This window comes from Schistocerca cancellata, chromosome 5, assembly GCF_023864275.1.
Source record: "Schistocerca cancellata isolate TAMUIC-IGC-003103 chromosome 5, iqSchCanc2.1, whole genome shotgun sequence".
Classification (NCBI taxonomy): Eukaryota; Metazoa; Arthropoda; class Insecta; order Orthoptera; family Acrididae; genus Schistocerca; species Schistocerca cancellata.
Window position 1 is genome coordinate 316,816,508 of NC_064630.1, and position 144,179 is coordinate 316,960,686.

Consider the following 144,179-nt stretch of genomic DNA (forward strand, 5'->3'; position numbering starts at 1 on the left):
AGCAGAAAGAGTGACAATGAGGAGGAACAGGAGGAGGAAACCGATATATGACAGTAAATAAGCGTAAGGTGCTGGCGATCTAGCCAAGAAATCACCAAATGCTGTACACAGATGGGCACCTTAAGTTAATACATAGGATTAGTAATAAGTTGGATAAGCAATACTATTTCTCTACTAATAACCATTTGTGTGTGTGTGTGTGTGTGTGTGTGTGTGTATGTATGTGTGTGCGCATGTGTTTCTGTGTGTGTGAGTGTGTTACTGGCAGTCAACGGCTCGAAGAAACCATACCGAAATATTCACTGTCAGTCACATTCGGTGAAAGATACTAACAAATTTCTCCTACATCCTATAGTCTTTATCTATTCTTCTTAAAAGACAAAAGAATTATTTATATTTCAACCTCAAATTTTTGTTATTTTCAAAAGTATCATTCTTTGTAAATGTTGTAGATAAAACAAAAGAAAAGAAAACTGTAAAAAGGTGAAAAACGAAAATTGTAAGATGTACGACCTGTTTTAAAACATCAGGTAACAGGTCTATAATTTGGCAATAAATAAATAAAAAAAGTAAAAATCAGTTTACTGTATTCCTCTGGCCACTTACTCTTCGGATGTAACCCCATTGAGGGTCTGTGGGACCACCTCGATTGGGCTGATCGCGTCATGGATATGTGTGTGTGTGTGTGTGTATGTGTGTGTGTGTGTGCGTGTGTGTGGTGTGACAAAAAAGTTAAGTACCCAGAATGGAAGGAGGAAGTGAAATGAATCTTCACAAGTCAAAAGGATATGTGATGTTATAGCAGTGATTAAAAATCAAGTCAAATTTACGAAGAACTTGGAAGTATGAGCCGACTTATCAGCATAACGTTACACTCCCCTTAGCCCAGTATAAATGCACTGATTCGGTTGGGAAGGGTGTCATAAAGCCGTTTTATCCTCTCCTGAGGGTAGCTGACCCACAACTATTGTAACTGGTCCTTGATATCCTGCATGCTGACATTGGTACTATGAAACAGATCTCTTCCTTTGCAAGTTCTTTGCTTTCCACATTTTGGGATGAGGTCGTATGGACCAAAACAAGACAAAAACGTCCACTAAGCAAAGGCTCTAAAGTGCATACTTAAAGAGCTATGAGCACTTGTTCATCTTCACCACTGTGAAACAAGTGTCTTCCACAAATCAAGTACTCACAAGTCTTTAGAGATGCATTTTAGAGTCCATGATTACTACACTTTTTTTGCTTAGAATGATTATTTCTGTCATTTCCCTGAATATTGACCTTTCCTCCTGGGACACCCTGCATATTAATAAGTTCATTAAAATGCACGAAGAACAGCCAGTACCCAAAGCATAGGAAAGGGATCATGTAAATATGGGAGGGCGCACGACATGTGTCACGAAGTCGTTCCAGAGACAGACAATTTTTGCCCCCCAGTAGTCCAGACCTCAATGCATGTGACTTCTTTCTTTGTGGGTATCTAGAGGAAACAATTTATTAGTCACACTACATAGGCTGTTGAGCATCTCAACAGCAGTAGCAGTAGACTAGTAGAGCATGGAGAAACAAATGAATTACGAAATGGCGCTTAATTCACGATACAGCCGCTAGGAGACTACTGTTTATAGTATGATCCACAGGGGATGACTAACAAGGCAGCAGCAGTCGGCAGTTGTGTTACGTTTTCAGGACACGAAAAGTACTGTTGTGACTCAGAGACGGTTTCTACAACCGGTTAACACACGGTGGACCTCTTTTAAGAGAACCATTCACATGCTTTTTTATCAAATGGTACGGGAAGGATCAATACTGGATGTGAAGCGACCTCGGCCATAGCCTGTTTGTTCGCCAGAGAATATTGAAGAGGTACGAGCTGCTCTACAGAGAAGTTCAGGCAGATCGTGCAGATAGGCAGCAAAGGCAGCAGTGCAACTGGACACATCCTTAAAAGTAACCTCCGAAAGTAGCTGTAGAAGATGACTTATACTGGGAAGCTCATTGCAGAACGCAAGCAGCAGAGAGTATTGTTTGCCAGGAGGGTGGAGGATAAGGAACAAACTTTATCATTTGGACGATGTGGTTAACAAACAAAATATACGCTTTTAGACTACTGAAAATCTGCAAATGCTTCATGAACGACAACATCATGCCCCAAGGATAACAGCGTGGGTCGTGATTTCCACTCACGGACTTAATGAGCCTTTTTTCTTTGAAGAAACTGTGAACAGTGAGCGTTATTTCAGCATGCTCCGCAATCACTCCATTCCACAACTCCTTCTTGCTACTGAATTGCCCTTCAACACGCAGTGGTTCATGTAAGATAGAGCATGGCCACATACTGCAAACACTGTGTTCTTACACGAGCGTTTCAACATGAGGGTCATTTCACTCAGATTTCCAGGTTGTTTCAGTGATGGAAAATTTTGTCTCCCCAGTAGTCCAGACCTCAACCCATGTGTCTTTTCTTTGTGGCTACCTAGGGGAAACAATTTTCCCGAAACGTGGACATGATTTTGTGGAGCTCAGAAGCCTTATTCTTGAAGCTTGCAGTGAAATCAAGAAAGAGACGCACCATAGAGTTATTCCTAACCTCAGTGCGCATGTAAAGGAATCTAGGAATCAAAACTGTGGAATAATCCTCCACAGTGTTTACCATTGTAGTATATGTACCCTTGAGTTTTTTCTTCACAGTAAAGTGTTTATTCAAGAACAAATTGATGACGCATTTCGTGCGCCATCTTAAACATGTAAGCTTCCCAGTTTCATCACCCTTACATCCCCCCCCCCCCCCTCCCCTTTACAAGTGCCGGCCGGGGTGGCCGAGCGGTTCTAGGCGCTACAGTCTGGAACCGCGCGACCGCTACGGTCGCAGGTTCGAATCCTGTCTGGGGCATGGATGTGTGTGATGTCCTTAGGTTAGTTAGGTTTAAGTAGTTCTAAGTTCTAGGGGACTGATGACCTTAGCAGTTAACTCCCATAGTGCTCAGAGCCATTTGAACTTTACAAGTATTCTTAGTTTATATCTTAGCATTTTTTAAAGTATAACACTTACAACGCTCCACGTGTAGACACATACTACTGGGCATTATTTTAAAAAATAGGGAAATCGCGAGTTATAAGGCAGGAATTGGCGAGTGTTTGCCTGTTTCACATTTCAGCCTGCTAGTTGTTTGCTCATATGCAAATGCAAACCATGGCCTGATTTCTCACATCTATAATGAAATAACTATCCATGGAGAGTAACAACACAGTTCTCACGAAACTCTGTTGGATAATTTTTACGGAATGCATGATAATTCTATACCAGTCGTCATATATCGCTTAGAGACTATAGGAATAAGGTAAGGGAGATACCTGAGTTGGAAAGTATATTTAATGATTTGGGGTCTGTGTCACATAACAATATTACAAGAAGTAAAGCAGTATATGAAACGATTTAGAGTATTGTTTATTTCCCAATCCTCATGATAGTCGAGAGCGGATGTAGGGCAGACTAGCGTATATTCTTCCAATCTGCTGCAGTACCCCCGAAATGATTTATAATTCTCCATAGCAATGGTCAAAGAAACCTTTAACTTTAATTATACTATGCTAAGTATGGTAGAGCATACCGCAAATCCCCACACAGAAACAGGGCGAATTCGTCCCCCTATGTGCTTTACATTTGTATGTTAGAAACTTAAATGACTTTCGAAATACAGGTAGAACAGATTTCTGAGGCTATCCCACTCTCTATATATGAGGAATCTTCAAGAAATAAAATTCGTGACACCAGCGTACAACCTTAAGGTATGTGTTGGACATGACATTATTACACATCCTGCTTGATTCGCGTGGAAGAAATAGATGTCCGTGAAGATCCGTAAGAGACATTGGTGCGAAGAAGTGATATATATCACCGCAACAGACTTTCCAAATTTTTTTCGTAACAGTAACACAACGCCTCTAATGCAGCGTTGCCACCTACTGGGCAGCTATTCTCAGGTATTGTTGCGGGTTATTGTCCATAGTGTAGAGGGCATTGCAACAAACAGGGTGGTCCATTGATAGTGACCGGGCCAAATATCTCACGAAATAAGCGTCAAACGAAAAAACTACAAAGAACGAAACTCGTCTAGCTTGACGGGGGAAACCAGATGGCGCTATGGTTGGCCCGCTAGAGGGCGCTGCCATAGGTCAAACGGATACAAACTGCGTTTTTTGAAATAGGAACCCCCATTTTTATTACATATTCGTATGGTACGTAAAGAAATATGAATGTCTTAGTTGGACCACTTTTTTCGCTTTGTCATGGACGGCGCTGTAATAGTCACAAGCGGATAAGTGCGTGGTATCACGTAACATTCCACCAGTGCGGACGGTATTTGCTTCGTGATACATTACCCGTGTTAAAAGGACCGTTTACCAATTGCGGAAAAGGTCGATATCGTGTTGATGTATGGCTATTGTGGTCAAAATGCCCAACGGGCGGATGCTATGTATACTGCTCGGTAACCTGGACGACATCATCCAAGTGTCCGAACCGCTCGCCGGATAGTTACGTTATTTAAGAAAACACAAAGTGTTCAGCCACATGTGAAACTTCAACCACGACCTCCAACAAATGATGATATCCAAGTAGGTGTTCTAGCTACTGTTGCGGCTAATCCGCACATCATTATCAGACAAACTGCGCGAGAATCGGGAATCTCAAAAACGTTGGTGTTGAGAATGCTACATCAACATCGATTGCACCCATACCATATTTCTATGCAGCAGGAATTGCATGGCGACAACTTTGAACGTTGTGTACAGTTCTGCCACTGGGCACAAGAGATATTTGGGAACGATGACTGATTTTTTGCACGCGTTCTATTTAGCAAGAAGCGTCATTCACCAACAGCGGTAACGCAGACCGGCATAATATGCACTATTGGGCAACGGAAAACCCACGATGGCTGCGACAAGTGGAACATCAGCGACCTTGGCGGGTTAATGTATGGTGTGGCATTATGGGAGGAAGGATAATTAGTCCCCATTTTATCGATGGCAATCTAAATGGTGCAATGTATGCTGATTTCCTACGTAATGTTCTACCGATGTTACTAGAAGATGTTTCACTGCATGACAGAATGGCGATGTACTTCCAACATGATGGATGTCCTGCACATAGCTCGCGTGCGGTTGAAGCTGTATTGAATAGCATATTTCATGACAGGTGGATTGGTCGTCGAAGCACCATACCATGGCCCTCATGTTCACCGGATCTGACGTCCCCGGATTTCTTTCTGTGTGGAAAGTTGAAGGATAGTTGCTATCGTGATCCACCGACAACGCCTGACAACCAGTGTCAGCGCATTGTCAATACATGTGCGAACATTATGGAAGGCGAACTACTCGCTGTTGAGAGGAATGTCGTTACACGTATGCCAAATGCATTGAGGTTGACGGACATCATTTTGAGCATTTATTGCATTCATGTGGTATTTACAGGTAAACAGGTAATCACGCTGTGACAGCATGCGTCTCAGAAATGATAAGTTCACATAGGTATATATGTATCACATTGGAACAACCGAAATAAAATGTTCAAACGTACCTACGTTCTGTATTTTAATTTAAAAAACCTACCTGTTACCAACTGTTCGTCTAAAATTGTGAGCCATATGTTTGTGACTATTACAGCGTCATCTATTACAAAGCGAAAAAAGTGGTACTACTAAAACATTCATATTTCTTTACGTACTACACGAATATGTAATAAAAAAGGGGGGTTCCTATTTTAAAAAACGCAGATGATATCCGTTTGGCCTATGGCAACGCCATGTAGTGGGCCAACCATAGCGCCATCTGGTTTCCGCCTTCAAGGTAGACGAGTTTCGTTCTTTGTAGTTTTTTCGTTTGACGCTTATTTCGTGAGATATTTGGCCCGGTCACTATCAATGGACCACCCTATGTACTATTACGTGCTTGTATAGTTACAGCAGTTAACACTCTGATATGTGGGCGAAAGCAGCATCTAAAACACATCACGAAGCAATCAACTAACGCGATTACATCTTTAGTGTCAGCTAGATGTGTTACTGGAAGGTAATGAGAGTAATACGAAACTGCTCTCGAACTCAAATGAGAATCTCTGGAGGGAAGATGACGTTCTTTTCGCAAAACACTAATGAGAAAATGAGAGAACCGCCAATTTGGGAGGAGAGTCTTAAATATAATTCACTGCCGGCAACATATATTTCACATAAGGATGGAAAGACAAAATGGCAATTATGGACAGTACAGAAGCATACGGACAGTCGTTTTTCCCGTCACTGACTGTGAGTGGAGCAGGAAAGAGAATGACTACTAGTAGTAAAAGGTACCCTCCACCATGCACCACACAACAGCTTGCGTATGTAGAAGTAGTTCTGTTCTAAAATTTAGAAGTCATGGCCGGGAGCATTGTCGAGAACATGTGACCAGCTTATAAGCATAAAGTGGCCTAGTGTTCGGACTGGTATCAGACATTAAATTCGCATATAAATTCATTAAGTGTATAAGTGTAATACAGGATATTACTTAGAATTCGAATAACACACTCTTTAGGTACTGAGGGCTTACCCGAAATGGATGTTCAGTAACCCTAATGAACGCGTCATGGGAAGGAGGCTGTGAACTAATTACGTCTAGAATGCTTTTGGAATGCTTTCGTTGGGTACACTTTGGCACAGGGAAGTTTGGAAAGGTTTGTTTTTAATCCTAACGCTATGATTTTCGAGTGTGCATAAAACAATGATATAGGCGTGACACACGTTATCCTTTTTCCTTGGGGAAACGAGTATGACTGTTCCAGAGTTTAAGTGTTGTTTCTCCCTTATTATCTCTGTGAAATCTTTGCTGACGTTGGCCATAAAGTTTTTGAAAAATTCACGGGGGATACCGTCTACTCAGGGACGCTATCGTTCGTGAGTTCTTTTATGACCTTGGATAATGGTTTTGCCAGTATCATATTCATACTCCTGTAAGGTGTTTGAAGGCTTCGTGTCTCATCTTGTAGGTGGCCGTAGTCCTTACAAGTGATAATTTTCTATTCTAACCCTCTTTAGCAGCCCGCTGTGACCGAGCGGTTCTAGGCTCTTCAGTCCGGAACCGCGCTGCTACTACGGTCGCAGGTTCGAATCCTGCCTCGGGCATGGATGTGTGTGATGTCCTTAGGTTAGTTAGGTTTAAGTAGTTCTAAGTCTAGGGGACTGATGACCTCAGATGTTAAGTCCCACAGTGCTAACAGCCATTTTTGAACCCGCTTTATCTTTCATTCGCTTGTCCAGTCAGCCTTGTTATACAGGGTGGTCCATTGATCGTGACTGTACCAAATGTCTCACGAAATAAGCGTCAAACGGAAAAACTACAAAGAACGAAACTTGTCCAGCTTGAAGGCGGAAACCAGATGGCGCTATGGTTCGCCCGCTACATGGCACTGCCATAGGTCAAACGAATATCAAATGCATTTTTTTAAATAGGAACCCCCTTTTTTACTACATATTCGTGTAGCACGTAAGGAAATATGAGTGTTTTAGTTGGACCACTTTTTTCGCTTTGTGATAGATGGCGCTGTAATAGTCGCAAACATATGGCTCACAATTTTAGACGAACAGTTGGTAACAGGTATGTTTTTTAAATTAAAATACAGAACGTAGGTACGTTTGAACATATAATTTCGGTTGTTCCAATGTAATACATGTACATATGTGAACTTATCATTTCTGAGAACGCATGCTGTCACAGAGTGATTAGCTGTAAATACCACATTAATGCAATAAATGCTCAAAATGATGTACGCCAACCTCAATGCATTTGGCAATACGTGTAACGACATTCCTCTCAACTGCGAGTAGTTCGCCTTCCGTAATGTTCGCACATGCATTGACAATGCGGTTACGCATGTTGTCAGGCGTTGTCGGTGGATCATGATAGCAAATATCCCTCAACTTTCCACACAGAAAAAAATCCGGTGACATCAGATCCGGTGAACGTGCGGGCCATGGTATGGTGCTTCGACGACCAATCCACCTGTCATGGAATATGCTATTCAATACAGCTTCAACCGCACGCGAGCTATGTGCAGGACATCCATCATGTTGTTTGCTCCATAACAAAGTGATATTGAGGCAGAAGAAAATGTTTCGTAGAAGTTATGAAGACGAACAAAGGTATGTACAGCAGCTTTTAGATGAAGTTATGGACACAAGTGATGAAAATTCTGTGTCTTTATTTGGTGATAGCTCAGACGAATTTTTACCAGAGGAGACTGGAAGCGAAACCGGAAGTTCTGATGATGGAATCACATCAGTGAAGGTAGGAAGAAGAGCTTTATGTCCACATTCAGTCAAAGAACCAGACTTCACAGCTGTAAAAACCAACCAACAAAGCACCTCTAACCGTGTTAGTGCCATAACTACTGCAGTTGATTCAGGTTCAATTTAAGTAAGTGTAATATCAGAAAGTTCTGAAGATAAAGATGACACACTTACAACAAATTATAATGAGATTGTCTGGAGGGGGGGCAGTTATGGGTAAAAATATGAAAAACTTTACATTTATTCATTCCAGTTCTGGTGTAAATGCTTCGGTTGCACTAACTCTCAAAGGCAAGACACTACATGATTTCTACAAATATTTTGTAACTGATGAAATTTTAGAATATGTGACTCAAAAAACTAATTTGTAGGCAAAACAAGCCTTAGAAAGTCATTCAGTTACTGTTAATTCACGACTGAAAAAGTGGACTGATGTCAGCAAAACTGAAATTGAACAATTTTTAGCATTTTTGTTATGGATGTCACTAAATGTAAAATCAAAGATTCCAAATTATTGGTCAAGAAATATGCTCTATCACAACAATGTAAAAAATATTATGTCCACAATCATTTTCAACTGCTTTTCCGTATGTGGCATTTTTCTGATAACAACCAGTGCCCACTGGGAAACCGCTTATTCAAAATTCAACCTCTTATTGATAAATTACTACAGAGATTTCAAAGAACAGTTGTGCCAGAGAAAGAAGTTAGCATTACAAGACACTTGTGCAATTTCGAGGAAGACTAAGTTTCATTAAATATATAAAGAACAGGCGCCATAAATTCGGAATTAAATTGTTCAAACTTTGTCTAAAGAGTGGTTACACTTGGAATATGAACGTTTACTGTGGGAAGAATCCGAATCCTGGCGTTTCTCTTGCCACTTCTGTTGTTATGAGCCTTATGAGTGGATTACTAAATGAAGGCAGAATCTTATATACAGACAATTTTTACACAAGTGTTCGTCTAGCACACCAGCTTCTTGAACAATCAACACATTTAGTTGGTACTCTAAGATCAAACAGAAAATTAAATCCTCAAGATGTGGTACAGGCAACACTGAAAAAGGGGGAACACAAAGCAATGGAAAGTACCACAGTTGTAGTAGTACTGAAATGGAAACATAAGAGGGATGTTCTGATGCTGAGTACTGTTCATGGAGAAGAAGAAGCAAAAGTTCAAACCAGGAAGTTCACAAAGAAAAAACCAGCAATGATAATTGACTATAATCAGTCAAAGTCTTTTATAGATCTTTCTGACCAAATGAAGTTGTACTCTCATTTTCTAAGGCAGGGTGTGAAATGGTACAGGAAGCTTGCAGTTGAATTGTTGACAGGGTCAGCACTGGTAAATGGTCATGTGATTTACCGATACATCAACAACAAGAAGATCTCAATCACAGAATTCAATGAGGAAGTGACTTTGTGAATACTCCATACAGAAAATGCCGATGATCCTGAGACATATCTCACCAAAGCCATCGCGTTACCTACAGATTGTGGCACTTATGAACATGGGAGCAGCCAGATGTAGGTGTACAGTGTGCTACGAAAATATGGAGAATGAATTTGGCCAAGAGCAAGCTGTCAAGAAATGCAAACAAACTGCAGGGAAATGTAAGAATTGTGACTCATATTTTTGCAGAGAGTGTTTTTTCATGAAGAACAGTGCATACAGAAACAAAGTGGAATGACCCAAATTTTTCAGTTTCATTGTTGTTACAATTGGAGTTGAAGAATGTATATAAAACTGTATGTGATTTGCAATCTACTGTGTAAGTAATATGTCAAACTAAATAATAAATAAATAATAAATAGAATAAAAGTCCAATACGACTGAGGCATGTGAGTTATATATAACTGACGAATTCAAATGTCAGTAACTACTCTTGAGTTCTTGAAAACCATAGGCCATGAACGTTATTTGTTACTAGGGCCATAACCTACTATAACACCGAGTCACAGCACGCTCGAGTGAGCTACAACTGCACCACAAAGCTTTAAATGGAAAAATGTCCTTGAGTTGTATTTACTTCATGTGGCCAGAAGAGAACACTTCCTGTGAGTTATATTTAACTCACGTAGCAGTCACAGTTTAAAAAAAAATAGATTTGAAGCGTTAACTAAATCTGAAAACAACGAATCAAAAGTCTCAAAAGACAACGGAAACAACTACAAAATAAACAAAAACAAAGAATCCAGTTCTTTGAAGTAGGAAAGTTGTGTGTCAAAGTCTGTAAGCAAACACAAAATAAGGATTATTTCAGACTGCCACAGTCTTGGTATGTTCATTATATTAAGTTCAGTGTTGAATAACTCAACCAAGTTTGAAGTGGAGGGGTTTATGAAACCTGGAGCGCTTCTGAGTAACGTTGTAGGTAAAACTGACTTCTCTGAATGGTCTACTAAAGACTTTGTTGTTGTAGTTGGAGGATCAAATGATATTGACAAAAATCAACCATCTGATGCTGATCTCACGTGAACATTAGATAGGCTCACACAGAGAAATAGCATAATAGTGAACATACCACATCGACAAGACTTCACTGAAGTTTCATGTGTAAACAAAGAAGTATCAAAAACTAATATTAGATACAACCAAAGCTGTGATCATTTTAATAATGCGACAGTAATAAATGTAAACACATTTAAAAGGGACTATTATACAAAATGTGGACAGCACTTTTATTATTCTAGTAAATTAGCTTTATGCTAGGCTATTGAAAAAGTTGAGTGGTAAGTTGAAATTGCAGAAAACAATCCATAGTCTTTAACATGAATGTCTCTAGCAGGGAAACTTGCAGTGATGACCAATACTTGTTGTTACAAATCTTGGTCTAAGCATATTAACCTTCAACCACCACCATTAACTACAACTTTAGATTATGGGAAACCTGTGCTACAATCAAAAGAAGACTGTGATCATCTGTTCTTCTTTCACATAAACATACAGTCAGTGTGAAATAAATTGTGTGAACTTTAACTAGTTTTAGAAGACTTGCATTGTGATATTCTGTACCTAAATGAGCACTGGCTTAAGGAACACGAATCCAAGATGTATACTCCTGTTGGTTTTAAATTTTTAACTGCCTATTTTAGATCAGTTATGCAAAATGGAGGAGTGTTAGTACTAATGAAAAGTGATCTCATACATACAATTAAGATTATAGGTCTCAAAGTTTTAGTGCAGGAGGGAGAAACTGAAAATGCTGCTGTTTACTTCCCTGAAAGCAAGATTGTTGCAGTATCTATGTACTGTGTCTCCAAAACTGGTGCCAAAGTTACTGACAAACAGGTAGATAATCTCTTAATGTACTTACATATAAGAACCATAAAATTTTAATAATGGTTGACATTAATATAGAGGTGATGGTGCAAAATTCTAAAAGTAGATCACTGTTAGATACCCTCAAGTCATACAGTTACAGCTGCCTTAGCTATAAGCCTACCAGGCAGAATGCCTATCTAGATAATGTTATATCAAACATTGGCAAAGATAATGTAGTCTTAAATGTTGTTGAACCAATGCTCTGTAAGCTGATAAAAGTTTCCTAAAATTAATGGGCTTAAAAATTATGCTCAAAGAATAGAATAGAGACAGATAAATCCTTCAAATGTAAAAAGTCTCACATAAAGACTTTTGACCATTGATTGATGTAATACTGTCATGGAGAATAAGTCTTTAAGTAATGCTTTTGATTATTTCTTAGATACCATTACCACTGTCTTTAATGAATATTGCCACCTCATCATTAAACACAGTGACTAAATGCAAGGAGAAAACAGAAAAGTAATGTAACTAGCCAGTATACACCTTACTTAAATAACTTAAGAAATCTCTTAAGAATTTACTATGACAAATCTTGCTCAAATAATTAGTATAGATATTCATATGCCAAATTAAAAATGCTGTACAGAAAATATATCATTTCTGCAAAGAAAAAAAGCAAATGACACTATGTTTCTCAGGCCAGCTACAAATGTAAAACAGCATGGAAAATAATTAAAGCAGAAACAGAGTTAATGGCAGAAAATTTACCTGTCCCACTAAGAGCAGAGGAACTAAATAATAGTTTCATAAATTCTGGGGAATTAGCTATATCAGATGAAAGAAATTTAGAGGACAATGAAGACAAACTTCCCAATTTGTGGGAAACAGAGTTGCCAGTAAGCTTGCCATCATTTGGATATACTGAATGTAGTATAATCATTTAGCAACTCCAGAACTGAGGACATCTATGACTTTTATAATTTTATCACATAAAGAAAATAATAGACACTATATTCAGTCCACTTTCTTACCTAATCAATAGGATGTTTACAGAAGGAACATTTCCAGACTGCCTTAAACAGACAATTGTCTTACCCATATTCAAAAAAGGAGACAGAAATTCACCCCAAAAATTACAGACCCGTTGCAATAGTATCTATAATATCCAGAATTATTGAAACACTAATGGAATGCCAATTAAATGATTTTTTTAGTCTTACAACCTCCTAAATAGAGCCCAATATGGATTCTGAAGCGGGCTAATCAACAATGAAGGCAGTTCAGGAAGTTGTATTATCAATGTTACATGGTTTTGAAAATAGGGAATACTACAATGCAACTTCAGTAGATTTATCCATGGCATTTGACACTGTCCCACATAGCATTTTAATTTAAAAAAAACTGAAAAATATGGAATAACTGATGCAGAACTATTATTGCTGAAAACGTATTTGACAAACAGAAACCAAATGGTAGTTTTAAATTCAAATAACAAATGTGGCATCCTCAAGGTGAAATATGGAGTTCCACAATGATCTGTACTGGGACCTTTCTTATTTATAGTGTGTGTGAATGACCTGCCCAACTTATTATCATGTAAATCTGTAATGAATGCCGACGACACAACTTTTATCACATCACATAGTGACGTGAATGTTATCAAACAAATGAACAACTCAACAATGGAAAAGGCAGCTCAGGTGTTCCATGAAAATAGACTGTCATTAAATAAACATTAAACTGAACACATCCTCTTTTCCCTTAGAGGTATTAATAATAGACAAAATGAATTCATTCAGGCATATATCTAGACACTAAATTATGCTGGCATACCCACACAGAAGAGCTGTGTAGTAAGTTGGCAAGAGCTTTATATCTCCTTAGGAAACTTAAGGATTGTGTCACTAAGGAGTGCCTTTTTCCATACATTTTTGCGTTATCAAATACTTCTTTGGAGAAACTCTGCTGGAGCAAATGATGTCTTCAGCTTGCAGGAAAAAGCCATTAGATGTGTTTTTGGTTTGTACAAATTAATTTATTGCAGACAGTACTTTGTTGAGCATAAAATGTTTACAGTCTTCAGTTTATACATACTAAAAGCACTTATGAGAGCCAAACAGAATGCCCACATGTATGAAAACAGGTCAGATGTACACTCATATGAAACAAAACACAGGAACTTATTAGACTTTCCTTGGATTCATTTGAGTAAAGTCGAAAACAATTTTGTACATGCTGCCAAAACATTTTTAACACTATATCACATGGCACAAGGGAATTGCATGAAAATAAATTTAAAACGGTGGTAGAGACATGGCTGAAAGAGAAAGCATCCTATGGTACAAGTGAATTCATACATAATGAAAAAATATGATGCTCTTCCATATAATGAAAAATATTATGCTCTTTTAAATAACGAAAAATGATGCAATTGTATTAGAAATATAATTGTGAAACAACAAAATTGTAACTTACGACATACAACAAAATTTGTCTGTGCAACCAGTGTAACAAAACTAATTATGAATGATACAAGATATGCAATATTTATGTAATAATATCTGTATATGTTAACCTTTTGTATAATCGTTTTATAACCGTCTGTGGAATTATGTATCTAACTTTTGTATAATTTGTTTAACAAACTGTATTATTATGTAACAAACGATGACACCTTATACAACACAACAGTTATCTACAGGCAAATAAATCTGACTCAATTCAATAAATCGTTTGCTCCAATTCATTCGGCACTTATTTTCATTCTTAGTGAGTTTGAGATATTTTGGAAGAATTTCTTTTCATTCTGGACAATTTTTATTTTTTCATTTTCGTTTTGGAGTATGGATTTATTTATGCCTATGAATACGGAAGAGTTGATACCACTAGTGTTACTACTATGTTTTTCAGTTGACCTATATAGGTCAAATGAAGAGCAGGATACTAGTGCTAGCAAAGACGAAAAAGGCGACATATATAACATTGGCGTCCTGTGCCTCAGTTGAACTATTAACTATGTTACTCAATTGACCTATATAGGTCATCTGAAGTATAGGAAACAAATCTTATCTATGTCGCTATTCTTCCCTTCACTAGCGCTAGTGTCGTATTCTCTTGAAGCTTTTCGCCATCATTAGTACTGCTTTGATAATTTTCAATCGATATTATTAGTATCGAAGGCGAATAAAAAATTTGTATCCTGTACTTCAGTTGAATTATGTATGTACACTTCAGTTGATCTATATAGGTCAAAACAAAAACAACAAGGATTTTTGGCATATGCAGTGTCACCAATGCATGAAATGAAAACGCACCGATCCCTTCTTTAAAAGCACCTATATAGGTCAACTGAAGTATGGGACATAAATTTTATGTATATGTATGTTGCTTTTTTAAGCCTTGCATAGTTCAAGTGACGTACAAGATGCCAATGCTACATACGTAGATTTTTTTGTCTTCACTAGCTTTAGTATCCTGTTCTTCAGTTGACCTGTATAGGTCAAATGACTTATACAAGGTTGTCCATTGATAGTGGCCTGGCCAAATATCTCACGAAATAAGCGTCAAACGAAAGAACTACAACGAACGAATCTCGTCTAGCTTGAAAGGGGATACCAGATGGCGCTATGGTTGGCCCACTAGAGGGCGCTGCCATAGGTCAAACGGATATCAACTGTTTTTTTAAAAAATAGGTACCCCCATTTTTTATTACATATTCGTGTAGTACGTAAAGAAATATGAATGTCTTAGTTGGACCACTTTTTTTGCTTTGTCATAGATGGCGCTGTAATAGTCACAAACGTGTAAGGACGTGGTATCACGTAACATTCCACCAGTACGGACGGTATTTGCTTCGTGATACATTACCTGTGTTAAAAGGACCCTTTACCAATTGCGGAAAAGGTCGATATCATGTTTATGTATGGCTATTGTGGTCAAAATGCCCAACGGGCGGGTGCTATATATGCTGCTCGGCATCCTGGACGACATCATCCAAGTGTCCGGACCGTTCGCCAGATAGTTACGTTATTTAAGGAAACATGAAGTGTTCAGCCACATGTGAAACGTCAACCACGACCTCCAACAAATGATGATGTCCAAGTGGGTGTTTAAGCTAGTAGCAATAGTACAGGAAAGCAATAATGGAACTGTACACAAATAATGCTGTGGAATGAAAAACTGACGGAAGTACAAACCTAAAATTATTAGCAACATAGCAAATGATACACCTGGTACCTTTATTCTGGGGCCATGTGAATCATATGTAACTCACAACAAATTTTAAAAAAAACGTACTAAAATGCCACATTTTCACTTTCTTTGCACTTAACAAGTTTACTTGGAGCAAACTAAAGCAGGATATTGAAAAAAAAGTAAATGGTCCCAACGGGTCGGTAACCCAACTATACCATGGCAGTCAATGTGTTAAATGTGGAAAGTTGCTTTCATTGTCTTTGGTCTTCTTTGTGAATGATCTTTTACTCGAAACATATTCCTAAGGCATAACATCGTTACATGTTTGAAAAGCTATCTGACTGTTAATAGCTCGTTTGTTATGCCTGATGTTTGAAAAGCTATCTGACTGTTAATAGCACGTTTGTTATGCCTCATATTACTATCTACATCATTAACCTGTTCCTTTAGTTTCGCGTTCTCTAACTGGAGAGCTTTAATAACCTCTTGTAATAATGAAATAACTTTCACAAGGTTCATTTCTTCCAGGGTATCTTGATGTGAAGCAAGTCTACAGGCATTTTCATCCACCATGTTTTCGGACATCATGCCTGTTTGCCATTTGTATCTGCACAACCATGACACTTCCACTCAGTATTTTCATCTGGAAGATTATTTTCCGACACTTCAGAGCAACAAAAATGACACCATTTGTCACAGAATTCCGTTACGAACTACCTTGTTACACTTAACAGGACTTAAATTGGAAGGGACACATAGAAAATGTTGTGGGTAAGGCTAACCAAAGACTGCGTTTTATTGGCAGGACACTTAGAAAATGTAACAGACCTACTAAGGAGACTGCCTACACTATGCTTGTCTGTCCTCTTTTAGAATACTGCTGCACTATGTGGGATCCTTACCAGACAGGACTGACGGAGTACATCGAAAAAGTTCAAAGAGAGGCAGCACGTTTTGTATTATTGCGAAATATGGGAGCTAGTGTCACACAAATGATACGGGATTTGGGATTGATATCATTAACAGAAAGGCTGTTTTCCTTGCGACGGAATCTTCTCACGAAATTTCAGTCACCAACTTTCTCCTCCGAATGCGAAAATATTTTGTTGACACTGACTTACATAGGGAGGAAAGATCACCAAGATAAAATAAGGGAAATCAGCTCATATGGAAAGATATAGGTGTTCACTCTTTCTGCGCACTATACGAGATTGGAATAATAGAGAATTGTGAAGGTGGTTTGATGAACGCTCTGCCAGTCACTTGAATGTGATATGCAGAGTATCCATGTAATTGTAGATGTAGATATCGAGTAAAACAAGACTTTTTCGTCGAACTGAGACAGATACTACCTCTCTACCCAGCGCCATCTTTAAATTAATACAAGTGACAAAAATCGTACACAATGTCTAACCCTGGCTTTTAAAAACACGATCATTTATTTCGGTTCCTACAACACTTTTGCGAGGCAACACTTGGGACATTCGATAGAACTGCAGTTTACCACATTGATATCAAAGGAATACAAACAGATAGATTCACACGTAAGAAGCACAAGACATATACCACTGGGTGCATAAGGGATCGACGCCTCATTTGTCTACTTTGTTTTAGTCATTGTCACCTGTTGCCACAAGTACGACCTTCGTCTTTATATTATTCTAAGTAGGACAAGCAACTGCCAGGTAGTGGGAGAAATATGCTGTGCATGTAAACCCGAAATCCTCAAAGCCAATAACAATGTCAGAAGGGCTGTCGTCTGTAAAATGTACCAGTAACGACTTTTTATAGTCTCTAATGTATCAGTATCAAAGAAATACTGTACCTTCTCCTTTAAAAAGTGGAATATGTTGTCACTTATCCCACATTTAATTTGTATGCCTTCCACATACCTCTGTAATGTACTCACTGATGGAAACATAAAACATTTTGACAAAACCTGTATGCCTGAGTACTGTAAAATGTAACAAATTAGGAGCTAATAGCTTATTTTCCTCTTTCCATCTTGTAGCACTTTTCTCCTTCAGTGGCATGCTAATCTGGCTTAACAATAAGTCAAGAGCATCAAAATTTGTTTATCGTTCTATACTCGATCCTTCTGACAAAGTTTCTTTCGCTGTCTGTACTTAAAATGATACGCACTTTCCTTGTCTCATAATAGTTTTGCACGAAGTCTAGCGATCTGTACATTCTTACACATCACACACTCTCGCAAGACACGAACAACTGCACCTAATCTAACCACTTCTTCATCATAGCAGGTCTCTGTTAACGATTCAAATAAATCTGGCACTGATATGTGGAGAGTTGAACTGGCTGCTTCTGTGCCACAGGAGTGTTTTACAGCTTCAGACGGATTGTCGAACGTTTGTGGCAGTTTGCTCTTCATCGTCAGTTGAGGTGGCTTATGAGAGATGTCAGACAGTGTGGGTACTGTATTCCACACGAGTTTATTACTGTCTGCTGTCATGAACTGATTTTGTTCGAAGTGTAGCGAACAAGATCTTTTTCCACAAGATCTTCTCGTCTGATGTTCACTAGCCATTTTCTGTTCCTGAAACGAAAAATAATCATTAATACACATGTAGTTTGCAAGCGAATCCTGACGATACACTATAGTAATGTGTCGTTATATACTTCTCACGGTCCTGAGGAAACCTAAAAAAAAGGCAGATGTGGTGTCTTCTTCTTGTTGTTGCTGCAATTTATTGCGCTACAGACGCTTCTATTTGTAAAAAACCATTGCACAAACCAAAATGAACAACTACTATTGGCTTTTACTTTCACGATCGTGCCGTATTCAATAGACTTACTTACTGGCCGCTTGGCGAGCTGCTGCCGTAGTAGGCAACAAAATGAGGCAAAGTGTCGCTACTGTCATGCTAGACTGTGGCCTCGTCACAGAAGATAACCGATTCATTATCCATCACTCGAAAATAAAGAAAGTAATATATATGAGAAAACTTTGACGTTACTGGTCAAAGCCGACAGGTTGTATCCCATTCTTCAGTTGGTCCCAAATACCTTGGCTTGTGAAATTTTTCTTAGCGTTTGTTTCAGTGCTTTTACTGCAAGGCTACTCTGGTTCTTGCACGCAACATTTCCTCCTCCGATTATGAAACAGTTCACACCATTATTTACTGTTGTTTCACAGTTCTCTTGAAGGAGCTCCAGGCTTCGAAATTTCAGTGACTTTACATTCTGACTGGATATCAGACATGATTGTAGCTAGTCTCCTACCATGACTCGTTGATAATATGTATATTTCTTCTTTTTCTTAGCAGTTTATCTTTTTTGGTTTGTGTTCCGTAATTTCACAAATTGCACTAACACAAGATTTTTATATTTAACGGTATATAGCACTAACGGGTTTTCCCTCTGGTACTTTTATGGCCAATAGCTGCTTCTGGGCAGTTTTCCGCAGCACTCGAATTTTATTTCCACGGTTTTAGACAGTCTTCATGTAGAACATAGTATTTAATCTTTAATGGAACACGAAAATTTGGAAATTTGTGGTACATTCCTATGAGACCAAACTGCTGAGGCCATCGGTTCCTAGGCTTACACACTACTTAATCTAACTTAAACTAATTTACACTAAGGACACACACACAAACACACACACACACAAACACACACACACAAACACACACACATGCCCGAGGGAGGACTCGAACCTATGATGGGGGAAGCCGCCCGAACCGTGACAGGGCGCCTGAGACCGCAAGGCTACCCCGCGCAGCAGGAACACGGAAAACGATCGTATTTAACACAGAGTAGGAGAATATCTGAGCCCTAATATATACGCACTCTCTTGTTCACAGCTTTACGTCTCTATGGGAATGCCGACATACTGAATCAAACTTTTCAGCATTTCGGCATATTGTCTAGGTTTGCTTAAGTCATTTTGCAGTCGTTCTCTCACAGTTATTTCGAGTCCAGCGTTACACATTTGCAGAGCAATTTCATAGCACTTGCATTCAGTTCTGCAATCACACGAATATTTACTGAGTTTTGCTTTCACAAAACAACATTAACGATATCATTTATGCATCACTAAACATGTTCTGACACCTTTCATCACTTTTTCCGAATAGGTGGTAATTTACTGAAGGTAATTTACCGATATTTACGGAGCGATTTACCAGTACACACGTATGCACCGCCATATTGACAAGCTACTCGGAGTAACATTTTGGTCCGCGGGAAATTAAAATGAGTTCGATCTTCGTTTCACTAATTTAAACGATTTATAGCCAAACAAGAAATTACCACATTCAATGCATACTAATCAGAACTTTACCGGTTAAAGGCAATAATGTGCCAAAATGGAACACGGACTGATCGAAGCCACCTGGCGATAACATGAAGTATCAGATTCAGATGACACGTTTTTATCCTAGCTGTGCTTTATCCATCTCCCGAAGTTTTGTAAAAACAGTTTGGATCATCTGAAAGCTTTAGTTCTTTGTTTTGAAATACAGTGAGTGGTCTGTAATGAAAATCTTTGAGTAGTGTATGTTTGATACACGGAAATGAGTAGTGTTGATCTGTGGTGTTGCTGTAAACCACGTAAGTAGCCAGTGAAAAGTTTTGTCACATAATTTTAGTGCATTTATTTCCGTGACAGTTTTGTTTGACGTGAGTACACTGGAAGTAGTATTCAGTGCTGTTAATGATTATATATGAATGTATTAGCTCGTGCTATTAAAAGATGCCCACTTTCTCATTTGACATATTTAAGTTATAAACTGGTTTGACATTCTTTTTCTCCTAATAATCAAGATCAGTTACTTCAACCAGCATATACGTACACCATTTTTTCGCTTTCAAATATGACGCCCCGCTATTAATTTTCCCCAAGTCATCCTAAATTTCAGAAGAGATGGATGATGCAATTCATGTTTGCTCCTGGCTATTGATGAATTTATTTAGATAACGAAAACAAAAATGCAACAAAACAAATACTACAGAAATGTAGTTTCGGAAACATTTATGTTGCGTAGATTCCATATATTTTAGACAGGCAGTTGGAAGAAACGGTAATTTAAAGATCTGGTTAGTTCATTACCCATATTTGCACCCCTCTTGATTGCTGTCTAGTTGCAGATGAGTAGCCGTTAATATATGAAACGTTAACCCTCAGTCATCCCTCGTGTGTGGAAGCAACATATGGTCCTTATGGGTCAACAGAAACATCCGATCTCACGCGTCGGCTTTGACCCGTGACGTAAGGGTGTTGGGAAATACAGAAGCGTCCGATTCCACACGTCTGCTTTGACCCATGAAGTCACAACTACGACTCCAATATGGCGCCTATGACATCATTACGTAAACATGACCACAAACACGAAAATACGTTGAGAAACCAAAACACACACACACACACACACACACACACACACACACACCACAAAAAAACCTAATGAAACTAACGACACAAGCGTGGGAAATTGGGGGTGTTTGGGTGGGGACAAAGTAAATATATACAAATTTAGACTCACACCACCATATCAAACCACACAAAACGACGAAAAAAACCGACAACACAAAACTCCCCAAATTATCCTCAGGAATCGGACACTTCCCGTGAGCTATATAGCTCAACATCAGCTCTCGATCCCACAAATAACACTTCCCTTGACCTATATAGCTTAACATCAACCCTCGATATCGGAACACATACAGCAACCACACATTGGAATAGAACACTTCCCTTGACCTATATAGGTCAACAGAAACTAACGATACCAAATCGTAAAACCCAAAACTACAACCACGTCCACATTCATAACTACCTCAAAAAACACAACAAACCAACAAAATTGTAATCAAACACTTCCCTTGACCTGTTATCCTTACGACATCTCCACATACAGCCGTCCCTGGTCCAAGACGCCGGAACTTTAGTAAGCCTCATTTCTGCACGATACACTGAACACTTCACGACTTCATCCAAAACTCTGAATAGTTGAAGAAATTTTAGTAGAGACAGTGCACTGTCCGCCATCATCGCCGACATCCGAAAACTGTTGACCTTGTCAGTCATATCCATTCCTACCAAAGACATAAAAAAAAGCTATTTACCAAAATTCACATACAGCGAACAGAAAAAAACTACAATAACATCGACATAACAAAACCAAAATTGTTAACTCACTGAAAAATATTCCGCTGAAAGCACAGTCACTACCGATACCACACTGTAACACGCTACCCATAAACACACTACCAGAGAGAACCACCGACCGCAACAATACACCACCTATAAACGTGCCACACACGCAAACTAAACCGAAAACAGCACCTAACACACAACACGTAAACACACCACCAGAGAGCACCACCAATCACATCAAAACGATACTTACAAAGACGCCACTCTCCCAAACTAAATTCCACTCTGTCGTGATGTCACACACCACAACAGCCTTATGTCATGGGTCAAAGCCGACGAGTGGGATCGGACACTTCGGTCGATCCTAATCTTCTTCTTGGAAGCTTTACATCAGGCTTTTCAACTAAATTATGTGCCAAACCCTATTGTAGACTTTGGAATAAATACAAATTGAACGTACTGGTTTGACGGATGTGGATTGTATTTGCAGAAATGATATTCTGAATAGCATTATGACAGGCTTAAATAATGTGATTTTTGACAAAAGGTCATTGCAAACCCACGAAGTGTGAACATGTGAAACTGGTGTTAAGAATTTTGTCCTGCCAGTCACCAAGAGAGAGAGAGAGAGAGAGAGAGAGAGAGAGAGAGAGAGCACTACATCCTGTATTGGTAGGTTTAGTAGAACCGAAAATCTGATAGTGTGTTTTAGAAGTAAACTTTCTATAGCTTTCATTTATTGTGCATAAATGTTGCTTGAAGAAACAGTATGTATATCCCAACAGTATCTGCTAATACGCCTCTGATGGACAATTCTCAGTCCTGTAATTAAAATACATTTAGATACACAACTGTGCGTTGGTTGTCCATGAGAGTTGTATTAGCTGATGCCTTGAGGATAGAGCTCAATAAATTCACTGTAATTTATATTAATGATAAACTTCATGTCACATAATAGCTGATGTTGTTGCTAGGTCTTCAGTTTAAATACTGATTTGACACAGTTCTCTGTACTCTTGTATCCTGTTGAAAGTCTCCTTTTCTGCATAGCTGCTGTAACATCATGTTTTAAAAGTTTCTCATCTCATCTTGTCTGTAGTGCTTATTGTACACTTTTCACTCCCATACAAGGTTACACTCCAGGCAATTATTTTTGGGAAAGATTTAACATTTTTTATTCAGTATAACAAATTGTTCCTTTTCATGAATGCCTTTCTTGTTATTGCCACTCTGCATTATATTTTCTGCTTTGGCCATATTGCTATTTTACTGTCCAAGTGGCAGAAATTCTCTATTACTTCTATACTTCTGTTGTTGTAAGATACCTGCAGAGAGCTATATTCCCTTGACCATTCAAAGATCACACTGTTGTTGCCTGAAATGTCAAATCTCCGTGTATGCCCAGGAGTACATGGTTGTCAAAATTTAGGTGCTGGGACTCCGTGCAATGGTTAGTTGGGCCAGTTAGCCCCTGCTGTGGTTATGTGGTGCTGTCTGTGGGGAGAGCACCCAGCTGGAATGGGTGGAACTAAGACATAAAATGTGTGAATGAAGCAGCACAGGCAGATGGTCAAGACTTCCTCAGCAGTCTTGCCAGATGGGTCAGATCAACACAGTGCAGAGATATAATCCCAAAATATTTCGTTCCTTAGCTACACTAGTGGAGGAAAACTGACTAAAAAACAGATAAACGTATGCCCCAGAGTAGGTGTAGCAGAACAGATGACTCATTGTTTCTGAATACAAAATCATAGTTCTTCACAGAACAGATCGAAAACAAGGACAGTAAATGAGAATCGGATCTGTATTAACAAAAAATTCATTTCCTGAACCCAAGCCTTGCTCTCATGTAGCAAAGACAGTGATCCTAGTCACAGTTACATCTTGTAAGAACCTCGACATACTGCAACACAGAACTTTTCACTGTCCTTTGACTAGTGTCATCATATCAGCCCATCCACAATCCATTGTCCACTCTAAAGTATATGTGACCTTCCTGAAATCTCTCACATGATCATGTGTACATCTTTTTCATGTATCTCTATCCTTCAGTCCAGCAGCCCAGACATGAAAGACCTATTCTATGATAACAGTTTAATTCAGTGGTGAACAAATTAGAGTTCAAAAATTATTCACAACCATGATTGTGCATTCATAGCCGAATGACCTACATCTTCACACATGTAGGTGGCAATGAACAGTACTCTTTACTACAGGAATGTTTAGTATGGCACTGCTAGCCATTATCTATTCATGGCTTAAGGAAGATCCTGTCCCAATGACTCCTGACTACATTGAATAGGGAATGCTATATCACAGATGCCAACAAGCTACATAGCATAAAAGATGGCTACATGCAGAATGTCCTGAGAACCTAAAATTCTTTGACTCTGCATTGACCCTACCACAGTGACCCATGCGTATATTCTTAAACATGTTATTGGAGTTGTGGTATCCCTTATCAGTGGCATACATCTTAACAGTGCCCCACTTTTACCACAAAAATCCAAACTCTAAAACTAGCAATTTAGTCATTACCCTCAATTTTAGCAGAAGACATTCTTGTAGCAAATCTAGTTTTACATTTTATCTTATAGTGTAGCTCGTGTAATTTTAACTGAAGGTCAGGCAATATGGTTTTGCTATCTGGCCTCTGGGTGGAGAGGATTGGCCTGACCCCTGACCAAACCTTTTAATTCATTTGTGCTTTTACATTCCTTATGGTTTTAATTAAAGTGTTTTATCTTGCTTCGTACCATTTTATTGACCTTGACTACTTACCAGTCTTTCATAGTGAATGGAATGCCTGCCACTCAGATGCATAAGTTGTGCTTCTTGTTACAAGAAAAGTCTCCAGTTAATTCAATTTAATGCCCTTCAGTTTGAGGTAGTTTACTCTTTTTTGTTTTATACATGGCTTTATCCTAGCCTTCTTGCTTTTTTTCCATACTGGATGAACATACTAAGGATCAGTTTGGTTGCCCATTTTATAAGAATTTTATTAATTTCATTCACCAAGGACAGAGAGAACATGACACGATAGTTTGGTTCCTTGAACCCATCCATCCAGTAGTGTTATCAGGCGAACAGATATTTCATACTGATAGTCTAAGCCACTTTCAGTATTTTCTCCCCTATAAATTTCTTTTTTTATTACATATGCACACAATGTGTCTGCCGAATAGCGTAATTATTGATATAAGTAGCCTGATGTATTAATCATGCTGTTATATTTGTTGCAGTAATGATGAAAGGTATCCTGGTACTCCTTTGTACCTTACTTGTTGTTCAAAATACTGTTGGACCACCTGTAACACAGAAGAAAAATGATGAAAAAACTGATGGAAACGAGATAAATGAAACTGATAATCTGGTAAGCTTGGTTAAAATTTCTGTTGCCCATATCAAGTTTTATTTCATGATTCAATCTGTAAAGAGCAGTTTATTTGTAACTTGTGATCTTGACAAATAAATTGTACCCTTTGCTCAGATCTGTTTTGAAGTTGGCTAATTTCCTTCATAACTCATGTAGATACAGTACTTGATGAGAGAAACTTGTGGCACGTAGTTTTTTTGTAGTGGATTCTACAAAGTAAGCTAAACAATTTTAAGTATGTCTCTATATGCCCCTATTTGTGGATGCTGGATGAGGTGTTTTATGTGACATACGTATTTCTCAAATGGTCTGGATTTTGTATTGCCATGAGGAAACCTGGGTCCAGTTCTTGATGCTGCCAGTAACTCTGTCCTTGAAGAAAGGTCTCAGATGGGAAAATTGCACAGCCTTGTGAAGTCCACTGAGGAGCTGTTTGAGAAAAGCCATGGCTCAGAGATCAGGAAAGATGACAGCTGCTGGGTCATCAGTTTGCTAACATTCCTCTCTATTTCACATCCAGTGACACCATCAGCCGAGGATAACATGGTAGTTATCCCCTGTGGTTCTCTAGGCCTGATCATGTTTATGTTGTTGTTGTTGGTGGTGGTGGTGATTTTCACCCCACTAAATGTAGGCAGCATGTTATTAACAGAAATAGACAGATTGTTCTCTTCTTCTTCTCTCGGCATTACAACCCTGTGTGGGTTTTAGCATAGTCAACAAGTTTCCTCCATTCTGCCCACTCCAGCACATTTGTCCGCCATCCTCAGACTCAGTGATTTTATATCTTCTTCCACAACATCTATCCACCGTTTTCGTGGCCTTCATCTCTGTCTTCCTCTGATTGGCCTCCATTCAAAAATCTTTTTAGTTGTTCTTTCAGTATCCATCCTGAAGACATGCCCAAGCCTGGCTGTTCTTCTACTTTTTATAATTCTTAAGATTTCAGCTCCTTGTGAGAGGCTGTCCAGCTCACCATTCATCCTAGATCTCCAGAAATCATTATTATTCTGAACTGCCCCATAGATCTTACACAGCACTCTACGTTCAAATTTCCTGAACTGTTGCTCATCAACACTCATTAGCATCCATGTTTCACATCTGTGGGTTGCTATTGGCCTGATCGTGACCTTATATAGTTGCAGCTTCATCTGCCTATTGTAGTGTGTGTGTCCTTGTGACCGACTCCTTTACTTATGCTAAACCAATTGCTCAGTTTTCCATCTACTCACACTGCAGCCTTGGAATCAGGCAATGTTGCTTGAATAAGTGAGACATACTTCGATGGTATACCAAGCAGTAGCAAATCATTTAGCATTTGAGCTCTATAGAGACTCAAAGGCCTGCTTGAAGTCTATATAGAGGTTATGCAGCTCAATGTTATACTCATAGGCCTTTTCATGTATTTGCCTCAACACAAATATCTGGTCTTTTGTTGATGTATTAGGCCAAAATCCGTACTGATATTCCCCTAGAATCTCTTCTGCATATGGTGCTAACCTCTTGTAGATAATACTAGAGAAGATCTTATAGGTTACATCTAGCAGGGTAATTCCTTGTTAATTTGAACAGGAGGTCTTTTCTCCTTCCTTATGTTTTGGTTGAATTACAACTAAGGTCCATTCTTCCGGGATTCTTTCATAGTTCCATATCAACTTAATAAGTTTGTGGATCCACTTATGAAGATAAGTTCCCCCATTTTTTAGCACTTATGCAGTTATTTCATCAGTTCCTGGTGTTACATAATTTTTAAACAATACACTACCTTCCATAGTTCCTCTTTCCTCTATTTCCAGATCTGCAGTATTATTGAGTAGCTGCTTGTTCCTGGTAGGATTGCCCTCCCTTGAAGTATCCTCTCCATACACCCAGAACATCTTGTTTATCTGTCAGCAAATATCCCCTCTGTGTCCTTCCAAGCTGTTATTCTAGATTTATATTCTTGAGTTCCTTCTTTAATTTTCTTGTAGAACTATCTTCTTTCATTCCTTTGGTAGTGCTCTTCCAGCTCCTCTATCTTTCTCTTCATGGCTTCCCTTTTTTCCTCCTTCATACCCTTTCTGCCTCTATTTTCTTTTCATTATACAGTGCCTGATTTGATCTAGTATTCTGCTGCAAGCATTTTAGTCTTGCTTCCTTTTTCTGTTCCACTGCCTGTCTACTTTCATCATCATACCAGTCTTCATTCCTAAGTCTCCTTGCTTGCCCCAGTATTTCAAGTGCTGTTGGCCTAATGGCATCATTAATAGAGTTCCATTTTTTCTATCATCTCCACCATCTTTCGTTTGTAACTCCTGTGTCAATCTGTTCTGGTACTTCTGAACAGTAGACCTATCTTTCAATTGTTCTATATTCCATATGTTTACTCTGGTACTACTTCCTATGGCAGCCATGGCAAGTTTCTCATTTTGGCTCTTACTAGGTAGTGGTCAGAATCACAATTTGCTCATTTTCCATATCGGATGCCCATCATTTTTATATCAATATATGGTCTATTTGGTATGATTCATTTGTTTGTCCCTTTGTAGATATTTTTCCAAACAGGTACTTACCGCTCTCAACTTGTTTGCAGAAGCAAACTGGGCAATCCTCATACCATTATCATCAGTTTCATCATACAGACAAGCGTGCTTTTTAATGCCTTTTCCTTTCCCAGTTTTGCATTATAGTCGCCAAGAGCTATTGTGGAATCATATCTGGGTATTCTGTCCCATACCTTCTGTAGTTGATCATAGATGATGTCCACAGTATTCTTATCTGATTGTTTTGTTGGTGCATATATATTCACAAAGGTCACATTGTGAAATTTGCCTTTCATATGAAGAGTACATATTCTTCCATTATATGGGGTGAAAGCAATAACAGATCTACGCATATCCTTGGAGACTATAAACCCAACTCCGTACTCCCCTTGTCTCTCTTGTTTTCCTATATAGATGGGGAGAATTTCTGCGTATAAATCTCCCCTCTTCCCGTCCACCTAATTCCCTGCAGTGCAACAATTCCCATTCCATACCTTAGCACCTCTTCTGCAACACTATTCATCACTCCTGTATGCAACAGCGTACACACATTCCATGTTCCAAATGTAAGCACCAGTAAATCCACGTTCCTCTTTCCTAACACAGTTTGTCTATGTAGGGGCAGTACAACATTCATTGTTGAATTATTCACAATAATAGATTTTTTACAAGGCAGGGGTATCAACACTGCATTTTACGAGGCTGGGGTATCAACACTGCACTAAACTCTTGGAGGACTGGGCTTTCATTTCGGGGTTAGCTCCCCTAGAGGGGTTGATGACGTAGCCTGTGGAGTCCCCCCTACCCTATGGTGTGGGACACACTTCATCTGGCTTCTCAGTCGAGATCACTTCGGCTTGGGTGACCCTGCCAGTAGCTACACTACTGCCAGTACAGCTCTCGACATCATCAAAGCACACAAACCCTCCCGCCCAGCACTGAAGGTGCTTACAATAAGGCGGTGTCCTCTGAGAGGGAGTGACAGTTTGTTAATTCTCAAAAAAATTGTTGATGTTGTCTTCTCTTTAGTTTTGAGGTGTCAAGTATGAATATCAGTTATGGTTACCAGTTCACATACCACAAAGAAGTATATTAACAGATCAGAATGTACCAGTAAATTTCATGTTGTAAATAACCATTTAATGATGTTTTTCTGCTGTTGCATCTGAGGCCTGGTGTGATTGTGGTATTGTAAATGATATGTCATTCATTATGACTGACATTTTGTTTATAGTCTGCAGACTGATAATATCATTTTGGAATCAGTGCGTAGAATGTAACTAAACAGATGAGGAATGGCCCAGATTTTCTGTATCACACACACGCTGATCTGCTTCAGCAGCATTATTCTGGAGAACAAGAGAATGGTCCATGTATTGACCCCGAATGTGTCCATGTGCCTGCCTTCTTTTACAGGCATGCTGCACACTTAATCTGTACGTTTTACGTGCAATACAAATCTATTTCCAGATTATATTGGGATCGTTTTGCCATTTGTACATGTTTGTCTCAGTTTCCATCTTGCCACAGGTATTGACGAAATGGATAGATCTGCAGCAAGGCATGATTTGTATACATTTCATTTATGTCACTGAATATGCTGTGCTTATTGTTCCTATAATTATTTTTTGAATACTTATAGAGTTTCATAATTTTTTTTTAGTCATGGAACTTCATAATCCAAAGAACACATTATGATGATCATTAGCATAATTTTATTTTTTAAATTGAGTTTTAAAACTACAATTTTAATACTATGTTCAGTGAGTTATTGTCTCTTGTGTGTGTATGTGCAGGAACCCCTTGGAATTGAGTACTCTCGTTACTTGAAAGAAGTTGTGACAGCACTAGAGAGTGATCCAGAGTTTAGACGTAAATTGGAAAAGGCTGAAGAAGCTGATATTCGTGTAAGTGGTATTCCATATCAGTGTTTAAAGTACCTTTTGCTGTAGTTTTTGGGATAGTTTCTTTCGATTCTGTTTAGTTCTAACAAGAGAATGTTTCGATCCGACATGTTGAAACCTACCCTGAAATTTTTCACATAGGAAGAATATACGATAAGAAATGCACTGTCAAAATTTTAGCTACTAAGTCACACTGCAAGTATTTATTTTTTTTTTATTTATTTATTTTTTTTTTGAAATGTTAAAGTTACTCATTTCTTTCACATGAAGAGCTACTTAAAACAGCTGTTAGTACAGCCCTTCCTGCCTAGCGCAGAATTGGTGAACAAAGAGAATGTAATGTCGCATAACATGAAGTGCACTCATGTGTAAATGTTAAGCACTTAAGTCATAGCAAAAAGACTCAAATCATTAATTTTTTAAAACTTGCAGTTAATATCAACAGCTAAACTGTTGCAGATGTAATTACTGCACAAGTGACTAGTAGAGGAAGCCAGGCGGGGTGGCTGAGTGGTTCTAGGCGCTACAGTCTGGAACTATGTAACCGCTACAGTTGCAGGTTCGAATCCTGCCTCGGGCATGGATGTGTGTGATGTCCTTAGGTTAGTTAGGTTTAAGTAGTTCTAAGTTCTAGGGGACTGATGACCTCAGAAGTTAAGTCCCTTAGTGCTCAGAGACATTTAAACAAGTAGAGGAAAGAAAATCAAGGCAGTGCATGATGTTACAATACAAACGACTTCGATCAATTTGGAATTTTAATTTGTTGACAAGATATTTTATAACAGTTCCTTTAGTACAGTTCATACGATAATTTTTTGAATGGTGTGCAATTTACTAACTTCTTTATTCCCTAGTCGTCACAATAATGGGAATTGTCTATTGGATAATGAAAACTAACATTGTCCTTACATCAGTCAAACCTGTTAAAAGAAAGCATGTCACAGTAATTACTAGTTATATTTAGACAGAATTGGGATGCATAAGAAATGGTCATGGGCATTGTTCTGCATGTGGTGCTGCATACTTGCATACTTGATCAAATTGGTAAAACATGGTGAAGCAAACTGACAATGCACAAATGACTAAAGTTTAGCAGTACTATTATGCTGATAAACCTGAAATCACAAGCAGCTATTGAAAATTATATTGTTCAACAGTTTTCTGAAAAAATCCTTTACACTGGTGAAGAGTTCTCGGGCTTCCAGCCGGGTGGCGGTGTCTTCAAACTGGGGACCGGCATCCACAAAGTCTCGGCACTTCGCCAGAAGATGATGAGTATGTCACTCGTCGAAACATTGCAGTTTGAAGACACCGCCACCCGGCTCGAAGCCCGAAGAACTCTTCGCCAGCTGTATACGCCGGGAAAGCATACGTTCACATCCTTTACACTGTTGAAAAATTTCTTTAGAAAGGTTGAATAATACTTGCAGTTCCAGATGGTATCTGAATTATGTTACCAGTCTTTACAACATTCTCTTGAGGGCAGAGGTGTTGTGGCGTCCAGACCACAAGTTCAACAAAAGCAGTGAATTATATTCTGCAACTGGTAAGAAGATGTTTCTGATGTAGTACTGAAGTTATTCTCTCACATTTTTCCTGATTTTGCTATGGCAATTACAGAATTTGTGCTTCGAAACAGTTCTTTTTTAAATTTTTGCTCCTATTTTGCCTTGAATGCATTTCTTGCTCGAAATCGGTCTGACTGGCTTTATACTCAGCGTTTTAGGGGAAAACAAGAAGCTTCATTTTCACGCCAGCTAAAAATTTCTCTGTAGCATTACCTGTTAATGACAGTTCCATATCTTCCAAATAGGTTTTTTCACACGTATGCCATTTCCATTTTGATGCATATTTCATACTTTTTATATCTTTTTCTATTGATATAGTTCACTTTCAGATTTAAAATGAAAACAGCTTTGCACACTGCTTAACTTTAAGTGTTGTCTCCTTCCTTAATTTAACCAAAAAATTTACAGCCTTTTGTCACTGACAGTTAATATTGTTCACGTTTTCATGAGCTGGCAAGATACTGTATTTTTGTTCTGGGTGGTAATTAGCACAACAATCATCATTCAAACCTCAATTCATGAAATCGTCTCTTATTTTCTCATGAAATCATCTTTTATTTTCTATTTATTTTAATTTTTTCCACACAATTTTTAGCTAATCTCAATTCATTCAAATGAACTTCAAAGAAATTAGCTAATAAATAACACATATGTAGATGTTCATAGGAAATAGGTGATTTCAGTTGCATACTACATTCTTCATATTTAATCTTTGTGAGGTTAAAAACATTAATTGGCTTCTACACTACTGTGAAACTGGAACCTACATAAAGACGGATGCTATTAACAACCAAGTATGAGATAAACAAACAGAAAATTAATAGAGTTTTTTTGCCATTGTTAACACTTTGTGTTACTGCAGAGGCAGCTGCAAGGTGTTATGGATATACATGAGTGTAGATTTGAGTGAATATCAACTGTGAACAATTTTGTCAGAGGAACTGTTAGCGGAAACTAAAATTTGCTTTACAATTACATTCGCATTGTGCCACGTTATCTGTTTACCAATTTGGCATCAGTCAAAGCTAGGTGCTTGCCGTGTTGCATGTGCACTGTCTGCTGTAGCTGCAATAGGGGTGTATATTCCTCCAGTCACCTGGTGAGCTACAAATTTGGCAATTTTAACAATTTTTTAAAAGTATTTGCGGTGTGTCTTAGCAGCTAAAATTTTGACATTGTGTTTCTTTTGATGTATTCTTCATATACAACAAATTTCAAGGCACGTTGTGACATGTGGAATTGGAGCATTCCCTTGTAAGCTTTCATTGGAGGTAATTATCAGTGTGTGAATAAAAAACAAAACAGATAAAAATTTGGTCGCATTCCTGAGTGTCATTGTACAATATTGTGTACAAATTTATGAAAAAGGGCATTTCCAAGCATCAATCTGTTCAATGGTGCAGTGCGTTTGGGCCAGGCCTCTGTAGATCACAGGGCAGGAAAGGCATCATGGTAACAGTAAGCGTTTCATACAATGATATGTATAGTGTATGGGGTAGAGGCAGCAGTGACAAAACAGGGCACTGGCTGACACCAAACAGGCAACCGTCCTAGTTCTGTTGTTTGCTCTAACTGCTATCAGAGAACAGTTATTCCACATTGTATTTATGAGAGTGACTTGCAAACTCTTATCACAAGTGTTTCTTCTGGTAACTGAGATGTTCTTTCCTGTGAAAGACTATTTGATTGAAGTTTCAGTGTTAGCCTGCATTTTTGAAGCTTTTATTCCTATATATAATTACATATATATTACAGTATTCTGCAGTCACACTTTTATTTTGTAGACAGGCAAAATAGCTCAAGAACTGGAATATGTGAATCATCAAGTGCGCACAAAACTAGATGAATTGAAGCGTCAAGAACTGGAACGGCTCAGACATTTGGCAATCAAAGAATATGAACTTCGTAATGGGATTGACACAGAACACCTCAAGATACCACCAGAACATCTTGATCATTCAAATCCTCATACTTTTGAGATTGAAGATCTGCGTAAATTAATTGCAAAGGTTAGTATGGATATTATGAAGATACCAGCATTCTATTGCTAAGAAATATAAATCATAGATCAAAATTTTCAGTAATGTTCCAGGATAAGTGGCAATGAATGAAACAAAACACAAGATTCATAGTTGGAGACCCAGACATCACTTAAATTAATAATTGACTTAGATGAAAGAGCTGAGAATAAGTTGAGGAAAAGTGACAAGAGGGATGGGTCAATCGATAGGGAGTATCAGTGTTAGAAATATTTTATATGTAACTCAACTCCACACAAAGGAGGCATTCATTCACAAACAGGCACAATGAAACAGACTACTAAAAGTTGTCCCAGTATAGAACACACACACACACACACACACACACACACACACACACACACACAAAGCACCACTTGCATACACGGGCCACTCTTTCTGGCCACTGGACCTGAGGGCCTACTGCTACTATCACCACCAAAACTCAAAACCACCATCACCACCACTACTACTACTCCACACCCTCTCCTCTCATGGCCATCAACACCACCAATTACATATTATACAGTAGAAATGAAATTGATATAAGTTATTATAGTCAGACTCATAACTGCTGGTAGTGAATCATGCTATTACAGACTGGTCTGGTGTTAGTCACATGCTATTGAGAGAAAGTAAATAATTCTGACACCTCTTTCCCGCAGACAACAGCTGATCTAGCTGAAGCTGATAAAAAGAGAAGGCAGGAGTTCAAAGAATATGAAATGCAGAAGGAATTTGAGAAACAAGAGAAATTAAAAAATTTAGATGAGGAACATAAGCAGCAGCTTCAAAAGGAAATAGAAGAGAAGGAAAAGAAACAGAAAGCTCATGAACCAGTAAGTGTAACTTGTTAGTAAAATTAGTAGTACTGAATTGTATCACTATATACTCAAGTTGTTTTTAAGTACTTTGCCATAAATTGTATTGAGATAACCCAAATAGAGGCAATAACCGTAGATTCCCCAGTCCATGTAAAGACCCAGAGGACTTTGATACTGTGGATCATAGGGCCCTTGAGACTGTTTTGGAGCCCATATAGTTGGTTTGGTGTGGAAGCCCTGCCAAGCGGCTCACAACTCTTTTCTTGAGTACACTATTGAAATATTTTTTCCTTTCCTGTGCAGCAATTTCACACTGTGATTTTATCTTTTGTCGGACTTATTCTCCATTACAGATTCCCTGCTGACAGCCTAGCTCACTCATGGGACATAGATTACGGCTTCTGCCATTTCACTCTGTTTTGCACAGTGTATTGTGATTATTGTATGTTGCTCCCAACAACTGGGTTTGATCTCCACCCTTGCCAGTTTTCCTCCAGGAATTTAGTAAGTAAGGAGAAGGGCACCTGATACCAAGCATGGTAGCCAGTCCATGTGGTGAGTCATCAGGTACCCCTACAGTGTTAGCTCCCTAACCACATAGGGATTGCACTTTCGTTGCCAGAGATGTCACCTCTCTGTGCATATCAAGGAGTAGGTGCTTGAGGAGGCAATACCTTGGCAGAATTCTGGAATCGTGAAAGGACTGAATTTATAGCAGTCTCTCTAAACAGACCACAGTTAAGTTCACTTCATTGCGACCCCAGGAATGCTCTCTTTGCCATGCACTGGGAGGAATGTAAAACCAAACAACTTGCAGACACTTATTCCCCTCAGTTCCTGATTCGCACCTAGATGGAGGGTCCTTTCTCTCTACTAAGTCAATATTCTTTGTGAAGAATATTAAAAACAAAATGTGCGAACTTTCTTCCCCTGTTGAATTATGAAGTGGCTCCACCTTAATTCAGATGGCAAATCCTACCCTGTTGTGGTCATTACTCCCTTGAAAACAATTTGGTGGTGCATCTGTTACCATAACACCTAATAAGAACTTAAACACGATGAAGGGTTTAATTTTTCACTTGGACGTGATACAGCAGATGGATAAAGAACTGTGTAAACACTCGGGGAATCAAGAGATCCACTTTGTACAACTTGTACGTCAAAGCCCACTAGACAGTAAGATCGACAGTGGATCATTCATTGTTTGCTTTTGAGGAGGATTCAACTGCAGAGAAGGTGAAATTTATAGTTCCCTGTTGCGCTGTGATGCCATATTCCTCGCCCCCCATGTGTTGCTTTAAATGTCAACATTTCAACATACAGGATGACAATTACTGAACTATATGAAAAAAAGTAAATTAGTTACAAACTGTGGCATGCACACGCTTTATTCAACATGTAAACATTGCTACAGATATTTGGATTTAGGTCATGACATGTTCAATATGCCTGCCATCATTCGCGATGATGGGGCACAGACAAATAGCGAAATTCTTTATGATCTGCTGAAGTGTTGGAGCAGTGGTGCTGTTGATGACCTCCTGAATGGCTGTTTTCGGCTTAGCAATGGTTTTGGGGTTACTGCTCTACACCCTGTCTTTAATATAGCCCCACAAAAAGGAATCACATGTATTCATGGTGGCCAGTGAAGGCCCATGCCAGTGGCCTCTGGGTACCCCAGAGCCAGAATGCGGTCCCCAAAGAGCTGTAACTGTGCCCTCAAGGAATATTGCATCAGTTATTTTGTGGCTGGACAATTGTGTACCACACCATCACCTGTTGAGGGTGAAGAGACTTCTCAATCGTGAAATGCGGATTCTCTGTCCCAGAAAACACCAGTTTTTATTGACAAACCTATCCAAATGAAAGAGGGCTTTGTCGCTAAACCAAACCATACAGTGATTACTAATTCCCATCATGCCCCGTGGCCAAAAGTGCAGTTTGAACGTTCTAATGCAAACCATTCATAAGTTATGACGATTTTAGTTCGTGTAGCTCAGTAATTGTCACCCTGTATGTCTTCCAGGTATACATATAACCCAATTTGTGTAGACTGTTGCTGGCCATTTTGTGAAAATTCACTGCATCTGTATCAGTTGTGGGAATGACCACCCTCCTGTATCCCTGAAGTGAGATACCCAAATTAAGGGACACAAACTACAGGAACTGAAGGCCTTCCATGGTTCCTGATGCACCATCTTTGGAAACTACTCCCCTTATCCTGCTAAAGTAGTAGCATTCTCGTCTGGTGTGTACTGTTAACAGGACTCCCTTCCCCCTACAGGTCCGGGTGTTAGAATAGGCCCAAAATATTCCTACCTGTCGTACGAGGTGACTAAATGGAGTTTCACATGTTTCGGTCTTTATGTGATGATCCCCTGTAGGGTTTGACCTCCATTCTTCAACATTTTCCTGAAGAGCGAGCCAATTGGGGAAGGGTGTCTTACAAGGTGTATCATGTCCATCGTGCATTGAGATCTTTAGCCCACTTTCTCGTCTTCGCATTGCATTCCTGCCCATTCTCCATCTCTTGGGCGAGGACACCTGCCTGGGTGCGTCTTCCACCATGCACTGTGCAGTGTCGACTTCTGCGATGACGATGACCATCGACTTCTTTGCACCTGATATCCAGCACTGTAGCCAGTATGTTGTGGTGGCGCCGTTATGTACCCTGTTGGTTGTAGCCCCCTGACCACACAGGGATCACTCTGCTGATGCCTGCGCCATAAACTCCCCATGTATGCCAAGGGGTAGATGTCCATCCCCCTGGGGCATCGGGACTCCCGGCAATGGCCATCCTGCCAGGTGGCTGTTGCTGCGGCTGGGTGGCGCCCGTGGGGAGGCCCCCTGGTTGGAGTGGGTGTTATCAGGGTGCATGACACACAATAAAGCGTAGTCCATCATCTCTTGCTGGTTGTGAAACACCAACAGTATCTAAGTGATCACAAGCTCAGTTCAGTGCGCAGAAGTACAACCCCAAATCGTTCCCCTCCTCGACCACACCATGGGAGGAGCATCAGGCTAAGGATGGCAGCGGATCTTACTGGTCTCGATACCTTGTATGTTCGAGAGCTGATGGGGAATCTTTCATGACGATGAAGCCGCAGTTTTTTGTTGAGCATTTAGAGGACAAGTTCGGGGAGGTGGAGGGCTTGTCCAAAATGACATCTGGGTCAGTCTTGATCAAAACAGCATCCTCTGCCCAGTCACGGGAGTTACTCGCTTGTGACAAGCTGGGGGATGTTTCTGTAACCATCATGCACCATAAGATCTTAAATATGGTCCAGGATATTATATTCCACATGGACCTTCTTTTGCAGTCTGACGACGAGCTGCACTCCAACTTAAGAGTGATTAGGCGTTCATTTTGTCTGGCGCATCCATCGGGGTCCAAGGGATAATCAGGTTGCCACTGGTGCTTCATCTTGGCATTTGAGGGTGACATTGCCTGAGAAGGTCAAGGTGATGGTCTACCGCTGTGATGTAAAGCCATGTATCCCTCCCCCCTATGCGGTGCTTTAAATGCTGGAAGTTCGGTCATATGACTTCCAGCATCACATGCTGAGATTGCGGACGCCCATCACCTCCCAATCTTCCATGTGCCCCGCCTCCCGTCTGTGTCAACTGCGGAGAGCACCATTCGCCTTGCTCGCCAGACTGCAGGATTCTCCAGAAAGAAAGAAAAATCATGGAGTACAAGACCCTGGACAGTCTGACTTACACTGAGGCTAAGAGAAAATTTGAAGGCCTGTATCCTGTGCGTATGACATTGTCTTACGCCGCTGCTACAACAGTTCTGGCACCATCAGCTCCGCCAACCCAGGTCACCTCTCAGAGCCAGAAGACTACACCTGCCCCCTTGATGGAGGGGGGCATTTCCCGCCCTGTTGCTCCTGCACCAGCTACTTCGGGAGCAACAACTCCCCCACCCGCCGCGCAACCATCGGGGACGTCCGTCCCCACTTCTAAGCTGGAGAAGCGTAAGTCTTCTTCGGCTTCTCTCGCTAGGAAGGGGTCTCTTGGGTCACTCCCTTCCCAGGTTTCTGCTAGTGGGAAAGATGATACCCGCCAGTGGTTGAAGAGCCCAAAAGCAGCTGGTTGTAGGACTTCATGCTCATCCTCAGTCCTGGAGACTGAGCCAGTGAAGTCCTCCCTGCCAGGGAGGAAACCAAAGGAGCAACGAGAGAAATCCAAAGAGAAAACCCCGAAGACCAAGAAAATTGCAGTGGCACCCACACCACCGCTACCTACAAGCTCTGCGGCTGAGGATGGGGTGGAGATTTCGGCGTCCACTGAGGACCTAGACCTCGCCAGACCCTCATTCACAATGGATATAGACTGCTCAGGCAATAAATCGGTGGCAGCAGTTGACTCTTGAGGCGTAAACTGCCTCATTGAATGTTCCATGCCTTCCCAGTCTCACAATGTCATCCTCCAGTGAAATTGCGGCAGTTTTTTCCACCGCCTGGCTGAGCTATGGCAACTGTTAAGCTTTTCACCTGCTATCTGCATTGCCGTCCAGGAAACCTGGTTCCCAGCAATGCAGACCCCTGCTCTCTGCAGCTATAAGGGATATTACAGGAACCATAGTGACTATAATTGAGTGTCAGGTGGAGTTTGCGTTTATGTCCTAAACTCGGGCTGTAGTGAACATGTGCCCCTTCAAACCCCTCTTGAAGCTGTGGCTGCCAGAATAAGGATGACGCAGGAAACAACTGTCTGCAATGTATATCTTCCTTCAGATGGTGTAGTACCCCTGAATGTATTAGCTGCACTGATTGATCAACTTCCTAAACCTTTCCTACTTCTGGGAGATTTTAATGCCCATAACCCCTTGTGGGGTGGTACCATGCTTACTGGCTGAGGCAGAGATATCGAAACTTTACTGTCACAATTCGACCTCTGCCTCTTAAATACTAGGGCCGCCACACATTTCAGTGTGGCACATGGTAGTTACTTGGCCATTGATTTATCAATTTGCAGCCCAGGACTTCTCCCATCTATCCACTGAAGAGCACATGACAATCTGTGTGCTAGTGACCACTTCCCCATCTTCCTGTCACTGCCCCAGCTTCAGGCACATGGACGCATGCCTAGATGGGCATTGAACAAGGCGGACTGGGGAACTTTCACCTCTGCTGTCACCGCGGAATCTCCCCCACATGGTAACATCAATGTGATGGTTGAGCAGGTGACTAGCACAATTGTTTCTTCTGCAGCAAATGTGATCCCCCTCTCTTTAGGGTGCTCAAGGCGTAAGGCAGTCCCTTGGTGGTCAGCGGAAGTCGCTGAAGCAATTAAGGAGCATAGGCGAGCTCTACAGCAGCATAAGTGGCACCCTTCCAGGGTGTATACTACCCGGGACAACCGGGAAAGCCGGGAAAAACCCGGGAATTTTTTCATCTGGGAGAAAACCAGGACAAACCTGGGATATTTTTAGAATTCCAGGAATTTTTCATTGTTTTAGTTTTCAGTTAAATTTTTGTAATTTTGACTGGTAAGAACCGATGCTCTAACAAAGGATATTACTGTATCCCGCTACTGCAGAATAATACTTCAACAATAAAACATAAACAAGAGAAAAAAACAAAAATAACTTAAATTGCAAAGGAAGTGCGCCATATACAACAACGATACACAGTGCTCCTGCAAGCGTCTGCCAACAGCAAAACGTGTCAAAGGGTTTTATATTAGATTCATTTTAGCAGTTACGAGTGGGCTCATGCGCGTTCGCAGTTGAGTCGCATTTGTGTAGTAGATTCTCCCGCTTCTGGCTACAGGAATGTGGCTGTTCGCTGTGCAAGCAGTCGCAGCAAGCAGTTAGATGCTATCGGGAAAAGGGGGCGCCAAATTCATATTCTTGAGGAAAAAAACTTGTTTCACAAAGCGCCTAGCATCCAGCGCAATTTTGTCTATCGATTATTCATATGATTTTGAAACGCTTCCCTGAGGTTTTTGAACACATTTTAAGTTGATTTCTGAATGAATCATAAGTTGACTTTTGAATGCATGCATAGTGTACGTGATGTTTCTGTCGGGAGAATCCTCATCGCATCTAGAAATAAACTTTCCGCAGACAGAAGGGGACGGGGCTATACGAGCTGAGGGAGTAAAGCCGAACGGATGAATGCCAATCATTGCCTGATTATGTGGTTGATTGGGTTTGCGAATGATAAGCATTCTTATAATTACTAGTGAAATCCATAGATTCAGACTACCAGAATGGAAATAAACGACTGACAGGAATAACAGGTGAGAAAGATTACGTATTATCTTCTCAGTGTATCCAAGAAAATTAAATTTTGACAGAAAGGTTTTGGCCAGATCGCTACACTTGTAAGGACCAGTAGTACAGTCCCTGGATAGCAGCTGCTGTTCTGGAAGTAATGTGGAAAATGTGTTGTTCAAACACGTAATAACACCTAACCGGAAAATAATCGCGGGATAACTAAACCTGTGATTCTGGCAGGGTTAGTGAAGTTAATTGGTGAACAAATTTTAACAATGGCAGCAATAGCTACAGAATTGGTGATGACAAGATTGTTTGTTAGAACGAGGAAGGAGAAGAAACGGGGACAACACAAATTATGGAAGAATAAGACAATTCCAAATTTATATAAAAATTTCGTAATATTACTTTTTGATCTTGTGCTTGAGAAGCTGGTGCGTATGAATGAAATGTGAAACTATTTCTGAACATAAAGCTTTTTGCTTGTTGTAGGCCTAATAGGCATTTGTTATTGGTAGTTCTTGGATTATATTCTGTCATGTTATAAAAATGGCCATTTGTGCCAAAACAGTCTTGTTTATTTGGTGTGTTACAAAATTGCTACCATATTAGAAAGGCCTATTTTGTTTTATGTAGTAGACAGTGACAAAATAGACGAAATCAGATCGAGAAACCACATCAGTCTTGGGTATTATTTGTATTAACAGCTTTTTCAGTATTGGATAACATTTCGATTTTTCATGTAGCAAAACATTTGACAAACTTTGATGAGGTAATATATTCGTTCGCAGAAAGGAAAGCACGCCATGTAAAGCTGTAGCAAGATTAGAGAGAAAAAAAATACTAGGTGCTAAGGTTTGAAGAAATGTGTAATTTCTTGCTTATCTCTTGTCAGTATTGATTTTATATATCCTGTATTTAATTTTATGCCACACAAAACAGCAAGTTATTAACTATTAGGCAATAAAAAGTTCAATTTTCTGAAGAATTCTTGTTCTCTCGATTACAAATAATCCCATCCGTTATTAACTGCGAGATTTTTTTAAAGAGGGGCAGGCTGTCAAACTGGCCGACTGGGAGAAGGAGAGGCACCACAGCACATTTCAATTTCCACTCTCCTGAATATAGTTTGGACGTGCAGTAGAAAAATGCTTTATAAAGAGGCATAGCACTGCACTTTGTCATACTTTTAAGACCAACTAATATGTCTTACATTTCCTCGAATACATATGTTTTATGTTTCGGACTTTTCAGAAAGATGGTGCGCTACAAGATGAACACATTTTGAAAATTCGATTTTTTTAGTATTGACCCGGTTCACAAATGTTGTAGATCCAGGGTTGATGCGCAGAGCAGTCTGAGTTATAGTGGGTAGTCTCCATATGACCCGTGTTTACATTTAGTGATTATGCTGTTTCCGCTTCGTTTAATCTCACGTCAAATGAAAACAAAACGGATATCTGTGGCCGGGAGCTATCAAGTGAATTAAAACACATTCACATAATTACGGAAGGCTAAAATATGTCATTAGTTTCAGATTTTATTTTATTTCCACCTTTCTGACAGTCAAGCATTAATCGCCTTGTGGAACAATGAAGTTATTTTTGTCTGTTTGCTAAAGAAATTTGAATTTTGTTAACCTTTTCCGCGGAGGCAGTCAATGTATTTGAAACGAAATGTTTAATTCCACAGTACTGGCTAGTTTCAACTGTTCGCTGCATTTCAAGTCCACGTTTTCATTTTCTAGCACGTATGACATTACGCCATAATAAAGAACCGAACTTGATATAATACAGTACTGGTACTCCAAGAAAATTTACATCCCCAAAACCACACTGAAAAGCTTAATCTCAGCTTGAGGTCTACTTCATTGAGAATCTGGACATACGAATGTGCACTTTAAGTATGCACTTTAAATGTGCACATTTTAACATGGTTCACGAAATTTCGATACTCTTGCAGTATCCTCTGATGTCTTGTTTCTTTTATGACATAATGTATGATCTTTCAATGTTTTATACGTACGTACATACGGGCTTTGTACTTCATGATAACTACCCAAGCACGGTGTCGCCTGTTATCTGCACTCTCTGGCAACTGCTGAGGCTAACCTATTTCTAACAGACCGCGGGAAAATGTCGCGAATAGTGGTTTGAAAAGTGTTACTTTCAAAGTAAATATCCTTTTACGTAAGTTGAACTAAGTGCAAGAATGTACCATGAATTTATTAAATCACAGAGCTTTTGACTCTCATTTAAAAATCAACTCTTTGATGACGAGCCATTTTGACGAATTTCGAACCCTAAAGATCAGACATTTATGTCATTATTAAAAATTTTACTGGCACATTTGTGTGATTTCTTAAAGTGCAACAGGCGCAAAAAAGATCAACAGTATATGCGAAAGCTTAGCTTCTCTTGCTGCTTGAGAACAATATTATATGTGAAAGCTTTGCTTTTCTTGTAGCAACGCTATGTATATTAATTTAAACTATTAACTTTCCCTGTTTGTGTGTTCATGCTAATTAACAGTGATGTTGCTGTTGGCTGGCTACATCATGTGTCCTATGCTCTGAATATCCACTGTTATCGGCTGGCGAGATCACGTGACATGAGCTACGAACGGCTAACAAAAGCGCATCGAAGTTTTGTTTTCTAAAGTGCCGGGATATTGTATACCTGTGTATAAAACCATAACCATTCAAAGGATTGATAAGGGAAAATATATTGTCACCCGGGAGAAAGTGTATTTTTAACCGGGAAATCCGGGAATTTTGTTTCCTTGTCCACGTATACACCCTGCCTTCCCTGGAGCATCTCATAGTCTTTAAACGGCTCCGTGCCCGTGTTCGCTACCTTATCAAACAATGGGAGAAGGAGTGTTGGGAGAGATACGTCTTTACCATTGGATGCCACACGGCACCTTCCCAAGTCTGGGCAAACGTCTTTCCAGGTACCAGGCCCCAACAGCTGTCCCCGGTGTTACCATAAATGGCGAGTTATGTACCGACACAAACGCATTTGCCGAGCACTTTGTTTGAGCCTCTGCGTCGGAGAACTACCCCCAGCCTTTCGCACACTCAAACGGCGGCTGGAAGGGAGCATCCTCTCATTCACTACACACTCCTCAGTGCCCTTCCACATTGTCCGACACAGTTCCTGGGCCTGATCGTATCCACAGCCAGATGATAAAACATCTCTCATCTGACTACAAGCGACATCTTCTCATCATCTTCAACCGGATCTGGTATGATGGCGTCTTTCCATCGCAGTGGCGGGAGAGCACCATCATTCCAGTGCTCAAACCCGGTAAAAACCCACTTGATGTGGATAGCTATCGGCCCATCAGCCTCACCAACGTTCTTTGTAAGCTGCTGGAACGTATGGTATGTCGGCGGTTGGGTCGGGTCCAGGAGTTACGTGCCTTGCTGGCTCAATGTCAGGGCGGCTTCTGCCAGGGTTGCTCTACCACTGATAATCTTGTGACCATTGCACCGAGTCTGCCATCCGAACAGCCTTTTCCAGACAGTAACATCTGATTGCCGTCTTTTTTAACTTATGTAAAGCATATGACACGGCTTGACGACATCATATCCTTGCCACATTGTATGAGTTGGGTCTCCGGAGACCACTCCCAATTTTTATCCAAAACTTCCTGTCGCTCCGTACTTTCCGTGTCCAAGTTAATGACTCCCATAGTTCCATCCATATGCAGGAGAATGGAGTCCCGCAGGGCTCTGTATTGAGTGTCTCTCTATTTTTAGTGGCCATTAATGGTCTAGCGGCAGCAGTCGGGCCCTCCATCTCACCTTCTCTGTATGCAGACGAGTTCTGCATTTCGTACTGCTGCTCCAGTACTGTTGTTGCTGAGTGGTGCCTCCTGGGAGCAATCCACAATGCCCAATCATAGGCTCTAGCCCACGGCTTCCAGTTTTCAGCCGCAAAGTCGTGTGTCGTGCACTTCTGTCGGCGTCGTACCGTTCATCCGGAACCCACACTTTACCTTAATGACAATCCACTCACTGTAGTAGAGACACATAAAAACCTAGGACTGGTTTTTGACACTCAATTGACTTAGCTCCCTTATCTTCATCAGTTTAAGCAGAAGTGCTGGCAGCACCTCAATGCCCTCCGTTGCTTGAGCAACACCAATTGGGGTGCAGATCGCTGCATGCTGCTGCAGCTCTACAGAGCCCTTGTCCAATCCCGAATTGACTATGGGAGAGTGGTTTATGGTTTGGCAGTGCCTTCAGCATTGCGTTTACTCAACTCTGTTGATCACTGCAGGGTTCGACTAGTGACAGGAGGTTTTAGGACGAGTCCGGTGACCAGTGTACTGGTGGAGGCTGGTGTCCCTCCACTGCAGATCAGACATGCACAACTGCTCACCAGTTACGCAGCACACATTCATAGTTCCCCTGCACATCCAAATAACAGTTTCCTTTTTCTGCCCATGGCAGTCGATCTCCCGCATCGGCAACCCAGATTGGGGCCAACGATTGCGGTTCACGTGCGGTCCCTTCTCTCCGATCTGGAGTCCTTCCCTTTACCACCTATGCTTGTGGTCTGTTCACATATGCCTCCATGGTGTACACATCAGCCGCAGCTTCATCTGGCTGATGGCCACGTAGGCTTCGCATATGTTCGTGGAGGACATATTGAGCAGCACTCCTTGCCAGTTGGCAGCAGTGTTTTCACTGCAGCGCTGGCGGCCGTATCTCGTGCTCTTGAACACATCCACTCATGTCCAGGTGAGTCCTTTCTCCTGTGCACTGACTCATTGAGTAGCTTACAAGCTATTGACCAGTGCTACCCTCGCCACCCTCTGGTAGCATCCATTCAGGAGTCCATCTATGCCCTGGAACTGTCCTGCCAGTATGTAGTGTTTGTGTGGACCCCAGGACACGTCGGAATCCCTGGCAACAAACTTGCCAACAGGCTGGCCAAACAGGCGATGTGGAAACTGCTTCTGGAGATAGGCATCTCCGAAGCTGACCTGCGTTCAGTCTTACACCACAGGGTTTTCTGGCTTTGGGAGATGGAATGGTATAACAGCATGCATAACAAACTGCGTGTCATTAAGGAGACTATGAATGTGTGGAAGTCTTCCATGTGGGCCTCTCGCAGGGAATTAGTTGTCCTCTGCCGGCTCCACATTGGCCATATGTGGCTAATGCATGGTTACCTACTCCGTCGCGAGGACACACCTCAGTGTCACTGTGGCTCCCAAATGACTGCCCACTTTTAGCTGCTCTGCAGCAGTCTTTTAACTTTCCCAGCACCCTGCCTTCGGCGTTGGGTGACAATGCCTCCACAGCAGCTTTAGTTTTACATTTTATCTGTGAGAGTGGGTTTTATACTTCTATATAGGTTTTAGTGCATGTCCTTTGTCCCTCTGTCTTCCAACCTAGTGCTTTTAGGGTGGAGGTTGTAATGTGTCGCATAGTGGATGGCTTTCCCTTTTTATTCTCGTGGTTGGCCAGCCACTGTAATCTGCTTTCATGTTTGACTGCCTTCTGTTTCTAGCGTTTCTCTGTTTTCTTGTCCTCTTTTGTTCCTTTTAGTGTTTGTTGCCTCCCCTTCGCTCTGGTGGCTTTTCCTTTCTTTCCGTTTTGTGTTGTATGTTTCGTCCGTTTTGTTCTCAGACTTGTGGCATTGTTTTATTAGGTACAGGGGACCGATGGGCTCGTAGTTTGGTCCCTTCTCCCACCTTTAACCAACTAACCAACCAACCAACCAGGACTACCTCTCAGGAACCTTCTCTCTGGAAACCAACAGACCAGTGACCTGACACCAACCAGTGGCTGAAGGAACCACTGTGGATCCCAGGGCTCCCTGAACCTCTTCTACTTTTACACCCACAGTGGATAAGCCCTCAAAAGATTTTCAACTGTCAAACACAATGAAATAGACAAAGAAATCATTTCAGGAGAGAGCTACTCCAGTGGCCCCGGAGGTGCCACATCCCTCCACGTTGTACTCTGAACCAATGTTCCGTGGTGGTGTTCCACCCCCGCCGGTGCCAGACAGTGATTCTCTGGCATAGCTTTTCCTTCTGGCCACTTTATGGTTAACCAGGACACTGTCAACATGATGATCCTATGGAACTACAATGGGTATTACTATGACAACAACTAATTTACTCCTCTTCTGTGATCTGTGCTACTCTCCAAGAAACATGTCATTGATGACCCGTCTCCAGCTCTTCGATGTTACCGTACATTCTGTCAGAACAGTACTGGTCCAAGAGAGCATATGGAAGGTCTGTACATTGGTTTGTACAGACATCTTGTTTGTGAATTCTCCATAACACATTGAAAACAATAACAATGCAAGTGGAAATGTCACCAGTGATAACTTCGTAATATTTCTTAATGCCCAGGCTGGGCACTTACATTCCTTCAGATGACACCTTTATATCCAACAACTCCTTCTCTCTCCTCCACCCCCCCCCCCTCCACCCCAAACCCTTTGTCCCCTACTCGATGCTTTCAGTGCACACCACATCCTGTGGGAAAGTACCATGTCATCTAAGGCCTTCTGATTGATCAGCTTTTTTGCGTACCTTGGTCTGTTTCTTGTCAGTGACAATAATCCTACCCACTTCAGTGCCTCTTGTGCCAACTTTTCGTTATCAACTTTTCGATCTCTTTCCCATCTCAAAGCTTCGCTATAATGACTGCTACACAATGATCTTAGTGACAGTGACCACTTTCTGGTTCCTGTCACTTGTTTGTCATCGCCTGACCACTTACCATGTTGGACTCTTCTAAGACCTAACTGGCAGTTGTAATACCTCTGCTGTCACCTTCATCCCCTCTCTGTCAGAGTACTTTGGCAAGGTTGTGGTAGATGTCCGTGACACAGTCACCACTCTGCTGGAACTGCTATTCCTCTGCCTACAGGCCCTCTCCACTGCTGGTTTATTGCATGATGGATCAAAGACTTAGCTATTCATGTTCATCGAAGGACTCTGTAAATTTCATGCAACATCCTTCACATATCACCCTGTCACTTTTATGCAGCTCTGTGCCAAGGATTGCTGCCTGATTGAACACAGTAAGAAGGAATGTTGGGAACACTATATCTCCCTGTTGAGAACATAGGCCTCTTCATCTCAGATGTGAGCCAAGCTCTGCAATGTACTGGGCTGCCAAAGATAAACAACTGGTCTCTTCCTTCATGGCAGTATTTCTACTGATGCATCAGTTCCTGCTGAGCACCATGTGACCCACTCTTGGATAGCATCAGCATCCTTTTCTTACCTGGCTGTCTTTTATGTACAGAAAAGAGGAGATGAAAAAATCTCTCCATCTGTTACCCTCCTTCCCCCCTCCCCATCAAATGAATTATGTAATGAACCTTCCACTGACTGAGAACTCCTTCAGGCACTTGAATCATGACAGGATACGGCCCCAGGTGCTTTTTTGATTCCTAATGTTCTAACATCTGAATGTTACTCAAAGACTCTGTCTACTCAGTGTCTTCAACCATATTTGACTAGAAGGTGTTTTCCCTTCAGAGTGGTGTGATAGTATCATTGCCCCTATCCTTAAAGCAGTCAAAAACCCCATGGCCATTGACAGATGCTGACAAGTTAGCCTCTCCAGTGTGCACTGCAAACTGCTTGAAAGGATTACACTGTATTCTTGAATAATTGCGGGACCATTTGTCCACCTCTGCATGGTTTCTGGAAATGATGTTCCACAATCGACCATCTGGTTTGATTAGAAAGTGCAATCTACAGGTTTTTTCTAAGTGCCAACATCTCATTGCAATCTTTTGTGACATATTTAAGGCTTAGGCAAAGTTTGGGGCCTTCACAGATTACTTTTCCTCCATGGACTTCCGATTATTTCTATCAATTTTTGTTCACTAGTATTCTCCCACTGGTTGTTTTGGGTTAGAATTGGTACATCACTCAACTCCCCCCTCCCCCTCCAAGGATCTAAGACAATGGCGTCCTGCAGGACTCCTTGCTGAGTTTTACACTCTTCCTCATTACTGTCACTGGTTAGTTACCTCCACCATACATGTTGTCCCCTCAAGGAGGGTATTGATGACTTTTTGATTTGGTTTAGCTCCTTATATGTAGCCTCGGTAGAGTGTCAGCTCCAAGGCACAATCCAAAGAGCCTCCACTTAAAACCCTTTATCATGGCTTCCAAAATTAAAGTCATACATTTCTGTCGTTGTAACATGGTCCATCCAGCCACAAAACTCTTCTTGGGCATGCATTAGTTAGATGTCGATGTCGTGTTTGGATTTTTGGGAAACAATAACACTCTCTCTCCTGTCCACATCTCTTGGGATTTAGATTGTACTACTCTCTTCCATATTTACAGGGCTCTGGTCGTTTCCCAACTGTGGACCATTGTTGCCTCATTTATGACTCAGTGGCACCTTCTATGTTAAATTATTGGACCTAGTCCACCATTGTGGAGTAAGACTGACCATTGGCATCTTCCGGACTAGCCCTATAGACAGTCTCCTTGCTGTACTGAGGATCTTACCTATTCAGTTTCAATGGTACAAACTCTTCTTCAGTATGTAATCACCATTCGACAACTACCTAATCATCCAGCACACCAAATTCTTTTTGCATTCAAGGGGTATTGACTCCTGACGTCCACCCTCTGGTGAAACTACTACGTGGAAGCTTTGAAGCCTTGTGCAGAGACTTCCACGTAACCTACTTAGAATGTGCTGTCCTTGTCTCCGCCCTCCACTTTTGTTAGTATCCAGACAACAAATCTGGATTGATCTGCTTCAAGGACCCATTACTTATGCCATCTGTTTATCTCTGTTTACAGTAGTATCAATGTGTCACATCATTTACACTGATGGCTCTTAAATCATGTAGAGGATGGGACATGCTTTTACAATTCCGACCAGTCAGGAACAACATTTGCTGCCAGCAATGTGTAGTGTTTTTAACTCATCATGCCTCACTGTTCCCCTGGTGTGCCCAAAGTGGTTAATCACAGCCCCTAGCTTTCCCTACAGCGCTAAGGATGTGTTGATGCGTACTGTGCCACCAACCTTTCCATTGCTAGGGACGAGTAAAGGTACACTGAGTCCCCAGCTACCTGAGTGCGACAGACATCTAAAGACGCAGATCTGTTTTTCCACCCTGCTCTTCCAGTAGCTGTTCAATGGTTTGACAGTATAGTTTGAGAGTGCGTATTTGTTTGTTGCTGTCTTTCCTCTTTGCAGAATTCTACTTTGCTTCCTGTGTTTTTCATCAGATTTCTTGTTTTCTGTGGGAAAAATGTCATGCCACCATGGTTGCATAAATCGAGAGATCCTGCATATGCTCATTAGGAGCGACAGTGAGTGTGAATTATCTGATGTTGCTAGCAGTTATGAGTCTTCAACAGAATCTCGAAGCTGTAGTCCTCAGCCCTTTACGTCAGAGTGGAGACCAAGTATTACAGTCAGCAGTTCATCTGAATCTCAGTTATCAGAAAGCGACAGTGAAATGGTTCGGAAAATAATGCGCTTTAAGTGACACGTTTGACTGGAAAGAAACAAATTTCCAGCTGTTAAACCATTACTTTGATGATTTGAGTTCAAGACAGAAATATTAACTAGATACTGACCCAAGCATTCTTTCATTTTTTGTGATATTTATGTCTGGAGAACTGTTGCAACTTATTGCAGATGAAACAAATCGTTTTTACGTTTACACCGGAGAAAATACTACAGAATCTGTGAATTCTCAACTGTCAAAGTGGAAACACACTGAACTTAATATTAATGTTTAATAATGTTTTTTTGCTATTTGCAAGTTAAGAAGTTGAAATTAAGTCATTATTGGTACAGAGATAGACTTTTGAACACACCAATTTTCAGCAAAATTTGTCTGCTGCTGGGAATGCTACACTTCAGTGGTAACTCTGCGAGTACTGGAGGCGACAGTCTATTTAAAATTAGGATGATTGTTGACAAAGTTCGTAAGACTTTTCGTAATTCATTTCGTCCACATCACAAGCTTTGTGTAAATGAAAGTCTCTTGCTGTTCAAAGGAAGATTATCTTTTAAGCAATTTATTCCAAACAAGCAAAGTAGATTTGGAATAAAGACATTTGTACTGTGTGTCTGTCAGAGTGGGTATATTTTGGATTTTATTGTATATACAGGTGCAACAACAGAAATTACATTCCACAATATATGGAAAAGTGGCAACTCTTATGTGGCCGTATTTGGAACAGGATCATATTCTGTATGTTGATAATTGGTACTCCAGCTCACACCTGTCCATCTCGCTTCACAACCATGGAACAGCTGCATGTGGCACTGTTTGTAAGAATTAGTGCAACATGCCAAAACTGCAGAAGAAGTTAAAATGAGGAGAAACTAGTTTAAGCCTAATGACACGATACTTTCTATCAAGTGGTGTGATAAAGAGAGAGGTGTGCGTGTTGACCACAAGTCACACAACACAAATGGTTGAAACAGAGAAGACTGACAGAAATACTGGTGAAAAAATAAAGACCCCACAATGTATTGTAGATTACAATTTGGGTATGGGTGCAGTTGACTGTTGTGACATGTTACTGAGCTCAGTGGGATCAGTGCATAAGACTGTGAAATGATACTAGAAATGTTTTTTTCACATTCTGGATTTGTGCATTCTAAATGCTTATGCTCTCCACCGGTCGGTAACAAGGCAAAAAGTGTCACTCGCAGAGTTTCATCTTTCTCACATAGGGGAGATTGCAGAAAAATATGCTGCAGAACAGAAAGAAGCTGGTAGAGGAAGGTATTAAGATGACGACAATCCTCTGTGATTCACAGGGAAACATTTTCCTGTTGTTATTGTGAGTGAAAATTTGTAGAACAGTACGCTAATGCGCAGATATCTGGTGTGCACGAAAGAGAAAATGTGCTGGGAAACTAGATACCAAAGCAAAACTTGAAATGTTCCATTACACATTGTATCTTGCTCTGAGGCTTATCATACAAAGAAGCATTATTAAACATTGCGAACAAAATCTGAGAAAATTTATTGACACTTCTGAATGAATTATTTAAAAACATCAGTGTATATAAACCTATTTTTAACTTTGCCAGTGCCCATCCCAAAGCCCAGACCGAAAAGAAGATGTAAAATTATTCAAACAATGCCTGATTTCTTCATATGTAGCAGTTTGCTGGCAAATGAATGGATTTGGTCACTGAGATGGCGTAATATCTGTACAGTGGCAAATGTAATTACTCTAAGTACATTGCACCAGTACATCTACATCTACATGACTACTCTGCAATTCACATATAAGTGCTTGGCAGAGGGTTCACCGAACCACAATCATACTCTCTCTCTACCATTCCACTCCCGAACAGCGCGTGGGAAAAACGAACACCTAAACCTTTCTGTTCGAGCTCTGATTTCTCTTATTTTATTTTGATGATCATTCCTACCTATGTAGATTGGGCTCAACAAAATATTTTCGCATTCAGAAGAGAAAGTTGGTGACTGAAATTTCGTAAATAGATCTCGCCGCGATGAAAAACGTCTTTGCTGTAATGACTTCCATCCCAATTCGCGTATCATATCTGCCACACTCTCTCCCCTACTACGTGATAATACATAACGAGCTGCCCTTTTTTGCACCCTTTCGATGTCCTCCGTCAATCCCACCTGGTAAGGATCTCACACCGCGCAGCAATATTCTAACAGAGGACGAACGAGTGTAGTGTAAGCTGTCTCTTTAGTGGACTTGTTGCATCTTCTAAGTGTCCTGCCGATGAAACGCAACCTTTGGCGCGCCTTCCCCACAATATTATCTATGTGGTCTTTCCAACTGAAGTTGTTCGTAATTTTAACACCCAGGTACTTAGTTGAATTGACAGTCTTGAGAATTGTACTATTTATCGAGTAATCGAATTCAAACGGATTTCTTTTGGAACTCATGTGGATCACCTCACACTTTTTGTTATTTAGCGTCAACTGCCACCTGCCACACCATACAGCAATATTTTCTAAATCGCTTTGCAACTGATACTGGTCTTCGGATGACCTTACTAGACAGTAAATTACAGCATCATCTGCGAACAACCTAAGACAACTGCTCAGATAACAAAACCCATATATTAATCCATGTACGATACAATTAAATTATTACACATAACGTAGACAGTTATATTCTTTTATTCTTAGTACTACAAATGTAGATTACATTTGGTTTACTTCTACAAAACCTGTTTTCCATAACTGATTTCAAATGCCTTTGATTAATGAGAAATAACATGACAAAGTTAAAACTTTGTTCTCAGTGCAATTTTTCTTCCTACTTTGCCTCTGTTGTTAGCCAGTACTTGGAGGGCTTAAAATTGGTTGTTCAAATGATACTGGCTTTGAAGCATTAATAGAAAATGGTATTTGTAAAAGAAGTATCGAATATACCCTGGTTTCATCTTTTCATAAAAATCAACATCTTTTCAACTAATTTGTAGATTATTGGAATATAGTTGGGGAATAAAATTTTTTATTCCATATCTTCATGCTATCAATCTATTGCAATCTAAATTTCATTTTCATCGTGCATTTTCTCTACTAGATATGCAAATCTGAAGCTTACATTATTTTCAGGCCTGATTTTTGTGCTGAACTTTGATTCCGATTATACAGCTTGGAATGTTTTATAGAACATTATTACACATAATTATAAAATCAGTACAAAAATATCACATTTTTTACATTTCTACAAAATCTTCGATTTTGCACTTAATTCATTCAGTACTGGAAAGTGCTATGTAAATGAAACTTTATATTTAAGAACCTTGTGTTGTTAGGTTACTAAATGCCAAGTTTCAAGTTTATCACACCATGAGTCCAGGAGGTGCAAGAAGCCAAACTTCGAAATCTTTTCAGGCGCCTATTTTATTGATCGATTTTACCCACAATTTTCTGGCTCAGTCTGTCCCGTAGAACTCTTTTCATTTTTTTCTTGAGATAACACTTAAGGTTTACACGACAGCCAAATCCGATTTATTTACAAAAACTATTACCTGAGATGTTGTTGTTGTTGTGGTCTTCAGTCCTGAGACTGGTTTGATGCAGCTCTCCATGCTACTCTATCCTGTGCAAGCTTCTTCATCTCCCAGTATCTACTGCAACCTACATCCTTCTGAATCTGCTTAGTGTATTCATCTCTTGGTCTCCCTCTACGATTTTTACCCTCCACACTGCCCTCCAATGCTAAATTTGTGATCCCTCGGTGCCTCAAAAGATGTCCTACCAACCGATCCCTTCTTCTAGTCAAGTTGTGCCACAAACTTCTCTTCTCCCCAATCCTATTCAATACCTCCTCATTAGTTACGTGATCTACCCACCTTATCTTCAGCATTCTTCTGTAGCACCACATTTCGAAAGCTTCTATTCTCTTCTTGTCCAAACTAGTTATCGTCCATGTTTCACTTCCATACATGGCTACACTCCATACAAATACTTTCAGAAACGACTTCCTGACACTTAAATCTATACTCGATGTTAACAAATTCCTCTTCTTGAGAAACGCTTTCCTTGCCATTGCCAGTCTACATTTTATATCCTCTCTACTTCAACCATCATCGGTTATTTTACTCCCTAAATAGCAAAACTCCTTTACTACTTTAAGTGTCTCATTTCCTAATCTAATTCCCTCAGCATCACCCGACTTAATTTGACTACATTCCATTATCCTCGTTTTGCTCTTGTTGATGTTCATCTTATATCCTCCTTTCAAGACACTGTCCATTCCGTTCAACTGCTCTTCCAAGTCCTTTGCTGTCTCTGAAAGAATTACAATGTCATCGGCGAACCTCAAAGTTTTTACTTCTTCTCCATGAATTTTAATACCTACTCCGAATTTTTCTTTTGTTTCCTTTACTGCTTGCTCAATATACAGATTGAATAACATCGGGGAGAGGCTACAACCCTGTCTTACTCCTTTCCCAACCACTGCTTCCCTTTCATGCCCCTCGACTCTTATAACTGCCATCTGGTTTCTGTACAAACTGTAAACAGCCTTTCGTTCCCTGTATTTTACCCCTGCCACCTTCAGAATTTGAAAGAGAGTATTCCAGTTAACATTGTCAAAAGCTTTCTCTAAGTCTACAAATGCTAGAAACGTAGGTTTGCCTTTTCTTAATCTTTCTTCTAAGATAAGTCGTAAGGTCAGTATTGCCTCACGTGTTCCAACATTTCTACGGAATCCAAACTGATCTTCCCCGAGGTCGGCTTCTACCAGTTTTTCCATTCGTCTGTAAAGAATTCGCGTTAGTATTTTGCAGCTGTGACTTATTAAACTGATAGTTCGGTAATTTTCACATCTGTCAACACCTGCTTTCTTTGGGATTGGAATTATTATATTCTTCTTGAAGTCTGAGGGTATTTCGCCTGTCTCATACATCGTGCTCACCAGATGGTAGAGTTTTGTCATGACTGGCTCTCCCGAGGCCATCAGTAGTTCAAATGGAATGTTGTCTACTCCCGGGGCCTTGTTTCGACTCAGGTCTTTCAGTGCTCTGTCAAACTCTTCACGCAGTATCTTATCTCCCATTTCGTCTTCATCTACATCCTCTTCCATTTCCATAATATTGTCCTCAAGTACATCGCCCTTGTATAAACCCTCTATATACTCCTTCCACCTTTCTGCTTTCCCTTCTTTGCTTAGAACTGGGTTGCCATCTGAGCTCTTGATATTCATACAAGTGGTTCTCTTCTCTCCAAAGGTCTCTTTAATTTTCCTGTAGGCAGTATCTATCTTACCCTTAGTGAGACAAGCCTCTACATCCTTACATTTGTCCTCTAGCCATCCCTGCTTAGCCATTTTGCACTTCCTGTCGATATCATTTTTGAGACGTCTGTATTCCTTTTTGCCTGCTTCATTTACTGCATTTTTGTATTTTCTCCTTTCATCAATTAAATTCAATATTTCTTCTGTTACCCAAGGATTTCTATTAGCCCTCGTCTTTTTACCTACTTGATCCTCTGCTGCCTTCACTACTTCATCCCTCAGAGCTACCCATTCTTCTTCTACTGTATTTCTTTCCCCCATTCCTGTCAATTGTTCCCTTATGCTCTCCCTGAAACTCTCTACAACCTCTGGTTCTTTCAGTTTATCCAGGTCCCATCTCCTTAAATTCCCACCTTTTTGCAGTTTCTTCAGTTTCAATCTGCAGTTCATAACCAATAGATTGTGGTCAGAATCCACATCTGCCCCTGGAAATGTCTTACAATTTAAAACCTGGTTCCTAAATCTCTGTCTTACCATTATATAATCTATCTGATACCTACTAGTATCTCCAGGATTCTTCCAGGTATACAACCTTCTTTTATGATTCTTGAACCAAGTGTTGGCTATGATTAAGTTATGCTCTGTGCAAAATTCTACAAGGCGGCTTCCTCTTTCATTCCTTCCCCCCAATCCATATTCACCTACTATGTTTCCTTCTCTCCCTTTTCCTACTGACGAATTCCAGTCACCCATGACTATTAAATTTTCGTCTCCTTTCATTACCTGAATAATTTCTTTTATCTCGTCATACATTTCATCTATTTCTTCATCATCTGCAGAGGTAGTTGGCATATAAACTTGTACTACTGTAGTAGGCATGGGCTTTGTGTCTATCTTGGCCACAATAATGCGTTCACTATGCTGTTTGTAGTAGCTAACCCGCACTCCTATTTTTTTATTCATTATTAAACCTACTCCTGCATTACCCCTATTTGATTTTGTATTTATAACCCTGTAATCACCCGACCAAAAGTCTTGTTCCTCATGCCACCGAACTTCACTAATTCCCACTATATCTAACTTTAACCTATCCATTTCCCTTTTTAAATTTTCTAACCTACCTGCCCGATTAAGGGATCTGACATTCCACGCTCCGATCCATAGAACGCCAGTTTTCTTTCTCCTGATAATGACGTCCTCCTGAGTAGTCCCCGCCCGGAGATCCGAATGGGGGACTATTTTACCTCCGGAATATTTTACCCAAGAGGACGCCATCATCATTTAATCATACAGTAGAGCTGCATGTCCTCGGGAAAAATTACGGCTGTAGTTTCCCCTTGCTTTCAGCCGTTCGCAGTACCAGCACAGCAAGGCCGTTTTGGTTAATGTTACAAGGCCAGATCAGTCAATCATCCAGACTGTTGCCCCTGCAACTACTGAAAAGGCTGCTGCCCCTCTTCAGGAACCACATGTTTGTCTGGCCTCTCAACAGATACCCCTCCGTTGTGGTTGCACCTACGGTACGGCCATGTGTATCGCTGAGGCACGCAAGCCTCCCCACCAGCGGCAAGGTCCATGGTTCATGGAGATATTAAAGCTCATAGTCGCCAAAAATTCACACTGGCTTTGTGTGAGTTGTAATCAGTCCAGAAGTATTCAGCACAGGGCAGGTTGGGCAGCGCGGGCCTTTTCGGTGCTGGTGACTGCTCCGAGGGATAGGCACTTAGCGTAGGTAGCCGGATTACGCCACATGCCTCAGCGCACCAAGCAGATAGTGCGCCTCCAGCAGTTAGAGGGTTAAGGCACAGCTGATAGCCATTAACAGAGCCATATATGTTATTAAACAGACCTCCTTCAATCATGTTTTAATTTGTAGTGACTCAATGAGCTGAGTCCAGGCTACTGATCTTGTTGCCTTTGTCACCTTGTGATATCTGCTAGTCAAGAGGTTATCTCTGGTTTTGGTCGTATTGCCTGCCCAGGTGTCTTTATCTGGGTCCCAAGTGATATAGGTGTCCCAGGGAATGAATTTCGACTTTTTTGAGGCATCAGTCTTTTGACTGATTTGATGTGGGCTGCCACGAATTCCTCTCCTGTGCCAACCTGTTTATCTCAGAGGAACACTTGCAATCTACATCCTCAGTTATTTGCTGGATATGTTGCAATATCTCCCTTCCTCTACATTTTTTACCATCTAGTCCCCAAACTGTCAAGTCGGGATGAGACCAGGGCCCAGTAAATCTGGAGGAGAGTAGTGAAATCTACATTCCAAGATGCGAGAGCAACAAAACAGAGTATTAAGCTTCCCATGCTGCCCTCAAGTACCATGGAAGTTATTCCCTGATATCTTAACACATGTTGTATCACCCTGTCCCTTCTTTTTGTCAGTGTTTTCCATATGTATCTTCCTTTATTGATTCTGCCGAGAATCTCCTCACTTCTTACCTTACCAGTCCACTTATTTTCAACATTCCTATGTAGCACCATATCTCAAATGCTTCAGTGCTCTTATGTACTGGTTTTCCCACATTTCACATCAGTAGACTTCTCTTGGCCAGGAATACCCTTTTTGCCAGTGCTAGTCTGCTTACATTCCACTCACTTCAGCCATCATTAGTTATTTTGCTTGCAAGTAGCAAACTTTGTCTACTTCAGTTCACCAATTTTGATATTAAGTTTCCTCCTTGTCTTTCTCATTTCTGCTACTTCTTGTTGCTTTTGTCTTTTTCCGGTTTATTCTTAATCCATATCCTGTAATCTTTAGACTGTTCATTTGATTCAACTGATCCTTTAATTCTTCGTCACTTTCACTGAGCTAGCAATGTCACCATCCAGTCTTATTGTTGATGCTCTTTCACTCTGAATTTTATCTCACTCTTGAAACTTTCTTTTATTTCCGTCATTGCTTCTTTGATGTATAGATTCAATAGTAGGGGCAAAAAGACTACATACCTCTCTTACACCCTTTTTAATCCCAGCACTTCGTTGTTGGTCTTCCACTCCTTTGTTCCTTCTTCAGATTGTATATTACCCATCTTTCCGTATAGCATACCTCAATTTTTCTCAGAATTTCAAACATTTTGCACCATTTTACATAGTTGAATATTTTTTTCAGTTTTACAAATCCTTTGTTTTTTCTTCAGTCCTGCTTCTATTGCAACTGCAATGTAAGAACTGCATCTCTGATGCCTTTACCCTTTCTAAAGTCAAACTGATCGTCATTTAACAAATTCTCAGTTTTCTTTTCCACTCTTCTGTATATTATTCTTGTCAGCAACTTGGGTGGATGAGCTGTTAAGCCGATTGTTGATAATTCTCGCATTTGTCAGCTCTTGCAATCTCCAGAATTGTATGAATGTTTTTCCAAATCTCTGATGATATATCGCCAGACTCGTACATTCTACACATAAATGTGAATAGTCATTTTGTTTCCACTTCCCCAATGATTTTAGAAATTCTGAGTGAACATTATCTACCCCTTCTGCCTTATTTGATCTTAAATCTTCCAAAGCTCTTTTAAATTCTGATTCTAATACTGAATCCCCTATCTCTTTCCTGTTGTCTTCTGTTTCTTCTTCTATGTCATCATCAGACAAGTCCTCCCCTTCCTAGAGACTTTTGGTGTACTCTTTCCGCCTGTCCACTTTCTCCTCTGCATTTACTTTTAATTTCACCAAAGCTTGTTTTGATTTTCTGTATATTTCATTCCTAAGTGATTTGTATTACTCTATTCCTGAATTTCCTTGAACATGTTTATACTTCCTTCTTTCATCGATCAGATGACATATTTCATCTGTTATCCATGGTTTCCTTGCAGTTGTCTTCCTTGTGCCTTTGGTTTTCTTTCTTATATTCTCAGAGAACTTCAAGAGTATATTATTATCATTTATTAATACTTTAGTAACCCACTTTTTGCATATTGATTCTTTCTGGCTAATCTCTTAAACTTTAACTTACTCTTTATCATTACTGAATTGTGAGCTGAGGCTATATCTGCCCCTGGATATGCCTTACATTCCAATATCTGATTTTGCAATCTCTGCCTGACCGTGATGTAATCTAACTTTAGTTTTCCCGTATCTTCTGACCTTTCCCAAGTATACCACCACCTCTTTTGATTCTCGAACAGAGTATTCACTTTTACTAGCTGAAATTCATTGCAGAACTCAATTAGCCTTTCTCCTCTCTCATTCCTGCTACCAACTTTGACGACAGAAGCAATTATTCATTGAACATCACTCAGAGGTGGAACAACATTGGGTGGGCCCCCTTCATAAATTGTACACCATGAAGGAGACTTCTGCTATATGGTGCTTCTCATTCACTCCACCAAAAAGGAATTCACCATCCTGTGTCACCTCCACATAGGTAATATGAGATTAACCCATAGTTTTATGTGGCATCCCATGTTGATTGTGGAGTCTCACAGACAGTAGCTGACATCTTGGTGGAATGTCCCCCTTCAGGATTCTTTGCTCCTATTATTGACAAATGACTCATGGACAGTTGAAGTGGTTTTCTGTTTAGTCTGTGAAAGTGGTTTTTATTCTCAGATTTAACGTTTTAAACTACTTTCAGGGCAGGGTCCTGCAGTTGAGGCTGGGGTGTCTTCCACTGCATGCTGGGTCTGGGGCAGCTTCAGCGCTACTTCCTTTAGCCATCTGCATCAGTCATCCTTCTTTTACTCCATTTTAATTGATTTTAGATGCCACACCTCAACCTCAGCTCTGGCATCAAAATTGTTTTGAGTGCCTAGATTTTTACTACTTCTACAATCTTTCAAAATCAAATCAAATGTCCCAGGGGCTCACTACTCTTAGGTGAGCACGTGCTTGGCTACCACGGGGCCCCAGCCTTTGTAGCAGTCCTGCAAACTTAAACTCGTCTGACTTTCCATCAGATGGTTCTTTTAGTACAGACCCTGCTTGGACTTGGTTCACGATTTTTAGTTTCATTCTCACCACTAGCTTCACCTTCTATTAACAATTATATGATACCCGTTATTGGGTATGAACTGCCATGTTTTCCACATTTTACAGAAGTGCATGTTATGCAGGGAAGGTTGCCCACTGTGGTGTATGGGCCGCCTCTGTGCCCTTCCACCCTCTCACTGTTTGTACCTGTTACTGTAATACACCCCAAACCCTTCACAGTAACCCAAAACTCACCATGGTAGCTATCCTATTGGGGGGGGGGGTCATTAAATACCTGCGTAATGTTAGCCCCTGACCACACATGCACTGTTGGAGTCTGTGTTGCACGCTCCTAATGTATGCCATAGAGCATGTGCCTGTCATGAATGGGCCATGGGGACTCCTGGCAATGGATTACTGGCCAGGTAGAAATTGCTTTGGCTGGGTTGTGCCCATGGGGAGAGCCTCAGTTTGGAATGGGTGGCACCATGGTGGATAGTTCACACATGACATGACTTAAATTTTGTCTTTTGTCTTCAAATGGATAGGTCTCATTTGATGCAATAAAGTACAATCCTGAAGCGTTCCCTTCCCTTGTCATGCCGTGGGAGGAATGCAGGACTAGACGACAAGGAGCAAACTTCTCCCACCAATATGTAGTGTTTACCAGGACCAAAGATGACAGCTTTTAGGCCACAAAGCCTTTATTTTTTGTCAGAGATATTGAGTACAAGTATGGGGAAGTTGAAACCATTTCTAAGATGAAGAGTAGTTCCTTCTTCATTAAAACATCATCTTTTGCCCAGGGTGTAGTCTTTCACCGTGATCTTCTGCAATCTGACAATGAGCTGCGAACCAACTTAAGAGTGACGGTGTGTGTACTTCATCTGTCGTGTCCATAGGAGACCAAGGGAAAGCTGAGTTGCTACTGGGGCCTTCATCTGGGATTTCGAGGGTGATGTGTTGCCTGAGAAGGTAAATGTGATGGTCTACCAATGCGATGTGAAACCCTATGTTCCTCCTCCTATGAGATGCTTCAGGTGTATGAAATTTGCACATACATCTTCCTGTTGCACTGCCACCTCTGTCTGCAGGGATTGTGGACATCTGCTGCACATGAATGTTCCTTGTGGCCCTTCCCCATCAGTGTAAACTGCAGTGAGTACTCTCCCTACTCAACAGATTGCTCCGTTTTTAAGTGTGAGAAGAAAATCCAGGAGTATAAGACCCTGGACAAGCTCACATATCAAGAGGCCAAAAACAGTATCTTAATTCCAAACAAATGGCATAATCTTATGCTACTCCTGCGACATTGTTGCCTTCTCTGCCGTTGGTGCCTTCCTCTGTTGGACTTCTTACAGTGGGCGCTTAGAGCCACTCGCTGGTATCTGTCCCCCAGGTGGTTGGGGGGCCCTTCTCATGCTTCCACTGCACACACTTTGGGACCATTGGCTTCCCATCTGCTGGGGGACCAGTCCCCATCCCCAGCCAGAGGCACCTCATCCTCCTCCAGCTTCTCTAGCTAGGAAGATGTCCCTTAGGACTCTTCCTTCCACAATTCATGTTGGTCCACAGCCAGGTGCTAGCAGGCTGGTGGCTGTTGGACTTCTCATTCTTCCTGTGCATGAAACCACTTAAAGGAAATCTTCTTAGTCCTCGTCTTCTAAGGAGGAGGAGGACAAAACTATGTCCTCTAAGATGAAGGAAACTCCAGTGGTCCCTATGCCACTGTCCTCTGTGCACACTTCTGTGCCCAAGGCGGAGATCCCTGTGGCCCCTGAAGCACCAGATCTCCCCAGGCAATCTGAAGACAAATGGATTTTTCCACCACCTGGCTGAGCTACAGCAGCTTTTAAGCACATACCCTGCATTCTGTATTGTCATCCCGGAAATATGGGTTTCCAGCAACTTGGACCCCAGCTCTTTGTGGCTACCAAGGTTATTTTAAGAATCATACCAACTGTAAGTGCCGGACTCTGTACAGTGACATTGTATCTCTCGATGCACCATTGGAGCCTGTGACTGCTCACGTATGGGCACATCAGAATTTTACCATCAGTAATATTTATCTCTCTCCCAATGATGATGTGTCAGAGGATGTACTGTCTGCAGTACTCTCTTAGCCCCCCCCCTCCCCTCCCCCCCAACCTTTCATAGTCTTGGATGACTTCAATGTCCATAGCTCTTTGTGGGGTGGAACAATGATCACTGGCTGTGGTAAAGACATTGAAACTTGACTGGCACTGTGGTAGTGACCACTTCCCAATCTTCCTGCCCCTCCCTCAGTCTTGTTCTCCTGGACATCCACCCAGATTGGTTCACTGTAATACTGACTGGATGGGTTCACCTCTGCTGTCGTCCTTAGCTCCCCATTGCAAGGTAATATTGATGTGGCCATTCAGTATACAACAGCAGCCATTCTTTTGGCAGCCAACTAAGCCATCCCCTCTTCCTCGAGAGCCCATCATCAGAAAACGGTACCCTGGTGGGTCCCAAAGGTTGCTGAGGCCATTAGAGATTGTAGTCAGGCTCTCCAATACCATAAGCGACACCCTTCATTAGAGCATCTCATTGCCTTTAAACAGCTCCATGCCTGCATACGCTACCTCATAAGAAGACGACAGCAAGAATCCTGGGAACGGTTCTTTTCGAACATTGGATCACTTACTTCTCCATCACAGGTGTGGACAAAGATCAGATGACTCTATGGCTTCCAGCCCCCACAGTTGTACCAAGCGTTTCCTTAGATGGTGCCATTTGTACTGATCCAGATGCATTTTGCTGAGCATTGTGCTCACGTATCTGTGTCTGAGAACTACCACCCCACCTTTCGGCTTATAAAACAGCGGGAGAAGTGAATGCGCTCATCTTTTACTACCCACCACCTGGAGCATATAATGATCCATTTAGTGAATAGGAACTCTTCAGTGTCCTAACCCGTTGCCCTGATAGCCCCAGGGCCAGACCCCATTCACAACCAAATGCTGAAACATCTGCCACTGGACTGGAAGCGTCACATCCTCACCATCTTTAATTGGATCTGGACCGAGGGTGGGTTCCCAGCTCAGTGGCGAGAAAGTGCAATAGTTCCGGTACTTAAACCAGTTAAGAACCTCCTTGAGATGAGCAGTTATTGCACAATCAGCCTTACTGACATTCTCCACAAGTTGCTCGAATGCATGGTGAGCAAGAGACTTTGTTGGCTCCTTGAGTCTCGTGGCCTTTTGTCAGCATCTCAGGGTGGTTTTCACAAAGACTGCTCGACTGCTGATAATTTGGTTCACCTTACAATTGCTGCATGTCTCCAGTGTTTCTGTTCAGAACTGCAAATTCCTCCACTGTTGCCTCTGGTCAGGAGGACATTACATCTGCCCCTATGACTTACGCCCGACCTCAGATTTGCCTTAAAGTCTCTTTTTGTCTGAAAGATTCTGTTGACCCCAAGATTTTTTGCCACCTATTCTTGGCTGTCCTTGAGAAGTATCGAGATTCGGAGGTGGTATTCACCAGTGGCTCAACAGTTGATGGATGAACACGCTTTGCGCACTAACATGCATGGTGCAGGAAGTCCAGACTCTGCCAAACAGCTGCAGTGTTTTCACTGCTGAATGAATGGCCATTAAATTAATCCTTAGTCATGTTCATTCTTGCACTAGCAAGATTATCCTAATCTGTAATGACTCCCTTAGCAGGCTTCAGGCTATAGACCAGTGCTACTGTTCTCACCCACTGGGTGTGTTTGAGGATCTTGTCTCTGACCTCCATCATGCTGAATGGCCAGGCGTTTTTATTCGGATCACTGGTCATGTCAGGATTTTGGGAAATGAATGAGTTGGCAAAGCGGGCCACCAGGATGCCGATTCTGGAAATGGGGATCCCAGAGCCAGATCTTTGGTCATTTATACGTCAGCAATTGCTGGAAGTCTGGAACTCAGATTGGTCTGTCCTGATCTCCCCAAAAATCTGAGGACAATTAAGGAGACCATGGCCATGTGACAGTCTTCCCTGCATGCTTCTCACAGGGAATCCACTATCCTCTGTATACTCCGCATTGGCCACACTTGGCTGACACATGGCCACATTCTCAGATGAGGGGATCCCTCTCATTGCCAATGCGGAGCCTGCCTGACAGTGGCCCACTTACTCAGACTGCTCTAATTTGGCTGCTTTGAGGCAGCATCTTTATCTTCCTGAGTTGCTACCTCTGGTACTAATAGACGACGCCAACTTGGCTGACTTGGTGTTACGTTTTGCCCACAAAGGTGGTTTCTATTCATCCCTGTAAGGAAGGGCTTTTTGGCCTCATTGATGACCTGACATGGCCCCTAACCTTTCCACCTTTTTATTCTCTTTGCTCTTTTTCATTTCTTGGTTTTAATGCCTTGTCTTGACTGATTTTTTCACAACTTACATGTGCTATCTTTCTCCTGGGCTTTTATCTCAGTTTTTATTGTGTGTGTTACACTCAGGCTTTCCAGGATTTGCCTTTTGTCTCCCTCCTTTGACAACTACTCCTGGTTTGCCACTTAATGGGTGAAGGGATTGATGACCTTGCAGTTTAGTCCCTTTCACTCCAAATCAATCAGTCAGATCAAATTTCCAGGGGGCCATCGCTAACCCCCAGGAGAAGTACTTCTTGGCAGAGGAACTGATGACCTCACTGTGTGTGTAGTCCCTTAACCCCCTCCTCCCCCACCAACCAACATCAGGTCTAGTTGCCTTTCCTGTGTTAAATGATTTTATTTTTGCAGCCATTTCAATATTTATTCTTTCGGCTTTAGTGCAATGATTGAAAGGAGGAACTGTAGTAAGATCTTCTGTGAGACAATTTTAGAAGATAAAATTCAGTATTTAGATTTGTGTGTACCATCCTCCATTATGATCACCAAGTGATTGTATTGTTCGTTTTGATATCTGTAATGCACTGAACTCTTCTGGCATTGTTTCCTTTCATCTCGTTTGGGCTTTATTCAGCATTGCCAACATTACTTTGGCCTCTTTTAAATGTGTGATTAAACTCTTCACTTTCATAGCAACTTTCTGCCATGATGCAGGTAATTCTCCAAGATTTCCCTGAAACAATCTCTTAGTGCAGCTTCTGAGGCAGATTGACTAGATGCAAGCATCCAATTATTGTGTTTGACACACATTTGATAGTGACTTTTACTCATTTCACATTCTGAAACCACAATAACCTCACTAGATATATTGGGGGGGGGGGGGAGAGTGTGTGCTGCTTTCTATTTGCAGTTTATGCCTGGTCTATTAGGAGATACGGTAAGAACTAATAAATTCACATACAAGAACGTTGTAGAATCATCTGCGCCTCTATTGTAATCCTGCACCCAACTGAAAAATCTGAGGACTGCAGCTTTTATAATGATGCTGTAAATTTCCAACTGTGGTTACATCCCACTTCGGTGGCTCCTATTTTTGCCAGGTGTATGAGGGAACTGAAAATGGCCTCCTAACTCATTATAGACATCATTTGTGCCCACATGACATAACTTGCAGCTATCTGCAATCAGTGCTTTAAATACCCACTTGGCCATGCCTCCCCCTTGCAGACTACTAATTGCACAGTGTACATAATGGCTTTCTTTCCCAACATTTCAACTATCTTCCTGAGGAGCATTATCGTCTGCCTGACATTGAAATTCACAGTGATGTGCATACCCACTGTTCGTGCATGTGTAGTATACTTCAAAACTATTGAGTAAGCATTTAACGCCACACACTTCCAATTCTAGGGTGAAGAAATTTATTGTGTCTAATAACATTTGCCCCCCAAATGCAAGAAGTCATATAACTAGATCTATAGTTCTGATGCATCAATCAATGCTGGCCCTTGAGAAGTGGCAAAGAACTCTGACTGTAGCCACTACTTCACCTTTTGGTCAGTTTCCCTGCTAGGTTAGTTTCTGCCACTCAGCCACCGGAACGGATGTTCAAAGGAACCAACTAAATCTTTTATAACTCTCTTTCTGAATCTGAACTGCAAATTATTGTTCAGGGCATGGTGAAAAATATAACTGTGTCCCATTGTAAACCTTTTTGAAGAATTTGAAATATACATTAATATTCTCTCGTAAATTCAAAAGATATTGAATGATAAACTTACATTAAAAATACACACTATTTTGATTGCTTAGCATCTCTTATAAAATGCAAAAATTAGTCCACTTCTTTTATATATTAGAATTATGTGGCATGTTTTTTTCAAATGTACTGCCTTATATATAACTTCTTTATATATAACTTCTTTATATACCTTAGTTATATTTTTATATGCTTTTATTAGTTACATTTTTATATGCTTTTATTAGTTACATTTTTATATGCTTTTATATATGTTTCTTGCTGCTAGCACAGCAGTTTGCCTTGTACATAGAAGTGACTCAGTTACTGTATATTATGAATCAGTGTTCGCAATAATCACATACAGTATGCACATGTTTTGACATATCATGACATTATGCCTCTATAAAATGGGTGTTGATAGTTGCTAAAGCAGTACTACTTAAGTTTCTGTAATATACATCTTGTTTCACACAATGTATAGCCAAGGTCTAGATTTACAACATCCCTAAGTTTGTAGGTTTTTGAAGATGACAAATTAATTTGTCAAAACAAGTAAAGTGAAATAAAAATGTATTTGCAGACTCTTTCCTGCAGTCAGTAGTGTGTGGACAAAGAAGAATGGTGTGTAATATTTTTCAATTTTGCTAGTCATTTATGTTCATGACTTCTTTACAGAGCAGTGGGAAGCTGAGACATACACTATGAATTCTGAGACACACACTTCGAATTTTTTGCTGAGAGAGTGACACAATTTTTGAAGTACTGGTCTCTCTTTTCACTGATAGCGGCAAAGCAGTTTTGCTAGAAGATGCACTTCCTTTTACTGCCCCCCCCCCCCCCCCCCCCCCCTGCGGGTCCGGGGATTAGAATAGGCCCGAGGTATTCCTGCCTGTCGTAAGAGGCGACTAAAAGGAGTCCATCCCCCTCACAGGGGTAGTTAGCGCCTGCGTCCGGAGAAGGACGGTTCCACGACCTATAATTGTGGTCTTTTTGGTTTTTCACTTCTCGTTTCTTCCTTCCTTTGTTTGGTTCCTTTCTTTGCTCTTCTCCACCTCACTGTCTTCCTTACTCTTTCCCTTGACTTCTTCTCCTTGCCTTCTCATTGCCTTCTTCTCCTTGCCTCCTCATTGCCTTCTTCTCCTTGCCTTCTCATTGCCTTCTTCTCCTTGCCTTCTCATTGCCTTCTTCTCCTTGCCTTCTCATTGCCTTCTTCTCCTTGCCTTCTCATTGCCCTCTTCTCCTTGCCTTCTCTGGCGTTTGAGACAGTCTGTCGTCTTTCTCCCTCTCTCTCTTCTTTTTCCTCTTCTTCCTTCCTCCCTGTGCGTGCCTGAAGGCCGACCCACGCGTTCGCACGCGTAGCCAATGACAGGGTAACGCGTAATTCCCCGCCCTGGGTAGACATGTAAGGCACGCGCGTACCCCCTGGTAAAGGCCAGGCCCAGGGAGGGGTGATTGTCTGAGCTGATACCTTCTGACCATGCCGATTGGTCCCTCCGTCTGTTTCTCGGGAGGTGTGACCTGAGGTGTAAACATTCACCTAAGGCGGGAGTGCCCTCTGAGAGGGTCCCCACAAGGAAGGAGCGCACCATCGGAGATGCTGGCAATCATGGGGGATTCCTCCGCAATGGATTTCACTCCATCTCTCTTGATTTCTGCCCAAAAACGGAAACATGACCAGCCACCAGTGACAAAAGTCCTACCGCCTGCCCCACAGTTCCTCGTCGTTTCTCGATCTGAGGACGGAAAGGATTTTTCTTCTGTCAACCCTTTCGTTATTCAGAAGGGCGTAGATGCCGTAGCCGGATCTGTCAAATCTTGGACCAGATTGCGTAACGGTACCTTATTACTAGAAACTGAGAGCGCCTTTCAGGCACAAAAACTGCTTCGGGCCACACTCCTGTACACGTTCCCTGTCCGGGTGGAGGCTCACCGAACTTTGAATTCGTCTCGTGGTGTGGTCTATACTCGATCCCTCGACGGATTGACTGACGAGGAGATTCAATCTTTCCTCGCTGAGCAGGGCGTGACGGCTGTCCATAGGGTCATGAAAAAGGTCAACAATGACATTGTACCGACCCGGACACTTTTCTTGACCTTTGATAGTGTTAAGCTGCCATCGCGCATCAAGGCGGGCTACGAGGTTATTTCTGTTCGCCCCTATGTCCCAACACCTACGCGCTGCTACCAGTGTCAGCGTTTCAATCACACTCGACAGTCTTGTTCCAATGCGGCTAAATGTGTCACTTGTGGCAGGGATGCCCATAAGGGTGACTGTCCACCTCCGCCTCCTCGTTGTGTAAACTGTCAGGGTGACCATGCCGCATCCTCCCGCGACTGTCCTGTCTATAAAGAAGAACGCTGTATCCAAGAAATTCGGGTCAAAGAAAAAGTGTCCACCTCGGCTGCTCGCAAGCTATTGGCTAGTAGGAAGCCCACGCTGCTCCCAGTGGGGAAATACAGTACTGTCCTCGCCTCTCCTCGGACTACCAGGGAGGTGGCAACCCAGACATGCGATCTGACCTTCAGCACCACAGTCGTCCGTTCGGCCAGTGCTAAGATCGCGCGGTCGACGTCTCTTCCTCCCATTACCCCACAGACACCAGCCCCTTCATCAGCTTCTGCTACGACGAAGACCCCGAAGTCAGATGCACGGGCCTTCAGGAAGGAACCGTCCTGTGCAGACTTCCTACGTCCCTCGACCTCCCAGCCTTCGACCGGTACTTCCACCAAACGACCTTCCAAGAAGGCTCATAGGAAGCACAGTTCTCCTTCTCCGCCACGGCGCATTTCTTCTCCTGCGCCACCCAGCGGTTGCCGCCCCAGGCCGTCATCCGTTTCGCCTGGCCGCACCGCTGGTAGCCGAACATCTGGCCGTTCACCGGCGGCGGAAGCTTCCCCTCCCGGCCATCTTCCCGAGATGGCCGATGAACCTATAGACCCAATGGACGATGGCTGTCCACCTACTGATAGCGGTGGCAGTGCTCGCTCGAAGTCAGGCCCTCAGCGGCCTTCGAGGTGGCCCCTTCTTTCATCTTCCTTTTCTTCTTACGATGGCACTTATTCACTGGAATATTCGCAGCATTCGCTCCAACTGAGAGGACTTGAAGTTGCTGCTCCGCTTGCACCGTCCGCTCGTCGTAGCCCTCCAGGAAACGAAGCTACGCCCATGCGATCAAATTGCCTTGGCACACTACACCTCTGTGCGTTTTGACCTACCCCCTGTGGTAGGTATCCCGGCTCATGGAGGGGTTGTGTTGCTGGTCCGGGATGATATTTACTACGATCCCATCCCGTTGCACACCGGCCTGCAGGCAGTTGCCATCCGCATTACTCTCCCCACTTTTACATTTTCCATTTGTTCCGTTTACACTCCATCGTCTTCTGCCGTTACCAGGGCAGACATGATGCAACTTATTGCTCAGCTACCTGCACCATTTTTGTTAACTGGAGACTTCAATGCCCACCATCCCCTTTGGGGCTCTCCAGCATCCTGCCCGAGGGGCTCCCTGTTAGCAGACCTTTTCAACTAGCTCAATCTTGTCTGCCTCAATACTGGCGCCCCTACTTTTCTTTCGGACACATCTCACACCTATTCCCATTTAGACCTCTCTATATGTACTCCCCAACTTGCACGCCGGTTTGAGTGGTATGCACTTTCTGATACATATTCGAGCGACCACTTCCCGTGTGTTATCCATCTCCTGCAGCATACCCCCTCTCTGTGCTCATCTAGTTGGACCATCTCCAAAGCAGACTGGGGGCTCTTCTCTTCCAGGGCGACCTTCCAGGATCACACCTTCACAAGCTGCGATTGTCAGGTCGCACACCTCACGGAAGTCATTCTCACTGCTGCTGAATATTCCATCCCTCACCCTCCTTCTTCTCCACGTCGCGTACCGGTCCCCTGGTGGACCGCAGCATGTAGAGACGCTTTACGTGCTCGTCGACGTGCTTTACGCACTTTTAAACGCCACCCTACAGTGGCGAATTGTATCAGTTATAAACGATTACGTGCACAGTGTCGTCGTATTATTACAGAAAGCAAGAAAGCCAGCTGGGCTGCTTTCACAAGCACCTTCAACAGTTTTACTCCTTCTTCTGTTGTCTGGGGTAGCCTGCGCCGGCTATCTGGCACTAAGATCCACTCACCAGTTTCTGGCTTGAAGGTCGCGAATGACGTCCTTGTGGCCCCTGAGGCTGTCTCCAATGCCTTCGGCCGCTTTTTCGCAGAGGTTTTGAGCTCCGCTCATTACCACCCTGCCTTCCTCCCCCGCAAACAGGCAGAGGAGGCTAGACCACCTAACTTCCGCTCCTCGAATCGCGAAAGTTATAATGCCCCATTCACCATGCGGGAACTCGAAAACACCCTTGACCGATCACGGTCCTCCGCTCCAGGGCCTGATTCTATTCATATTCAGATGCTGAAGAACCTTTCTCCTGCGGGTAAAGGTTTTCTTCTTCGTACTTACAATCGCATCTGGATTGAGGGACATGTTCCCGCATGCTGGTGCGAGTCTATTGTTGTCCCGATTCCTAAGCCGGGGAAGGACAAGCACTTGCCTTCCAGTTATCGACCCATCTCGCTTACCAGCTGTGTCTGTAAAGTGATGGAGCGAATGGTTAACTCTCTATTGGTTTGGCTGCTCGAGTCTCGACGCCTACTTACCAATGCACAATGTGGATTTCGTAGGCGCCGTTCTGCTGTTGATCATCTGGTTACCTTGTCGACCTTCATCATGAATAACTTCTTGCGGAAGCGCTCGACCACGGCTGTGTTCTTTGATTTGGAGAAGGCTTACGACAGCTGTTGGAGGGCGGGCATTCTCCGCACCATGCATACATGGGGCCTTCGCGGTCGCCTCCCTCTTTTTATTCGTTCCTTTTTAATGGATCGACAGTTCAGGGTACGTGTGGGTTCTGTCCTGTCAGACACCTTTCGCCAGGAGAATGGGGTGCCACAGGGCTCAGTTTTGAGCGTCGCTCTCTTCGCCATAGCGATCAATCCAATAATGGATTGCCTCCCAGCTGATGTCTCAGGCTCCCTTTTCGTGGACGATTTTACCATCTATTGCAGCGCGCAGCGTACGTGTTTCCTGGAGCGCTGTCTTCAGCGTTCTCTTGACCGTCTTTACTCCTGGAGTGTCGCCAGTGGCTTCTGTTTTTCTGCCGAGAAGACGGTCTGTATTAACTTCTGGCGCTACAAAGAGTTTCTCCCACCGTCCTTACGACTCGGTCCCGTTGCTCTCCCATTCGTGGAGACAACAAAATTTTTAGGTCTTACATTTGACAGGAAACTTAGTTGGTCTCCACATGTGTCATATTTGGCTGCCCGTTGTACCCGTTCTATAAATGTCCTCCGTGTTCTCAGTGGTATGTCGTGGGGAGCAGATCGAACCGTCCTACTTCGCCTATATCGGTCGATCGTCCGCTCCAAGCTGGATTATGGGAGCTTCGTATACTCCTCTGCACGGCCATCCATCTTACGCCGCCTCAACTCCATACAACATCGGGGTTTACGACTTGCGATCGGCACGTTTTACACTAGTCCCGTCGAGAGTCTTCATGCTGACGCTGGTGAGTTGCCACTCACCTACCGGCGCGATATCCTGCTTTGTCGGTATGCCTGTCGGCTACTGGCAATGCCTGACCACCCGTCTTATCGTTCCTTTTTTGATGACTCTCTCGACCGTCAATACGGGTTGTATGTCTCTGCCCTGCTACCCCCCCTTGGAGTTCGCTTTCGTCGCCTCCTTCAACACCTTAATTTTTCACTCCCTGCAACCTTTTGAGTGGGCGAGAGCCACACGCCACCTTGGCTCCAGGCTCAGGTTCGCGTCTACCTTGACCTCTGCTCGCTCCCGAAGGAGGTTACCCCCGGTTCAGTCTACCACTCCCGTTTTGTCGAACTTCATTCGAAGTTCATTAATATGACCTTCATTTATACAGATGGCTCTAAGACCAATGACGGGGTCCGGTGTTCTTTTATTGTCGGGGCACAAAGTTTCAAATACCGGCTCCATGGCCATTGTTCGGTCTTCACAGCTGAGCTCTTTGCCCTCTACCAGGCTGTTCTTTACATCTGCCGCCACCGACATTCTGCATATGTCATCTGCTCCGATTCCCTGAGTGCTATCCAGAGCCTCAGTGATCCGTACCCGGTTCACCCTTTCGTGCACCGGATCCAACGCTCTCTTCAGCAGCTGGTGGACGTCGGTTCTCCGGTTAGCTTTATGTGGGTTCCTGGCCATGTCGGTACCCCTGGGAACAAAGCTGCAGATGCCGCGGCCAAGGCTGCGGTCCTCCAGCCTCGGACAGCTTCTTGTTGTGTCCCTTCGTCAGATTTTAGCAGGGTCATTTGTCGGCGCATTTTATCGCTGTGGCATGCCGATTGGGCTGCACTTACAGACAACAAGCTTCGGGCCTTGAAACCTCTTCCCGTGGCTTGGACGTCCTCCTCACGCCCTTCTCGGTGGGAGGAGGTAGTTTTGGCCCGGTTACGAATTGGACACTGCCGGTTCAGCCATCGCCATCTGCTGACGGCTGCGCCGGCACCGTTCTGTCCATGTGGGCAATTGCTGACGGTCTGCCACATTTTAACGTCCTGTCCGGATTTTAACGCACTGCGTCTTGATCTTGGCCTGCCATGTACTCTAGAAGCCCTTTTAGCGGATGACGCACGAGCAGCTGCTCGCGTTCTTCATTTTATCAATTTGACAACCCTCTCTAAGGACATTTGATTATGCTGTTTTCCTTTTTCTTTAATCCTATGCCTCAGTCTGTCTTTTATCGTGTTTTCCGTTTCGTTGCTGTTTTAAACTTGTGACTCACGGTGCATTCCTAACATAGTCTGGGCGCTAATGACCGTTGAAGTTGTGCGCCCTAAAACCACAAAAAAAAAAAAAACACTTTTACTGCTACTTTTGTCTGTAGAGGCAGTCATCTTTGGTGTTTTATGATAATAGCGAATGAGGGAACAGTACTACTACTTTGTGAATTTCAACCAGGATATCAAAACAAGATCTAATAAGGTTAGCTCATATATTTTGAAATTCATGAACTACACATTAAAAATCAGGGATGGCAAAATTAATATCTTACACCAAGCTTGTAGTAAACATTGACTTCTTAGAAGGCCCAGAGTCATTTTAGATTTCATGAATTTTAGGAAATAAAATGATTCAAATGTAATCTTTAGGTAATTGTTTCATAATATCTTATACACACACTACAGTTTTAATATCCTGTCTACTGACAGGTTAACAAAAGGAAGTCCTGTGGCCACTTACTGAATTCTGTGATTGCTCCTCTTGGTCCACTTTCCATACACCCTATAGGGAGGAATAACTATTAGACCTAAGAAATCCCTCTTTGTAAGTAATTTAAATGGTGGGAAGCACACTGTGAATATGCTAGTTTCGAAAAGCACGTGGGCAAGTGTTAATGCCTGTAAGCTAGAGGTGACTGAGACAGGTGAGGTATGTAGTTCTCTATGCTGGCTGAATGGCATTGGGGAGTGATGACCTTTGCAATCCTCTCTAGAAAGTGAGACATGCATCATGGCTTCTGCTGAGGCCTGCCCTAAGGCAAGTACACTAATGCCAGCAGAGCCCTGGGCTTTACCAAGGTGCATCCACAGCATACTGAAGGTTCCTTTGACAAGGTAGTGTTAGTTTAGGAGATTTCCAATTGCCCTAGGACCACTGTAGATGGGTAGGTCTCAGTAGAGGCCAGGATGCATGCTCATTACAAGGGTTATTATGCCCAGTGGGTTTCAGACAGCAATAGCTGTGTATAGACGCTGTGAACTTCGGGTCCCCGCACTGCTGGTTGATCAGTATTGCCAGTTCTAAGGATGTTGTGGGGTTTTGCGTTAGGAAACTATATATATCTGTCCCACTCACCTTCAGTGTACAAGCAGTAATTGTTTTTCATGTGTGGTGGTATTTCCCACCATGTGACAATTGACAAAGAGAGCATTCTTAAAGGGGATTGTAATGTATGACAGGTGCTTGGATCTCCCCAAAAAAGACCTCCTTCAAGATGTAAGAGTAAACTTCAGATATACTTATGAAGTGGAGCAGTAGTAATTTTAGTAAGATATGATTGCAACGAGCAATGTAGGGTATGTATATGTCAGATTAAAATAATATGTGTTTAAACTTTCTTTGATTTCCTTTGTGGTTCCTAATGAAACAGGAGGTGAGAGATATGTCATTTGATCCCTCGGTTGGTCACCTAATTTTCAGCATAGATTGGTACATCGTTCTTGGTATGCAAATTGATAACTCCATTAAGATGGCAGACAAACTCGTTTTATGGACAGTTTGTCTTCCTGTGTGTGCAAGGGTAAAGTAGTCAAGAGAATTTTTGTCAGTTTGGAGTTTCAGGGAGTAATGCCTGATAATGCTTTTTTGTTTTCGCGAAATCATTCTTTCTCAGTGAGAAGCATAAATCATGTCATCAACATGTCATCTGGTCTCCGCATATGGCCATGTAACCTTCCCTAGATGCATGTGGCTGATTAATTCTGCTAGACCAATTAGTTAAGGGAAACAGGCAACATTATTATAAGACGCCAAAATGTTGAGACACTGTACCAGACATCTTATTCCTGATCAGAGATCAAATGATACTTGTAAGCACACCCATTCACCTTTCCAGTTGTTTGCCTAATCTTGCAGAAGTTGTTGAACAGTGTGTGAACACTGATCTTAACTTGCACTCTTTCTAGACAGAAGAGGTATCAAAAGAATGCCTCCACCCACTCGTTCAGATGTAATGAGAACTCTGGTTCATCTTTGCATGGGATACTTTCTGTGGTTTCTTTCTCCAGCATTAGAGCCTCCAGAATATGACCCATGTGGAATCACTGCTCCACATTACGTCTAAATAATATTTTGTATACTGATAAGACAGTATTAAATGGCTTGACTGTAGACTTCTCCTCAGTCTTAAGTGATGTTGGGTGAGTGTAGCATGAATTTCGACAACTTGTAAAGAATCAAGATTCATCCCTATATTGTTAGGGAGCAGATTTTGACATGCGTATTTTTGCTTTTATGTGGTTGTCAACCAGCCACATCTTTCTGAATTTTTTAATACAGATAATTTTTGTTTAGTTAAGTTTTATTTTATGTCAAGACTACTACAGTTATTATTGTCTAAGTATTTTGTTAATATGTTCAGTGTAATTTGTTAGACATTCTAGTATCCTTGCTATTAGGTTCACTGCTTCTCAGTGTTACTTTATTACTCGTGGTATATAGCCCCTGTGCCCTCGTCCCTCTTTTTTCCTCCAACTCCTGAAGTTTGCTTGTCTCATATTTCCCTCTAGCACCTTGTATAGTTCCTCAATCCCCCTTACAAAACCTAGTGCCAAGAGTGGTGTTAAAATGGGTAAGAAATACCAAATCCAGGAAGTATGGTGTTGGAAATTGTAGCCTGCAATGAGTATTTATTGAGAGAAAGCTGAATAGTTTAAAATACATCAGGATCAGCACCCAGCATATGTTGCCAGTCTTATGTCAGGGAGGTAGTCTTTCCAACAGGGTAGTGATTATGCATACAGTGTGACCTTCAGATTTAGTCCCAGTGAAGCACATGCGGGGCATGAGGAGATTGTGTTTTGAGTGGTCTTTTATTTTAGACAAAATGCTGTGAACATTTGTGGCAACAAACTGAAGTAATGAGAAACTCTTGATGATATGTATGATAATCTGCTCATGGATTTATATCCCTCTGAATCATTTATATCTTTTACCAACTGTATAATATTTATGTTGGACTATTGGTTTGGGGTCTCTTATTTTCCTCTTAGTGTACAATTGGATTCTTATTTTCTCTTATGCACCGATGGTCATTATTAGTATTACACAAGAACTAGTGCTGCGTTAGTGCTTCAAGAGATGAATTAATTTTTTACTTTCGTTAAGGTCCTGAAAGTAATCCTAACTATTTCCTTATTGTTACAGCTCCACCATCCTGGTAGCAAGCAACAGCTTGAAGAGGTATGGCAGAAACAGGATCATATGGACAATCAGGAATTTGACCCAAAAACATTCTTCTACCTTCATGGTATGCATTATTTTAAACAGTCAGAAAATTTTGGTTTTTTATGTTCAGTATGTATGGTACATCTTCTATTCCATGGATTCCCACATAGTAGTTTGCAACATAAAATCAAACCACTGTTAAAAAATTGGGTAAAATTTTCTGTTTTTTGGTATGCAGTAATATTGTGGCTCCTACAATAGGAATGCTCGAACCTTGTTTCCTGTTGTAACTGTTTTATTTGTCACACTGAGACTCATCCCCCCCCCCCCCCCCTCCACTGTAACCCGCTACTGCAGAACAATACTGCAACAATCAAACATGAATGAGAAACAAAAAACAAAAATAAAACATAAATTGCAAAGGAAATGTGCCACATACAACAACAAAACACAGTGCTCATACAAGAGTTTGCCAACAACAAAATTTGTCAAAGGCTTTAAATTGCCTCCTATGAGCATGACATCACAACTGTTTACATTGAATTTGTTTTAACAGTTAAGAGCAGTGTATGAGTAGTACCTTCTCCTGTTTCTGGCTACAGAAATGTGGCTGTTGGCTGTGTAAGCAGTTGCAGCAAGCAGCTAGAGGCAGTCGGGAAAAATTTTACTGCCGCGCCCAAGCTGCCAAGATTCACGCATGTGCAGCGGGCCCAGATCTATGAGGGAGGGACACCAGATTCATATTTTTGAGGAGAAAAAAAACCTTATTTCACAAAACGCCTAGCGTCCAGCACTCATTGGTCTATCGATTACTCATATGATTTTGATGTGTATCCCTGTTGGTTTTTGAACACACCCTGTAAGTTGATTTCTGAGTGAATCATAAGCAGCGTGGGGTGGCTGTGTGGTCTAAGCCGACTTGTCACAGTTCATGCGGCCCCCCCTGTCGGAGTTTCGAATCCTCCCTCGGGCATGGGTGTATGTGTTGCCCTTAGCGTAAGTTAAAGTTAGATTAAATAGTGTGTAAGCCTAGGGCCGATGACATCAGCAGTTTGGTCCCACGATAAAAAAAAAAAAAAATCCGTAAGTTGATTTTTGAATGCTTGCATAGTGTTCGTGATATATCTGTCAGGGGAATCCTCGTCTCATCTAGAAATAAACCTGCAGGCAAAAGGGAACCGGGCTATACAAGCTGAGTGGAGTGAAGCCGAATGAGTGAACACAAATCGCTGTCCGATTATGTTGTTGTCTGGGTTTGTGAATGATCAGTGTTGTTATAATTACTAGGGAAATCCATAGATTCAGACTTCCAGAGTGGAGGTGGCGCCACTATCTTAGTATTGCCTCGGTTCGGAAATGTCATAGATCTGAGGCTGATGTGCAGAGCAGTCTGAGTTATAGTGGGAAAGTGTGTGGTCTCCACGTGACCCGTGTTTACATTTAGTGATTTTGCTGTTTCCTCTTCGTTTACTGCTCTCACGTCAAATGAAAACAAAATGGATTTCTGTAGCCGGGTGCTATCAAGTGAATTAAAATACATTCACATAATTACGGAAGACTAATATACATTATTACTTTCAGATTTTATTTTATTTCCACTTTTCTGACAGCCATGGATTAATCGCCTTGTAGAACAATGAAATTATTTTTGTTGGTTTGCTAAAGAAATTTGGTTTTATTAATCTTTTACACTGAGGCAGTCAATGTGTTTGAAACAAAGTGTTTAGTTCCACACTATTGGCTAATTTCTACTGCTCGCTGCATTTCAAGTGCACGTTTTCATCTTCTAGCTAGTATAATAAAGAATCAAAAATGAATTAATGCAGTACTGGTACTCCAAGAAAAAATACATCCCGAAACCCACACTGAAAAGCTTAATATCAGGTCGAGGCCTACTTCATTGGGAATCTGGACATACGAATGTGCTCTTTAAGTATGCACTTTAAATGTGCCATTTTAGTATGTTTCACAAAATTTCGATGCTCTTGGAGTATCCTCTGATGTTTTTTCTTTTATGACGTAATGTAAGATCTTTTAATGTTTTACACGTACGAACATCCGGGATTCCTGCTTCATAGCAGCTGCCAAAGCATGGTGGCGCCTGTTATCTGGTGCTCTCTGACGGCTACTGAAACGAACCTATTTCTAACAGGTTGCGGGAAAATATTGCGAATGGTGGTTTGAAAAGTGTTACTATCAAAATAAATTTTGCTTTACACAAGTTGAACTATGTGCAAGTATGTATAATGAATTTCTTAAATCACAGACCGTTTGATGACGAACCATTTAGAAGTATTTCGAGCCCAGAAGATCAGACATTCATGTCATTATTATGAGCAAATTGATGTAGTGCTACGGGAAGCTCTCTCTCCTCTGTGGTAGTTAATTTATTTGTGGAAAACTTTGAGGACAAGTCACTGGACTCGGCTAAAAATTTTACTCGCACATTTGGGTGATGTATCTTAAAGTGTAACACACGAAAAAAATATAAACATTATATGTGAAAGCTTATCTTCTCTTGCAGCTTCTTAACCTTAGAGACCAATATTATATGTGAAAGCTTTGCTTTTCTTGTAGCAACACTATGTATCTTAATTTAAAACATTAACTTTTCCTGTTTGTGTATCCGTGCTACTTAACAGTGATGTTGCTATTAGATGACTACATCACATGTCCTGTGGTCTGAATGTCCGCTGTTTTTCCTGCTTGTGTATCCGTACTACTTAACAGTGATGTTTCTATTAGCAGACTACATCACGTGTCCCGTGGTCTGAATATTCGCTGTCATCGGCTGGCGGGATCACGTGACATAAGCTATGACTGGCTTACAAAAGCACATCGCAATCTCGATTACGATGGTTCAGAAAGTAACATGCAGTGTTTGTTGGAATTCGAATTTATACTTTTGTAATATGAAAATATGCAGCGTACATGTTGCTGCACATCAAAAATCTTTCCAAAAGGTGTTTTCTTCCCTGAGTTTAGTTTTCTAAAGTGCCAGGAAATTCCACGCCCATGTATAAAAACATAACCATTCAAAGGATTAATAAGTTTTACAATTCTGAGGGAAAATATACGGTCACTTAATAACACTGAAAAAGTGCGTTTTCATCTGGGAGAAAGTGTACTTTTAACCGGGAAATTTGGAATTTTTTTTTTTTTTTTTCCCCCCTTGTCCGCGTATGCACCCTGTTTTACATTTAGTCGTATTAACACTTAAAATATTTTACTCTCTGTGACCAACATGCTGCAACTGCGTCTTCACACACTTGAGTGCAGATGTTCAAGAGAGTGCTTGCAGGTTGTTCATAGCCTTTGTGTTTTAAATGTCATCCACTTCAGTGAGTGTACTCACACTGGGTATTGTTTTGTTGTTAGGCAAACTGACTCACCCTGTGGTTTTCCTTTGTTGGGATGATGGAGGATTGGAATTGTAGATAATTTTTCTGCTATTGCTGTGTAGGATGCTTTAATACAGTGTTTCTTAATCCTTCTGAGTGCCAGGACCTTTGTAATTACATTTTGAAAAGCTGGAGCCTTTAAAAACTAATTTTTGGGCAAAAACAACACTTATTATGATGTTTTAGCCTCCATACTCACCTAATGTCCAATAATAAAGAAAAAAAGTGTAACTGTGCTTCTAATTCTGTTTAGATTTTTGTATTACGTATAATGTGTTTCATGGACTCCCACAAATTATGCTTGGACACTTGTCAGTGTATAATTCGGTATTCAGCAGTTATTTCATTGTGAGTTACCAGTACTGACATGGCCAATTAGCAACTGGTTCCATCAGAATACAAAAGAAAAATGTAGTTATTTATCAGTAACCTTGAAAACTGCCAAGAGCATTTCACTTTATTGTACATGTCCTCAATCATGAACTTTGTTTAAAGTTTTCCTTGCAAGCTAAGTGACGTTTTAAGGAAAAGGTTCAAATCTGCCCATTTCCATCCTCTGGAATTGCTGTTCACAATTCTTGTGGAACATCTAATAACTACAACTGCTTGACAATAGACTACTATCCAAAAGTAGACTTCCAAAATTAATTTAGCAATAACTTTCAATAGGCGGATCACAAAATTGTATTGAACTTTAGAGAGAGGGTCTGAAAGAATGCATGTACAAGAAGAGTAATCAAACAGTGAGGGTCATCTCAACTCCGTTATGCCACTGAACTCAGTGGGCACATGGGACAGGCACTATAAATTCTTATCATTACTGCCACCCTTGAAACAGAGATACCCTTGCACTCTGTGACTGGTGTGCAGCCAGATTTCTCGATCTAATTTATTCCACCACTCTCTTTGTATTTTTTAATCTTTCATAAAATCGATTCAGTCAAAAAATACCTTGTCTGCCATCTTAGTATAAAAAATTTCCAATATCTTGAACATGGGCGTCAATTTTCATTTTCAAATTCTTTGTTTTTATGTCTACTCTCGACACCATAGCACAACCAATTTGTTTAATGCCCCTTGCTTTATGTGGCATGCATGCATGTTGTGTACATTACTTACTGACAGCTCCAATAGTTTGCCTAAAACATTACTGCCAGATTCACAGGGAATACTGTAAACAGTAGGAACTTTTGAGGTGTGAGCTATGTTTAACAGTAGGTTAATCATATCTTTTGTACTGCTTGAAACAATGGTCTTAATTTATGCATAAGAATTGTGGAGCTTATTCTGTTGATTACAACCTCACAGATATATTAATAGGTTGACCTCTTCCCAAAGTCATGAATTATTTCCTATTTGTTTCACAAGAATTTCTATGTCATACCTTTAAATCTGTAGCTGTATTCTTTGAATGTATCTCAAATGCTTAAGTTCAGACTGCAGCCACCCTTCTGGGATAGATTGCACCAACTTCTCTAGTTAAAGCTATTACTACCAGTAACTCGAAGGTCGGTTTAAACACCACAGTGCTTTACTAGATATGGTTGTATTGAAGGACTAGATATGGTTGTATTGAAGGAGGTACACCATTGCTTTTGCTGTCCTTTGAACGAAAGCTTAATGTTCATTCCAAACCACAGTGCAACTTGGTGGGAAGCGGCCTTTCCCAGAACACCACCAAAGCTGTCATACATGATGACATCTAACTGTGCAGCACACTGTGCAGTGATTTACGTAGATTGGTTCTTGTACGTTTAGTGGAAAATACACACCATCCAGGCATGTCTGCTCATGGTTTGTCACTGATTTACCAACACAATGCAGAAAGGTAGGCATAACCTTGTGAAATAGCCTGTGTCTGCTCACTTTTCAGTTTGCAGACAGTCTACACAAGCGACGCCAAATAGCAATTGCAAATACTTGTATATGTCAAAAGGTTATTGATTACCATGATTTTCTGAGCTGATTTATGTGATACATGACAGTTGCTAATATCTACCTACTAGGTTGATCTTGGAGGCACATTGGTTTTCCACAAGTTTTGACAGCAGTTTGAGTTGTTGTGTTGGGTACGAATCAGTTGTTGATTGGATATTAACTGTTGACTTAAAAGTTACTAGTGAAATTGAGGCTGCTGTTAGGCAAACAAATTACAAAAATCTGGGTAGCCCATTTGACTTGACATGAGGCCAGTAACATTATTAACTTGGAGTCAGTTGAGGTCATTGAGCAAATTACTCAAGAGATAACGGTACTAAATGAGTGTGCCAGAATTACGGTATTGTTATCCTCTATGCCATGCCCATCCCCAATCAGAGGGGATTCAGCAGTGTGGCAGTTCTCTGTTGACGAAGGTGTGGACAATTGTGGGGGAGCCCTGTCCTGTTGAATGAAAGTAGAATAGTCAACAGCAATTTTTGACAGCAACCATAACTGCATGTATACAGGTACACACATGTCACCGTCTGCTCAATGAAGAAAAAGGGGCCATGCACTTTTGTCTTGGATGTGACACAGAAGACACTCAGTTTTGGCGAATCCCTTTCCAGCTTCACACCCTTGGGACATGTAGCAATTTGTACTCCACATTGTGACGACTCACTTATCCTGACAGATTGAAAGTTGCCTTGCCACTGAATATCAATGTCAATGGTTGGGTTTGAAATGCAAATGTATCGCAAAGCATTCCACACTGTTTTTTGCAGAATGCCCTGAACAGCTTGCACAAACGGTTGATTTTTGTGGGCTGCACCCAAAGCTCTGTCTAATGCACTCCATGATTTCCTCTGAGACATGTGGTTGCCCCACACTTTTCCCATTACACAAACAACAAGTATCGCAAAACTGGCATAATCAACACAAAATGCTCTGGTAACCAGGCTGAGCTTTTCCATATTTGTGTATGAATGTAAACTGAACACCTGTAACACATTGTAATACATAAAAACACTTCTCCTGCATTGCCACCATCTTATAGAGTGCATCTTATAGGCCTTCCATTTAGTGTGCACGTGAGCCATGAGGCAAACCTTTTTAAAAGTGGCGAGTATGTGTATCTTTCCATGTATCATTCATCTTTGTATGTCGTTTACATGTCAATAAACAGTGCTTTGAAACCTAATGCATCATTTAGGCTAACCCTTTGCTTAAATTTATTGGTTTTAATATACAAAAAAAAAAAAAAAAAAATGCACAAATAGCTTTTCAGTAAAGAGCTGAGCATTAAACTGGTTACATAACAACTACAAACGTAAAGTCCATGAAGAATATATATTTAGTGTGAACACAAAACACACACTGTTTACCTTTGCTCTGACATCTGTATTGAATCAAATACATTGGTTAAGCTGTCAGCATACAGACTGTGCTTTTGAATGTTGAGCATGCTGAGATAGTGTGGGATAAGCACATTGGGGAGTCTTTCTGAATGTGCAGAACAAATTTAGCATAACATTCTGAATGTGCGTTTGTACAACCAGTGATATGGAAGAATGCCACATATATTACATGCTCACCATCTCTTCAGTAATGAGTCAAAAGATGCCATAGTGGCTTTCAGTTGAAGCCCATTGTATATAAGCAGTTTTTAGGCATCAGAAAATTGAAGATCTCTCAAAAACCCGTCATTAATTGTGTGCTTTGCTGTACTACACTGACGGAAAAAAATTGCAAGATCACAGGTTAATGTAAGTGCAAGGTCAGCCATTACAAATGTGAAATGTTGGTACATCAATAACTGATGTAACTGCCAGAATCTTGAATGCAAGCATGCAAATGTGTGTGCTTTGTGTTATACGGGTGTTGGTTGTCAGTTTTTGAGATGGAGGTCCATGGCTGTTGCACTTGGTCGATCAATACAGGGACAGTTAATGTTTGTGGAAGACGCTGAAGTTGTCGGGTGATGAAGTCTCATATGTGCTTGATTGGAGACAGATCTGGTGATAGAGCAAACCAAGACAACATGTCGACACTCAGTAGAGCATGTTGGATTGCTACAGCAGTGTGTTGGCGAGCATTATCTTGTTGAAAAACACTTCCTCCCCCCTCCCTTTTTCACTGGAATGCTGTTCACAAGTGGCAGCACAACATGTTGAAACAACATGTGGAGTACAGGTCTGCACTCATGGTGCATGGGATAACCACAAGAGTGGTGCTGCTGTCATAGAAAATCACACCCCAGGCCATAACTTCAGGTGTACTTCTAGTGTGTTTGGCATGCAGTCAGGTTGGTTGCAGTCCCTCAACTGGCCTCCTACTGACAAACACATGGCCATCACTGGCACCGAGGCAGAACCAGCTTTCATCAGAAAACACAATAGACATGCATCCTGCCCTCCAATCAGCTCTTCCTCCAATCAGCTCTTCCTCCAATCAGCTCTTGTTTGACACCAATGAAGTCACAAACAGTGGTGATATGGGATCAGTGGAATGTTCGGAACGGCACCTGGCTCAGATCTGTCCTTATAGCAAACTGATTTATAACAGATCATTGTGTCAGTGTGGTGCCGAATGCTGCTCAAATTGCTCCTGCAGATACAGTAGTACAATGCATCAGAGTCACATGCTGAACACAATGGTCTGCTCTTTTGGTCGTGCCACACGGCCACTTGGAGCCCCATCTTTTTGCAACTGTACATTCTCGTGACCACTGCTACCAGCAATCGTATAGTGGCTACATCCCTGCCGAGTCTTTCTGCAGCATCACAAAAGGAACATCCAGCTTCTCATAGCCCTATTACACAACCTCGTTCAAACACAGTGAGGTGTTGATAATAGTGTTATTGTCACCTTCAATTCATTCTTGACAAACATCAAGTCAACATGTTCAGTCTCAAAGGTAACTAGTGATTATGACCATTACAGAATGTATTTAAAGCAAACCTGAGCTGCATCCTCATAGTGAAGCTAGTAGTACCACTCTTATGTGCTTAACACAAGAGTTGAACAGGCATAATGCCTACCAACTTTCATTTATGTTGCACAACTCCTTCATGGTATTGTGAGTTTTTTCCATCTGTGTCAAATAATGGGAAAACATCACATTGGTGGCGAAAGAATTTTTGTAACTTCAGTATTATGAAAGTTTGCTGTTTCAAAGCAATGGCACACTGAGGACCCATAAGAGATGCAATGTTCTTGGTACAACTTGCTATAATTAAATGTCAGTTAATAACATATCTAGGATTAAAGCTTTCAGGATATAGTAAGGCATAAAGTGTGGTCATGTAACATTCTTGGTCCATATAGCCAAACTAGTAGCTTCATAGAATTGTAAGTTTTCAGATGATGCATTACTGGTTTGTGTCTCACTGGGTCCAAAAATTTTTTTTACTAGCTTTCTCATTTTTTAATCAGTTCTGATACTTTATTAGTGTAATAGAAAAATATTCTATAATATTCAATGTTATGTGAATATAAGTGCTGCTCTTTCCAAGGAGTGAGTTTGTTCGATTGGCTTATTCTACAAGACAGCTTTCACTACTTGCAGTAAGATATTTTGCACTTTCTTGTTTTAAGTTTTGTAATTCATATTTTGCAAAGATTCTGCTGCTGAATAGGAACAGTGATCAAGTAAGAATGACCTTATTGTTTTACTAAAGAGTATGATTAAATAATTTTTTATCTTATGTGAAGAACTATTGTAAATTTATATTGCATTAATTTTAATGGAACTTTTCTAAGCCAATGTATTTATTGACTGGATGTGGTATTTCCCTTTTTGCCTCATAACATGTCCATCGATACTGAAGTTTTTATTATTGTATACTACAGGCAGAACAATATGACTAGAATTTGGACAAGGAAGCAAGTGTGTGTTTTAATAGAGCTAATGTAGGAAGTTTGCATGCATCCAGTTTGTGAACAGTGTGATGTACGAGCCAGATATAGGTGCAAACTGCAACTGGAGCACAATGCGATTGCATATACCACATTGAGAAGTAGTACCATATCCACAAGTCACATTGTTTCTGACTGTTCAGCAGCATGTTGAACTCACCATGCTCAATGTTGACATCCAAAAGCGTGCTCCGTGTGCTGACAACTTTAGAGTCTTCTTATTCTTTGTGAAGTTATGGCTGGAATCTCAGTATAGTCGCCCACAATACAGTGTACGAACATAAATATCTCTATTAAATGATACTAATTAGTGTTATTGGCTGTGACTGGGTTCAACAAGATAATTCTGTCAATACCGAGTTCTTGCTAGGCTTTCAGTCAAGGTGGTGCATATAATTCTTTATTCTTTTGTGATCATCAAACGATCTGTTGTTCACAGAACAATTTTCCAGATCGCAGGCTGATCTCTACACTTTCAGTTGCCTGACATTATGCTAACACTGCTGTACAGTTCCAACCATGCACTATCATTCTGCAGCTTATAAACGAAGTCAGAGCATAAATAAAAGTTTATCATGCATGGATGTAAGAATACAGTTGCCATCTGTATCAGTATGTCAGAAAACATAAGCTTAAAACTTCAACATTTCCCTGTGCTTAAACACTACTGACAGCTTTTGTTGCCAATAAAACATTAAGCAGTCTGAAGTTCACATAATTCAGCCTATGGACATGAACAGTGACCTCTGGGCAAACTTCATGTGGAAGTATTTGATATAGTGCAGTATCCTGCTATGACAAAATGAGATGTCTCACAATTACCATGCTCAACCATCAGTTTCAAGAATTTTGCTTGAACTTTTTAGCAGTAACGTGGCACACCTGAAAAGGAGTGAAAGCTGTCGTCACATCTGCCTGTAAGCATATGGATTTGGCACACTAAAGCTCAACTTCAGTTATTCCAGAATGAAGATGAATAAAAGTTTTAAATATATATGTTGTAGATTGTTCATAATATCACATCTAAACAGGAGACACTGCTTTGTGGCTTTGGAACAATATAAAAGATTTTTTGCACTAGTTAAGATTTCCTGTTAAAAACATTGATATTTCCTAACTTTAAAGTCTTAGAATATTGGAATTTGTTAGAAAATAGCTCATCTACTCAGGCACCCTCACTTTTTTATGCTCTTCCCAAGATGTACTGCTGAGTGAGGCTGCGTAACAGTTAAGGAACTAGACTCGTGTTTGGGAAAAACAGATTTCCAATATCCATCCGGCCACTTCGATTAACTTTCGCCACTTTGATTAACTTTTTCTAAAGGTGCTTTTACTACAGGTCATATTTTACTGCAATATTTGGCCGTAATAGCTTTGCTGTCAGTGGAGCTGCATTATGGCTGCAACACACAGCAATTTTGTGGTATGGCCAGGCAATATGTAGCAGGCTGTTGCTGGCAGTTGTCAATGTATTACTGTGGGGTTAAGGGTGTTTGCCATCAAAGGTGGAGAATATTTCATATTACATCGCAATATCTATCTCTCTCCCTGTCTCAAAATGCTTCCCTTTCGCTCTCACCTTTGTTTTCTACTTCTCTCACTAACAGTGCTACAGCCACAATATTGTCCCACTTTTGTTCGAAAGTTTGCACGTATACATATGGTCATTCATTAGTTGTGCACAACAACAGAGAAGTGGACAAATGAGAGAATTAAGAATTTCATAAACGCAATTTGTCTAGGACCAGAGCTATGGAATGCTGAAAATAATGTATAGAAAGTTCACATTCAGAAAAAGGATTGTTGGCAAGCTGTTGCCGATGAACTTAGAATCGTGTCTGATGAAGCACACAAAAAATTCCAGAGTCTTCAAACCAAGCCAAATGCAATGTAAAAATGATGCCAAGGAAGAGTGGAAGTGCAGGCAGCTATTCAGTCACATAGTTCACATTTGATACCATGAGTTTCATATTTCTCGAGATGGGCCTGAAGCAGGAATTGATAGTGTAAACAGTGGTGTGCTGGTGAACAAAAATAAAGCGTAAATAAAAACTGTATCCTTATTCCAACTTACCATAATGAAATCCTTCAGTCATCCTACCAAAGCATTGCATATTTCCGGTACCAAGAGGCTTACTGATGAATAGTGCTCTTTAAAGAGGTACGTTAAAGTTTCTATGAACTGCCAGTAGCTAACAGCTGAAGGGTGATTGCCAATTGGGTTGTAACTGGTATACACTCTTCCATGTATGTATTGGTTTTGGCAGTTCTTGGACCACTTTCACGAGATATTTGAAATCATGTTTTGCCATTCAGAAAATGTATGTATCCCGTGTCAGTTCACGAGTTACATTTTTTGAAGCATTCAGCTTACCTAAAAAAGAACACATCCTCAAAGTCCAATGTCTCTTATTATTTCTAACTTTATCCCTTGTGTGACATAAAAGCACGAGAGCCACACTCACTTCCACTACCTCATGTTCATCATTTTTTTGTCGATCAGTAAGGGTCCCCGTGTAAACACCTCTGGCTTAGAAATGTATAACCACCAACATTGCCAGACAGCAGTGGCTGGTAATGTTGTTGTACAAGTAGCCACAATGTTACCAAACAACATTATTGGGATATATTGTCAGCAGTATGTGATTTTTATGGTCCATGTAAAGGTACCGAAAGATTTCCCTAAATTACTTCAGGATGAATGCTGGAATTGTTCCTTAAATAATTGCAGTTCTCCAGGAAAGCAAGTATTTCATGTCTAAAGACCTTGCTGTCAGTGATACACTAAACTCTTGTTCCCTGCTGTCAGAGATGCTCCCATCAGAGCACCGTTTATAGCAGGGCTTCACAACATACGTGCTCACGGAGCAAGCTGTGAGCAGCAAGGCGCAGGCATGGAGCAGCGCGAGCACGCTATCCCCACTACCGGACCAGAGCGGAGAGTGGGGAGAGTCACGTGAGGCACACAACAGCTGCCGCCAGTTAATGTAAATCCGCGGCCACCCGCAGGGATACCACTCACGAATTATTACTGCGACAAATGAAACAAATAAAGGAGAATGTACACGTGCCACATAATTTTATTAGCTTAGTGTATGCCTCTACATTCGTATTAATTTGTGAACTGTTACACAATAAAAGGTGTCACTGAAGTGTGGTATTCTCTGTTATCTTGTACTTTTTGCCCTTTACAATTGCGTCTATGTTCGGAGTAATTGTTCTTGTGCATTGTAGGCGCAGCGTGCAGTTTCAATTTCGATCAGACAATGCGTTTCTCAGGCGCGTCTTGTTACATTTCATTGCAGAGAACAGTTGTTCACAAACATATGTGGAACCCAACATTGATATTATTGTAGCCGCCAGTTGGTTCAAACGAGGAAATCTATCCTGAGGGAAGTGTCTGTAGAATTCCAAAATGTTTTCCTTGTTCTGAAAGTTGTCTCTGTATTCTCTGTCACACTGCAGGTCAATAATTTCTAGTTGCAGCTCAGGACGAATCTCTTCAATATTCGCTGAATATGGAGAGGAGAACAGATCAGAATCACTGTCTAGTGCTGTCAGACCTTGAAAGCGTTGATCAAATTCTTCCTTAAGGGCAACTAAACTATGTGAACAACGTTCACAGTCTTTGTGAACATCTAGCAGGAATGATAATTTAGGAAAATGAGCTAGATTTCCTGTTTCCAGCCGACTCACCCAAAGTGTCAATTTCATTTTAAAAGCTCGTATTCGATCTATGAAATGAGTAATTAGCAGATCTTTACCTTGTAGGGAAATGTTTAAAGCATTCAGATAGCTAGTTAAATCTGCTAAGAACATGAGATCACATTTCCATGAAGGCTCTTTCAATTCAGGAACACACATGTTATTTATTTCCATAAACATATTTATCTCAATAGGCAAAAAAATCGATTTAATAATTCGCTACGACTAAGCCAGCGGACCTCGCTGTAATAAGGCAGGCTTTCTACATCCTCAAGAAAGCTTTTAAATTGCCTGTGTTGTAGCCCATGCTTCCTTATATAATTGGTTGTATGAACAACAACACTCATCACATTTTTTAGAGTGATACTCTTTGCACGTAAGTTTTTCTGGTGGATCACACAGTGAACGCCCCTTATTTCATTCGGCACAGTTAGTTTTTGCATTTTGTCCTTCAACAGCGCAACAAAACCTGAATTTTTCCGTCATCGCTGGTGCACCGTCTATAGACACTGAAACTAAAGAATTCCACGACAATCTTATATTTTCAACACTTTCTTCAACACTACTTAAAATATCACCTCCGGTTGTAGTGTTCTTCATGGCTACTACATCGAGGAGCTCCTCCCTCACCTGAAGATCTCTGTTAACACCTCTAATAAATATGCCAAGCTGCGCTGTTCCAGTGATATCAACACTTTCATCCAGAGCTAGAGAATATGCCATAAAATCTTTACAGATATTTGCAAGCTGGCTCTGGACGTCGTCTGCCATGTCCTACATGCGACGCATAATGGTCATGTTAGATAATGGCACAATCCGAAACTGTTCAACTGAGATGGACACAAATGTTCCACTTTAACTACCATTCATTCTTTTATTAAATCGCTATCAGTGAAGGGGCCCAGGGATTTTGCTAAAAGCAAAGCAATTTTGTAACTCACTCTGAGAGCTGCCTCAGTTGATTTTTCTTCGTCGCCCAGATCTTCTTCGGATAGCTTCCTTTTAAGTTTAATAACTTCCTGTGCATGATCTGGTCCATCACATTATCCACTTCCGTAGTTTTTTGCGTGGTACGACATATAATGTCGCTGCAATTTAAATTTCTTGAAAGAATTCAGCATTTTGTGACATACTAAACATTTTGCAACACCCTCTTTTTCTGTAAACAGATACAATTCCTCCCAATGGGGGTTGAACTTCGAAAGCATGGTTGGGGTTACACAACGGTGACTTGACATGATTCTTAACCACCGAAGCGAGTGTTAGAGCTGATCGTATTACTTTAAATGTTACACAGTCGGCGCGAATTCAATAGGCACGCTGCGGCCCTATTCTAACGTGCGCGCGCATTTCCCCTCGCTCCCTACTCCTCCCCCTTGCACCTGCTCGCGAGCACGTGCCTGAGCAGACGCGAGTACTCGCGCTCAAAACCGGCCAGTTGTTAAGCCCTGATTTATAGCCTCAAAATACCCCTGGCCAAAGTCCATACACTCTAATGCCTTTGTATATCAACTTGCCATCTGTTAATAATACAGTATTGACTGGTTATTGTTAACAATCAGATGTTGCTAGTTAATATAAGGTGTATAAACTGACTATTGCATACCAATAAAATGTAGCATAAAGTTTAGTAACTTTATTATTATTTTTACAGATTTGGATGGAAATGGTGCTTGGGATGAACAAGAGGTAAAAGCGCTATTTTTGAAGGAACTGGACAAGCTGTATAAATCTGGAGCACCAGACGCTGACATGAGAGAACGAGTGGAGGAAATGGAAAGAATGAGAGAACATGTGTTTGCCGAAACTGATACCAATAAGGATGGTCTAATCAGGTAGTACTCTGGAAGTGTTTTGTGGTGTTGTGAATTTAGTCATTTTTTTACATTGCCTTAGGGCAAGGGACATTCAGTATTGAGAGTCCACACGCATTCTGCACCCCGCCAGTGGGCTAGGTGTGCAAAGTGCTTAGTGCACTGAGGAAATAAGATTGTTACAGCATCCATTTAATGGAAAACTGTTAATGAGTGTTATGTTTGTGGAACATGAGATTTCTTTTTATTCATAAGTGAGAAAATATTTGTGTCACACACAGAAGGCCCCTTTAGTGTTGGGTTGGGAAGTTGTTTTCCTTTTCATGAACGAACAAAGCTTATTGCAACCAAATGCTGACCAAACTATAGATATGATGGCTGCATTTCTGTGTATTTTGGGATACTCTTCTGCTCGTACCATTGGGGCAAATTTGTGCTACTGTAATATCTGTCCTTGAGAAGAATGCAGCTTTGTAAACCAATCACATCTAAGTGCATTTCTAAAGTTAGAGTATCAGGTGCAACACAAACAGAATGCCAAATAATATCAATTTATTTTGCAGGTTATGAACCTTTGTCTCAACTGTGGCCAAACTGTACAGTGTTTTGGTGATAAACAAAAAACGTATTTTGAATGTGTAATGGTAGTGATGAGCCATGTGAAATAATTTAGGCGGTTTCCTATACCAAGATAACTTTCAAAAAAGACAGAGTTTGTCCATTAATGCACCAGTTTTAGATCATTATCCTGATGTTTGTGTGCAATGGAACAAGGCATGGACTCGGGCTCAGCAGGTGAGCTGCAAGTGCTCACTGGTGCTGGGCTGATGGAGCAGAGTTAATATAGCTTGCGTTAGTGAATGGAGAGAATGCAGCACAGGCATTTCCACTTCAATAATTCAGTTTCTGTGGTATGGTAGTTTGTAGCTTGATGTGGCATATCACTTACAAAGAGAACACTCAGTGTGTTTCGAGAATGAATTTTGACCTTTGGTCATTTTCACGGACCCCTCTTAAGCTTCCATTGACTGGAGTAGAATTGTGTTCAGTGACGATTCCAACTTCAAATTGAGCCCCAATGACAAGCGGAGACGTGTCTGGAGACGCTCTGGACAGCAGTGCGATACCAACCTGTCACCCACCATACAGCCCAACAACCAGAACTGATCCTTTTGGGATGCCATTTCTTTTCATAGCAGGCGCCCTTTCGTTGTCACCCGCAGCATTCTTACAGTACAGCGGTAGTGATGGGAACGCCCAAATGAAAATAATCGATTCTTTTGGTTGTTGGAAAAAACAGTTGACTCATTTGGTTGTAGTTACATGTATCAGTTGAATTATTCATTCATTCTTTCGAGTAAAACTAGTCTGTGGGAGTAACCGAATGAAAACGATCGATTCAGTTGTTCGGACTACTCATTCATTCTTTGATTGAAACCAGTATGTGGGAGCAACTGAAAGAAAACAAAATCATGTGACTCAATTGTATTTTGTGTATCAGTTGGATTATTATTCATTTACTTTCTTTGAGTGAAAGCAGTCAGTGTGTTAGCAGTCAAATGAAAAGATTTGACACTGTTGTAGCTTTGCATATTGACTGAATTATTCATTCTTTCTTTTCAATTGAAAAAAATCAATGGGTAATTTTTCTGTTGGTTGAACCATATGTTCATTCTTTTCACTGAAACCACTCTTTCATGTTGTAGATGACCAAGGTATCCATTCAGTCTTTCAAGTGAAACAAGCCTGCAGTAATTTCATTAGTTGAACTAAAGCAGTGCTACATTACAGTGACAGAGATTGGTCCTAAGTGAAGACTTGCCTCAGGGGTATGCCAAAGTTAAAATAAGCAGTATACATGTTCATTAAATTACGTACTGAATGGAGTAATTTTTCTTCTCACAATTTAAAACGGATCCATGCACTGTTGTGGATTAAATTGTTCCAGTTGCCATTATTGCACAACTAATTAACCTGATGTATCACTGGGGTAGGCCTCTCATCACGTAAACTGCCAACACAGAGTCAAATCAGATTGTTTTGCCAGACACAAACAGCCTCTTCATGATAAGTTGGTCAATGGCCATGGTGTTGCGTGGCAAATGGGGGCATGAGAGGGGGAATGTTTCCCCACTTGTGTTTAAGTGCCAACAACACCAGTGGGTACATGTCGCCATCCCACCAGCAGGTGTAAATTACACGATATTGAGAAGGATTTTTTAAAGTGCAGTCATGTTTGGATGTAGTACTAATTTGCAGTAAAGAATATGATCATAAATGATATCAGTTTCATACAGCTCAATGAGTAGAAGGGCAAATGACATTTAAGATATCCAGTTGTCTGGCGGGTGGGGTGGCATCACGGTGTATGTGATTGCTCATTGTGGGAAGCTTCCCATTGTCTCAATAAATAAGTATGGAAAATATAGGGTGTTCCAATTTTGTCTTCGCAACATTGATCACATGTACAGGGTGACATAGAATAACGGAAATGTTAGAAATGAGTAGTGGCAGCAGTGGGCAGGTGGCAGCACTGCGGGTTCATAATGGTTAGCGAGTCAACAGTCCGCTATTTCAGTAATCATGGATCAGTGGAATGGACAACACTGTGCGTTAGCCATAAAAATGTTTTATAAAACACTGATAGTTTGGTAGCAGTGCAGAGGGAATTTTGACATTTTTAGGACGTCATGATGCCATTTTGTTGAATCACCCGATAAAATGTTGAATTAATAATGTTGAAGAGACTGCAGAATTCTTCATTTTGATTTAAAATTCCAGCCATACAAACTGCAGATGGTGCAATTACCGGTTACAATTGTTTTAATGACGACGAATTTGTAAACAAGTTATGGATGTCAGATGAGGCACATTTTCATCTCGCAGGTTATGTGAATAAACAGAACTACCATTACTGGGCAAACACACACCCTAATTATGTTCATTAGGACCCTTTACACACTAGTAAAGTGACAGTATGGAGTGGTGTTTCATCACATGAGGTTATCGGATTGTATTTTTTTGCAAATGAACGGGGAAACAAAATAACAGTGAATGCCGAGCATTATGTTGAGATGTTATGTACATCCGTTACACCTGCATTGAAAAACTTTCCAAACATTCAAGAAGCCTGATTTCAACAGGACAGAGCGACATCACACACTGCATGGCAATCAATGGCATACATGCAAGAATTGTTTGGCAACAGTGTGATTGATCTCACGACTCGGTAACATTCCCTGGCCCCCTAGATCACCAGATTTATCTGTTTGTGATTTTTGTTGTCGGGCTACAAGAGCAAAATCTACACGAATCAACCAAGAACCCTGCATGAGTTAAAACAGACAATTCGGGATGCAATTCACAGTATCCCAGCTGAGATGTTGCAGTGGTCAATAAGGAATCTCAACAGCAGATTTTACGAATGTATCTACTCAGGACGACGCCATCTAAAGGACGTAATTTTTAAAAAATGATAAATGCCATTAATGTTTCATAAATGGCAAGGTTTTAGGGTTTCGATTACTATGAATGCAATTCCTTTCCTTCATCACTTCTAGTTTTATTAGATTGGTAAAATGTTCCCTTTTTTTGCATAATCCTGTATTTCAGAAATAGGGATAGGTAGGAAAGTGCCAATAACTAACATGCGAAAATAAGAGACAAAAAACAGCTGTAGATGTGTATGTTAACATTGTGCCATAAACTGCATGTTTCTACCTATTCCCATTTCTAAAATATACATGATCAAAGTTGTAAAGATCATTTTGGAACATACTGTTTGTGTACAGGAGATCGTCTAAGCACGATAACTGCCACTTTTTTTAAATAGACTAAAATGAAGAAACTGTCTATGGTTCAGTCCTCCTTTATTGAATTTTAACTAAGATTTATTACAGTCTGTTTCTAATGAATCAAATGTCCACTTATACGGAAAAAGTTCCAGGTTTACACCAAATAGTTGTATAAAAATCACTCCAGCACACCTCTGGATGCCCTCAAAATTAGGATCAATACAGGGAAATCTGGATGTATTGCAACTCTTATTGGGAGATGCAGAGATGAACACAATGGTTCCCTTAATGACATGAAGAAGAAAGGAATCTTGCCTCGTTTTAGCAATAGTTTGCATTCTGTTTTATAGGCAATGTGTGATGATGTCCACAAATAAAAAAATAATTTGCATATTCAACCATTTACAGTAGAGTCCCATTAATCCGAATTAATTGGGATCGGACCTTGTTCAGATTAGGAATTTGTTCAGATTAGCCGGAATTATGGTGACAAGTTTCTAGAATGAAGTATACCAAGCAGATAAGTAGGTACACCATGGTAACAAATGGGAACAAGTGTGGGAACAATGGCTCACTCTCGCTCCCTGCCCTTGTTGTTTTGCATTGTTGAGATCTTTGTAGTGTCTGAGTTCAGTGCACTGCCAATTGGCACATGCTTGGTTATGTTAGTTATTGATCACTGGCACACGTAACAGTTGTACTGTATTCATTCAGGTGTAGTGGTGTACGCATTTTCGTCATGAGTAAATGGAAAGATATGTTAACTCTCAAAGAAAAACTAAATGCTCTGAAGCGGATAAACAACAGTGAGACAGTATTTAAACTGTCAACGGAACTGGGTGTTGGTAAAGCAACCATTTGTGATTGGAATAAGAACTGAGTGAAGCTTGAACATTCCTGTGCAATGTCTTTGCCGAATTTCGAGTGTTTTTCCCAGACTTGAAACAGTCCCGGTATGATAAAGTGGAAGAAGCTCTTTTTCTTGGGTTTACACTCCTTTGAGTGGAGCACTGGTTCAGGAGAAGGCTGTTTACCTGAACGAGTCAATGGATGGTGATGAGTCTTTTAGTGGCGAGAGTACGGATTGGTTGGACAGACTCAAAAAACGTCATGGACTCTGTCAGCTAACTATTACTGGAGAGAAGCTTTCTTCTGACCGTGATGCAGTGAAGGAATACTTGGGTGAGTTTGAAAAAACTATAAGAGAGGGAAAGTATTCTCCCCAACAAATTTATAACACCAACAAGATTGGCCATAATTTTAGGACATTGCCAACAAAAAGCCTGGCATCAAAAGCAAAGACCATGCTCCTGGTTTTAAAATTAGCGTGCAGCAAAGCTGCTGGTAATCACAAGCTGCCTTTAATGCTGATCGGCAAATCTGCTAGGCCCAAAGATTTTAAAAACTGCAACGTAAAGTTCCTGCACGTGTATTATCGCAACCAGGAAAAAGCTTGGATGGATGGTAAGCTGTTAAAAGAATGGTTTCACGGCCAGGTTCCCTCTGTTCAATGGTTTTCTAATGAAAATCATTTGTCTGCCTGTGCAATCCTTTTCACTGATAACACGCCATCTCACCCCAGCACTGAGGAATTATGTGACGGAGAAATTGTGGTGAACTTTTTGCTGCCGAATGTTACACCACTTCTACAACCGATGGCCCAGGGCGTACTGCAAACATTAAAACTGATTTACAAGAAACAATTTTTAAGAATGCTGATTCAAGATTATTGCATTCCTTTAGTGGACAAAATAAAAAAGACCAATGTGAAGGATGTTGTTTATAGCGCCGCTGAGGCATGGCAGAATATTTCAGAAAATACTCTGAGAAAGTCGTAGAGAAAACTGTGGACATCTCTTGAATTTCAGAACAACCTAGTTGAAAATGAAGAGGAAAATCTACTACAAATGATACAGACAATCCCTTGATGTGAAGAAGCTAGTGAAGGGGACGTATATCTGCTTCTGTGATTCAAGACCATGAACAAGAGGACTGCTGTGACGGTAGTGACAATGCGCCTAAAAGTGACAAAGGAGAGCTGGTGGCACACAATGAGACAGCAGAAACCCTTGACCTCCCGCTATGTTCTTTGGAGCAACAGCCCACTGCTGCACCTGCTGATTTGATGTTTATGAGACAATTGCTCGAGTATGCATCATATTATAGCAGACTGTCTTCATTACACCAAAAAACAATTACAGAGGTTTTGTCATCTAAAAAGTTGGGATAAAATGTCAGCTGTATTTAGTAAGTTTGACAGCTTTTCTTTCATTGTTATGCATTGTTTAAACCTAATGTTTTCTTGCCAATTTTTCTAATGCATGTTTACGGTACTGTATAAATTAAAATAGTGTGTATGTATAGCAGTTTACTGTGCACTTTTCCATACTTAGAGTAACATTTTTCACATTCGGATTACCAGGGTTTGGATTACTGGGACTCTGTTGTATTTGTGTGGAAGGTAAATATTTTGTGCAGGAAATTACATGACCAGCTACATACATGCCTCCCAGCATTTCCAGCTTTACAGATGTCATAGCTGTTAAAAATTCACTAGCACACATTTTCTGAACTATCTCTATGACATTAGGAACCTGTATGGGACTAGGAGAGATTTTTTCATATTTATTAGTTCATTTTAAAACAGTTTTATATTAAACAGTATCTCTGTTTAAATAGTTATTTTCTGCTCTTTAGTCTTGTGTGTGTGAAATTTTTCAACATTTTGTGAGATTTTTACAGTTACATGTGGTAAACTTCAGGTTTATTTAAGTTTCCCTTCAACTGAGCCGACCAATATATTGCTTCCTCATAGGGATATCTCATGAAAAGACCGTGAATGTAAAAATGAGAGAGAATCAAGCTCATAGGGAAGCTTAGCAGCAGTCATTTTTAATAGAGAAACATTCACGACTGGAACGAAAACACAGGGCAGTAGTACACAAAGTACCTGCTCTCCACCACAAACCAGTAGAGAAGGCGAGGCAATTGTCATTCAGTTCTGAGCTAAGTCTACAACTTATTGGGAAGTTAGTTTAAAGTCAGTTGCAAAATTTGTACCTGACTGACAGACAGACAGACAGACAGACTGAAAAACAAAGTAACCTTTGCCAAACATTGGACTCGAAAGCGAGTTAATATTATAGTGTCATCCAATTCAGAGCTATGTTGCAAGTTTCAAGTCTCCAGCTTATCAGGAAGCTAGTTTAAAATCAATTGCAAAATTTGTACCTATAAAGACAAGAAACCGATAAAACCATGTTAAAAAGTGATTGTTCATTTATACGAGGGTAAGTCAAATGAAAACCTTAAATATTTCTTTAAATATTATTTATTGTGCAGAAGTGGTACAAAGCTGTATCACTTTTCAACATAATCTCCCCCACGCTCAATGCAAGTCCTCCAGTGCTTACAAAGTGCATAAATTCTTGTAGAAAAAAATTCTTTTGGAAGTCTGCGAAACCACTCGGGCACTGCGTGGCGTACCTCTTCATCAGAACGGAACTTCTTTCCTCCAGTTGCATCTTTGAGTGGTCCAAACATATGGAAATCACTTGGGGCAAGGTCTGGTGAGTAAGGTGGATGAGGAAGATAATCAAAATGCAGGTCTGTGATTGTTGCAACTGTTGTACGAACAGTGTGGGCTTTGCATTGTCATGTTGTTGCAAAAGGACACCTGCTGACAGTAATCCACATCGCTTTGATTTGATTGCAGGCTGCAGATGATTTTTTAGGAGATCTGTGTATGATGCACTGGTGGCAGTGGTCCCTCTAGGCATGTAATGCTCCAAAAATGATGCCTTTTTCATCCCAAAAGAGAGTCAGCATAACCTTCCCTGCTGATGGTTCTGCTCGAAACTTCTTTGGTTTTGGTGATGAGGAATGGCGCCATTCCTTGCTCGTTCTCTTCGTTTCCGTTTGGTGGAAGTGAACCCAGGTTTTGTCCCCAGTAATGATTCTTGCAAGGAAGCCATCACCTTCTCATTCAAAGCACCAAAGAAGTTCTTCACAAGCATCAACACATCGTTCTCTCCTTTTAGGAGTCATCCGTCGTGGCACCCATCTTGCAGACACTTTGTGAAACTGGAGTATATCATGCACAATGTGGTGTGCTGACCCGTGACTAATCTGTAAACATGCTGTAGTGTCATTCAGTGTCACTCAGCAGTTTTCCTTCACTATGTCTTCAACTGCTGCAATGTTCTGTGGAGTCACAACTCATGGTGCCTGACCTGGACGAGGAGCATCTTCCACTAAAGTCACACAATTTGCAAACTTCCTACTCCATTCATAGACTTGCTGCTGCGACAAACATGCATCACCGTACTGAATCTTAATTCGTCGGTGAATTTCAATAGGTTTCACTCCTTCACTATGCAAAAACCGAATAACAGAACGCTGTTCTTCCCTGGTGCAAGTTGCAAGTGGGGTGGCCATCTTTATACTCATACTGTGACGGTATGTGTGCATCTGCACTATGCTGCCACCTATGGGCCATTCTGCACGCTGTTTGTAGCATGCTTACCAACTTACAGGATAACAGCGCGAAATTTCGATTTGTTATTACAAATTTAAGGTTTTCATTTGACTCACCCTCGTATATAACAAATTTACAGTGCAGCACCATATATTAAACTCTTAAAACCAACAAAAATTGATATTTAATGCCACAAGCCAAAAATTCTCATTTCAGTAAGTAAATACATACATTTTGAATATATTCTTAGAAATGTACTTGTCATTCACATCTCCTTGAAATAAGATACTTTATTTGGCTCTAAAAAAGTTGTCAACCGTAGTCATGGTTCATGTACATCTAGAAAGACAGAAAAAGATGTAAGTAAAATCACTCAAACATGGTGAGTGAGTAAAAACATTCATATAACTGACATTGCCACAAAGATTAGTTTCATTCAGTTGTTTCATTTGACTGAAAAAAACCAACTGAACTTAAAAACAGTCGACTGGCCAATCAGTTGTTAAAAACTGTCAATTGTCTAATCACTACACAGCAGTACATTGACGATATTCTGTGTCCTGTTTTGTTGTTCTTCATTTCAAGAAATCCTGGGCTTACATTTCATCAAGATAATGCCCATCTGCTCACAGCAAGAGTTACTACTCTATCTTCATGCTTACCAGACCCTGTCTAGGCTACCAAGATTGCCAGACTTCTCACCACTTGAGAATGTTTGCAGAATTATTGGCAGAGCCGTTCAACCAGCCTGGGAGTTTGATGATCTAATATGTCAACTGGTCAGAATTTGGCACGATATCTCTCTGCACAACATCTAACAGCTCTGCCAATGCCAAGCTGGGTAACTGCTTGCATAAGGGCCATAGGTGTACCAACAAGTTATTGATTTGCTCAATTTGTGAACCTCTTTCTCTTTAATAAATCATCCAATTTTTCTGAAGTTATACATGTCCGTACATGTACATCACATCTACTAATTTCTGTCCCATTTGGGTAATTCCTTTGTGGTGCATCTTCTGTTTATATTTTTTTTATTTATTTGCTTATTTATTCTTTCTTAGTGTGTGCATACTCCCAATCAGTTGGTTGGAGTCCACACAGTGAGTGTACATTCTTATGTACACACAGCGTGCAGGACTTGAAGATGAAAGCTGGGTTGGTTGGCAAAAATATTGAGCATAAAATGGAAAACAACTTGGCCATTAATACTACCTATTTACTTTTGCCACATGGAAACATTTTACTAAAGAGAGCAACCAGCACATCTATTGAGGTGGACTACACTAATTTACAGCTCATGTGCTTGCCTAGTCCTAGCTGAGAGTGCAACAGGGTTCATAAGTAATCATGCATTTGAAACAGTCTTGAAGTCAAGCAAGTTTGCATGTTAAAATAGTAATCAAATGACTTTAATCTAACACCATACCAAAAACATATGGATAAATTGAATCAAATAGTTACTTTCTGCGGTAGCCACCAGACAGATCGCGGGAGGCGCACATCGGCACGGCGCGTCACGGACAGTAGTTGCCGCAAGTAGAGTCCCGTCCACCAGAGGGCACGCGAGAATACGGACGCGACCTCTGCCGGCGTAACAACAACAAATCACGCAGCATGGGCTGTGCCCAGTCAGTTAACATCGGGCCTGCCTAGGACTCAGTCCCGGTCTAGGCTAAGTGAAGTGCTACGTAAACGTGAACAGTGTTACTACACAATTGGCAACGAGTAGGGTCGTTCTTTCACGTGTTGCATTGTTGTTCCGGTTTCGCAGCTTCTCCACGGCACGGAGGATTTAGTGCAGGTTTTGGTTGAGCAGCAGACGGAGCTCATGGCCACCATGAAACAAGTGCTTCCGGCGTTGCTCTCCACGCAGCCTGCTCCAGCGCCGTTCCCTCCTCCCTTTCCCCCATATGACGAGACGGCGGAGGATTGGGACGCATATGAACATCGCCTTCGGCATCATTTCCAGGCGTTTCATGTTGCCGATGCGGAGGTATGTAGTGCTCTCTTCTTGTCTTGGATATCTCCCTCGCTGTATCAAGTTTTGCGGCAGCTAGTGCCGTTGCAGGAACCCTCGTCCTTGTCTTTTGACGCATTGTGTCTTCATATTGCTGTCTTCATATTATCGCCGCCGCACGCATGTTGTGGCGGCTAGGGTCGAGTTCTATCAATGCAAGAAACAGCCCCATCAGTCTTACCGGGCGTGGGCCGCTACCCTGCACGGTCTTAGTCGCAAGTATCATTTTGTGACAGAGCAGTCGCGAGAGTCATATGCCCACGTTATGGTACGCGACGTCATTGTTCGTTCTGCCCCTGATAGGGAGGTCCGGCAACGGGCCCTGCAGTTAGACGACCTTTCCCTTGAGGAAGTCCTGTCCATTGCTCAATCGTAGGAGTCTCTCACGCCGCAGGTCAACAGCTGGAAGTGTGGTGCGGCGGTTCAAGGCAGCGCGTCCGCTTCCACTGTGTCCGGGGCGGACGACGTGCGAGTGGTACAATCCGGCCGTTACGGCCACTCCCGCACAGCACGTAAACAGAATTCCGGCTGCCGGCCCCTGTTGCCGTCCTGTGCGTCGTGCTATATACATCACGATCAGTCAGAGTGCCCCCAGCGTTGGGCCGTTTGTCGCAAATGTAATAAAAAAGGTGACATTGCTAAAGTTTGCCGCTCAGCCTCCAAAGAATCGAAGGAAGAAGGTACAGAGGACATGGACGTTGACATTCAGGAAGTTTCATTGGGACAGGCTCCCGACGCATCGGCACGCAAACTCTTTATCGAGGTGTCAGTTCGGTCGCGCCGGTTACAACTGCAAGTAGATATGGGTGCGGCAGTTTCGTTGTTGAATGCACAAACTTATTCCGACCTTGGATCGCCCCTGTTGGCGCCAGTTTACCGGCGTCTACGCGGTTATGATAAACAGTTCATTCCCCTACTGGGTCAGTTCACTACCGACGTGACTTACAAATCAGTCACTCGGCCTATTACTTTTATTGTTGTCAGTGATGCGAGCTCCGCTAACCTTTTTGGCCTGGATGCCTTTCAAGCTTTTGGTATTTCTATCGCTGACACCATACAGTTGGTCTCCGTAGACGTTCCCTATCACTCATTGGAATCTTTGATCTCAGACTTTCCAGATATCTTCGAGGAGGGCCTGGGGTATGTTTCAGATTTTGAAGCTCACTTAACGTTGAAGGCGTCGGCTTGCCCGCGTTTTCTACGCATGAGGCAGGTCCCCTTGGCTCTCTGCCCTCAGGTGAAGGAAGAGCTAGACCGGCTGACAGCCCTAGCGGTCGTTCTTCCCATTTCTTCTGGTGAGTGGGCTTCGCCCCTCGTTATTGTAAGGAAGCCCTCGGGAAAATTACGTCTTTGTGGCGATTTCAAGGCCACCATTAATTCCCAATTGTTCTCTGCCGTGGCGGGAGGCCAATATTTTTCGAAAATAGATCTTTCGGAGGCTTATCATCAGATACCACTTGATGAGGACTCCAAATGGCTGGCGGTCATCAACACCCCATTTGGCCTTTACCAATACCAGCGGTTGGCCTTCGGAATATCCAGTGCCCCGGCGATATTCCAGCGTTATCTTGAGCACGTCACATCGACAATCCCTCATTGTGTTAATTACCTGGATGACATAATTGTCACAGGCCGCAGCACGAAGGAACACTTGCACAACCTTCACACCCTCTTTCTCAAATTCAGGTCTGTGGGCTTGTGATGCAACCTGCATAAGTCAAACTTCTTCCAACAGTCCATTGAGTATGTGGGCTACACCATCTCTCGGCACAGCATCCAGCCACTAGGAAGTTTGGTCCAAGGTATCGTCGACCTTCCTCGGCCCGCTTCACTGAGAGAGTTACAAGCTTTTTTAGGCAAGATAGCCTATTACCACCGGTTCATTCCCAGGGCTTCCACCGTAGCCCGCCCCCTGTACTGCCTTCTGCGCAAGGATGTTCCTTTTGATTGGTCGCCTGCATGCGAGCGAGCGTTCACCTCGTTGAAGGGCCTCCTCACGTCAGCGCCTTGTTTGGCTACTTTTGACCCCCATAAGCCGTTGGTCCTGGCTACAGATGCTTCTCAGTATGGGGTGGGGGCGGTCCTGGCCCATCACAACGCAGACGGTTTCGAGCAACCACTGGCGTTTCCGTCTAAAACTCTTAGTCCTACGCAAGCCCATTACTCCCAGGTGGAAAAAGAGGCTTTGGCCATTGTCTACGCTGTTACCAAGTTTCACCCTTTCTTGTATGGCATGACATTTCAGTTAATCACTGACCATAAGCCATTAATATCGTTATTTGGCCCCGCCTCTCATATTCCGGATAGGGCGGCCCACAGACTACAGCGCTGGGCCTTGTTCCTCTCTAAGTACCATTATGACATTCATTTTCGCCCTACCAGACAGCATGCCAATGCCGACACTCTTTCCCATCTTCCAGTGGGCCCGCATCCTACGTTCGATCGAGAGGAGATTATGTGTTTTCATTTGGATGTGGCGTCCATCCAAGTGGTTGATGGCTTCCCGATCACTAGTTCTCGAGTCGCCAGGGAAACGGCAGCTGACCTGGTTCTCCGGCAAGTAGTTCGCCTCATTCAGCAGGGGTGGTCATCCCGCCCTCCAGGCCGGGCTTCGGACCCTCTTCGTAATTATTTTATTCTAAGAGACTGCCTCTCGGTCTTGGAAGGAGTTCTCCTTCTGGCTACCGATGATACAGCTCCTCGCGTGGTTGTTCCTGCAAGTTTACGAAGGGAGGTCCTCATGTTATTACATGCGGGGCACTGGGGTGTTTCCCGTACTAAAACCTTGGCTCGCAGACATGTGTACTGGCCCGGTATTGACAGAGAAATTGAGCACTTGGTGGCCGCCTGTTCCCAGTGTGCGAGCCAACAGGCATCTCCCAGGGCAGCGTTCTCTTCATGGCCGCAGGCAACCCAAGCATGGGAACGTGTTCACATTGATTTTGCGGGCCCGTTTCTCAATGGCTTTTGGCTCATTGTCATTGACGCTTATTCCCGATTCCCATATGTCGTTCGCTGCTCCTCAACCACTTCAGAAGTTGCAATCCAGGCACTAACCAAAATCTTTTCTGTGGAAGGTCTGCCAATCACCCTGGTCTCGGACAATGGACCGCAGTTTATTTCGCAGACCTTCCAGGATTTTTGTAGGCGCTTCGGTATTCGGCACGTTTGCTCTCCCCCCTTCCATCCACAATCGAATGGGGAAGCCGAGCGCATGGTGCGCACATTTAAGACGCAGATGAAAAAGTATGTGCACGAATTTCCTGCGGAGGAAGCATTGACGTTTTTCCTAATGGCATACCGGACCACACCAATGGGAGAATGCAGCCCCGCAGAGCTCCTCCATGGGCGCCAACCTAGGACTCTGCTGCACCTCCTCCGGCCTGGTCCTCGCCAGTCTTCGCAACACGGAGTACCTGGCTTTCCACTGGGTATGTCGGTCTGGGCCCGTGGGTTTGGTCGCAATCCACGTTGGATACCGGTGGTTGTCCTGCGCCGAAATGGCCGCCGGCTCTATACCTTGCAGGCGGGGGACCGGGTGGTACGTCGTCACAAAAATCAGCTGCGTCCACTTCTGGGCACCCACCCTCCGACCTCTCGGACACCGGGTTCCCCGTTGCCGGCACCCGTGTTGGTTTCTCAGGGGACGTTACCACCTCTCCCCGATGTGACTCAGCCGCACTGTGATGGTTCTCAGCCTTGGCAGCCTCCAGTAGCTCCAGCACCAGCATCGCCATCGTTCGAGATGCCCCAGCGAGAGCCGGCCCCCCCTCGCAGGCCCGGTTTCTCAGGAGGCTGGTTCACCTTGGTCGTCCCTTCCCCATCGTCCCCGCCACGGGGTCTTGCCCCTCCCGAGGTGGAACAGGATCCGGAGTTCGACGGTTTGTCGCCGGTTCTGTCCCGGGCTCCAGTGGTGGGACGACGGGGGCCTCTTCGTGTGGGTCACTTCCAGCCGTATTCGAAGGTTCCGGCTCGAGGGTTGGCAGATCCCCTCGACTCCGGCCTTCCAATGGATGTGGAGGTCTTTGTTCCTGCCCAACGCTCCACCTTCCGACGCAGTGGATCACAGTGGCTTCACCCCCCGAAGGAGGAGGAGCGCAGTAGCCACCAGACAGATCGCGGGAGGCGCACATCGGCACGGCGCGTCACGGACGGTAGTTGCCGCAAGTAGAGTCCCATCCACCAGAGGGCACGCGAGAATTCGGACGCGACCTCTGCCGGCGTAACAACAACAACAACAACAACAACTCAGGCAGCATGGGCCGTGCCCAGTCAGCTAACATCGGGCCTGCCTAGGACTCAGTCCCGGTCTAGGCTAAGTGAAGTGCTACGTAAACGTGAACAGTGTTACTACACTTTCGATTCACAGCAGTCAAACTTGTGAATAATTCGCCCTTCACTGAAACAAATAGTGGAAGTAAGTGGAGTCTCAAACATATGAAATACAACAAGCTCAGTTAAAGATTCTGTATGTGAGAACAGGTGCTACTAGAATCCGGTATACATCTGTTTGTTTAACTGGTGTGCAAATGCAACATACTGAAGTGCCACAGCTTCAGTAAGGTCTGACAGATCATGCTCAGATAGGCAGTTTAATGCCTTATAGCACTATTGTACAATCCACATGCAAAATGGTAGTCTTCAACACTCTGTAGAGCCTGTCACCAAAAGAGCACAAATAATTCTAAGTCGCATCTGCTGCTCAGAGTCCAGCACTAGTAAAAATGTTTAAATATTTGTTGAGGGCCAAATTTTGTCACTGAAAGAAATGCAGACTATTCTAAGTCCCAAACTATTGTTCAGAGCTTTCTCATAAAACATATGAAAGTTTGAAAGTGGCATTTCCAATTCTCAGCCCAAAAAACAATCACTTGAATCTTACGCAAACTGATGTAGCTCTTGATTGTGAGAGTGACTAACAGCAGTAGACTGTGAGGGTGTCAACATATGCCCTCTGCCAATCTTGTACAACACCATGCTCCTACAAAATTGCCAAAAAAATTTAAGCCTACAGTTAACATGGAAGGGAGTTCATTTCTCTGCTGATCGTTTTCTGACCTCACAAGCCATTCCAAGTCTACTGGTTCATTATTAAACAACAGTAGTACATATTTCAAACACTTATGTTCTCCTCTTTAAATAAAAGATATGTCAATAAATAGTTAAACAAACGTAGTCTTGAGAATATTGGATGTCTTGATGCTCACTTCTCAGTATTGGTCTTGGAATTTACACTTTTTGCCTATTTATTACTAACCAAATGAGTAATCATTTGAAACTTTCTATAAGACTAAAACTATCCTGGACCATGACTCAAATCGGGGACCTTTGTCTTTCGTGGAAATATCCTTTCTTCCAAGAATGCAAAGCACGCAGAAGAACTTCTGTGAAGTTTGGAAGATAGGAGAGGAGGTACTGGTTCGAAAAAGCTGCAAGGGTGTGTTGAGAATCATGCTTGGATAGCTTAGTCAGTACAGCACTTGTCTTCAAAAGACAAAGGGCCTAGGTTCGAGTCCGTTTGGCACACAGTTTTAATCTGCTAAGAATTTTCGAAATCATTGCACGTACTGATGCAGAGTGAAAATCTGTTGTGGAATAAGTACTTGATTATTTATTAAATAAAACTTAAATTTACACAGATGCAGCATTGGGGGAAAGGGGTGGTCAGGGCTACACAATGCTATGTTCGTATTATCATCTTATGTGTAAGAGATGCAATCAAAAAGTAGTGTATTTTTTAAAATTTGGGTGTTTGTACATCAGATTTTCATTTTTTTAAATATTTATTTTGTACAGATGTTCGTGATGTATTTGCCTTTTCAGCTGTTTTGAATATTTAGTTTATTGTTGACAGTCGAAAAGGTTACGTGTGGTTTCAAGTGCTCAGGAATTTTTACTTTCAAAAAAGATCAGTCAAAGAATTTGCATTAAATTTTGTTTGAAAAATGGAATAAAATGCAGCACTGTATTTTAAATGTTGACTGTGGCTTTCAGTGAATCTACTATGAACGAGACAAGAATTTGAATGGTATAAACATTTCAGAGAGGTCCGAAAAGGTGTCGAAGACAACTGCCACTCTGGTTGCCGTAACACATCAATTACTGACAGCAGTGTGGAAGAAGTAAAGAAAGTGGTTCTGGAAAATTGCTGTCTGAGAGGTTGCTGATGATATTGGCTTATCCTTTGGCTCATGCCAAGCAGTTTTTTATGTTTTGGGCATGAAACATGCAGCAGCAGAGTTTGTTCTGAATTTGTTGAATTTTGACCAAAAACTACATTGTGTAGCCATCGATAAGAAATGATTGAATGAAGTTGACAATGATCCAGAACTTCTAAAGATGGTTATAACAGGTGAACGTGTGTGATATCGAAACCAAGGCCCAATTGTACCAGTGGAAACTGCCAGAAGAGCCAAGACAAAAAAAAATTGACAGGTTTGGTCACATGAGCATTCTTCTCACTGTTTTCTTTGATTATGGTGGGATAGAGCCTTACGATCGTATGATCAGTAAGGAATACTAGCTGGAATTAAGCACTGATTGTATGAAGCAGTCCAAAGAAAACAACTAGAACTGTGGCAGAACCAATGTATGAAGCAGTCCAAAGAAAACAACTAGAACTGTGGCAGAACCACTTGTAGAAATTGCATCATGATAATGCTCCCACCCACAACTCAAGGTTTGTTTGTGATTGTTTGGAAAAAAAAGTTATGTTGCCTCAGCCACCATATTTGCAGGACATGGGGCCCCAGCAACTTCTTTCTGTTCCTGAGGTTGAAGACAACCTAGAAAGGATGTCGTTTTGCCACCGCTGATGAGATAAGAACAGAATTGCCGAAGAAGCTGAACAACATAAACAAAAAGTGAATTCCAGAAGTGCTTCAAAGATTGGAAAAAGCCCTGGCACAAGTGTATTATACCTGAGAAGGCTTATTTGAAGGGGACGAAGTTGATGTTCATGAATAAACAAAGATTCTTTAAGAAAACAAAAATTTCCATTACTTTTTGATCACACCTCATTTGTATGGAGGATTTGACATTCAAGCACATTTTCATAATGAGATGTTGGTAAAGTAAACTGTAATATTATATATTTAAAAAGAAAGATGATGAGACTTACCAAACAAAAGCGCTGGCAGGTCGATAGACACACAAACAAACACAAACATACACACAAAATCTAGCTTTCGCAACCAACGGTTGCCTCGTCAGGAAAGAGGGAAGGAGAAGGAAAGACAAAAGGATATGGGTTTTAAGGGAGAGGGTAAGGAGTCATTCCAATCCCGGGAGCGGAAAGACTTACCTTAGGGGGAAAAAAGGACAGGTATACACTCGCACACACACACATATCCATCCATACATACAAGACACAAGCAGACATTTGTAAAGGCAAAGAGTTTGAGCAGAGATGTCAGTCGGGACGGAAGTATATAGGCAAAGATGATGTTGAAAGACAGGTGAGGTATGAGCGGCGGCAGATTGAAATTAGGAATTAGCGGAGATTGAGGCCTGGCGGATAGCGAGAAGAGAGGATATGCTGAAGGGCAAGTTCCCATCTCCGGAGTTCTGACAGGTTGGTGTTAGTGGGAAGTATCCAGATAACCCGGACGGTGTAACACTGTGCCAAGATGTGCTGGCGGTGCACCAAGGCATGTTTAGCCACAGGGTGATCCTCATTACCAACAAACACTGTCTGCCTGTGTCCATTCATGCGAATGGACAGTTTGTTGCTGGTCATTCCCACATAGAACGCTTCACAGTGTAGGCAGGTCAGTTGGTAAATCACGTGGGTGCTTTCACACGTGGCTCTGCCTTTGATCGTGTACACCTTCCGGGTTACAGGACTGGAATAGGTGGTGGTGGGAGGGTGCATGGGACAGGTTTTACACCGGGGACGGTTACAGGGGTAGGAGCCAGAGGGTAGGGAAGGTGGTTTGGGGATTTCATAGGGATGAACTAAGAGGTTACGAAGGTTGGGTGGACGGCGGAAAGACACTCTTGGTGGAGTGGGGAGGATTTCATGAAGGATGGATCTCATTTCAGGGCAGGATTTGAGGAAGTCGTATCCCTGCTGGAGAGCCACATTCAGAATCTGATCCAGTCCCGGAAAGTATCCTGTCACAAGTGGGGCACTTTTGGGGTTCTTCTGTGGAGGGTTCTGGGTTTGAGGAGATGAGGAAGTGGCTCTGGTTATTTGCTTCTGTACAAGGTCGGGAGGGTAGTTACGGGATGCAAAAGCTGTTTTCAGGTTGTTGGTGTAATGGTTCAAGGATTCCGGACTGGAGCAGATTCGTTTGCCACGAAGACCTAGGCTGTAGGGAAGGGACCGTTTGATGTGGAATGGGTGGCAGCTGTCATAATGGAGGTACTGTTGCTTGTTGGTGGGTTTGATGTGGACGGACGTGTGAAGCTGGCCATTGGACAGGTGGAGGTCAACGTCAAGGAAAGTGGCATGGGATTTAGAGTAGGACCAGGTGAATCCGATGGAACCAAAGGAGTTGAGGTTGGAGAGGAAATTCTGGAGTTCTTCTTCACTGTGAGACCAGATCATGAAAATGTCATCAATAAATCTGTACCAAACTTTGGGTTGGCAGGCCTGGGTAACCAAGAAGGCTTCCTCTAAGCGACCCATGAATAGGTTGGCGTACGAGGGGGCCATCCTGGTACCCATGGCTGTTCCCTTTAATTGTTGGTATGTCTGGCCTTCAAAAGTGAAGAAGTTGTGGGTCAGGATGAAGCTGGCTAAGGTAATGAGGAAAGAGGTTTTAGGTAGGGCGGCAGGTGATCGGCGTGAAAGGAAGTGCTCCATCGCAGCGAGGCACTGGACATGCGGAATATTTGTGTATAAGGAAGTGGCATCAATGGTTACAAGGATGGTTTCCGGGGGTAACAGACTGGGTAGGGATTCCAGGCGTTCGAGAAAGTGGTTGGTGTCTTTGATATCATCAAACGGTCCCTTCCCTACAGCCTAGGTCTTCGTGGCAAACGAATCTGCTCCAGTCCGGAATCCTTGAACCATTACACCAACAACCTGAAAACAGCTTTTGCATCCCGTAACTACCCTCCCGACCTTGTACAGAAGCAAATAACCAGAGCCACTTCCTCATCTCCTCAAACCCGGAACCCTCCACAGAAGAACCCCAAAAGTGCCCCACTTGTGACAGGATACTTTCCAGGACTGGATCAGATTCTGAATGTGGCTCTCCAGCAGGGATACGACTTCCTCAAATCCTGCCCTGAAATGAGATCCATCCTTCATGAAATCCTCCCCACTCCACCAAGAGTGTCTTTCCGCCGTCCACCCAACCTTCGTAACCTCTTAGTTCATCCCTATGAAATCCCCAAACCACCTTCCCTACCCTCTGGCTCCTACCCCTGTAACCGTCCCCGGTGTAAAACCTGTCCCATGCACCCTCCCACCACCACCTATTCCAGTCCTGTAACCCGGAAGGTGTACACGATCAAAGGCAGAGCCACGTGTGAAAGCACCCACGTGATTTACCAACTGACCTGCCTACACTGTGAAGCGTTCTATGTGGGAATGACCAGCAACAAACTGTCCATTCGCATGAATGGACACAGGCAGACAGTGTTTGTTGGTAATGAGGATCACCCTGTGGCTAAACATGCCTTGGTGCACCGCCAGCACATCTTGGCACAGTGTTACACCGTCCGGGTTATCTGGATACTTCCCACTAACACCAACCTGTCAGAACTCCGGAGATGGGAACTTGCCCTTCAGCATATCCTCTCTTCTCGCTATCCGCCAGGCCTCAATCTCCGCTAATTCCTAATTTCAATCTGCCGCCGCTCATACCTCACCTGTCTTTCAACATCATCTTTGCCTCTATACTTCCGTCCCGACTGACATCTCTGCTCAAACTCTTTGCCTTTACAAATGTCTGCTTGTGTCTTGTATGTATGGATGGATATGTGTGTGTGTGCGAGTGTATACCTGTCCTTTTTTCCCCCTAAGGTAAGTCTTTCCGCTCCCGGGATTGGAATGACTCCTTACCCTCTCCCTTAAAACCCATATCCTTTTGTCTTTCCTTCTCCTTCCCTCTTTCCTGACGAGGCAACCGTTGGTTGCGAAAGCTAGATTTTGTGTGTATGTTTGTGTTTGTTTGTGTGTCTATCGGCCTGCCAGCGCTTTTGTTTGGTAAGTCACATCATCTTTGTTTTTAGATATATATATATTATTTCAAAAATACAAAATTAATGAGAGAGAGGTATATTATGGTAGTGTGGTTTGTGCTGCACTAAAACATTGTTTAACTGAAAGCATGGTTGTTGTTGATGAAATATTTTCCTGATGACAAGATTTAATACTAGGAAGTTGAGAGAGAAATAAAAAGTGCACAGATAGCATAGCTTTAGTTTTATTGGCTTAATATTTTGTGTTATAATTATTTCAGCTACTCTGAATTTCTTGCACAAACTATGAAGCCAGATTTTGAAAAGGATCAAGGCTGGGAAAGTCTGGATGAACAGCAAGTTTTCACCCAAGAAGAGTATCATGAGTTTGAAAGACAAAGACTGGAAGCCATCCAGAAAATGGTTGCTCAAGGACTGGTAAGATTACATTTCCTTTCATATGTAATTTAAGTTACTTGTGTAGCATTTTGCTGTTAACACCCTTGTAGTGTAGTAGTGTAGTCGTTTGTATCATCAGCTGTTTTTCTTTGTTAACTGCACAATACGTTTGCATGTTTAGATTCCACCTTACCCAAATGGCATGCCTCCACCACCTGGTCATCAACAGCCAGTTCACCACCCACAGCAAGTATGTAACTGTAGTTAGTCTAGAAATACCTGCTGAGTAGAACAGTTATCCAAGTAACTTTATTGACTGTGGTAGGAATGAAGTTTAATTCCTGTTTTAATATTTTAATAATCTTTAGATCTTCCCTAAATTAAGTTGTTTCAAATGTCAAGTCTACTTTGTGATTGGCAGTTAACAGAAAAGAGGAACTGCAATCTTATTGGTTAACTTTATTGATATGTTATAATTCTGTGTTCTTCACATTACAATAGCTTATTCACAGGTGCAAGATCAGAATTTACCATGTAAAACCAAGGTTTCATTATCATGATGGTACTGTTGTTGTTTCTGCTGGTTTTTGAATCTGTGTGTGCATCAGAACTTAGTAATTATGATTTATGAAATTCTTTTGATGTGAATGATTGACAGTATGTTGTCTGTTTCTAATTGGGTTGACAATTTTAGTTTGCACACAATATTTTGATGACCTGACCTGATCATATACTTCAGACACTCCGAGCAGAGTCATGTGCTTGCTGACTGAACCTGAACGGACTGTGAGGTATTGTTAGTGTGTCACCTGTACTTATTCAACTCTCACTGCTGCAATCTTTGACATGTATTTAGTTTCCCCAGCCCATGTCAATGTTGTGTGAAATGCACATTTCCCCAAAATTTTCAGTTTTTGATAGTGGAAGATGACTGGTGAAATCTTAACAAAGTGTGTATTGGACATCAAGCCTTCTTCTTAAATTGAAATACGTGTCCCTGTTGTAAGGTCTCATGACATCCTTATTTTGTTTGACTCTTATACAGGGTGTCCCATTTATCTTGATCACCCTAAATAACTGTTTGTCCAGATATAATATACAAAATGTTTCAAGCAAATGTTCTTTAGCCGTCAGGGGGACATCAGTCAGCATGATTGCCTTCATTTTAGTTTTGTTTTTTACACAGATACGAACAGCGGTATGACCTTTTCAAATGGCACCCTGTATTTTTTATTTGGTAATTCATTTCCTCTCCTAAATACCCATTCAAAAATGTATCATAGTGTACCATTCACTGAAACACAACGTTATTAATTACATAACACAACATTGACTTTGAGCCCGGGATCACAAACTCGTCCTCTTGCTGGAGTTGACAGAAAACAAATAAAAACCCAATAAAAACATAACACAAAATTACTTTGACTCTCATGTACCATTGCCCAGGAGTAGAACATTCAAAGGTGCTCAAAGTGGTTACCCTGGACACCGATACACTGGTGCACTCATTGAATGAAAGAATGATTTACAGCTTCCAATGTTGCCTGCTGAAGAGAATTACAAGCAAGCTCGATACGTTCCTGCATGTCGTCAGTTGTTGGAATATTGTGATAGACAACGTCTTTAATGCACCCCTAAAGAAAAAAGTCCAGAGGATTTAAATCAGGAGACCTAGCAGGCCAAGTAACTGCTCCTCCTCAACCAATCCATCTGGCAGGATACCTTCGGTTTAGAACACAACGTGCACACAAGGCATTATGTGCTGGACATCCATCATGTTGATGCCACATAAGCATTCTGGTTCTTTGCGGCACTTCATGCAGAAGAGGAGCAAGAATCCGTCTGAGGAAGTTGGCATACGCTGTGCCGTTTAGACTAACGTTGATGATGAAATAAGGGCCAATAATTGTAGTACCAAGCAGACCACATCAGACGTTAACTCTCCATGGACGCTGATGTTCCACCTGTCTGAACCCTGTGGGTTGTTGCTGGACCAGTAATGTATGTTCCTTGTATTTACCTACCATTTGTTTGAGAAGGAACATTCATCGGTAAATAGAACATTGGAGAAGACGTGCAACTCTTGATATAGGGGTACATCGTAAGGATGGAACTAATGACTTGTAAGAATACGATGTACACTGGTTATAGGAATGCCAATCTCGTGTTCAAGTTGTCGTGTGCTCACATGTGGATTCGTAGCAATGGAAGTGAGAACAGTAACTTCAGCAGTTTGGTCTATGCAAGTGCTACGACGATTGCGTTGTCGTGGGTTGAAACTTCCCGTTTGCTGAAGCGTCACAACGAGATGAGAAAAACAACCGTCAGGAAGGTGGGTTCTTGTCAAGATATCGCTCTCTGTGCAGTTCCACTGCATGCGTAGCATTTTTCCTACCTTCAGCAATAACAATAAAAGAAATGTTATGTTGATGCAGTTTGTAGGAAGGACAGCCTTTACTCTATGCCTACTCTACACAACAGTATTTAAAAGGACTAAACTACTGTACTAAATGTACCCGTACATAAGAAAACAATAGTGTAATTACTGTTCTGCTAACTTACATTCCCCATAGATGAGTAGCATTTCTACTTTCTCTTCGTTGGTGTACATTCTACACACACAATTCTTCAGCTGACGATGGTTAACGGAGTGACGGGTGTGCACTCTACTTACTTTTACATTTGTCCTCTGTCAGCGTCAGCACGTGGATGTTTTCCGTTACCCCGAGTACCTGCACTAAGCGCTGGGAACGTCAGCAACAGTGTTGTGTTATGTAATTAATAACATTGTGTTTCAGTGAATGGTACACTGTGATACATTTTTGAATAGGTCTTTAGGAGAGGAAATGAATTACCTAATACAAAATACAGGTTGCCATTTTAAAAAGTCACACCGCTGTTCATGTCTTTGTAAAAAAGAAAAAAAGCTACAACGAAGGCAATCATGCTGATTGGCATCCTCCTGACAGCTAAATTGTAATTTGAATCTGGACAAACAGTTATTTATTTAGGGTGGTCAAGATAAATGGGACACCCTGGTAAGTCCTAGAAATTGGACAGTTGCACCATTATACTGCATTATATTATCATGCTCCAGGCAGTGCATAGGGCTGATATGCTGGGCTGTGTGTAGGGTCTTGTAACTAATGTTCCTTATCGGTATCAGCAGCATGCAACATGCCATATTGGAACAGACTGCTATATGGACCCTGTTTCTGAAAACATAGTTCATCTTTAACATTACATAGGAGGCATTTTATCTTTGTTGATAGGATTAAATGTGTTTGAGGCAATATTGTAGTGGAGACTCTGGGTCAGTGTATTTAGAGCTCATTGAAGTAAGAATGTTGGAAAACTTTGTAAACACAGTTAGAGGTTTTAAAGTAAGGCTTGGAATATGGCATTCAGTTGATTAGTATCCCTCCAATAAAGTTTCATACTTCTACAGCACCCCAATAAGGGGCCCAATGACAACTACAAATTTTATCCTGAACAACTGTTATTTTATTGAGAGGACATGCATAAAGTTGTAAAGAGAAAACTTACATTAATGAGTTTAGTGTAATATACTGTAGTCATTTCTCGTATTTCTAAAAAAAACACAAAGCTGTTCAAAACATTTGGGAGGTGAATTAGATATTTTTGCTTTAATGCTAAACAATGGAAATTCTAGATTGGAATATCAACAATTATGGAAAGGGCAGTTAGTATTGGCTTAAGTAAAACATTGTTCATTGATGCCACAATTTCCAAATGTCAGGGTATTGTTCAGTAATACCACATTCTTATGTGTTCAGTTACAAAACTCATGTTCATTTTTGTTATATGGTGCAATGGCAGACTCGTAAGTGGACAGTAAGCTATAATTCTGAATATGGTATCAGATGAGTACAAATAGTTTTATTAGTATTTATTTGTAAGGTAGTTCTTACCAAAGGAAGCAAATCTGGTACAATAAAAACCGGCAGTAACTAAAAAATGATACATTGTTTGTCTTTCTTTAGTTTCCAAAGGATCCTGGTAGGCTTGAAACAGTAAATTACAGGACAGTTTATTTATGATTTCCTTGTAACATACAGATATTTACTGAAGAACATTGCTTTCCTTTAAGAACCAAAAATTACTTAAACACAGCAGAAGACCTGATCGTTGCAGAAAAATATTTTATATCTATCCAACAACATGAAGTTTCATTCACTACACTTCCAGCCAAATCACTGAGTGTGGAATGTCGGAAACTTGTATGGAATGCAATACCTACTTTATTTAACAATCCAAATAAATCACCAAAACTGTAGCTGAAGAGAAAACTTCACAGTCATGATAATCAAATGACAAAAAGCAATAAAACTGTTACCCTACACAGAAGAAACCCATTCTGCAATTTTTGCTACCACTGAGCCAGAAATAGCATGAATCTTCACTATATTCATTTTTGAAGCAAAAGTAATTGCATTTATATCGATATTCATGTGCTTGAAAGTCAAGTGAAGTGTAATAAAATGCAAATTATTAGACTACATACAAAATTTTTACATGTCATGAAAAGAGACCATTGCAATAAGAACAGACTGCAGCAGAAATATATGCTTCTTGTGCATGAAATACGGTGTTTATATTCCATTGCTTTCAGTGGCGTGAGCTGCTATTACACACATAATTGAAAGTGATTCTTCGTGAGTAAATTGCAGCTTATCTCACTGAATCACTGAGATGCATATCTTGTGAATTTACTGATGCTTGCAACACAAAAATATAACAACTATTTCTTTAAATAAGTAGAAATGTAATTACAAACATTAATCTTAAGGATCGCTTTCTTGCTGCCACTAGCGGTGCTAATATCCTTCCAACTGTCAGACAGTAAAAACTTTCACAGCAGTGAATGTCACAACTGTTTGTTAGACTGTGGTAATACATAGATTTTATTATTTAAGTTAGTATGACAATCAACATAGGCTGCAGTTTAAATAAGGCAAATTCAAACTTAGATGCATTGCCCAAGGACAAATAAATAATGTGGTGCACCAAATCATGATTCCAACAAACATGTTGTAATAGAAGGTCATACTTCAGTATATTGAGCGGCAACATACAGCACTAACATTGATGTAATTTCAACAAATGATTTAAATGAGTAAGATAAATTAGTGGAAAAAGATTAACTATTGGATTTTAGTGTCCTCTACAATGCCCATGTGTGAAAAAAAATGTTTAACACTGAAATTCGAGAAAGCCCTTACCATACAGGATGGTTGGCAGCCACACTCTCTAGTCATCTCGTCTGTCAGAACTGGAAAACACCAAGGACATGATTATTTGAGGGAATAACTGCACACTGTGGAGAAAGCCAATGTGCATCAAATAGCGCAGCACGTACCAAAAGTTGAATTTTTCTGTGAATAGAGGTTCAGCATCAGTAAGTGCACACCATACCATTGCTCCCAATATCTGAAAATAACTAGGTTAGTCATCAAAATATTGAGTGCAGTATGGAATCAGCTCTGGTAGAAACCCATAATAAACACCTAAATAACAACTTCACACCTTTCTGAAATTTGTGTATTGTCCAGGGACTTGTGTGAGAACAGATTACTTGAATAACACTATAGTTAAACTGTATAATGCTCTCAGAAGTTTACTAGTAAAAATACCTTTGTGAGTGTTACATGGTAAGTAATTTTTGCAGCAAGTACCAAAAATACATTACAATAACATTAGGATAAAAACATAAGTGTTTCTGTGCGGACAGCACCAGAAAGGTGTAAATTTGAATGAGACTGACCTCTCCCAAGTATTGTTTTATCAAAGTACTAATCAAGTGTCACTCAAAGGTTTTCATTTCAGTAGGTATGTACGCTATCCAGAATCCATCATAGCAATGTGTGTGGGACAGTTATTTGAGGAGTTGGGTTCTCATACTGCACAATAAATCTGTCAGTAAGAATTTTAGGCCCCTTCTTTTAAATTGGCTCTTCTTAAGTGCAGCAACACATCGTTATTGAATATGGTAATAAGGAAGCTTCCATGTAAGAATCAAACCTATTTTCACCTTTTTCATTCAAAAACTTGTTGGGTGATACTTTTCCATTGATGATTTAATCTAGAAATGTTTCACCTTTACACATATGAATCTGGGTGCTGTAGGTCATGGCTTAACACTCATGTTTCATTGTCACATGTTATGTACTAAATTGTACATATCACTGTATGAAGTATGACAACAAAGTTAAGTTCATTCTCTTTCTTTCCTTCCTTCCTTCCTTCTTTCCTTCCTTTGATTTAAGTAATGTGCAACTCCTATCTTTAATATGCGAAAGATATTTTGAGGACTACATATACACTGGACTCGTACTTATTACTGTTAAACTGACTTGCTTCTGCGGTTCTATTAAAGATAAATGTGGAATTTATGAAGAAACCCTGTATTCTCATGTATATCATTCAAGAGACTTGATTACTGTTGAAGTGAAAAAGGTCATGGAAGTGGTTAACTGCATTCTAAGAATTACTAAAATAAGATAAATTTTCCTATGTACAAAATCTTACAATTAAGTTACAACAAAGTGAATTATAGTGTATTTCTGTGCACTCTCATGCTGTAATAGTCCACACAAGTTTAATTTCTCTCTCTCTGTTTATTAGTTTGCTCCTCCACTATCACCACAGCAGCAGCAGCAATATCAACAGCAGCAGCAATATCAACAGCAGCAACAACAACAACAACAACATCAACAACCACAGCAGCAACAACATCAACAACCACAGCAGCAGCAGCAGCAGTTGCATACAGCTAAACAGTTCCAGCCTCATGGACAAGAACAACAAGGTTACATACCACAAGGATATATGCCACAAGGACAAGCCCCGCCAGGTCACCAGCTACAAGGACAGTTCCCTCAGGGCCACCAGATACAGGGACAGTTCCCACAGGGCCACCAGATACAGGGACAGTTCCCACAGGGCCACCAGATACAGGGACAGTTCCCACAGGGCCACCAGATACAGGGACAGTTCCCACAGGGCCATCAGGTACAGGGACAGTTCCCACAAGGGCAACAACCACAGGGACAGTTTCCACAAGGTCAGGCCTTTATGCCACAAGGGAATAACCCACAAGGTCAAGTAATGCAAGGACATTTACCACAAGGACATATTCCACCTGGATCATATCAGTACAACCAGATCCCTCAAGGTCAGGCAAATGTTGGCCAGGTGCCACCAGGTCAGGCCATTAAACAGAGTCCCCAGGGAAGCCCTGTGCAGCAGGTTCAACAAGGTGAAAACCAGCAACAACCAGGAAATGTTAATGTGAATCCTCCACAAGATGATCAACAAAAGGAGCAAAACAATGAAATAGGGTCTAATATTATTGAAACAGGAGATAATAAGGCTAATAAAAATGCTGGTGATGCAGGACAAAATAAGGAACCCAGTGGAAACTTGAAAGAAGCTGCTATGAATGTAGTACCTCCTGTGCCTGTAATACATCCTAGGCAGCCATCAAAAAGTGACACAAAGCAATGATTATAATTGAAATGACATTTTTACAGATTGAATTAATGTTTTGTATTCAGTTACATTGCAGATTGATTATGTTGGGAGATGGTATGAACAGCTGTACTACAAACTTATAAAGTAGCATTGTTGGTATGTTTGTGATGTTATTCAAATAAGATCTGAGACTTGTAAAGGACATAAAATGTGGTGCTATTCCTTTTCATGACATTTTATATTTTTAATGTTTCCTTTGTTAACAGTCTTATTCTTACAAGTATTGTCAAATGTCTTCGAAACTACAGTATTAAAAAGAAGTGGTAGGGGTGTTGTGATATAACAAGGAAACCAAATTACCTTTATGTGCAGGCACAGAAGAGCAGATTAGTCTGCTTTCTTCAGAGAGATACTGTACTGCTTTCATGGCCCTCTTTGTAAATGTGTAATGTGAAAGTATGTACCTGTATTTATTTTCTGTACAGTTTAATATTATTTTGTAATGTTGGGGATTAAAATAAAAAAATCTTCCATTTCTTCTGTGGAAATCTGTAAGTGCCTTTATTCTCACTTGCATGTTCATATTGCAAAAAAATATTCATGTGTGAAAAGAAGGAAGAGCACATTAATACGTGATCCATGCAGTATTTTATTGTCTGATGAGCAGAAACACGATGGACAAATTATTTGTGTTAAAATTCCTGTAATTTAGTTTACTGTTATTCAGAAGTTATACTTATTTAGCGATATTTCATTATACCAGTCATGTCTCTGGTATGAAAAGAAATTATAATAAAAAATCCTTCAATTTAAATACAATAAGAAGTTGACGGAACGTGTAGGATGAGACGTCACTTTGCACCACTTGCAAGAGACTTATCAGCCACAAGGGCAATTTCCAACAACAATGAGGAATGCAAGTTGGACTAGTGAGTATGAGGGGAAAGAAAAATGAAACTATTACTTATTTGTAAGACAGAACACAACAGAAACTGCATGAAGTTTGAAGAGTTGCAGAAATGCTATTTAGCACGAGGAGTGCAATGATTGACAAATGAAGAGTGCAGGTGAGAGGATTTTGAAACAGTACTGCGAAGGGATTGTAATAATAGTGAAACTCATGGTTGTGTGTCAGGGAGGAGAGAGCATTGCACACACAGGAGGACAGCAAATTGTTAAAATATGTATGAGGTGCTCACCCAATATTAAGGCACCTTCTCTTTCCAACCAATATCTAGGCACTAAACAGTGTGTTGCTGTCCTTGCTACTATGTAAATTAAAGTAAGATGGCTCGTCTACAGTCTTTTTGTTGTGCCCATTTAAAACTAAAGGAGCTGCTTTTGAGGAAATAACTGACTTCGATAGATCTTTCTTACTCTTCATGAAATTGACATTGCGACCATCTTCGTAAAATACTTAGAATCAGTCAAAGAAAATTAAAGCTTTTTGTTTAAAAATTCTAATGTTTTGTTTTGTTGCTTTCTCTGTAATAACATTGGTATCTCCAGCATAATATTCTGTTATTTAGTAAAGTATACTGTTATGTCAGCCTTATCTGGTTCATATAAGTAATGCACTAATCATGATTTATTGCTTTTAAACCTGATTTGAGCCATGCTGATAATCGTTAAGACTGCAAACACTGCCTCAGTTTTAGTATCCATTGAGTCAGATATATTGAGCATGTTCTTCCATGACAAATCTCCCTTCTGTAGATGAGTTACGGTTAAGGAATTATTGATGGACCCTTGACATTCGATTACGTATTCCGTTTACCAGATGTAGAAGTATGAAACCAGAATTTCCCTATAGATGGTGGTAGCTGTCAGTGTATGGCTCGTGAGACGGCATCTGCAGTGCCATCTGCTTCCTGTAATGGCCGACGACAAATGTCAACACACAGTAACCCAAGTTCCATACATTGGTATCTGTTTCAAACCTGTAAAATGAGAGTTTTGTGCCTGCAAATTACGATTTGAGGACAGCATTGGTTTTCTGTTATCATTTGAAGGAAATTGTTGCAGAATTGCTTCAAATGCTTGTCGAAGTTTTCAGCGAACATGCGCTTGGGAAAACAGTGTTTCAAGTAGTTCAAAGAATTAAAAAGTGATGATTTTGATGTGAGAAACGACAAGCAAGGGGAACCATAAAAAAAGTTCAAAGACAATGAATTGCAGTCCTTATTGGATGAAGATGATAAACTCATGAGGAACTCGCGGAACAACTGATAGTGATGCAGAAAGCTGTTTCTCTTTGGTAGAAAGCTATGAGAAAGATGCAGAAAGTGGGAATAAAAGTTCCATATGAACTGAATGAAAGACAGCAAGCAAATTGAAAGACCACTTGTGAAATGCTGCTCGTCAGATACAAAAGAAAGTCATTTCTCCATCGAAGAGAGACAGTTGATGAAAAATGGATATATTTTGAGAATCCTAAGCATCATAAATCATGAGTGAATCCACTGTAAGACCAAATTGCTTTGGAAAGAAGACAATGCTCTGTGTTTGATGGGATCAGAAGGGTGTCATCTATTACTAGCCACTAAAATCTGGTGAAACTGTGAACATTGATTGCTGCCAACAGTAAATGATTGATTTAAATCAAGCATTATGTGAAAAATTATCGTAATGCGGAAAAAAGCAACACAAGGACATATTCCTCTATGATAATGCACCATCACACACACAAATCCCCTGCGGGTCGGGCTAAGAATAGGCCCAAGGTATTCCTGCCTCTTGTAAGAGGTGACTAAAAGGAGTTTCACACATTTCAGCCTTTATATGATGGTCTCCTGTAGGGTATGACCTCCATTCTTCAAAATTTTCCCGAAGAGCAAGCCAACTGGGGAAGGGCGTCTTACAAGTTGCGTTGTGCCCATCATGCATTTAGATCTTTAGCCCACTTTGTCATCGTCGCTTTGCAGTCCCGCCCATTCTCCATCTCTTGGATGAGGACACCTTCCTGGGTATGTTTTCCACCATGCACTATGCAGTGTAGCTTTCTGCATCAACGATGACCCTGGACTTCTTTGCACCTGATATCCAGCATGATAGCCAGTCCATTGTGGTGGAGCCGCCATGTACCCTCTTGATTGTAGCTCCCTGGCCATGCAGCGATCGCTCTGCTGACGCCTGCACCATTAACTCCCCACATATGCCAAGGGGTAGATGCCCATCCCCCTGGTGCATCCAGGACTCTGGCAATGGCCATCCTGCCAGGTGGCCTTTGCTGCGGCTGGATGGCGCCCGTGGGAAGGGCCCCTGGTCGGATTGGGTGGCATCATGGCAGATGACATATGATGAAGTGTAGTCCATCATGTCTTGCTGGTGGTGAAACACCAGCAGTCTAAGTGTTCACTAGCTCCATTCAATTCCCTGGCCACACCATGGGAGGAACGTCAGGCTAATGATGCCAGCAGATCTTATTGTATGTTCGAGAGCTGGTGGGTAATCTTTCATGACGATGAAGCCTCAGTTTTTTTGTTGAGCATTTAGGGGACAAGTTTTGGGAGGTGGAGGGCTTGTCCAAAATGAGATCTGGGTCAGTCAAAACAGCATCCTCTGCCCAGTACCGGGCATTACTCACTTGTGACAAGCTGGGGGATGTTTCTGTAATCATCACACCCCATAAGAGCTTAAATATGGTCCAGGGTATCATATTTCACAGGGACCTTCTTTTGTATTCTGATGATAAGCTGCTAATTTAGAGTGGCGAGGTGTACATTTCGTCCAGTGTGTCCACCATGGTCCGAGGGATAATCAGGTTGCCACCGGTGCCTTCATCTTGGCCATCAAGGGTGATACATTGCCCAAGAAGGTCAAGGTGGTAGTCTACCGCTGTGACGTCAAGCCATATACTCCTCCCCTGATGTGGTGCTTTAAATGCCGGAAGTTCTTCCTGCTGTACTTCCAGCGTCACATGTGCCCCACCTCCCATCTGTGTCAACTGTGGAGAGCACCATTCACCTTGCTCGTCAGACTGCAGGATTCTCCAGAAAGAAAGGGAAATCATGGAGTACAAGACCCTGGACCGACTGACCTACACTGAAGCCAAGAGAAAATTTGAACGCCTGCATCCTGTGCGTATGACATCTTACGCCGCTGCTGCAACAGTTCTGGCACCATCAGCTCCACCAGCCCCTGTCACCTCTCAGAGCCAGAAGACTACACATGCCCCCTTGATGGTGGGGGGCATTTCCCTCCCTGTTGCTCCTGCATCACCTACTTATTAAGCAACAACCCTCCCCCCCCCAACACCCACTTCTAAGCCGGAGAAGCTTAAGTCTTCTTCGGCTTCTCTCACTAGGAAGGGGTCCCTTGGGTCACTCCCTTCCCAGGTTTCTGTTAGTGGGAAAGATGACACTCGCTAGTGGCTGGAGAGCCCAAAAGCAGCTGGTTGTAGGACTGAGCCAGTGAAGTCCTCCCAGCCAGGGAAACCCAAGGAGCAGAGAGAGAAATGCAAAAAGAAAACATCTAAGACATAGGAAATAGCTGTGGCACCCACACCACCACTACCTACAAGCTCTGTGTCTGATGATGGGGTGGAGATATTGGCGTCCGCTGAGTACCTGGATCTCCCCAGACCTCTGACACAACTGATATAGACTGGTCAGGCAATACTTCGGTGGCAGCAGGTGACTCTGCGGCATAAAATACCTCATTGAATGTTCCATGCCTTCCCAATCTCACGATGATGTCATCCTCCAGTGGAATTGTGGCTTTTTTTTTCCTCCATATGCCTGAGCGACGGCAACTGTTAAGCTTTAGACCTGCTATCTTTGCATTGCCCTCCTGGAAACCTGGTTCCTGGCAATGTGGACAACCCCTGCCCTCCACGGCTACAAGGGATATTACAAGAACTGTAGCGACTATAACCGAGTGTCTGGTGAAGTTTGCGTTTATGTCCTAAACTCAGACTGTAGTGAACATGTGCCCCTTCAAACCCCTTTCTTGAAGCTGTGGCTGTCAGAATAAGGAAGATGCAGGAAATAACTGTCTGCAATGTATATCTTCCTCCAGATGGTGCAGTACCCCTGAATATATTAGCTGCACTGATTGACCAACTCCCTAAACCTTTCCTACTTTTAACCCCTTGTGGGGTGGCATTGTGCTTACACATTTCAGTGTGGCTCATGGTAGTTACTTGGCTATTGATTTATCAATTTGCAGCCCAGGACTTCTCCCATCTATCCACTCGAGAGCACATGACGACCTGTGTGGTAGTGACATCTTCCTCATCTTCCTGTCACTGCCCCAGCGCCAGACCTACAGACGTCTGCCCAGATGGGCTTTGAAAAAGGCGGACTGGGAAACTTTCACCTCTGCTGTCACCGCTTAATCTCCCCCACACGGCAACATTGATTTGATGGTTGAGCAGGTGACTAGCACAATTGTTTCTGAGGCAGAAAACGCAATGCCTTGCTCTCTAGGGTGCCCAAGATGTAAGGCAGTCCCTTGGTGGTTGCCGGAAGTTACTGAAGCAATTAAGGAGTGTCAGCAAGCTCTACAGCGGCACCCTTTCCTGGAGCACCTCATAGCCTTTAAACGGTTCCGTACTCGCATTCGCCAGCTTACAAAATGATGGAAGCGGGAGTGTTGGGCGAGATACGTCTTGACCATTGGATGCCATACGTAACCTTCCCAAGTCTGGGCAAAGATCAAACATCTTTTCGGGTCCCAGACCCCAACAGGTGTTCCCAGTGTTACGATAAATGTCGTGTTATGATTGCCGAGCACTTTGTTCAGGCCTCTGCATCAGTGAATTACCCCCCCCCCCCCCCAGCCTTTCACACCCTCAAACAATGGCTGGTAGGAAATGTCTTCTTATTCACTACATGCCACAGTGAATCCTATAACGCCCCATTTACAGAGTAGTCCTCAAACCCGGTAAAAACCCACTTGATGTGGATAGCTATCGGCCAATCAGCCTCGCCAACGTTCTTTGTAAGCTGTTGGAATGTATGGTATGTCGGCGATTGGGTTGGGTCCTGGAGTCACGTGGCCAACTGGCTCCATGTCAGGGCAGCTTCTGCCAGGGTCGCTCTACCACTGGTAATCTCGTGTCCCTTGAGTCTGCCATCCAAACAGCCTTTTCCAGATGGCAACACCTGGTTGCCGTCTTTTTTTATTTACGAAGAGCATACAACACGACCTGGTGACATCATATCCGTGCCACATTGTACGAGTGGGGTCTCGCCCACTCCAGATTTGTATCCAAAACATCCTGTCACTTCGTACTTTCCGTGACCAAGTTGGTGCCTCCCATAGTTCCATCTCTATCGAGGTGGCTGGAGTCCCGCAGGGCTCTGTCTTTAGTGTCTCTCTATTTTTAGTGGCCATTAACGTTCTAGCAGCAGCTCTCTGTCTCACCTTCTCTATATGCAGACGACTTCTGCATTTCATACTGCTGCTCCAGTACTGGTGTTGCTGAGCGACGCCTACAGGGAGCGATCCACAAGGCACAGTCATGGGCTTCAGCTGCAAAGTCATGCACTTCTGTCGGCATCGTACCGTTCATCCGGATCCAGAACTTTACCTTAATGACGATCCACTCACTGTAGTGGAGGTATATCAATTCTTAGGACTGGTTTTCAATGCTCGATTGACTTGGCTTCCTCACCTTTGTTAGCTTAAGCAGAAGTTCTGGCAGCACCTCAATGCCCTCCATTGCCTGAGCAACACCAATTGGGGTGCAGATCACTCTATGCTGTTGCGGCTCTACAGAGCCCTTATCTGATCCCAAATTGACGTTAAGAAGGGCACATTCGTAGTTCTTCTGAGCATCTGAATTACCGTCTCCTTTTTCCGCCCGCAGCAGTCCATCTCCTACATCAGCGGCCCAGGTCAGGGCTAACGATTGCAGTTCACGTGCGGTCCCTTCTCTCCGAACTGGAGTCCTTCCCTTTACCACCTCTAATTGCGGTCCATTCACGTATGCCTCTATGGTGTATGCCTTGGCCACAGCTTTGTCTGGACCTTTCACATGACCCTAACTTTGTCTGGACCTTTCACATAGCCCTAAGGACTCCGTTAACCCTGTGGCTCTCAGCTGTCACTTCCTCTCGATTCTTGACGTGTTCCGGCTCTGAAGTAGTTTACTCCGATGGCTGATGGTCACATTGGCTTTACCTACGTTCATGGTGGCCATATTGAACAACATTCCCTACCCGATGGCTGCAGTGTATTCACTGCAGAGCTGGTGGCCATTTCTCGTGCAGTTCAATATCTCCGTTCGTGCCCTGGGGAGTCTTTATCTTTTATGTACTGACTCCTTGACCAGCCTGAAAACTATCGACCTGTGCTACCCTTGTCATCCTTTCGTAGTGTCCATCCAGGAGTCCATCTATGTCCAGGAATGGTCCAGTCGTTCAGTGGTGTTCGTCTGGACTCCTGGTCACATCGGAAACCCAGGAAATGAACTTTGCAAGCCATTAAGGGGTCCACAAATGTGAGGAAGTCCTCGATGAGCACCTCTCACAGGGACTCCGTGGTTCTCTGCTGGCTCCGCATTGGCCATGCCTGGGCAACCCATAGCTACCTCCTGTGCCGTGAAGACCCACCTCAGTGTCGGTGCAGTGCCTGCTTGATAGTGGCCCATATCCTTCTTTGGCTGCCCTGCGACTTCATCTTTGGGTGCTGGACTCGTTACCATTGATTTTAGCAGACAATGCATCAGCTGATTTGGTTTTACATTTCATTCATGAGTGTGGGTTTTACCATTCGATCTTAGTTTTAGTGCATATCCTTTGTCCCTCTGTGTCCTCCACCCTAGTGCTTTTAGGGTGGAGGTTTTAATGTGTTGCACGGTGGCTGGCTTTTGATTTTCATTTTCGTGGTCAGCCAGCCACTGTAATCTGCTTCCTTGTTTTACTCTCTTCTGTTTCTTGCATCTCTCTCTTGTTTTCTTATCCTCTTGTGTTCCTTTTAGTGTTCATTGCCTTTCCTTCGTTCTTGTGGTATTTCCTTTCAATCCATTTTGTGTTACATGTCTCGTCTGTTTTATTATCACACTTGTGGCATTGTCTTATTAGGAACAAGGGACCGATGACCTCATAGTTTGGTCCCTTTCCCCTTACTGCTATCTACTCTTTGATTCAATTATCCTCCCTGATTAAACTCCCATATTTACTAAACTCTGTCTGATTCAGTACATTACTCCTTGACAATTTTTTGTAAGTTAAATTGACTTCTGCAGCACTAACGTTTTTAAGTAAATATCATCAAAGCCTTTGTGCCCCAAGTTCAGAAAGTGTTACAATTCTGTATATGTTGTGTGGAAATGGGGATGTTGTTTGATAGGCAGTGAAAAATAGACGGAAAGTGCACAAAAAAGAGACGAAGTAAGTGACCATGGAATTTACTTCTGTTAGGGGGTAAGCTGTGGTTCCCTGAGATTTCAGGTTTAAAATGTGCACATCAATATGTGCAAGTACCCCTCCACTAGACTTGAAATGTAATGCAGTCCTCATATTATCGATAATTTTCTTAGTATCACTTCCATTCCTTAAAACAACATGCACATCGACTATACACATGTTAAACAGCATTACTGCTTTCAATGAATTTTCAGAAATAACAGCTTCCAAATGGTACTCATAGGGTTCACATTAAATTGAGCAAGGACTAACCAAGCACATAATTAAAGGATTTATATTTTTACTACAGCAAAAAATCAATGGCTGTTTAAAATATCATTAAGCAACAACACAAAACTATTAGGTAACCTAGCACATTAAAATAAATCTTTCCTGCATAAAATTATTTTCCTCACGTGAAAGAATGAAGACAATGTACGTTCCTCAAAAACGTATAAAAAATACAAAATTAGCAAGGTACAGAGTACATACACTCCTGGAAATGGAAAAAAGAACACATTGACACCAGTGTGTCAGACCCACCATACTTGCTCCGGACACTGCGAGAGGGCTGTACAAGCAATGATCACACGCACGGCACAGCGGACACACCAGGAACCGCGGTGTTGGCCGTCGAATGGCGCTAGCTGCGCAGCATTTGTGCACCGCCGCCGTCAGTGTCAGCCAGTTTGCCGTGGCATACGGAGCTCCATCGCAGTCTTTAACACTGGTAGCATGCCGCGACAGCATGGACGTGAACCGTATGTGCAGTTGACGGACTTTGAGCGAGGGCGTATAGTGGGCATGCGGGAGGCCGGGTGGACGTACCGCCGAATTGCTCAACACGTGGGGCGTGAGGTCTCCACAGTACATCGATGTTGTCGCCAGTGGTCGGCGGAAGGTGCACGTGCCCGTCGACCTGGGACCGCACCGCAGCGACGCACGGATGCACGCCAAGACTGTAGGATCCTACGCAGTGCCGTAGGGGACCGCACCGCCACTTCCCAGCAAATTAGGGACACTGTTGCTCCTGGGGTATCGGCGAGGACCATTCGCCACCGTCTCCATCAAGCTGGGCTACGGTCCCGCACACCGTTAGGCCGTCTTCCGTTCACGCCCCAACATCATGCAGCCCGCCTCCAGTGGTGTCGCGACAGGCGTGAATGGAGGGACGAATGGAGACATGTCGTCTTCAGCGATGAGAGTCGCTTCTGCCTTGGTGCCAATGATGGTCGTATGCGTGTTTGGCGCCGTGCAGGTGAGCGACACAATCAGGACTGCATACGACCGAGGCACGCAGGGCCAACACCCGGCATCATGGTGTGGGGAGCGATCTCCTACACTGGCCGTACACCACTGGTGATCGTCGAGGGGACACTGAATAGTGCACGGTACATCCAAACCGTCATCGAACCCATCGTTCTACCATTACTAGACCGGCAAGGGAACTTGCTGTTCCAACAGGACAATGCACGTCCACATGTATCCCGTGCCACCCAACGTGCTCTAGAAGGTGTAAGTCAACTACCCTGGCCAGCAATATCTCTGGATCTGTCCCCCATTGAGCATGTTTGGGACTGGATGAAGCGTCGTCTCACGCGGTCTGCACGTCCAGCACGAACGCTGGTCCAACTGAGGCGCCAGGTGGAAATGGCATGGCAAGCCATTCCACAGGACTACATCCAGCATCTCTACGATCGTCTCCATGGGAGAATAGCAGCCTGCATTGCTGCGAAAGGTGGATATACACTGTACTAGTGCCAACATTGTGCATGCTCTGTTGCCTGTGTCTATGTGCCTGTGGTTCTGTCAGTGTGATCATGTGATGTATCTGACCCCAGGAATGTGTCAATAAAGTTTCCCCTTCCTGGGACAATGAATTCACGGTGTTCTTATTTCAATTTCCAGGAGTGTATATGTTGTTGTTGTCTTCAGTCCTGAGACTGGTTTGATGCAGCTCTCCATGCTACTCTATCCTGTGCAAGCTTCTCTCCCAGTACCTACTGCAGCCTACATCCTTCTGAATCTGCATAGTGTATTCATCTCTTGGTCTCCCTCTATGATTTTTACCCTCCACACTGCCCTCCAGTATTAAATTGGTGATCCATTGATGCCTCAGAACATGTCCTACCAACCAATCCCTTCTTCTAGTCAAGTTGTGCCACTACCTCCTCTTCTCCCCATTTCTATTCTATACCTCCTCATTAGTTATGTGATCTACCCATCTAATCTTCAGCATTCTTCTGTAGCACCACATTTCGAAAGCTTCTATTCTCTTCTTGTCTAAACTATTTATTGTCCATGTTTCACTTCCATACATGGCTACACTCCATACAAATACTTTCAGAAACGACTTCCTGACTCTTAAATCTATACTTGATGTTAACAAATTTCTCTTCTTCAGAAACGCTTTTCTTGCCTTTGCCAGTCTACATTTTATATCCTCTCTACTTCGACCGTCATCAGTTATTTTGATCCCCAAATAGCAAAACTCCTTTACTACATTAAGTGTCTCATTTCCTAATCTAATTCCCTCAGCATCACCCGACTTAATTCAACTACATTCCATTATCCTCGTTTTGCTTTTGTTGATGTTCATCTTATATCGTCCTTTCAAGACACTGTCCATTCTGTTCAACTGCTCTTCCAAGTCCTTTGCTGTTTCTGACAGAATTACAATGTCATCGGCGAACCTCAAAGTTTTTATTTCTTCTCCATGGATTTTAATACCTACTCCGAATTTTTCTTTTACTTCCTTTACTGCTTGCTCAATATACAGATTGAATAACATCGGGGAGAGGCTACAACCCTGTCTCTCTCCCTTTCCAACCACTGCTTCCCTTTCATGTCCCTCGACTCTTATAACTGCCATCTGGTTTCTGTGCAAATTGTAAATAGCCTTTCACTCCCTGTATTTTACCCCTGCCACCTTCAGAATTTGAAAGAGAGTATTCCAGTCAACATTGTCAAAAGCTTTCTCTAAGTCTACAAATGCTAGGAACGTAGGTTTGCCTTTCCTTAGTCTATTTTCTAAGATAAGTCGTACACGTGTTCCAACATTTCTACGGAATCCAAACTGATCTTCACCGTGTCGGCTTCTACCAGTTTTTCCATTCGTCTATAAAGAATTCGCATTAGTATTTTGCAGCTCTGACTTATTAAACTGATAGTTCGGTAATTTTCACATCTGTCAACACCTGCTTTCTTTGGGATCGGAATTATTATATTCTTCTTGAAGTCTGAGGGAATTTCGCCTGTCTCGTACATCTTGCTCACCAGATGGTATAGTTTTGTCTGGGCTGGCTCTCCCAAGGCTGTCAATAGCTCTAATGGAATGTTGTCTACTCCCAGGGCCACGTTTCGACTTAGGTCTTTCATTGCTCTGTCAAACTCTTCACGCAGTATCGTATCTCCCATTTCATCTTCATCTACATCGTCTTCCATTTCCATAATATTGTCCTTAAGAACATCACCCCTGTATAGACCGTCAATATACTCCTTCCACCTTTCTGCTTTCCCTTCTTTGCTTAGAACTAGGTTTCCATTTGAGCTCTTGATATTCATGCAAGTGGTTCTCTTTTCTCCAAAGGTCTCTTTAATTTTCCTGTAGGCAGTATCTATCTTACCCCTTGTGAGATAAGCCTCTACATCCTTACATTTGCCCTCTAGCCATTCCTGCTTAGCCATTTTGCACTTCCTGTCAATCTAATTTTTGAGACATTTGTGTTCCTTTTTGCCTGCTTCATTTACTGCATTTTTGTATTTTCTCCTTTCATCAATTAAATTCAGTATCTCTTCTGTTACCCAAGGATTTCTACTAGCCCTCGTCTTTTTACCTACATGATCCTCTGCTGCCTTCACTATTTCATGCCTCAAAGCTACCCATTCTTCTTCTAATGTATTTGTTTCCCCCATTCCTGTCAATTGTTCCCTTATGCTCTCCCTGAAACTCTGTACAACCTCTGGTTTAGTCAGTTTATCCAGGTCCCATCTCCTTAAATTCCCACGTTTTTGCAGTTTCTTCAGTTTTAATCTACAGTTCATAACCAATAGATTATGGTCAGAGTCCACATCTGCCCCTGGAAATGTCTTACAATTTAAAACCTTGTTCCTAAGTCTCTGTCTTATGTAAACTATCTGATACCTTCTAGTATCTCCTGGATTCTTCCATGTATACAACCTTCTTTCATGATTCTTGAAGCAAGTGTTAGCTATGATTAAGTTATGCTCTGTGCAAAATTCTACCAGGCAGCTTCCGATTTCATTTCTTAGTCATAATCCATATTCACCTACTACATTTCCTTCTCTCCCTTTTCCTACTATTGAATTCCAGTCACCCATGACTATTAAATTTTCGTCTCCCTTCACTACGTGAATAATTTCTTGTATCTCATCATACATTTCATCAATTTCTTCATCATCTGCAGAGCTAGTTAGCATATAAACTTGTACTACTGTAGTAGGCATGGGCTTCGTGTCTACCTTGGCCACAATAATGTGTTCACTATGCTGTTTGTAGTAGCTTACCCGCAATCCTATTTTTTTTATTCATTATTAAACCTACTTCTGCATTACCCCTATTTGATTTTGTATTTATAACCCTGTATTCACCTGACCAGAAGTCTTGTTCCTCCTGCCACCGAACTTTACTAATTCCCACTATATCTAAATTTAACCTATCCATTTCCTTTTTTAAATTTTCTAACCTACCTGCCCGATTAAGGGATCTGACATTCCATGCTCTGATCTGTAAAACGCCAGTTTTCTTTCTCATGATAACGACGTCCTGTTGAGTAGTCCCCACCCGGAGATCCGAATGGGGGACTATTTTACCTCCGGAATATTTTACCCAAGAGGATGCCATCATCATTTAATCATACAGTAAAGCTGCATGCCCTCGGGAAAAATTATGGCTGTAGTTTCCCCTTTCTTTCAGCCGTTCGCAGTACCAGAACAGCAAGGCCGTTTTGGTTAGCGTTAAAGGCCAGATCAGTCAGTCATCCAGACTGTTGCCCCTGCAACTACTGAAAAGGCTGCTGCCCCTCTTCAGGAACCACACGTTTGTCTGGCCTCTCAACAGATACCCCTTTGTTGTGGTTGCAACTACGGTACAGCTATCTGTATCGTTGAAGCACGCAAGCCTCCCCACCAAAGGCAAGGTTCATGGTTCATTTATTCTAAAGTAATGAATTCCATTTTATCATAAGTTGCAAGAGTTTACTCTTATGCTACTGACAAGGGTTTTCAAATTCATTTCATATTTATAGATTTCCAAAAGGCATTTGACACTACCACACAAGCGGCTTGTATTGAAATTGCTTGCTTTGGATCATTTGCCTTATAACACTATACTGCATCATGTGTAATACTAACATACAGTGTATTACCAATTATGGTATTATGACACAGTTAATGTTACCCTCAGGGAGGATTTTTGTAAATTGACCATGAATTACATTATCTAACCTGAATTTAGTGCTACAGAAGAAACCAGAAAGCTAAAGATTGAAATTTGAAAAATGTTTTAAGTAACCAAATTTACTTAAACTAAATAAAAATGGTCGCCAGCCTAATTAGGCATAGTAATGTGAAACATTACTTTTATATAATATTTATAGAGTTATGATAAAGGAAAGCTACCATTACTTCTTCCTCAAAGAAGTGCAATGAACTCTACCATAATCAGACAAGTGGTACAGTGATGCTAGCAGTTATAAGTAGTATATGCAAGTTCTCACAGAAACAGTTAACAGTGTATCTCTTCTCAACAGTAATATTTTGTCATACATAAATTATCTTATCATCATATGTTGTGAAAGTCAATATTAAACCAGAAATGGACATGGACTTAGTCCTATTTCAATAGTTACTTTCCAAATAGTACAAATATAATTAAAAGTCACGTGAAATAGGATTTTTACCCTAATTAAGAAGTAATATTGTTTCTATTTTCGTGGGTAAGAGCAATTACAGTAACTTTATCTTCAATGAGCAAAATTGTTGGTGGGGGCTCTCAAACTGACTTTCCAATTTTCATCACACAAAGTACACAAAACTCAACTTTTACTTCAACTGCAATTAATATACTCATTATTCAGGTAGGTTTATTCATCTTAAGCAACTCAAAATTGGGGACCCTTAAACTGTACATTACTATAAAGCAAACTAAACACACTTTTCTCAGACAATTTGTAAGATCCAAATTTTGGCATTGCTTTTTCACTAATTTCACTCACCTCGCATGGTTTTTAATATGGTTAATGACTGCAATTTTCTCTCTATAATTTTAAGTAAGGCTTCAAGTGCATTTACACTCTAACTAACTTCAAGACAACGTGCCGTCTTATTGCCATTAATACAACCAGTAATTTTCACTAACAGAATTTAATTCAGTTAATCTTTGAAGCACTATGGAGGTTTTCATAAATGCGACACAACTTCCTCTCTTAACTTCAGTTGAAACCACAGTATCTCTAGATACATTTTTGGATTCTGAATTATGCAAATAAATAAATATTGATTTTCATCAGCTTTTAACACACAAGATTGTCGGATGTCAGTATTTATGTGGACTGGATTGTAAGAGCTGATAATTGCAAATTAAACAACACTTAAATGTACTGTTTCATACTTTGACAAAATTCTGACCTCTTATAACTGCCAAAGTGATTGCGCAATATCAGTGGTGAGTACATAACAGCTACTGGTCTCTCCTCTGGATGTAACTGGCTCTATTATCTTCTTCTTGGTGGTGACATTTCCAACATTAGAACCTTTTCCATTAATAGAGCACCATTTTATAGCGGTACACACATCCAAGGCCTTTCCATATTAATCTAAGTACTGGATGCCACCCTCAGCACTTGTGCAGTTCACTCTATTGCCGCTCAGACAAAACTATCCAGTAGCTAGCTGCTGGATGACTGGCATTCCACCTTTTAGCACACACCAACCAGATTTTGGCATGCACCAACTCACTTCCATTGCAAATGGGAAGTACTGTTGCTTTTCATTTTATACAAGCAAGTCTTTAGGTATGAACCAGCTTATACATAGTTGTAAACAAACTTCTTTTCAAAAATCTTAATATTTAAATACATTAACATGTCAACACGAAAGCCAAGTAATTATATAACGTTTTCCTCCAATTAATACAAAGTATTTAAATAATAAAGAGAAAAAAATTTATGCAACTTTCCACTTCATTACAATAGGTTAAAGACATTACATAGTGTTTATTTATTTATTCCATGTGATCTGATGGCACACAGTGTGTTGCAGATGTTGGAAAATGTCATTTAACATTGTTAACATGTATTAATGTAAGCCTATAGTATTCTAATGTATTATATTGCTCAATTTAGCACAAACAGCAAGATTACTGTTCTAAGTATTCATTTACAGAGTAAAAACAGTGACATAACAAATATGACTTCACGGTTTTGCTAAATTTTATGTTGTCTTCGATGGACTTAATACTAGTGGGAAGATTGTTGAACAGTTGGAGGCCCATGTGGAAAACTCCCTTTTTACACAGTTGAGTGTTTGTACGTATAACATGCAGGTTTGCGTTTTTCCTGGTGTTGTGTTCATGTATTTCATTATTTTTTACAACTCTGGGGTCAGTTGGCACTATATGTTTTCTGAAGAATTTTAGAGTCTCAAGAATGTAGAGGCAAGGTAGTGTAAGGATTTCTAACTTTCTGAAGATGGGTTTGCAGGAGTCTCTGGGTTTGCTCCCATTAATAATCCTCAATGCTCTCTTCTGGATTCTAAATGTGCTCAGAGCAGTTGGAGCATTTCCCCAGAATATTACACCATATTTTAGGTGGGCTTGTATATAAGCGTAGTATGCACTGGTTAATGTTTTCAGGCTAGCACATGTTTTCAGTACACTCAATGCATAACAGCCAGTACAAATCCTGGCATTTACCCTTCCTGTATGTGTATTCCATTTCAGGTTATCTTGAACCCACAGACCTAGGAATTTGAAAACAGTGTCGGTATCTATTGACTGGTTATTTATAGTGACAGATGGCTGAGAGGAATTTGCATTTTGTGTTGTGTGGAAGTTCATGGAAGCTGTCTTTTTGGTGTTGATAGTTAATCTGTTGATTTTTGCCCAGTTGCTGAGTTGATCAGTAGCCACGTTCACAGCTTTTTGCACCGCCTCTGTATTCTCCCCTTTGAGGAGTACAGTTGTGTCATAAGCAAATATTATTGTTTTGTGTGCATCAACATTCAGGCTCAAGTCATTAATATACAGGAGGAAAAGTAGGGGTCCCAATACTGAGCCCTGTGGAACACCTTGCTTTACAGTTTTATTACTTGATAGTATTTCGGTTATTGAGTTGCTTCGTCTATTAGTATATTTCATGCTGACTCTCTGCATCCGATTGGTTAGGAATGTAGCAATCCAGTTGTTTGCAATTCCTCTGATACCATAGTGTTCTAATTTTTCCAGTAATATTTTGTGGTCAACAGTGTCAAAAGCCTTTGACAGATCCAGAAATATGCCTGTTATGGGTTGTTTTCTATCTAACAGTTCTAAAAGCGTATTTATGCAATCATATACTGCAGTTTCTGTAGATTTGTTGCTTCTGAACCCATGTTGAGCTAAACTTAGTAAATCTTTTTTTTTTCAATGAAGTCCATCATTTTTTTTGGACATTATTTTTTCAAAAACTTTAGAAAAGCAGGATGAGATTGAGATAGGCCTGTAGTTATTCATATCTTTATTATCACCTTTTTTGATGACAGGAATTACTTTAGAAAGTTTCAGAGCTTCAGGGAAGATACCTGCCTGGAAAGAACAGTCACAGAGGTGAGTTAATGGTTCAGCAATTGTGTGTTCACAATTTTTGATTACAGCTGCTGGGATACCATCAATTCCAGCTGAATATGAATTTTTTAACTCTCTGAGGGCTTTTGCAACATCATTTTCAGTGACTTTGGTAATGAAAATTGACTCTGCACATGTGTGATATTTTTGGTTTGCTGGTTGGTAATTTGTGTTAGGATTATTTTGGACCAGTTTTTCAGCTATGCTTGTAAAGAAATTGTTGAATGAGTTCACCACAACTTCGGGATTAGATATAGATTCATTGTGGAGTTTGATTTCTATGTTCGTATGTGAAGCTTTCATTTCCCCTCTTTCCCTTTTTATGATATTCCACATTGCTTTTACTTTATTGCTGGATTTGTCAATGTACTCATCATTCTGCATCCTTTTTGCTTGTCTTATCACTCTTCTTAGGATACATGTGTAGTTTTTATAGTATTCCGTTAGTTGGGGGGAGTCACTACTTTGTTTACATAACATGTGGAGTATTCTTTTATGTTTGCAAGAGATTTTTATAGCTGGTGTAATCCAACTCTTGTTTCTATTATTATTTATTCTTACTGGTTTTTGCGGAAAGGCCTCTTCAAAGTGGTGGATCATTTTGTCAAGAAATATGTTGAATTTCGTGTTGACATCATTGACTGTGTACATCTCTGTCCACTTTTCTTTACTAAGGAGGCATTTAGCTTGTTCAAGTTCTCTTGGGTGAAAAACCTTCGTTAAGTTTTAGGTGGGACTGGGTTTGAGGTATCTTTGCTAACATCGCCCTTTAGAATGACAGCTTGGTGGTCACTGAATCCTGCATTGTATACTTCTAGAGTTGGGTTAAGTTTATTTCTATTTGCAAAAATTTATCTAGAGCTGTCTTGGATGTGGGTGTTATTCTAGTGGGCTTGTTTACAAGGCCATGCAGATTATAAGTTTTTGCAATGTTAATCAATGTTTCCCTGTTTCTGTTGTGGCTGAGAAAGTCTATATTAAAGTCACCACATATAATCACCTCCTGTTTCCACTGACTTATTTTGGATAGAAACAAGTCCATTTGTAACAGAAAATCATTAATACTACTGGAGGGGGGACAGTAGATTGTAGCTACAATTAGATTTAGATCTATAAGCTTTATGGCTGCATTTTCAAAGATCTTATCTGTTCCTATTTCCTTTAGGGTAGGAAGTGGGCTATATTCAATGCGTTGTTTGATGAAGATGGCAACCCCACCATGTCCATCATTTGATCTGGAGTAGTGTTCACACAATTTGAAGTTGGGTAGTGAGATTAGCTTAACCACATCAGTGCAGAGCCAGTGCTCTGCTAGGCATACTACTGAGATATCACTGAGTTCACTGGTCAGCAAAATGCTTAAGTCATCAGTTTTGTTGCTCAAGCATTGGACATTGTGATAATAGATTTTCAGGTCTGAGTGGGGTTTACTCAAGGGGCTCGAAGTCATATTTACTGTGTCACTGACCTTTAGTTTAAATTGTGCTGTATTCCAGGTATGTTGACTTCTGAGCAGTTGTGTTGGTTCTGTTGGTCGTCCATGGCAGCCATCTCATCTTCCAGGTGGGCCTGAAAAGTATCCACATGCACTTCACACTGTTGGGGCATCACATTCACGTTTTGGAGGGATGTCTCGATAATGTTCACCATCACATTATTGATCCTTTCAGGTTCCTGACCTTTTTGAGGGATCAGGGGGTTTGTGTTTCGTCTCTGTGACTTCGTGACCCATTTGTCTAGTGTAGTTTGCACAGTATGGCCACTATTACTCTTTTTATTTCCCATGTTGTTTATCTTTATCCAATTGCTTACTAGCGTCTGTTTATGGTTTCTGACTTTTGGTTTGTTATTGTCACTCATAGTTGTCAGGAAGGCCAGTCTATTGCAGATAATCTCCTTGCCACATTTGTTTAGGTGTAAGCCATGTGTTGTGAAGTGGTTTCTGGCTAGTCTCTCTATTTCAAAGTTCACAGCAATTCTTTTTTTGTACGCGTGTTTAGCTAAATTCAGAGCCTGAATCAGGTGGAGGTTTGCAGTATTAATTTTGCTATTTAAATTTTGAACATCATATCTCCTGGGTATAGGATGGATAATGATATTCATTTTGTGACTTAGAGCGACTATTGGTTCCAATAGTTCTACCACATGCTTCAACATTAGATCGAGAGGTTTGTCTATGTCGTTAGAACCCCCTATTACAATCAAAGTATCACGTGTACCGAAGCTTCTTGTCAAATATTCTGCGTTTTTTATCACTTCTTTTAGTGGGGCGCCAGGTTTTACTATGCTTTTTACCTGGTATGAGGGCCCTAGTTTGTCTTTCAGTATTTGAACACAGTCTCTTCCATGACTGTCACTTAATATTAGTACTTTCATTTTTTCCGAGATTTTCTTGCTATGTAACGTTCTAGAATTTCTTTCGTTTTTGTCCTGCACATATATTGGTGCTTGAGAGATTATGTTCGTCGGCGGATTATTCATACACTTTGTGGCGGATTGTTCACTTTGGGTTAATTTTTGCGTAAGATATTGAACAAAGTTAGACTGCAAATTGCCCTTGCTAGCATCTTGCACCCGGCGGTTATCAGTAGTTACACTTTTAAAATCACTTTCTGGATCCATTTCACGTAGGCGTACCCCCACATTAGCTTTGTTTTCAGTTGCAGTTTGTTTACATTCAGATTTTACAGGGCTACGATCACACGTGGCGCTAGACAACACACGATTTCTGAGCATTGCATTCTGAGCACGATTTACGGCTTGACTATTTCTCGTAGTACGTTGTCCCGTCAAACGCCAGTTTTTGTTGCCGATATTTACGTTCGGTGTGCGGATAGCGAGTTCATTGTTCGTGGTTTTATTGGTTACTGCCACTTCAAGTTCATTTCACTTCACTAATAGTTCATGATACTTCACCAGTAGGCTTTCAAGCTTCAGGTTGAGGTCCATTATTTCTTGTTTCAACGACGTAATTATGTGGTCCTGCGTTTTTAGAGTATTGTTCACTTTGGATTCAGCTGCTTGTATGATGCACTGGCGGCATGTCCACTGTTCTTCACTGCTAAAGTATTTCAGGTTAACTTTGACGCATTTTTCGTGATACCAGTAATTACAGTTAATACACAGAATACCTCGTATAACTCTTTTCGAACATATTTTGCACAATTACGGTCGAAATTCGTTGGAACTGCGGGATTGGCAATTTGTACACTTTTACCTGGCGCCATCTTGTCATAGGAATCCCCAAATGCATACTCGACACCGAACAGGTTTAATCAGTACAAAATATTTACAGTTTTAATTATGGTGTCACAGTCTCTTCCAGAACATATTCTGTTCTCAAAGAGCATTTGTACCTATTAATTTCCTCTATCAGGATCCTACATCTTGATAGGCTTTAATAAACTCAACTTATTGAATCTTTATTACAAATAGAAATTATTTTGTTTCCTCATGTCTCTGCAGACATCAATAAAATCTTCTCCGTCAATAACCTATTGCCACGAAACTAAGTATGAGAGAAACAAATGTGAACCATTGCATCTGTTCTTTTATATAAAAGAAACGTAATACTGCAACATATCGCCAACCAAAAGCTAACTCCTATTGTACCTGGCACCCTGAGTGTGGGTAACATTAGTTTTCTTCATGATTTACCTGAAATCTTGTCCCAATGAAGTTCGTTCTCACATAGCTCGGATATTATTGCTGCTGCTGCTCTTTTTTTTCAGACCAAAGACTGGTTTGATGCAGTTCTGCATGATGGTATGTCTTGTGCCCCCTTACGAGTCTCTTGTGAGTACGTATGTGGCTAGCATCTGGCCCTGGGCCGTTCCATTCCCGTGCTGCAATCCTACTCTGACTTGGTCTGCAGGATGGCTTCCTTGTAAACAACATGGTTTTTTATTTGACTCTGATTATAGTTTCACACTCTGTATCCTACAGACTTTCTTTTCCTCACTCATTTTGGTTAATTCATGTTTAGTCTTTGGCTCGCATTTTACCTCCACTGTCACAAAATTTTATAGTAGTGTGCACATTCCATCCACTGTGAAAACCTAGCTTAAGCACCTCTTGTGTGAGTGGACCGAATTAGACATCCAAAACTTAAACTTGGTAAATAATCTATTGTGATGCTGTTGTCAAGTATCTGCCCAGTTGTACCTCACTGGCAACTCATGGGATGCAGTGTTGATGACAGAGCTGAAAAATCCCCATACTGAGGGAGACGTTGGGCATCAGTTACTAAGCCAGGCGGCTATTGCTGTGGTGGGGTGGCACCTAGACCGAGAGCCCCCCGTCAGAATGGATGGCACCAAGGAGGATGATCCATAGTGAAAGAATCAAACTTTCTTATCCTGGTAACTACAAAACCCCAGCAGTTTCACCAGAGAGAGAGAGCAGACCATTACAATGCAGAAAGGAATGACACCGAGACTTCCTTCCCTGGTAGTAAACATTCTCTAGTTCATACCTGAACTGCTGGTGAGTCCTCTGATAACAAGCTATTATTTTTTGTTGAATATATTGAAGAAGAATTTGGGAAAATAATATCATTTAGAAAAAAGCAAAGATGCTCTTTAACATGTCGACAGCCATGAGGCTGCCGGTGAACACAGCAGACCTTTGCTCTTGGCGACTTGTGCCTGGTGGCGTCCATTTACTCCACTCTGTTTAGTACAGTGTAAGGTGCAGTACTGTGCATTAATTTGTATCTCCTGACTGAGTTGTTCAACGTTCTGAATTTAGTTTTCTGCAATTTTTCCTTCAACAATGTTTATTAATAATTCTTAAGAAATGAACCATAAGATTTACTTATAATAAAAGCGTAAATGGTTGTAGGTCAAATGGATCATGTACTGTCAACCAGTGGGGCAACAATGCATTGTAAACAGCCAAAAATGACTGTTTCACTGATGAGAAATTATTGAGGATGTTGGGAGAATTGGATTTTGATGTCAGTGATTCAGCATTATCAGGGCTTTCTGATGAATATGAGTTTGTGGACAAAATGACAGTGATAGCAGTGATGATTACGATAATGTGTTGGTAATGGTGGTAGCAGTGGACTGCAAACAGAGCTGTAAGGAGTAACAACTCTAACCAAGGCTATACTGATAATACCTCGCTACCCCGAGATCGCATTTACAGGCCATGTTCATCCACAGTATGTTCCATTAACAAGCTGCTTGAGACTGTAGCAGAGACCCCATACAAAAATATATTATACAAAGCTTGAGGCCACTGGCAGGAAGACGGTGTCAGGTGTGTGGCTATGCCGTCTCTGCTGGTGGCCTCTTGGCAGTCAGTGTGTTAAATGATGATCCCCTACACAGTCACAGACATTGCTCTTCTGTGAGAAGCTCGATACCATTCCCATCACCACCTCTCCTCAAAAGAGTGTCAACTTGGTCAAGTGTGAAATTTTTATTGCATGCAAATGAAGAATCACAGGCAAACTTGGATCCACAATGTGTCCATTTCGTCTGTTGTATCTAACAGGAGCCAGAAGATGACAAATTAGATACAGGTACTTTTATTCTGGTTTTTTAGTGAAATATATTACCTGAAACATGTAAAAGAAGTGGTTTGCTGAAGTGATGTAAAGCTGTTTGTACCACAATCTATGTGGTGTTTTAAATGTTTGTGTTTTGAGCAGATGTCTTCATGTTGCACAAATGACCACATTTATGGAGACCAGATGGTTGCCAGATGAGATCACTCCATGTGACAGACTGTCAGTATGTATTAACTACAAGAAGCAACGTATTCCTTGATCTTCAAACTGCTCAGTTTTAAAGAAGCCCACAGAGAGATACAGAAATACATAACTTTTAGACCATCTTTTGTATTTTCAAATAAAGAAAAAATATGAATGCCTACATGTACATGTACACAGTGACTAAACTTATGTCTATTGCATGGGCTAAAACATCCATATCAGACCTAGGCGGTCACCTGAATACTATTCAAGTTAGAGACAGGATCCCATCCTCTATCATCTTCTGTTCCCACTACAACGATATTGAGGACCTAGGTTCTCCATCCTTTTGATCCAAAGTCCTACACAGCTTCTACCTCACACCCCTGTCCCTCCTCAGGACCCACTTGGTAGACAAATATTAACTCACTGCATGATGTCAGCCAGTACTTGATGAGAGCAAGAGCTGTGGCCCACAGGACAGTTTGCTTATCCTCTAGTCCATATACACAACCCAATACTCCCAAACAGAGGTAATGGATAAAGATATAGACAAGACAAGAAGACGAAAGGTGGATGCGATCCTGTAGCCCCAACTGCATGGGAGCTGCTCGTCACTAGTTTTTAAATAATGCATGTTGACAAAACAGATGGTGCAAGCAGAGGTCAAAATGTGACTTCTTTCCACCTTCTCCACCCTGCCCCTGGGTACAAATACAGCAGAACTCTTGATGCCTAAAATAGTTTTATCCAGCAATATCTATTGACTTGAACCATATGCCTCTGCCATGCATAGTTCCTTGTCTGTTTCAAAAACAGAGTTACCTTTGAAAATGTATTAGTTGGTTTTTGTAGACTAGTACTAGATGGTATTTGTTCATTGGTACTTGCGGACATTTTTAGTGATCTGTACATCATTAGAGGTTGTGGTTGTTCGCAAGTATGGACAACTATTGATTTTACTCCCTGTAATGCCCATCTCTGTCAAGATGGGGAGCGGATATATCCAGACATAGTTAACCTGATCTATCAGCTACCTCGGCCTTTCCTCCTCCTGGGTGACTTCAAAGCCCACAGGCCTTTATGGGGTACTGTTAGAACATCCTACCAATAGAGCATGGTCCATGTTTATTGAAGAGCAGCACTCCAACTTATTTTAATGTGGTTCACAAAACATACTGAGCCACTAATCTCTTGATCTGTACCTCCATCCTCCACCCTCCCTCTCTCCTCCCTCAGTCCAATGATGGTTACACAACACTGTCCATGAGAGAGATCATTTCCCAATAGTCATAACTATCCCAGCCAGTCATCTATCTGGGTGCCAAGCACAATGGGGGCTCAATGCTGATTGTCACACTTTCAACACATCAGTATCATAGATGCTATACCAAAAGGGAATATCGGTAACACACTTGAGAATACAACTGCTATAATGCTGACAGCATTAGAATTGAGGATACCTCTGTCCTTAGGCACATCTCGTCAGAAATCAGCCCCCTGGTGGACACAAGAAATCGCCAAGGCAATCAAAGATCACAGGCAGGTGCTTGAATGGCCTAAGTGTCACCCATCATCATCATCATCATCATCATCATCATCTTCACTTCAAGCATTAGACCTTTTGTTTGTTTTGCCTGTTACAGTACCCATAACTTCCTTGGTCTTGCTTGACTTCTCCCAACTGGCTTAAAACTTCTTGTCTGGACAGGTAATCTTTCTCCACGCATTCTTTCAAGATGTTCATTCCAATTCCTTCTATTTTCTTTTATTTTGTTGAGCATGTTAAATATTTTCAGGTCTTCCTAATTTTGTAATTTCTAAAATAATGTTGGCTCTTGTGTACACCTTTACTGCTCTTAGAAAGCTCATCTCCATTGCTTGTATGTGACTTTCTTGGCATTTATTTATAACCCATGATTCACTTCCGTAAACAAGCATTGGAACTGCCATTATCTTATAAAATTCAATCTTGATTCTTTCCTCTTTTTATTTTTTAAACATGTTTCTTTTTCCATGTAATTATATTCCCAAATTTTGCTAATTTCTTCTCAATCTCTTCGTCATACTCATATATGTCGTCACAACCTAAATAATTGAAATGTTTCACTTGTTCTATTGTTGATCCCAATTTTTCTCCATACACGATATTTCCCTT

General features: G+C 41.5%; 1 protein-coding gene across 9 annotated transcripts; it reads left to right on the top strand.

Annotated features, from left to right (window-relative positions):
• Positions 1-19,992: 19,992 nt before the first annotated feature.
• Positions 19,993-119,672, top strand: LOC126188003 (nucleobindin-2). Of its 9 annotated transcripts, none has more exons than XM_049929414.1 (12): positions 19,993-20,357; positions 25,146-25,276; positions 29,598-29,708; positions 33,058-33,282; positions 33,957-34,130; positions 76,031-76,133; positions 90,650-90,830; positions 111,513-111,669; positions 111,812-111,880; positions 118,276-118,530; positions 118,576-118,654; positions 118,685-119,672. In XM_049929414.1, the coding sequence occupies exons 1-12, from the start codon at positions 20,321-20,323 to the stop codon at positions 119,155-119,157; spliced, it is 1,995 nt and encodes a 664-aa protein (XP_049785371.1). In that variant the 5' UTR covers positions 19,993-20,320; the 3' UTR covers positions 119,158-119,672. The 9 variants fall into 9 exon arrangements, with proteins under 9 accessions (XP_049785371.1, XP_049785374.1, XP_049785377.1 ...); XM_049929417.1 differs by having other exon boundaries at positions 19,994-20,357; positions 118,576-118,624; XM_049929419.1 differs by having other exon boundaries at positions 19,996-20,357; positions 118,576-118,594.
• Positions 119,673-144,179: the final 24,507 nt, after the last annotated feature.

Coding starts and splice junctions, on each gene's coding strand:
- LOC126188003 (XM_049929411.1), top strand. CDS start 20,321: ATGAGTAGTGTTGATCTGTGGTGTTGCTGTAAACCAC. Junction 20,358..25,145: donor GTGGTGTTGCTGTAAACCAC/GTAAGTAGCCAG, acceptor TATTTGTTGCAG/TAATGATGAAAGGTATCCTG. Junction 29,709..33,057: donor CTGAAGAAGCTGATATTCGT/GTAAGTGGTATT, acceptor TTTATTTTGTAG/ACAGGCAAAATAGCTCAAGA.